General features: G+C 42.1%; 2 protein-coding genes across 16 annotated transcripts in view; one reads left to right on the top strand and one right to left on the bottom strand.

Annotated features, from left to right (window-relative positions):
* The window catches only part of MRAP2 (melanocortin 2 receptor accessory protein 2), a 97,518-nt gene extending 88,028 nt beyond the window's left edge, over window positions 1-9,490 (top strand). The window contains exon 4 of the mRNA XM_075594819.1: window positions 8,929-9,490. Coding sequence (XP_075450934.1) covers window positions 8,929-9,313 — 385 coding nt within the window. The 3' untranslated portion in view covers window positions 9,314-9,490. The remainder of the gene's footprint in view (window positions 1-8,928) is intronic.
* A 20,801-nt stretch (window positions 9,491-30,291) lies between these two features.
* On the bottom strand, window positions 30,292-121,681 carry CEP162 (centrosomal protein 162). 15 transcript variants are annotated; one of them, XM_075597901.1, is made up of 29 exons: window positions 121,304-121,681; window positions 120,714-120,824; window positions 107,468-107,603; window positions 99,600-99,710; window positions 96,761-96,892; window positions 91,510-91,662; window positions 85,992-86,178; window positions 85,126-85,187; window positions 84,401-84,525; window positions 83,986-84,016; window positions 83,636-83,743; window positions 80,891-81,082; window positions 80,198-80,279; window positions 78,836-79,103; window positions 76,747-77,005; window positions 69,572-69,723; window positions 67,822-68,091; window positions 67,151-67,288; window positions 64,253-64,365; window positions 62,515-62,623; window positions 59,619-59,745; window positions 58,340-58,503; window positions 58,051-58,155; window positions 48,653-48,880; window positions 44,630-45,297; window positions 34,508-34,649; window positions 32,503-32,601; window positions 31,584-31,718; window positions 30,292-30,672 (listed from the first exon to the last, which is right to left on the bottom strand). In XM_075597901.1, the coding sequence occupies exons 2-29, from the start codon at window positions 120,771-120,773 to the stop codon at window positions 30,463-30,465; spliced, it is 4,566 nt and encodes a 1,521-aa protein (XP_075454016.1). In that variant the 5' UTR covers window positions 120,774-120,824; window positions 121,304-121,681; the 3' UTR covers window positions 30,292-30,462. The 15 variants fall into 15 exon arrangements, with proteins under 15 accessions (XP_075454016.1, XP_075454014.1, XP_075454017.1 ...); XM_075597899.1 differs by having other exon boundaries at window positions 121,318-121,681; XM_075597902.1 differs by having other exon boundaries at window positions 120,714-120,793; window positions 121,318-121,681.
* Between the last annotated feature and the right edge of the window lie 22,498 nt (window positions 121,682-144,179).

Below are 144,179 nucleotides of genomic sequence, written 5' to 3'. Positions count from 1 at the left end.
GAGACAGTGAGAGAGAGAGAGAGACAGTGAGAGAGAGAGAGAGAGAGAGAGAGAGTGAGAGAGAGAATGAGAGAGAGACAGTGAGAGAGAGACAGTGAGAGAGAGAGAGTGAGAGAGAGAGAGAGAGAGAGACAGTGAGAGAGAGAGAGACAGTGAGAGAGAGAGTGAGAGAGACAGTGAGAGAGAGAGACAGTGAGAGAGACAGTGAGAGAGAGAGAGAGACAGTGTGTGAGAGAGAGAGAGAGAGAGAGAGAGAGAGAGAGAGAGGGACAGTGAGAGAGAGACAGACAATGAGAGAGAGAGAGAGAGACAGACAGGAGGACAGAACAGAGAGACAGGAGGACATAACAGAGACAGAGGAACAAAAGGTGACAGATGAGACAGATGAGACAGAGGAACAAACAGGTGACAGATGAGAGAGGAACAAACAGATGACAGATGAGAGACAGAACAGAGAGACAGACAGAGAGACAGACAGACAGACAAAGACCGACAGAGACAGACAGACAGACTGCCTGACACATGGGTGGGTGGGTGACAGACTGCCTGACACTTAGACTGCCTGACGGGTGGGTGTGTGGGAGACTGCCCGACGGGTGGGTGTGTGAGAGACTTCCTGACGGGTGGGTGGGTTTTGGGAGACTGCCTGTCGGGTGGGTGGGTTTTGGGAGACTGCCTGTCGGGTGGGTTTTGGGAGACTGCCTGACGGGTGGGTTTTGGGAGACTGCCTGACGGGTGGGTTTTGGGAGACTGCCTGACGGGTGGGTTTTGGGAGACTGCCTGACGGGTGGGTTTTGGGAGACTGCCTGACGGGTGGGTTTTGGGAGACTGCCTGACGGGTGGGTTTTGGGAGACTGCCTGACGGGTGGGTTTTGGGAGACTGCCTGACGGGTGGGTTGGTTTTGGGAGACTGCTTGACGAGTGGGTGGGTGGGGGGGTTTTGGGAGACTGCCTGACACTTGGGTGGGTGGGTGGGAGACTGCCTGACACTTGAGTGGGTGGGTGGGAGACTGCCTGACACTTGGGTGGGTAGGTGGGTGGGAGACTGCCTGACACTTTGGTGGGTAGGTGGGTGGGAGACTGCCTGACACTTGGGTTGGTGGGTGGGTGGGAGACTGCCTGACACGTGGGTGGGTGGGAGACTGCCTGACACTTGGGTGAGTGGGTGGGAGACTGCCTGACACTTGGGTGGGTGGGTGGGAGACTGCCTGACACTTGGGTGGGTGGGTGGGAGACTGCCTGACACTTGGGTGGGTGGGTGGGAGACTGCCTGACACTTGGGTGGGTGGGTGGGAGACTGCCTGACACTTGGGTGGGTGGGAGACTGCCTGACACTTGGGTTGGTGGGTGGGTGGGAGACTGCCTGATGGGTGGGTGGGAGACTGCATGACACGTGGGTGGGTGGGAGACTGCCTGACACTTGGGTTGGGTGGGAGACTGCCTGACACTTGGGTTGGGTGGGAGACTGCCTGACACTTGGGTTGGGTGGGAGACTGCCTGATACTTGGGTGGGTCAGACTGCCTGACACTTGGGTTAGACTGCCTGACACTTTTTTAGACTGCCTGACACTTTTAGACTACCTGACACTTGGGTGGGTGGGTGGGTTAGACTGCCTGACACTTGGGTGGGTGGGAGACTGCCTGACACTTGGGTTTGACCTCCTGACACTAGACTGCCTGACACTTGGGTGGGTGGGAGACTGCCTGACACTTGGGTGGGTGAGAGACTGCCTGACACTTGGGTGGGTGAGACAGTGTGAGAGAGAGAGGGGGGCAGTCACACACACAGACTGGGAGGGGGGGCAGTCACACACACACACACTGGGAGGGGGCAGTCACACACACTGGGAGGGGGGGCAGTCACACACACACTGGGAGGGGGGGGGGCAGTCACACACACACTGGGAGGGGGGGCAGTCACACACACACTGGGAGGGGGGGCAGTCACACACACACTGGGAGAGGGGGCAGTCACACACACACTGGGAGAGGGGGCAGTCACACACACTGCCTGACACTTGGGTGGGTGGGTGGGAGACTGCCTGACACTTGGGTTTGACCTCCTGACACTAGACTGCCTGACACTTGGGTGGGTGGGAGACTGCCTGACACTTGGGTGGGTGAGAGACTGCCTGACACTTGGGTGGGTGAGAGAGTGTGAGAGAGAGAGGGGGGGGAGAGGGGGGCAGTCACACACACAGACTGGGAGGGGGGGCAGTCACACACACACACACACACACTGGGAGGGGGCAGTCACACACACTGGGAGGGGGGGCAGTCACACACACACTGGGAGGGGGGGGCAGTCACACACACACTGGGAGGGGGGGCAGTCACACACACACTGGGAGGGGGGGCAGTCACACACACACTGGGAGAGGGGGCAGTCACACACACACTGGGAGAGGGGGCAGTCACACACACTGGGAGGGGGGCAGTCACACACACACAGACTGGGAGGGGGCGCAGTAATACACACAGACTGGGAGGGTGGCCAGTCACACACACACAGACTGGGAGAGGGGGCAGTCACACACACACACACAAACTGGGAGGGGGGGGCAGTCACACACACACACACACACACACAGACTGGGAGGGGGGCAGTCACACACACACACACACACACACAGACTGGGAGGGGGGGCAGTCACACACACAGACTGGGAGAGGGGGCAGTCACACACACAGACTGGGAGAGGGGGCAGTCACACACACACACAGACTGGGAGGGGGGGCAGTCACACACACACACACACACACACACACTGGGAGGGGGGGCAGTCACACACACACACACACACACACACACACACACTGGGAGGGGGGGCAGTCACACACACACACACACACACACACACACTGGGAGGGGGGGCAGTCACACACACACACACACACTGGGAGGGGGGGCAGTCACACACACACACACACACACTGGGAGGGGGGGCAGTCACACACACACACACACACACACTGGGAGGGGGGGCAGTCACACACACACACACACACACACACACACTGGGAGAGGGGGCAGTCACACACACACACACACACACACACACACACACACACACACACACACACACACACACACACACACACACACACACACACACACACACACACACACACACACACACACTGGGAGAGGGGGCAGTCACACACACACAGACTGGGAGAGGGGCAGTCACACACACACAGACGGGGAGGGGCAGTCACACACACATACACACACAGACTAGGAGGGGGGCAGTCACACACACACAGACTGGGAGAGGGGCAGTCACACACACACATACAGACTGGGAGGGGGGCAGTCACATACACACACAGGCGACATGGGGCTTACCTGTAGTGCCACTGTAGGGAGCCAGAAGTAGTGAGGCTTTTTTTCCAGTCTGCCGGCAGTTTCAGTTGCCAGCTGTGAGTCTTCCTTCTGCGTGCGCGCACACACACACACACACACACTTCAACTCACTACATCCGTCCCCGATACTAAGCCCCGCCCCCAGCATATCCTGACCTCCAACCAATCCCCTGCTTCTACTCTTAGGCCCCCCGGCATCCTGGTATTGGGGAAAAAAAATAAATACTCACGGCCGCCGCATCCTCACGCTGCCCTCGCTCACCGCCGCCGACTCGCTCACTGGACCAGTCACCAGGGGCAAAACCCGAGACATTTCCGGGACGAACTGTCACCCGGGACAGCCCAGAAAAAAACGGACTGTCCCGGCAAAACGGGGACGGATGGTCACCCTACGCTACGGTAACAAACTTTTTTTAATTTGGGTTTTGATACCAGTGTGCGGGAGCAGGGGGTCTTCTGAGGTGAACCGCGTTGATTGTAGCCTCGGAAACCCCCTATTTCCCGAGATACAGTCCTGTTATGGGGTGCCGTTATCCCAGTGCTGGATTTAAATCCCACGGTCACGTGACGCGGGAGATTTAAAAGCACAGGGGATACCGGCACCCCATACCGGGCATGTATCTTGGGAAGTAGAGGGACCCCGAGGCTGAAATCAATGCGGTTCGGCTCAGGAAACCCCTTTGTGTTGTGCTCCAACACACAATTATCAAAATCAATATTGTTATTACACGATCGCCTGTAAGAGCCGTGCATGGAGACGCAGCGTCTCCATGCAGCTCTTCGATTATGCACTTTTTTCTATCAGTTATCGTTAGGGTTGCCAGGTGGCTTGTCCAAAAATGCTGGACATCCACGCTCCCCAGAACACATATAAAAAATACCCCCATGCCCCTCCAAATACATTTAAAAAAATACCCCCACCTCCGCCCAAATACATTTAAAAAATACCCCCACCTCCGCCCAAATACATTTAAAAAATACCCCCACCTCCGCCCAAATACATTTAAAAAATACCCCCACCTCCCCCCAAATACATTTTAAAAATACCCCCACCACCCCCAAATACATTTAAAAAATACCCCCACCTCCGCCCAAATACATTTAAAAAATACCCCCACCTCCGCCCAAATACATTTAAAAAATACCCCCACCTCCGCCCAAATACATTTAAAAAATACCCCCACCTCCCCCCAAATACATTTTAAAAACACCCCCACCACCCCCAAATACATTTAAAAAATACCCCCACCTCCCCCAAATACATTTAAAAAATACCCCCTCCTCCCCCCGAAATACATTTAAAAAATACCCCCTCCTCCCCCCAAATACATTTTAAAAAAATACCCCCACCTCCCCAATACATTTAAAATATACCCCATCCTCCCAATACATTTAAAATATACCCCAACCTCCCAATACATTTAAAATATACCCCCACCTCCCCAATACATTTAAAATATACCCCCACCACCCCAATACATTTAAAATATCTCCCATCATCATGATCTCATCTACATAGGTGGCCCCCATCACCAGCTTATCCCCCCCATTATCATCTCATTGCCCCCCCATCATCATATCACGCTGCCCCACCATCATCTCACCCTGCCCCCCCATCATCTTACCCTGCCCCCCCATCCTTTCACCATCTCACCCTGCCCCCCCCCCACCCTCTCACCCTGCCCCCCCCCTCTCACCCTGCCCCCCCCCCTCTCACCCTGCCCCCCCCCACCCTCTCACCCTGCCCTCCCCACCCTGGTCCCCCCATCATCTCACCCTGGCCCCCCATCCTGTCACCATCTCACCCTGGCCCCCCCATCCTTTCGCCATCTCACCCTGCCCCCCATTCTGTCACCATCTCACCCTGGCCCCCCCATCCTGTCACCTTACCTTATTTCCTGGAAGGACACAGATGTCTCTGGGCCGCCGGGGTGTGGGCTCCACCCCAGCTGTCCTCTGATTGGCTCTCCGCTCCTCCAATCAGGGACAGGCTGCAGACAGACACACACGAGTGCTCCTGCCCGCCCCCAGTCTCAGTACTACTCTCAGCACTGCCTGCCCTCGTGCCGCCCTCCCCCACTGCAAAAATGGTAATACCGGACACATATGTGTCCGGTATTACCTCGATTTTATACCGGACAGGCAACGGAATTACCGGCCTGTCCAGGTGAAAACTGGACACCTGGCAACCCTAGTTATCATGCTATAGGATTTATAGCGCGATAGCACGGATACAAAAAACAGGTCAGACGATAGTGCATTTTTTTTTATCGGCCTTAATAGAAATGGTCTTCATTTCTTATTGAATACCATTTTTGGCCTCATGTCTTACAGCTTGACAAATAAATGCATAGTCAGGCAAAATGCACTGATTTTATTACTGCTTTGTGAATACTGTAGACCTCAATGTTCCCATTCTTACAGCAGTTCACTACATAGGGAAAATAACTAGCTGCTTCATCAACCATACACCACATGGGTACAAATTAGTAATATGTTGCAGTTGAAATTGTAATGTTCTATCATACACTCACATTACCCAGCTGAGCAGGAGTTCCTTTCTCTGTACTGTATCCTTACGACTTCACTGGACTCTGGGGAGAGCTTAAATTTAAACCTCACGGACACTACTGTATTTCAAACCATTGTATTTCCTGAACGAAGCTTCTGATTTAAAAAATAAAAACCGTATTGGAACACATGAATAAGTAGAGATCGAGGTGGACTGCTGCTTTAAAACAAACTGACACAGCACCAAGTTTTACTTACCGTTAACCACCTAAACAAATTATAAACAGTTTCCTTAAACAAATTCAGCCACCTAAATGGGTTATTCATCAAACTCCATTTTGGGTTAACATACTAGAATGGGCGTCAACTCTCATTCAAATCAACACCTGTTTGGGCGCCGTCATGAATAGCACACCTCTGAGCACTAATACGCACAGCTATCTAGCGGACTCATTAATTTCCCTGCATGACCCATAAAATGAGCAATATTTCCCTTCAATCCGTCACAAATATAATCTTAAATCGCTTCCACCACCAAAGATATTATCAAATTCTACTTGCAGAGCCTTTGGTCCCTGTTTAATAAGAAGAATATGTAATTAACATACAAACACATATTGTAGCAAAATGTGTCCTAAAATGCAGTTACACAGTAGATGAGGTTGAAAAAAGACATGCGTCCATCAAGTTCAATCTATGCTAAATTTAGACAACAGATACTTTATCCTATATCTATACTTGCTTATTGATCATGAGGAAGTTAAACAAAAAACCCCAGTGACATATCATCCAATGATCTCTCATAAGGGGAAAAATAAATTCCTTCCTGACTCCAAGAATTGGCCATCGGCTTACTCCCTCGATCAACATCCTTCCCATGTTTACTGATTTGGTATATCCCTGTATACCTTTCCTTTCTAAAAAGATGTCTCTCTCAAAGCATGCAAAGTTCAATTAGAGCCCAAAGCAGTACTTCAATTTTAGATTTACTATATAAAAATAATACAGTGCTTAGTTACAGAAAATAATGTTACAAGAAACATACAGTACAATATATGCTGACAGTTTCATAAAATAATGGTAAAAACAAACACAAATTCCTAAAATACATTACCATATATTTAGGCTTCTCAGAGGGTATTCAAGTTGGAAATATCAGACTTTTTATAGCATAGAACACTCCCTCTGTTAAATTCTAAATTCAGATCTCAAATGCATGTTTTTATCCTGGAAGCCCCTGCATAGAGAACAGAATAGGCCCACCTTCTGGGCATGTCCTGAACTCCTCATCAATCTCTAGTGATATTTTTAAGGCTTGGGTAGAGAAAATTGTTTTCTTTTGAATATAAAAAAAATGTCTTGAGTATAAAAAATATTCCATAACTTTCTTTCTATCATACCTGGAAGGATGTCACTTTTACCATTACATCTGTATGATAAAATACACGTTTGGACATCCAACTTTATAAGGGTAACTAAAAAAACTCTGAAAGCGAAATGTGTTTCTGATATGTAACAGATTGACCTGTCATATTTGATATCAATATAATCAGCTGAGCTCCCTTGTCATAAATAGATCCTTCACACTGTGTGAATTCTACCAAATGCCAAATATCTTATATTTAGTAAACTGGGCATATGTAAAGTGTCTTCCTGGCCACACCTTGCGTTTAAACAGATCACTTCAGGAATATCTTTTAAGGTACATTAAAATGGATTTGTCTTATTTCCATGATCAAAAAGAGTTGTGAATCTAATCACCCCACAATCCCAGATCAGGTTTGCCCGTAAATAACCACACTTTTAGACAAAAACACACAAAACCAGGCCTTTTCCTTGGCTTGACCCCAATAAAACATGCAACTTGTAGCTCAATTGAACTTGTTGTGTTCCAGATTATGAGAATACTGAATATTTGAATGGTCTTATTATGACAGGCGCATTGGCCCATAACACAGCTTGATAAATCAAAGAGTAAGAATCAGAACCAAATTACACTACACCACAGGAGCTTAGTAAAGCAAAATAATTTATAACTTGTAGTTTTTATTGTTTTTTTTTTAAAACACAGCATTAATACATCTTCTTGCAATTACTGCGACATGCAATGTCAATCGCTCATGGGTATCTTGGCTGTACATAAACATTAGTCAATAATTAACAAGATATAATAAACATAAGCATACAGTAAATAATACATAACTGGGAAAGGAAGGGGGAGGGGAAGAGGGGGGGAGGTGGGAAGCCACGACACCGCTCATCGCCTCTGGACCTGCTGATTATCTACCAGTTTTGGAGGGTAACTATAACATTTAATCTGTTTTGTTGCTGGTCATCCCCTGGTATCTCTCCCAAGCCTAGTGAGCTACCACATCATAGGAGAACGCATTTACAATTATTAAAGCAAAATCGTGGTTCTCTCTACCCCTGGGATGTCTGTCTGTGCCAGCCAAGGCGTCCAGACTTTTAGGAAATTTTCGCCAGTGTCATTAATTAAACTCGTTAATTTTTCCATCTGGCAGCAAAATAATTTATAAAGGTACCTAACAAATTTCTCTTACTTAGAGAATAGGTGACTGGGGGACATTTCCTTTACTTTCTGTAATTTGAGCTCAAGTGGGATATGTGAAATGTCTATTGCTGCTCTTTTAATGTTGACTGCGTATTCACTTCCAGCTTCCCATCTCATACACACAGGTCTATATCAAGTAAGAACATTATGCATATAGCTTGTTTTGTTTTTACTACTGTTTCTTGAAAGTTATTGCAGAATGCCCCCCTCCCTTTGAATTACAATAGCAGAATTGAAATCTGAATATTCATATTATATTTAACACTTTGATTTTCGCCTGTTATTAGAGCTAAATAGTAGAGAACAAATAAACCCAGCCAAATATAGATCTTACTGCAATGACATGTATATTTATAGCCACTGTAACACACTACTTAAAAACTGTAGTATTGTTTAATCATGCAACTCAGTAAGATCTTGAATGTATGTGTCCCTGCTGTAAGCAATTGATTTGTTTTTTTTTCTGATTACTTTAAAGAAATGTGGATCCTTCTGAAAAACGATTCAGAATGGACAGCTTTGCAGCGGAGTTTGGAAGGTCCCTGGAGGCTGACAGAATTTTCTCTCACCAAGTAGCTGAAGAATCTAGATCACTCTTTCATTGCTATATAAATGAAGTGGACCAGCTGGACAGGACAAAATCCAACAACAGAGTGGTTGACAGTGGTATTTACATTCAGCAATCCGTTAGAAACTGTAAGGTGGAAGAAGAGATGAATGGCCTTACAAAATTTAACATCCCAAACTTTGTGAACACAGACCAGAACTCTTCCTCTGGCGACGAGGATCTTCTCACATGCGACCCGCCAATTATTTTAGAAAATAAACCAGTACATCAAAGCCAGCATAACTTTATGAAATGATAGAAGAGAAAATACATTTTGCTTTTCCCCCCAAGCTCCCTTATGACTTTTTATTGTATACACCCCTTTCTGTGGTTGGTTGTACCTGCCATGCATTGCTATGAAAGTGCGTGTTGCAGATATGCCAAAATCAAAGGCTTAAAAGAACTGAATAAATACTGGTGGGGAAGTTTGATGAAGAGCAAACAAACTGTGTACTCATATGAATGCATATCTTTTGTGAAAATATATTCAACTATTGGAGATAATTGATTTAATATTTGACTTGGGAACATTAATAATGAATTATTATAAGCCTGCGTGTATTTTTACAACCCGGTGCCCAGTTTAAGATTTCAGTCCTGGGCCTTGGGAAACTGGCCAGCCTGTCCTTCTCTCCTTACTTGTATTTGCCTCTGACAAAGAGAGGTTGGAGTTACAGTATGGCTAAGAAAATACTTTATTGACAAAACACTTCACCCGGAGGCCCAGAAAAAATGCATCTTGTTTTTCATTTTCAAGGCACCAAACATCTTAGTTAGATTTTCCTGACAGTTAGGGCTGGATTAATTTAAGGTTGATTTTTCAACATTAAAAAAAAAGTGATTGCGTCTAACTTTTAGAATTACCACCATATTCTCTAAAAAAACAAATAAAAAAAAAAACCCCAAACCAATTACGTATTTAGAAATTGGTTGCCATTTGTGCTCTCATTCAGATGCACGTTAATTGGATTAACGCAGCGTTAAACAATTATTGCGATAAATAGGGTTATGTATTAGGATTTCTTACCAAACATGAGTACACAAAATTATTCAACCCTATGATGCATCGGACTTCCAAAAGGGTTAGCATACTTTACAACATAAACACCCTACAAATAAAACACAGAAAGCAAATGTGTAATTATTAAGCTTTTAGCAGCAAGCAAGTACAACAGAACTAGAAGGCACCTTGGGCTAAGAAGTTAAAATATGAATATGTTATCTTAATATATATATTCTAATATAATGTATTTTTTAGCACATATTCTAGGTTGGTTAATCTCATCATGCCTACACGTATATAGTGGCCAGTATACAGACCTAACGCCAGCCTAAGATAAGTGCTAAAGATATGCAATTATTTTTTAGCCCACTATCACCAGGTATCAGTTTAGTGAATAAGTAATCAGCCGTTAATTGCTCATTTGCATGCACCGCCATTAAAAAGGCCGACATATCACTTCGGGGAAAGAAAACTCCCATTATTGCTGCTTCAAAGCTTGTGATGTGGAGGTGTTGAAGAAGTTAATAAATACAGATTTAGCCATTTCAATCGTCTCCGGAACAGCGTAAAAAGCAAAAAAGCTGCAACTTGGGATACAGCGCCGCCTGTGACATCTCTGCGGGGAGTCCATGCTTCCAGATCAGCCCCTCGCAGCTTTAATTCCCTGAGTCAGCCATGGTCATAGTCACGCAGCTTGCCTTGGTGCCAGACACGAGTCTGGCTACATCTGTACTATTGCTGTTAAATACCGAATATATATTTTTCATTTATTGAAGCATTAGTGAATTTAGGCTTTTGTCAAATTACTTACAAAAAGTAATTTTTTTGTCTTGCTATGTGTGAATGCACACTTCCGTTTTCAGGCTGCAAAACTAGTGCAAATAGCAGCACCATAGAGTACTTCTCATAGAAAAAGAATTCCATTGAAAACAGTTGGAGTTTTTCTTTTGATAAATGTAGTGCAATTCCTCTGCACTGGTTTTGTAGCTGTGAGATTTTAGAGCTTTGGTACTTTTTACATTTTTTTTTTTTTTTTTTTTTTTTTTACTAATGTTCAGGATGGTCATTAAAAGTTAGATGGAACCATTTAGAATTAAGATTATTCAGTCGCAGGAATTCTCCACACAAGGGGTAAGTATAAAAGGAATTTATCACACAAGAAAAGTCATAGTAGTTTTACTTACATATAAGTTAAAATCACTGGATACCAGCAGCCATGTATTGAACAAGTCCGGTTAGATGTCAACAAACATGTTTGTGATAAGGGCGCACTAGAGTCCCACTGAGTATCCAGACAAAGTGTAATAGCCTCCACGCCAGCGTCTCCACAAGATGGATGCAAAGACCACGTGACCATGATTCGTTTCGTACTGAATGTACTTCAGGGGGGTCACAGTGTCATGCCCAAAGGTTCACTATATACCCAAATTTATCAATTAAGAAATACCATAGCCCATTGGGAACGTGATGGTGTCTGAGGAATTTAAAGTGATAAAGTGCATTAATTTAATCGAAAAAGCAGACGTTAAAAAACAAAAAAGTCCATAGGGACTATGTATTGAATAGTTATGTATACGTTATATAGAATATAATTATGTATATATGAATAGAGTATATAATATGAAGTGACATATAGTGTGTGTGTGTGTATATATTATATAGGGTCTGTAGGAGGTATATTGCTATATATCTCACAAATGGAAATATTACTGTGTGCTCATTTGCATGTGTTAGTCAGGTCTGCAACCCTGCTTTTCACCATTATCACCCAGCACTTCCACTGCAGCAAGGGATTCTGGGAAATAACATGCAAATTAACACACAATTACACCTTTTGCTTCAAAACTATATGGCATGGTCCCCTATAAGCTTATGTTTGCTGCATTGCACAGCTTTTGAGCACAGCCTGGGTTAAGATGCATAGCCAGTAAACCTACCCACAGACCGCTGTTTCGATCTTAATGGGTCTCATCAGTGTGAGGTTGGTTATACTGGCTTTGCAAAATGAAGCTTGTGATAGGTTTCACCATACTTAAATTATGGTGGGTAAAAATGGTGACAAAAGTGAAAACAATATTGGTGAAAGGCAAGGTTGCAGACCTGTCTAAGACATGCAAATGAGCACACAGCAATATTTCCATTTGCTATATGCGTTACTGTGGAGGGTTTTTGTCACTTTTGTTACCCACCATAACTTAACTACTGTAAGTGTGTGTGCATATGTATGTATGTATATATATATATATATATATATATATATATAATCAAAAAATAAATAGATGATACCGTTCTGTGGCTAACGAAATGCTTTTATTTGTGCGAGCTTTCGAGATACACTGATCTCTTCTTCCGGCGATGTTACAATGAATGAAGCAAGGATAACTTATATCCTTGCTTCATTCATTGTAACATCGCCGGAAGAAGAGATCAGTGTATCTCGAAAGCTCGCACAAATAAAAGCATTTCGTTAGCCACAGAACGGTATCATCTATTTATTTTTTGATTATTGAAGCTCGGCTAACACGGTACTGACACCTCTACATGTATATATATATATATATATATATATATATATATATACATACACACACACACACACACTCACACACACACACACACACACACACACACACACACACACACGCACACACGTGTGTATGTGTATATATATATATTATATATGTATTTGTATAATATAATATATATATATATATATATATATATATATATATACACACACACACACACACACACACACACACACACACACAAACATACATACATACATACATACAGTAGTGTGAAAAAGAAAGTACACCCTCCTTGAATTCTATGGTTTTACAAATCAGGACATAATAACAATCATCTGTTCCTTAGCAGGTCTTAAAATGAGGTCAATACAACCTCAGATGAACAATAACACATGACATTACACCGTGTCATGATTTATTTAACAAAAATAAAGCCAAAATAGAGAAGCTGTGTGTGAAAAACTAAGTACATACTTATTGCTTCCATAGGAATTAAGATGCTAAGTAGCAGACAGGTGCTGCTAATCAAATGCCCTTGATTAATTGATAATCAGCAAGTGTGACCACCTCTATAAAAGCCTAAGTTTTAGCAGTTTGCTGGTCTGGAGCATTCAGGTGTGTGTTCACACAATGCAAAGGAGGAAAGACATCAGCAATGATCTTAGAGAAGCAATTGTTGCTGCCCATCAATCTGGGAAGGTTTATAATGCCATTTCCAAACAATTTAAAGTCCATCATTCTACAGTAAGAAAGATTATGTAAAAGTGGAAAACATTCAAGACAGTTGCCAATCTTCCCAGGAGTGGACGTCCCAGCAAGATCAGACCGTGCAATGCTCAGAGAAATTCCAAAAAAAAACAAGAGTTACATCTCAGACTCTGCAGGCCTCAGTTAACATGTTAAATGTTAAAGTTCATGACAGAACAATTAGAAAAAGACTGAACAAGTATGGTTTGTTTGGAAGGGTTGCCAGGAGAAAGCCTCTTCTCTATAAAAAGAACATGGCAGCACGGCTTAGGTTTGCAAAGTTGCATCTGAACAAACCACAAGACTTCTGGAACAATGTCCTTTGGACAGACGAGACCAAAGTGGAGATGTTTGGCCATAATGCACAGCGCCACATTTGGCGAAAACCAAACACAGCATATCAGCACAAACACCTCATACTGTACCAACTGTCAAGCACGGTGGTGGAGTGGTGATAATTTGGGCTTGTTTTGCAGCCACATGACCTGGGAACCTTGCAGTTATTTAGTCGACCATGAACAACTCTGTATACCAAAGTATTCTAGAGTCAAATGTGAGGCCACCTGTCCGACAGCTAAAGCTTGGCCGAAATTGGGTCATGCAACATGACAATGATCCCAAGCACACACGCAAATCTACAACAGAATGGCTGATAAAGAAAAGAATCAAGGTTTTGCAATGGCCCAGTCAAAGTCCAGACCTCAACCCGATTGAAATGCTGTGGCGGAACCTTAAGAGAACTGGGCATAAACAAATGCCCACAAACCTAAATGAACTGAAGCAACGTTGTAAAGAAGAGTGGGTCAAAATTCCTCCACAACGATGTGAGAGACTGATAAAGTCATACAGAAAATGATTACTTCAAGTTATTGCTGCTAAAGGTGGTTCTACAAGCTATTGAATCATAAGGTATACTTAGTTTTTCACACATGGCTTCTCCATTTTGGCTTTATTTTGTTAAATAAATCATGACACGGTGTAATATGTCATATGTTGTTGTTCATCTGAGGTTGTATTTACCTAATTTTAAGACCTGCTAAGGAACAGATGATTGTTATTATGTCCTGATATGTAAAAACATAGAATTCAAAGAGGGTGTACTTTCTTTTTCACACAACTGTATATATTGTATGTGCAGTAAACCGATAGCCTAACCAGAAAACAGTAAACAGCAAACAATAGGATGTCCCATATGGTCCGATCCTAGAGAATGTTAGAGGCCAAACCTGAAGTTGGACATCTGCACCCAGGCCCGGGTGAAACTCATGACCTCAGCACAGTCGTGGATAAGTCCTCAGCGGAGGAAAAAGGAGCGGACCTCTCAACCCGTGGGTGAGCTCAGACCCGGGATACCCCCACCCTCCCAGAGAAGTCCCGGGATCCAAGCTTTGGATAGGTGAGACTACAGAGCAAGGCCAGGATCAAACTCCCGCCCCCCCTTCTCCCCCGGGAACTGCCAACCTGGAAAGGGTCTCCAGCAGACCGCTAGATAGTAAAGCTGGTTAGTGGTCTTTGTTCCTCACACGGGACACTGTACTGGGTCGATTGATCCTCTGCTGCTGTGTCCATATGTCCTTTAACAGAGAGTAGGGGCATCGACTGGGATAGATCGGGTTCCTGGGTCTCTAACAGGTGTGGAAATGGAGGGTTGGTCAGCGCACGGGATTTAGCTCAGAAATTGAGATAGAACAATGGGAAACACGGAATTAGTGTTTTAGGTAGGCAAACAGAACAATGGAGAGTTAATAAATTTATCACCATAGAGGAAATGAAAATATAGGTGGTAGAGGGGAAAGAAGGAGAAGGGGAAAAAAAACACAAAAGAAAAGCAAAAAATCACAAAAATGGAAAAAGGAAAGCAAACTAGGGGGGCGACGTTTCGAGGGGTGACCTCTTCATCTGGCCCAGTCCCCCTGGTCCCAAAGGGTCCCAGAGGTACTTCCCTAAGCCTTCCCTCCCCACTGTCAAATGATCCCACACTCAGCTAATGATATAAATCTAAAGTCTAAAGAGGGCAACTCACATAAGCAGATATCAAATATCAAACAATGAATGTAGATACAAGAATATTGTAAAAGACACAGAACATATGCAGATATCAGATGTCAATCAGTGAACAAGTATAAGCAAACCCTCTTCCTGGTGCCCTGACGAGTGCTTGGGCTCCCCAAGCACTCGACAGGGCACCAGGAAGAGGGTTTGCTTATACTTGTTCACTGATTGACATCTGATATCTGCATATGTTCTGTGTCTTTTACAATATTCTTGTATCTACATTCATTGTTTGATATTTGATATCTGCTTATGTGAGTTGCCCTCTTTAGACTTTAGATTTATATCATTAGCTGAGTGTGGGATCATTTGACAGTGGGGAGGGAAGGCTTAGGGAAGTACCTCTGGGACCCTTTGGGACCAGGGGGAATGGGCCAGATGAAGAGGTCACCCCTCGAAACGTCGCCCTAGTTTGCTTTCCTTTTTCCATTCTTGTGATTTTTTGCTTTTCTTTTGTGTTTTTTTCCCCTTCTCCTTCTTTCCCCTCTACCACCTATATTTTCATTTCCTCTATGGTGATATTTATTCTTGCATTGGCGTATTGGCTATTGTTGCTATATTTTCAGTTTATTATTAGTGTCATTAAATTATTCATTTGCCCTACACTGGTATTCGCTTATATCTGTAGCTGTGAGACAGAGAGTGCAGGTACTATTTTTTGGATTGTTAGTACTTCTGAAGGGTATTAGGGTCCCTTCCTGTTCCGTGCACCCTGCAACCTTGCTGAGTCATTGTGTCAGAGTGCTGTCTATCACCCCCCCCCCCCCATTCTACCATAAACAATTTGTGGTTTGGGCAATATGCATACATGTTAAACAAATCTCTTAAAAATGGAGGCAGCTGCAGCAAAATTCATTATGAAACAAATTATGAAACAAATTGACACTACAGGCAGGGACATCAATATGATGACCAATGGAAATATAAATCACACACCACAAAACACAGTGACCACCACGATTACCATCACAGGGCTAGATCTCCCATAGATAATCACAGAGCAAGATCTCCTCTTGAACAGAGAGAAAACAGATACGAAAGGGAACGTAGCCCAAGGAGAGATCAAAGGTCACCACCCAGACATTCAGGGCCTTTTTTAGAGAAGGCCCCAGTGAGGAAAGCCCCCCCTCTAACGACCCAGAACAGATATCTACTCCTAGAAGGACAGAGAGAGCAAGATTCCCCGAACACAAGGGCCAGAAAAAGACCACACGAGGAAAACAGGGAGGAAGAAATCAGCAGAAAAAGGCCAGCAACACAATAGAAACTAGTAACATCTTCAATCTCAGCAAAAAGAGTCTAAACGCCGATGAGTGTAGTCTCATTAAAAAGGGCCTTAACTTCGCACCAGCTGCTATAGCAAGCGGTTTCAATTTATACATAGACGCACATAAATTCATAAGACAACTGACCCTGAAAAAATTCTTCCTATCTAAAGATGCACAAAGTAGGGAAATTACAAACAACAGTACACCTACGTTAATAGAAGAAGATATTTTCAATCACACATCACTTAAAGAAAAATCTAAATTTTATCCTAGCTGGGCTAAGAGCCATAACATAGAGACCTTCCACCAGAAAATACAAGAAGATTTAGAAAAATTAACTCAGAGTAATAGAAGTAAAATAAAACATAACCTGACACTAAAAGAGAAGACTGCGCTCAAAAAACTAGAGGATGATAAGTCAATAACTATCAAACAAGCGGATAAAGGGGGGGGGGGGGCGTAGTCATCATGGATACTACCAACTACAAAAAAGAAGCAGACAGAATCCTCTCAGATGCTACCACATATGAAAGTCTAAAAGGAAACCCTCACAAGAATTTCTGTACAGAATATTCGAAACACCTAGATAAGGGTAAAGAGATAGGGGTCATCAACACCAAAGAATACGAATACCTAAATGTTAAATTCCCCATGATGCCAATTTTCTACTTCCTCCCCAAAATACACAAAAGTCTGATAGCCCCACCAGGAAGACCGATCATCTCGGGTATAGGCTCTCTCACCTCGCGATTATCAGAATATATAGACATTTCCCTACAACCCTATGTCGTGGGGATGAGATCATACCTTAGAGACACCACACAAACTATCAATATGATAGAACAAACAATATGGAGCCCAGATTTTATACTATGTACATGTGATGTAACATCATTGTACACATCCATTAACCATGAAGATGGCATTACAGCCATAGACAGGATACTAAGCAATGACCCAAATGTCCATATAGAACAAAAATCCTTTATTTTAGAGAGTATCAACTTTATTTTAAAACATAACATTTTTAACTTCGATGGGAAGTATTTCCTGCAAAAGTGTGGCACCGCAATGGGTACAAAATTTGCACCGAGCTACGCCAACCTTTTCATGGACGTCTGGGAACAGGACAATATTTAGTCCACACATGAATTCAGTGCAGACCTGGCACTATGGCGGAGATATATTGACGATATCTTCTTCATCTGGAGAGGAAGAGAGGACAATTTGAAACGGTTCCTGGAATATATCAATGATAATAAAATCAATCTAAAATTCACGGCCTGCACAAACTCTATTTCAGTAGATTTTTTAGATCTTACTATCTATGTTGAGAACAGTTCTCTCAAAACTAAAACATTTTTCAAGCAGGTAGACTGTAACAACTACCTACTGAGAACAAGCTGCCACCATAAAAAGTGGCTATCCAATATACCCCCAGGCCAATTCCGCCATATCAGGCGGAATTGCAGCGACAGTAACACCTTCAAAGAACAATCGAATATCTTAAAAAATCGGTTTATAAACAAAGGGTTCAATAAAAACTCACTAGATGAATCAATTAAAAAGGCAGGTCTCCTACAACGAAAAGATATTCTAAAGACAACTGAAAAACAACCAAGAGATAATTTTAGCGCTGCATTTTTAACACAGTATAGCCAGGATTCAGGAAAAATACAACAAATTCTAAACAAACACTGGCACCTTTTACTAGGAGATGACACTCTTAAAAACTACCTCCCAGAAAGACCAAAGGTCATTTTCAAAAGAGCTGACAATATAAAAAACAAGCTAGCACCCAGTCTTTTTAGAACAGATAACACCAAAACGGAAGGGAATTGGCTATCAACAGCCAAAGTTTTTTTTAAGTGCAGCACGTGCAAAGCATGCAAGCAGGGCTCAAGCGACAAACTAGATTTTTCATCACATGTAACAGGTGAACAATTCAAAACTACACACTTTATTAATTGCAAGAGCGACTACGTGGTCTATCTACTAAGCTTCCCCTGTGGACTCCAGTATGTCGGCCGTACCAGCCGACCACTAAGGGTTCGTATATTGGAACATATTGGTAACATCCGACGACAGGTTATGACCCACAATGTGTCAAAACATTTTTCACTCCGACATCAGGGAGATCCCTCTGGCCTGACCTATAGAGCCATAGAGCAGATTCCTCCCCTTTGGAGAGGGGGCGATAGACTTACCAAACTAGCAAGAAAGGAGACTTTATGGATTTATAAATTAAAGACGCTAGCACCCCAAGGACTTAACATTGACATCGACATTGGGGCATTTCTAGAGTAAAGAATATTAACTATGTTTCTCTTTTCTTCTCTTCCCTTCTCTCCGTCCCTCTCTCCTTTGTACCAAGACCGCCGCAATTAGATGATCCATTCACATTTATTTATTTTTATATTCGTTTTTATATTCGCCTTTATCGTAACATACTACCATATTCATTTTCTTTTTACATCCATTAATATGTTCACATTTCTCCTATTTTTTTAACAAGTGTATTGAACTTATCTGCCTCTGTTTAGCACTGTCATCTTACCGCACTGTTATTGAGTGAGTGCCATTGTGACCATGGAATTGAATCCCCGATGAACCACACACTGTAAGACTGAAAACACACACATAGAATGCATAGAATATATGAATTTTACACGTTTTTAACTATTAAGCAACATTTTAAACTACTGAGCTATCATTCTAATGAATGTATTTTACTTTATACAAACACCACTGTCACCTTTTAAACCAACCAAAAGGGGGAGTCAAGACGCACACAAAAACTTTTAATATATTAACATAGGTAACACCCAAATGTTAATCAACACTAAATAACACTGAACACATATGTGATACCACACGAATGCCACACAAAGTTTCCAATTCATTTTTAAATTTTCCCAACATTTTTTAAATAAACATTTGAGCCATTTTTCTTATCAATAAATACATTCAGTTAAAATCTCACACACCATACAAATGAATATTTTAAGTGTAAAGGTTATTTTGGGAATACAAGGCAATCTGTTTAAAGGTTGAAGTCATAATGTATTTTGCTGCACCTGCCTCCATTTTTAAGAGATTTGTTTAACATTTGTGCATGTTGCCCAAACCACTAATTGTTTATGTCACAAGAGTGGTCATTAGGATCCTAGAGATGTAGTCTGCAGAATAATTAACTGCCTGATATAGTATTATTGTTAATACCACCACCACTGTGTATATTTACACTTCTAACCATTTTGAAAGTTTCCAATTCATTTTTAAATTTTAAATTTCCCCAACATTTTTAAATAAGCATTTGAGCTGTTTTGCTTATTGATAGAGCAATGAATACATTCAGCTAAAATCTCACACACCACACAAATGCAATTTCTAAAGTGTAAAGGTTATTTTGAGAATGCAAGTCAATTTGTTTCATAATGAATTTTGCTGCACCTGCCTCCATTTTTAAGAGATTTGTTTAACATGTATGCATATTGCCCAAACCACAAATTGTTTATGTCACAAGAGAGGTCATTAGGATCCTAGAGATCTAGTCTGCAGAATAGTTATCATGTGCACATAATTAACTGCCTGATATAGTATTACTGTTAATACCACCACCACTGTGTATATTTACACTTCTAACCATTTTTATACCATTTTATATATTACCGGACAACAGTCCAACACCCAATAAAGAATAAAGGTTTTTTTATACTATTTAATTGTAATAGCACTAATTGATTGCAATCAAACAATCAATTAGGTATCAGCCTATAAAGAGGGAAGACACAGGGCATCCGGCAGGAACCTGACGAAGCATCACTGCGAAACGCGTAGTTCCCTGCCGGAGCCCATTGAGTGAAGGACCCAGCCAGCCTGCTGACATCCGGGAAGATCTCTTCTTCCGGTCCCGCCGTGGGACGCGATCACGGGAGCCACACTGGTGAGGGATACCACCGGATGGATCGGGCTGACGCTGGGCTGTTTTAAAACTGTATCGTGAGTGTTATTCTGTTATTCTGTTGTTTTTTTGCACTTAATAAATCCTATTCGCTTACTCACCGAGTTCGGCCCATTTCTTCCAATTTGGGCACCCGGGAGAGAAGCAACTCACATACTGCCTCCATTGGGAGGGTGAGAAAGCTACCTATTTTTTCTGGCAGTACTCCCTAAGGGAAAGACTGCATATTAGACTTTTTAAGCCAGCCTTATTACCTCATTAACCCCTGACCAATAGCAGGCTATCCAAACATATAGAAGCCCGCTAGTCACCCATATATATCACATATTTTATTATTTATTTATTTCACTTACCCCCAAGTCGAACTACACGCTTTATAGTTCCAATCTTGCATTTACACAATTGACATTGGCATTTTCGAACTGCACACAAACTGCTCAAACCACACAATTATTTCTTAATTTTTATTTATTTATATTTGGTTTAAAAATTTTTTTAAAGATAAATTTATTAACTCTCCATTGTTCTGTTTGCCTACCTAAAACACTAATTCCGTGTTTCCCATTGTTCTATCTCAATTTCTGAGCTAAATCCCGTGCGCTGACCAACCCTCCATTTCCACTGCTACTACAAGAAGATTCCGGGCTTTATCTTCTCTACTGGTCCAGCTGCAGAAAACAACAAGGGCAAGTATACACTACCCTTTCTTTGGTTACACATTACCTCACAGGCAGTACCGCAAGCTTTAATAAATAGGGAGCGCCCCAGCCTTTTCTCTTTTTGTCTCTAACAGGTGTACCAAGCTCAGCCCCGTGGGATCTGCATTTACCTGTCCCTATCCCCGCTGGTTCTATGAGTTCAGAGCCTGCGGGCGCGCAGCTCCAGGATGTAGGTCTCATCCGAGTGTCAGGGGGGTCAGCTAAGTGTTTGAAAGTCAGCCTTTACTTAATTCCACAGGGAGAGGTGGGTGAGAGGGCCGCGGGCCAAAAAACAAACCTGATGAGCGCTTTGGTACGGGGTGCAATCAACTTGGGTATTAGGGAGGTGTTGCTCGATAGGTCCAGACTACCTTTCATAAGTGACCAGCCCTGGAGGGTTTTTTGCTTGCTAGCCGCTCTGATGCTCAGGAGGGACCAGCATTGTGACATGTGCTCTGATCTTTCGGGGATCCTTCTTGCGCGTCGGGAGCACATATGCCTAGGGATCGGAGGAATAGTCTGGTTTCCTCTTGGTATCTGATAGTAATAAAAAAATGGAAAATATATGTCCATCAGTTTGAATCGGAACCCCCACCTATAGCGAATGCCTTTATCTTTCAGCAGTTGAGTAAGGGGCCTCAGTTTATGCCTTCTGGATATTGTGACTTTGGACAAGTCATTAAAGATTTGGAGGGAATTGTTCTGAAATGGGATATCTCCCTTGTCCCTGCTGGCAGACATGATCTTCTCTTTTATTGAGTAGTAGTGAAATTTCACTAGGACGTCCCTCTGCCGTTTAGGGTTGTCGGATCTTGGGCCCAGTGCCCTGTGGGAACGATCTGTCTCAAGTTCATGTTCTTTAAGGTCGGGGACCAATGAGATGAATAACTTGTTTAGGTAGGAGCAGAGGTTCTCCATCATGACTGCCTCAGGTATATTCCTAATTCTCAGGTTTTGCTTCCTATCTCTGTTCTCTTGGTCTTCTATATAGAAAAAATGAGGAACAGACCTCAAATACTAATGCTCCAGCAATAGCAGTGAGGAAGTAGAATAATACTTTACTTCAATTGGATTCAGACAACGTGTATATGGGCTACATAACCCGATTAGGCTTTTAACACTCTTAGTGTGTGAATGGACTCACTCAGGGTGGGGGGCTAACAAGCAGTAAAGCGAGACTGAGATACCAATGCACACGCCATTAAGCGAGCCAGACGGTAAAACGCAGAGCCCTGCAACTGCTACCCTAACACCCTGTGTTCCACACAGTGAAAATCAGCTCACAGTTCCCTCCTGATGTCTGCCGAGTGATGCCGATATGGTAAAATGTATACCCAGATACAACGCTGAAATGGCGTGCTCCAGTCGGTTTGTATGGATAGAAAAATTGCTGTTGCTAAGGCGGTCACTGCCCTCCGTATGTTTGAAGAAACTAAGCGCAATTAATTAGAATAAAAAATAATTTATTAATCAAAAATAGACATCCACAGAGCAGAAGTACTCTGACGCGTTTCGTCCTAGAAAAAGGACTTTATCAAAGAGATAATTTTTGATGAATAAATGATTTTTTATTCTAATTAATTGTGCTTGGTTTCTTCAAACATATGGAGGGCAGTGACTGCCATTGCAACAGCATTTTCTCTTGGTCTTCTAGACCGTCCTTTAAAAAGTTTATCTTGTTGCCCAGCCACATTATTTCGTCCTCTGCTGTTGATTATAGCTGGAGGGCCTCCTCCATTTTAGACTCTAGTCCTTCGGTTCTCTGGGATAGGGAGTTTATTTCTAAGACCGCTAATGGCATTTTTCAAGTAGTCTTGAAATCCCTAGAGCATTCTTGCAAAGAAAACCTCAATATATTCTTTATTCAGCTCACCTTCTTCAGCATCAAGATGTGCCTGCTCTCGATCCGTCGCGTGTGGCAGAGCGCTGAGATCCTCCAAAATATCGGGAAACATCCTGGCTATTTTGTCTTTTGAGTTTCCCAGCCATTGCTTGTGGGGGCGACATCCGTGTCCAGAAGGGTTAGGTGATTGGTATCGGAAAAAGCTTGCTTTATCTAGGTGCTGTAAAAGGGTCTCAGGATCCATCTCCCTAGCTGACCATCCCCTGTGACGTCACCGGAAGTCTCCCTTAAACATTTTCAATGGTACATTAATGGGTGAGGGGTTGGGGATATAAAAGAAAAAGGGGGAGGGGACGTCGGGGGTCAGATGAGTACATATACAATTGAATGTGGCGAGATAATTTATAGTCAGAACAGTATTATGGACCAAATATTAACTCCATTCTTTTTATTAGTAAAGCACGACTGTGTCCATGTTCAGTATGGGACCACATGCGTATTGTAACCAGGGTTGCCAGACCCTCTGGAATTTCAAGCATGAATCGTTGAGAAAACCTGTAATCTTTTCCCTTTCACAAATAAACCATATTCTCGGTTTGATATTTGAGAGACAGTAGTCTCTCTTTTTTCCATACAAAAGCCATCTCACATGTAGTGGCTGTGTATATATGTGTGAGTAATTTGTTCTCCACTCTAGATAGGATTTGTATAGGTCTATTTAGCAGACAAGCCCAAGGATCCAATCTGATGGTCATGCCCAAGATCTGCTGGGACCAGAACGACATATTTTTATCAGAGCTCCTGGACATTTGGGCAGGACAACACAAAAAGCATTCCCCGCACTCCAAATAAATACGAGAAAGTAAGTGATACAGTAGTTGAAATACTAATGTATATTAATGAGCAAAAGTAAATAACATAGAATGACACTGTACATTAAGCACAAATCACATGATAATGATAACAAAAAAGGAGGGATGGTGAGGGAAGGGGGGGATGTGATATCACTAAAAAGTGAGATATGAGAAAGAAATCCCTAACAGGGTAGGAAATGAGTCCGGTGAGAGGCAGGGGGCAATGTTTCATGGTCACTTACCCCTTCTACAGGCCCAGTCCCTTAGTCACCACAAAGTGGGACTATGATACTTTCCGACTCCCTCACAGCTAAATCCTCCCAATGTAAAAGCAAATGAACAAAAGTCCAACACTGCTGTAAATAGGCGGGTGCAAGCAGTATTCAATGCAATAGACTATGTCACATAATATGTATGCTTATCTGATGCACTAAACACCTGACAAACCCAAAGAGCCTGAAAATAGAGAACACATGAATGTATATGCGGTAGTACAAATGATAATCAGTCTTTGCAGAATGACAACAATCTCTAACAGTGACTCTCTAAGGCTCAAACAAGCAACAGTCCTCAGTGAGAGATGCCCTGCTTCAATTAAGCTGCTATGGGAAAAACCTGTGATCAGGGAGTGATCATCGTGCAATACTGCTCCAACAGCCAAATACCCCCCTCTGGCTGTTGGAGCAGGATAGCATGAGGATCACTCCATAATCACAGGTTTTTTTATTATCTCCTTACTCTTTTGAGGCAGCCATATCAGCAGATCTAGTTTTGTCGAGTGGACTATGGTTGCTTCAAGCATAACTCCTGATGAAACCTATGTGGTGAAACGCGTAGAGTGACGCTCTATCCCCGAGACGGCCGGAACCCCAGGAAGTGGACGCGGCGGATGACATCACTTCCGGTGTTTGGAACGCACGCCACGAGAGAGGGGGAGCTGAAACACCATTCACCCGGCCGGAGAGATCCATTGAGATCTAAATGCTTATCCTTATTTGAAACCATGTGAGTGTAAACTTGTTTGACTTACCTTCATAAATGATACATACAGTCTGCACTATGTCCAGTCGTATCTTTGATTAAGGTTCCTGGGAGTACATCTGTATGGGGCTGCATTGACTGCTGTATCTCCTGATGACTGAAGGACTAACAACAATACCTTAAAAGATACCTTTATGTGCCTGAATAACCTCACACGTTTGTGAGTATATACTGTATTGAGAGCAGTGTCATCTGTATTTGAGATTATCCATTTCACCTTAACAATATTGCACTATCACCATTGTATTTCATTCTTTTTTACATATATTGCGCTTCCCGGACATTTCATCGCTACTATTCTACATGAGGATTGACTGAGCAAACCTCAACTGGGTCACAGCTGCATCGTATATTTGTATAAGTATCACTGTACTATTTATAATATTATTATTGGTTATATCTGATTACTTAGAGCGCCACATTTTGATAAGTTTCCTTTGTATGCTTCAAGCATAACCCAGCCCCATAGCTCTGGTTCGTTGTGCCATTGTTATTAACCGATCTGCTTGCAGTGCTTTATAATAGGTCAGGCATGGCAGTGCTACAGTAGACCCCCTGCTCTTGTTGGTTGTGTAAGTACTCTACTGTTTATTCTAGGCCTTTTATTATTCCACATACATTTTTGGATATGGGATTGGAGGTTTAGGATGTCATCTTGAATAGGGATGGGTAATGTTTGGAATAGATATAATAACCTTGGTAAGAGGTTCATTTTTATTGATTGAATCCTTTCAATAAGTGAAATGTTAAATTTAGTCCAAATTTGTAGGTAGTTGTGTAATTGTTTTTAGCAATTTAGGATAGTTTGCTTGGTATAAGAATTTATAATCCTTGGCAAAGAATACCCCCATATATTTTGGAACCCTGGGTTGCCATCCAATGTCAAAATTAGTCTCAATTACTTTCCCGTCTCCTTTCTAGGATTTGTATTATTAATTTTAAATCCAGAGTATTTGTTAAACTGGTCTAGTTTACTAATAAGATATGATCCAAGAAGGATCAGAAAGGACCCCAAATGTTGCACTCATCCACAAATATTACAATACATAATGCTAGACCTAATGATCTCAAAATACAGTGTTAATGTTGGCTTGTGTAATACACCTAGGCTGTATATCAGAGTGGTGTATCTGATATAGGTATCAATAATCATAAGATAAGTGACTGGTCATAGCCAAGGCACCTCTGAGGGAAAACAGTAATAAAACTTTATTAACATATTGAGCTCGCTTTGTGATTAATATTTACAGTAATTTGTTTTAAAATCCCCAGTGGTGAGGTCTGGGTGCAGATATAGAACAGAAATAATACTCAAATATATATGAGTAATATCTCACGAAACAGATTTGGAAGCGATGTGAGGTGGTTAGCAAGAGGATAACATCATCAGCAAATAGTGCCAACTTGGATTCTTGATATCCCACTTTTATACCCGAGATGTCTGAATTTTTCCTTATGTGGGCCGCCAGGTGCTTTTTAATCATTTGATTGGAAGAAAGCCCTGGGCGGTTACTTTAGCAAAGGGGGTTGTATATAATGCCCGGGCCGCTGACAAATAGGCTCCCTCGAATCCGAAAGAGTTTAGAACATGTTCCAAATATGATCAAAATCGATACTGTCTAATGCTTTCTCCGCGTCCAGGTCAAGCAGCATTGGTGGGACATTTTCTTTTTGAGCTATGTACGTAAAATCTGCTATTTTCCTTACGTTGTCAGCTGCCTGACGACCTGAGATAAACCCTACTTGGTTATGATGTATAAGATTAGGGAGAATACTGCTTAATCTGTTAGCTAAAATTTTGGAAAATATTTTAAGGTTAGAATTAATGCAAGATTGGACGATAGATGCCGGTAGCATCGAAAGGGGGAAAGCCTCTTTGGAGGATTGAATCAAAAAGCTTGAGTAAATAAGGGGTTAGGGTTGTACCAAATTTTTATGTAATATATGTTTGAGAACCCATCTGGGCCAGGCGCTTTTGAGCTCTTCAAATTTTTACTAATGATTTGTAATTCTTCTGAAGTTACTAATTGATTCAGTGTTAGATTTTCTTCAGGAGATAATTTGGGCATATTTGCAGTCCAGATATTTTTTCAACAATTGCATGTTTTGGTCTGTGTCTAACATCTTGAAGGAAAACTTATTTGGTGGCACCTACACCATTTTGATGAGAAAAACCTCTTGCCTTGTAACGAAAATGCATGATGGAAGCGATGTCATGTAGATGGCCGCGCATGCACAGAAGTGTCCACTGTACTCCGCACATGCGTAGAAGGCCTCACCCGACTCTTCACATGCGCTGAAGGACTAGAGCTGACCCATCCTCCGATATCATCGGAACATTTATCACAGACATTTTTCATAACTGTAACATTTTGTTAGAAAACAGTTGAACATATTAACCTCAAAACCAAGGAACCTTAGTGGGCTCAACGAGAACAAAAGCCGACATTCCAGATTCCCTTACTGTGTCGTCGCTCTCAGGATTTTGTCCATTCTCATCCACAACAGCTCTGAGGGAAGCGGATTCCCTCAGCTTTTCCATCTCTTGGATGTATGACAGGGGGGTTGAAAAGGAACAGAAATGGGGTGGAGGACAGGCGAAGGGGGCAAGAGGGGGAGTACCAGGCAGGGGACTAAACACCCAGCCAACCCCAGCCGCAGTCTGGTTTAGGAGTAGTCATGCAGACGAGGTGTTGGGAGGGGAACCTCACCGGGGATCTTTGCTTGAGCTCGAGTATTTTGCCTCTTTTTACCGCACTTCTTTGGAGCCTCCACTCTGGGGTCAGGCTGACCATTCCAGTTGGCGTTCGCTCTGGGCCTCTGCTTCCAAGCCCTGAGGGGAAGGATCGACTCACAAACGACGGAGGAACCATGGGCCATCTGCAGGATTTTTCAGGTTGTAGGCTGTGCCGTTTAAAAAAAATCAACATTAGCCAATATAGAAAGGCCCATCAATATCTTATCCCTTTCTCACATAGTATCTGCTGGAAAATCTGCCACTCCGTCGCGCGCACAATGGCTGGCCCCATAGATCCCCTGCATTTTGTTAGAGCTGCACGTGCCGTTGCTCGCACCATGGCTGCGGCCTAATAGAGGAAACTAGAGCATTACAGCACACACCAGTGTTATGATTTAGAACATTGCTACATCTTGGAGTGCAACATTCCAGCATAATACAATTGTTAAATGACACTAAGCAGTTTGGGGATCTATTTGTTACCACAAATAAAATTAATGTAAGCACGGTTCAAAATGTGGAAAATATGACATGTGCAAGTGGCAGCCAGGTATTTTTAAACAAAAAAAAAATAATCATGTTCCTTCAACTGAAGCAATCTGTTCTTCCTAGTTTATCATACCATACACAGTGCTACTATGATGGTTTCATCTCTTCTGGTAGTTCTCAATGTATATATTTAATGCAGTAATAATCCCCCTCAGGACAGGGCATTAACTGGCCATTAATGCCCGGGGTGGAGTTTAACCAACCCAGAGCAGTAATGGCTAGGCAATTTCCGGTCCTGAGGAGTTTATTAGCATAAAAGGCTAATTTTAAAATGTCTCCACTGATCCAATTGTGACGGTAGGGGTCGCTGGCTGACCTAGTGGGGAGAAATCCCAGCTATTTACCCCTACAAAACGGTGTAACTTGGCTGTCCTAGTAATATTTCATCCAGCCAAATGTCTTTAATATCAGAGGGAGAACAGGGAATGTATAATGCACCATGTCTGTAAGAATGCCTTTCAAAGAATGTATTCGGTCTTCCCTGTAACAATACTTTCCCCAATCAACATTGTTCTTTGATGGGATTTGGGCTTGCTGTGTGTAATGCCAAGTCCTGTCCTTTACATAATTACCTTATTTCTGCATTTATACACGTGTTAGCAGTTCCTCCCAGATTAGATACAGTAGTTGGTATTGTGTGGTGATGGAATGAACATGCAAAAAAGTAAGTTAGATATTCCACTGTTATTGTTATTTCTAGGGAGAAAGACTAAGCAATTCACTCAGTTGAAGCTCTCCATAGAAATAAGTCAGAACAAAGGTGGGGGATTAGTTAAATGAATCAGTTATCAGGCCTGAGCCCCAGGCACTGTTTCTCTTGGCTGGCTACCATTGTTCAATGTTAAAGCATAGCCAGCAAGAGGTATAAAAGAGGCACTGCTGATCAGAGAAGTTAGTTATCCCTCAGAGGGAGAGACACTTTGGGAGGGAGTGTGGAGATTCCCTCAGAAGTCCACTCTGGGAAGGAGTGTTGAGTTTGCAGAAATCCATCTGTGGGAAGGAGTGTGGAGATACATTTCAGAGGGGCTGCTGTGCGCAGCACTTTGATATCCTGGAGCAGGGAAGCGGACAGGGGAAACCCATTTGAAGTGGGTCATTGCACCAAGGAAAGGTAGATTTCATTCCCCAGACTTCTGTGTGTATATTTTTGTATTTTATATTCCTGTGTTTCCGAGTATTTATCCAAAATAAACCTCATTTTATTTCACTTACTGTATTTTGCCCTGTGACTGATCCCTTAAATATAAATGGTGTTAAAAGTCCTGGTCTACCGTGACACCAATAAGTCAAGCCTCCCCCCTCTGTTACCAATATATGCCTGCAGACTGAAACCTCCTCTCACCAAGTCAGGTCTCGCTGACTGCTCACCTCCCTGGAATCCCTCTGCTGCCCCCCCCCCCCCCGATACCGGGGCAAACCTACCAAGCTGCTTCCTGAGTCACCTTCCGCCTCCTTAACAGTGTATGTGAGCTGGAAGCGGATTTCTGGGCATTACTGGAAGAATACCTGGAAGCCAGCCAACAAGCTGATGGTATTATCAGAGGTTTAGCATATCCTTTAATTTACAAGAATTATTTCCATCTTTAGAAATGTGCTGCACATAATAATTTCATCCTTTGCCTAATTAGAAAGGTATGATTGAAGATGTCACAATATTTTCATTAGTGAATATAATTGGCAAGATAGTATTTAAGCAAACTTATTTTTTTCAGCTTCCTTTAATTATTTAACCATTACATTGATTAGATGTATTTATATTAGGAACCACAAAGTCCTATACTTATATTATTTCGTATTATATGTTGCTAAAATTATTGAACATGGGCAAATGGTACATGGAGGATAGTAGAGTAATTAATTAAATAATTGTATTAGATAATTTTTGTTTTGATACATTATTCCAGTGCAATATTTTTATGGCAGAAATGAGACTTGGGTAAACAAATGTTGTAACGTTAAAGGAATAAAAAAATTTAAAAAAAGGACTACTAAAATGTAAACATTTTACACACACACAAAAATATATATTTGATACACTGGTAATTCAAACATTGAGTTCTATAAATATTATGTGCAAAGAGCTGCTTGATAAATATATCCTTGTAAGTAACCTTCAAGTCATGCCTTCCAGTTGACTTCTGTAACATTAGACACTGAAACAGGAATAACGACTCCTTGTCTCTGTAGCACTCGCAAAACATCTAATATTGCATCTAACTCCATTCGAAATTTCTCTAGCTCTTGGTTCTTTTGTTGTGCCAGCTTTTTCCACTGGTCTACTTCTTGGATTTGGTCTGTTTCTGCAACATGTCGAGTTTGGTGTATTATCTGCAAAATTACAGTGAGATTATTCAAGTTATTTTTTTTATGTTACTGTACACCAGAAGCTTTTACTCGAAAAACATAAAATATATACCCCCCCCTACTGTTATGTGGAATGTGTGATTGCTCCTCCATGTACAATTTTACAGAAGCTTACTGTAGTTCGAATAGATAATTTATTCATTGGCCATAAACCAAATGTATACAGTACACACACAAACTTTGCATGCACTCAAATATTTACTCTTGCATACAATTTGCATTATTACAATGGTATTAGGTTTTATTACTTATATTCTTTCATTTATTTTCCACTGTAATGTCACTTTTTAGTCTTTAATAACAACATTACTGTATCTCCTGTTTTTTACAGAACAGTTGCCACAAGTGGAAGGTGCCTATCAGACGTAAACCTTCAATTCAACTTATTTTCAAAGTTGTAATAGAGGAATGAACAATGAAACATAAAATTGTGGGTTTCACATGCACTTCATAACAAACCAGAAACAAAACCTGAACAGGTCACCTAATTGGTTGCACCTTTATATCACACTGACTTGGGGCATTGTGTTGTCAGAAAATAGGACATGATTAATACAGATATTTAACCTTTTAGGGAACAAAATCTTAAATAAGGACATATCATGAATGGGATTTAAAAAAAAATAATTTCATGTAAAATTAGTTTTTGGACTATAGTTAGGTGATATTCTGATAAATGTTAAAAAATTGGTCTTGTTCTTTTTTTCAAAATCAATGGAGTTGTTTTAGGTGGCTTGATAAATTAGCAAATGATTGACTGCAAAACTAACACTGCTTGATTCATATTCATCAGTAAATTATTTGTACATTAATAATAATTACTGGGAAATCTTGCAAAGCAGATCTTCCAAGAGCCTTTACATGCTTTAACTTACCTGTTGAAGTTCCTGTTCTCGTTGTGAATGCCTCATTTCCATGTGCTTAATCTTACTTTCCAAAGCTAAAAAGTGCTTCATTCCAGGACTGTGACACTGCTTTGCCTCTTTCAGTTCCTCCAAGAGTTTAGCCACCTTCAATTCAATATCATAGAAAACATTAGAATCAAATGAAAAGTACTATTGGATTGCTTTGAGAAATTGTTTGCAAACATAAATCGGGGAAATAAAAATGTTCTGGAATTTAATAGGGGATGCTTATTTAACATTTTAGTTTACAGAAAGATGACATGCTACATTATGTTTATGAGGCACAAATTCATAAGGATTATAGCAGCCCAAACCCAATGGGTGGATATGTATGGCTACATGTAAACAATCATTTTAATTGCTGTAGTAAAGACAGATAGTTTAAAGCAGCAATATTGCCTTTTTTTTCTCTCTACAGAATTAGAACCAGGGGGACCCCTGGAGCTGAACTATACTATTTTTTAGTTCCAAAGACCCCTGGTTCCTGGGATAGTTACCGGTTTGGTTGCCAGTGTTTTCTCTCCTATTAGGGAAATTAAAATGTATGCCAAATCTAGCAGGTCCTGCTGCCCAATAAAAATCAGCAATGGAATTTGGGGGAGGGAGGCAAAAAGGGTGACATTGCGTTTTCCTAATGGACGATCAAGGAGGCCATCATTAAATGTCCAGGAAGAACACCAGCAACTTAACTAGCAAGTATCTCGGGAAACAGGGGGAAATAGAGCTCAGAATGGTTTGAGTTCTGTAAAAAAATAAATATGTAAAATGGGCAGGATTGAGGCTTTAAAAATAGCTGCAAACAAATGAAGAGAATTGCCGTTTTCACTTGGGCGAACCAAGATTGATTACAATACAATACCAAATGATGAACAGGGTCATTGGCGATCACCTCTTTCTGCAATGTTTCCTCTCGAACATGAGAAACAGCAAGGGCCTCTCGATCCTTCTGAAGTTCATGCATTTGTTTTTGAAGATGCCTTATGAGAATCTAAAGGAATTGTTTGAAAATGTGCATTAGCATATTGATTCTCAAATGAAAAAATATATAGAAAAGATATTTCATGAATACTGATGTAAGCACTTCAAAAAAAGTAATGCTGTTCGAGACAACGTGGTTGTAGGAACAAAATTACAGTTATATCAGAAGCTGAATACATTTTAGCTGTAGAAAAACAGCATTTGTTAATTTAAAAACCCAATACTAGGCCATATACAGTATATGTACAAATACAGAAATGGATTTTGGTGGATGAAATGTTTGTGCAGAAACTACCTCAAGCTTTTTCATCACAAATTACCCTCCACCCAATACATTCCTAATTTGCTTTAGCCTAAATTGTAATTGTATTTATTTTCCAGTTTTCTACTATTGGTGTACCCTTCCTGCCCAACTTCTAGGGTGATTACATTGGTGTGTATTATATGGCTACTCCTCATGGGTTACCATGACTCAGCGGCTGGATTCAGGCCGCTGGGCGATGAGGTAGCAAGGTTGTAAAATAATGGGCGCCAGAAACTTTTGTAGTACAACAGTCATTTGCGTCCCCATGGACAGTACGGTGTACTGTATTTTATAACAGACATACATGAATACAGTTCTTCCATTAGTGTCCACTCTTAACACTCCGATGAAGGTACTTGGACTTAGTTTCTATGAGTGAAAATGAGACCCGGCCCATCATGTTGCTTTGAAACCATCATCGGTATTAATCCAATTACTCTTGGTCACTAGGGGAATCCCAACGGGTCTTTCCTTACTTGACCCAATACCTTTTGCCTATTTGGGAACTGCCATAAAGGCTGATGAGAAATATTAGCGCTTATTTGTGGTTAGAGCAAACCGCCAGCACACGGCAGCCATCTTTTCCTGAGGCACTCTATGGTGTGCCATATTCCTTTTTATTATTCTGGATTCCATTCCTTCTTTCAGGGATCCTAACGTAACTGGTACTGTCCCTATCTACAACATAATAAACAAGACGACTTGGCCCATACTATTACTTTAGAAACATTACAGATCGACTTCGCCTGAGGCGCCTCTCCTCATGGAACTTAACCTTCTAGAATAGTCCTTTCTCCTTAAATAAACTGCATGACGTCTGGATCCCCATAGCAACCCAAGGTGGGGCCTAGCATACAACAGTTATGTTAGTAAGCCTTTAGGAGGGGGGGTTACACTGGCAAAAAAATTGAGGAAAGAAAAATGTAAACTGCAGTTAGAAAATCTGAATGGTGAGGAGCCCTGTCCATAGGTATAAACATTTTTTGTATGACACTCATCTCCATCACCATCTATTGACATATTCCCTCCCTTCAATGTGATTCCTCATTCCTTGACTGGCTTGGTAAAACATAAATCATATCCTTCATTTAATTTTTCACTTTTGTTATTTAGCAGTCAAATAATTGGCTAAAGTGAAAACATGGGAACCCCAGTAAAACGCACAAAAATACTGCTTACTTAACCCTAATTTGTACCTTAGAATAATTTAATTTACAGTGAGACCATAACCCCTGTACAACTTATTGTCTTGGCATCAAAGGAGATAAACTGATATTTAACACATTCTACTGTTCCTACTTACCATTAAAGTTACAAAAATAAAGCTATCTTACTTTCTTCTCAAGCAAGTCCACTTTGCTGCCCACTAGTCGCTCATGTCTGACACATGTTTTGGACATTTCCCAATATTCTAAATCTCCCATAATATAACTGTTTGCAAAAAGCCCAATTTCTGATCTGTTTCATCCAAAAATTGAAGTTATATGTAATTGCCATAGATATTTGTCTACAAGCTGATGCAGCACACATATTCAAAATACATATTTTGTATTTCAAAGTATACAGAAGCAGACATGCTAATTAATCTGTGAAAAGGAAAGCCAGTTGTTACCTCTTGTGTTGACATCTTACTAGTTAGTTCAGCTACTCTAGAAGATGAATGATCTACTGCATGCTGACAGACAATCTTTTCTACCTCCATTTGATGTGAGATTTTCAGGGTTGCAATTTGTGCGGCTGATTCTTCTTTTAACCTGTGAAATAACAATTTGTCAGGCTCTTGAGTGGCAAGGTTTATTAAAGACAACGGGTACATAGTTAAGAACCTTTCGAACAACATTTGAATAGTACTGTATTAAGAATAAATTGAAGACAGGTACAGTCTTACATCAGGCTTTTTTTCTTCTTCTAAAGAACGTACCTACAGTATATACTGTAATTGGCTTAAATCATCCATAAAGTGATTTTTTCTTTTTTACGTCTTCATTTGAATAGTACTGTATTAAGAATAAATTGAAGACAGGTACAGTCTTACATCAGGCTTTTTTTCTTCTTCTAAAGAACGTACCTACAGTATATACTGTAATTGGCTTAAATCATCCATAAAGTGATTTTTTCTTTTTTACGTCTTCATTCTAATTTTCTTCCCATTAAAAGAATTAATAATATAAATAGCCAAGCAGCTTAGAAAACACGCAGAAAACATTGGCAATGTGCTTGTACATAAAAGTTTCCCTTTACGTGTTGCAGAATTATGCACTTTCCAAAAGCACCTAGTGTGTTTACAGTCACTGCAATCTTAATGGACCTTGTCACCATCCTTAAAAGCCCAATTCACCCGGCATTTACTTTGTTGACTGGCGGAAACAGTTGAGAGCATTCTAGTCTCAGCACAAAGACCTTTGCCTAATCTGTTCAGAAAAAAACTGTAAAAGAATACCTGGGTCAGGCTCTTCAAAATCGGTTCCAAATTTGTGGCAAAAATCTATAAAAGTAAACCATATTCGATTATATACTTTTGAAATTGAGTGCTTTCTAACAGTCATTAACGTAGTGATAGACTCAGAGACCTTTATTTCTGAGCAACAGCCGCTCAAATCTCTAGACCTGAAGAGGCCAATTTTGAGAATTGGGGTACAGTATTGGCACTTGACTCATCAGGTCTTTTCATACTGGAAGGCTGGAAGGAGATTCCTTTCCCATGTATATGACTTGTGGAAATGACGATTATCTTGGCCAATTGGGCAGAATTATAATCACCTTCGCCTTGTCTGTTATATTTTTTTTAGCACTCACTTGGAATGAGTGTTGTAGTAGGCAGCAATCTTTCCTGCTCATGCCCCCCTCCTGCTTCCCTCCCAAATGACGCAGCGTTGCCACGTGACATCTGACGTTGCCATGGCGACGCGTCACCTAAGAGAAGGTAAGTGACGTTGCAGAGGCCTCACGCGACCCCCGGCATTAATTTAAATGCCTTAGAGGAAGAGCGCGGGGCCTCTGCAACCGCCGCGCCCCCCCCTGAATAATCTTGCTCCTCCCCTGGGGGACGCCCCCTCCCCCCGTGCTAGACAACATCCAAGGGAAGACGAGCACATCCGTGTGTGCTGCTTGCAGATGAAAATTTCTTGAGCAAGAGACAGTGACTTTTCTGTTTAGGTTTGGCGCTATCAGTACGATATCTGGTCAACCCCATTTGTTTCTTATCTTCAGAAAAACCTCTGTCTTTAAGTCTCCTTCTCCTGTTTGAATTAGTTGCCGACTAAGGAAGTCTGTGAATATGTTTTGTTCCCCTGGAATGAGTATTACTGTAATATCATGCCGATTGCTCTCTGCCTAGGTAAGAATGGCTTCTGCTACTTTCCACAGCATTGTGCTTCTTTTCCTCCTTCTGCACAGGTAAAATACTGCAGATCAGTCGTCTGATCTTAAATTCACGCAAAGGTCTTGTAAAAGATGCTGAAAAGCCTTTAAAGCTTCTTCTATGGCTTTTAGTTCCAAGAAAATGTGATGACTTGTTTGTTTATGGTATATGGCCAGTAATCTGAACAAACTTGTCCCTGAATTGGGCGTCCTAGCCCATGTTGCTTGCATCAGTGAATAAGAAAACTCAATTGGGATCCTGAAGCAAATCCTTCTACCTAGTTGCTTACTTTTAGGCACCATTTCAATTTAACTGTGGTTCTTGGGAACAGGTAGATACCTTGAAGTAGGTCTGAAGGGTCCTTGTTCTATTTATCCAGGAAGATTAGCTGAAGAGCCCTTGAAACCTTGCCCATGTTGTAACCTCTAAAGTGGATGCCATCTTTCCTAGCAGTTACATACATGCTCCTGCTGTCGACATACAGATGAAGCTGTCGGTTTTGCACCCGATTCTGAGGAATTCCATAAACATAGCATCCTCAGCATAGTCCATACATGCTGTAATGGTGTGACGGTTCAGGGGATTCTTTCTCTCCCCCTGTCCCTTGCCAATCTCCCTGCTCTTACCCATTCCTGTTCCGCTCCGTCTACCTCTCTGACTGCCCCATTGCCTCAGCGCACGCCCCGCAGGTCTCGGGCACCAGCGCGGTCCCCGAGCCCCTGCGGCAACGCTCCCAGCTCCCAGACACCCGCTGCCAGTCCCTCACCTTCGGTAGCGATCCCATACAGTCCTCTGCTTCCCTCCACTGGGGTGCCCGCGGCGCTCCGTGCGTCTTGTGACGCAGCCTGTGCGCGCGCACTCAGCTTACAGAGGGTGCGCGCACACGCTCCTCTTCTAAGGCCTGTCACTCTCCTGACTCCTCCTCCCATTCCCTGCAAGCCATCTCTCTCTCTGATCCCTCTGTCTCCTCCTCTTCTCTCCCTGACCTATCCTTGTTGTCTCCCAATTCTCTCTCTGCTCCTCCCCTCTCTCCCATTGGTGTGTCTTCCTTTATACTCCCTGTCTGTCCTCTCTATCATCGCTCTGCATAGTTCCTGTTTCCGTGTGTGCTGACCTATGCTTTGCTCCCTCAGTGTTCCTGCTTGTCCCTGCTCCTGTGTTACTTTGGATTTCCCTGGCTTTGAACCCTGCTTGTCCTGGACTACCCTGCTCTCTGTAACCCTTGAACCTTGCTACGAACTCTACTTTGCTGACCTCTGGAATCCTTGGACCTAGCTATGAACTACGACTACTCTGCTCTCTGTACCCCTGGACATTGGCACACGGATACGACCATTCTTACGTTTAACCCTACAAAACGTTGCAAGTATCCTAACTACTTTTCCAACAGGCCCAGCAATGCTATACCACACTCCGGGCTTGCTCCTACTGCTGTGGGTGTGTGGTGTAATACCGTTCCCACCTCAGTATTGGGGTCTTGCCAGGTCTGTGGGCATACAGGCGTGACAAATGGCCCATCAGATTAACACAGCGGGGGTCCCTGCATTTGAATGCGAATCACGCTGTGTGAATCCTACAGGGCTGTGAGTCCCATTCAAATGCAGGCACCCCCGCTGTGTCAATCCGATTGGCCATTACAGCGTCTGTGGACTATGCTGCAGAGCGTTTGCGAGATGCTTGTGGATTTTTCTCAGATGCTGGTGCAAAACCGACAGTTGCATCTGTGGGTTTTGCTCTTCTCGCTTTTACGAGTTGGATGATATTGAAAGCCTCTTACCGAAGTAAATAAATTTTTCCTTGGTTGAATTAAACATGAATCTTAGGAACTTTAATGACTGAGTTGATTCCAGGTGGCTTTCTTCATTTACCAACTAACCATGAGATTTTAGAAAGGTTAACACTACATTAAGATGTGACAGTCTTTCCTTGCTTCTGGATTTTATCAGCATATGGTCCAGACATGGAAATACCTGCATGCCTTGCATCTTTAACTCTGCAATTAGAATAATCAGCACGTTTGTGAAAGCCATTGCTAACCCAAAGTGGAGAGCTACATATTTCAAATAAAGACCTGCGATAGAGAATCTGAGATATTTCTTATGCTTCTTTGCAAATTCGGGATATGCAGATAAGCATCTATTAGATCCAGTGACACTAACCAGCCTCCAGGCTCTACTGATTGTATTACTGACCTTAAAAGACTGCAACTTCAATCTTCTGATATTTAGAAAGGCATTTACAAACTTTAGGTCCAGAACTTGTCTGAAGCTCCCTGTGGATTTCTCCACTAGAAATAGGTTTGAATAAATGCCTTGCTTTCTTTGGGCCTTTGGAACGTCCACAAACACTTGACTTGATTTGAGTTTGTCGAAGATTTGCTCCATAGCATTTCTGGATACCCTTTAAATTGGTATTACTAAGATTTAAACAAATATTTTTCAGTTGGGAAAGTGTTGTATTCCAGATGGTAACTGGCTGATAGTATTTGAAGAACCCATCTGTCTGTAATAAATTTGAGCCCGCACAATCTTGAACCTGGTGAGTGCCAACTTGCCTCTACAGGTTACTCCTCTTCCTCTGGGGCCATGAATAAGATTACCTTATCCACCTCTCCGTGATGGGCATTCAGTGTAATTCCTGCCAGGGCAATACGATCTTTCTTCCCTGGAATCTCCAGAGTCTGGCTGTAAAGTGGGCCCTACCTATTATGTCCTTTAGCCATAAGGTGCCTAAAACAGAAGCTCTTTTTACTTCTCTATCCAGAGTTTCTTTTATATTGGCCAGCCAGATCCTCATGGCTCTGAAGACGTAGGCTGATGCTACTGTAAGTCTACATGCGCACAGCAGCACCACCACGACCAGCAGCAAGAACAGCAGCAGCGGGAGGCAGCTCCCATCCACCCGACCGTTTCTGGAACTCATGATAAAAGGGAAAATCATCTGAAGCGATTTTTCCAGCAAGTTGGGAAAGAAAAGATTGCAGAGGTGCACAGTGTGTCAGACTTGTTGGCTGTATACCGGAAACGCAGCCAAACGAGAGAGAGACGCAGGCGCACCAGACCGGCTGAGGACTTGCAGTGAGAGGGCGGACCTCAACCGGAGCAGTCTAGGGAGTAACATCACAAGCTGCGGACGGCAATCTCGTGACGTATTTAACTGCATGTATTCATGTGAGTACATGTGAGTGATTTTTAGGCTTGTTTGAGCCGTGCTTTTAGGCTTGTTGTAGCCGTTTTTATTAATTTTTTTGCCATCCTTTGCAACTGTCTACTCTCTTTCTCTGGGGATCCGTGTGACTTGGGTGGTCCTTGAATCACGGAGCTTCAAGGGAGAGAGGAAGTACCCGGGGGATTCGTGGCACAAGTGGACTTTCAAGGGATTAAAGCACAGATTGTCACCACTGTATCCAGAAAGAGGCACTCCTGTAAGTAGACGCAGTCTACATTGGGAACTGTATATGTAAGGGGAAGCCATTAAGTATCAGGAACACTGCGCAATGGTGTGCCTCTTTATCGTTTCCAGATAGATTGGGGTGTTGCAGCAGTGAAGAAAAATCTACAGAAAATCTACAGACATCAACTGCATGATTTGAACTCTGGGGGATTTTCAAGAGACTGATTTGTTTCGTATGGACATAGTGTAATTTTAAGCGCCAGGTATCCTTTTTCATTCATCGTATTACTGTATGCCGGTTGGAGGTAATTTGCATTGTGGGAAGCCTTTGGCAGCTCCGGCCTTTTGTTACCACAACTGGTTTTCGCATTTTTTTGGATTTAAACTCTGCACCTTATTTGTTGCACGTGTAATTACACTTTATAGGTTAAGCGCTAGAGTTAGGGTTAATTTCATTTCCTTTATCATGTAAGTCTACAGAAAAGATTTACGCAACGTCTTTCATGCGTATCGCCATAGGATCCTTAAAAGAGATCCCATCTTCTACTGGTAGAGTGGTTCTTCCAGTAAACCTGGAAATGGCCGTATTCCTTTTGGGAGGAGCAGCCTAGGCTTTAGCTTCCTATTGGCCGAACCCATTCTGCTCCAATCATATCTTGGATCACCCCATCAATGGGGAATTATCTTATCATCTTCTTGGCTTCTTTGAATAGACTATCCTGGATTTTAAATTCTTCTTCCATTTCGACTAGGCTGTCTCACTTTTGCCACCTGGTTGGGTCAGTAAGAACTCCACGTATTTCAACACAAAATTACCTTTGTTCGTCATACTGGGAAAACAGGATACACTATATCTTCATACAGCAGTGTAAAGGCTCAACAATAACCAGCATACGTCTGCAGTCAATCACAAATGCCCTATTTCACGGGGCAGAAAGGAATCACATGCAAGGTACAGTATCTGTTTATTATATGGCACCACAGTGACCACATCAATGTACACAGAGGTTTGCAGGCACGATGAGTCCCTGCCTGTTACCTGTGGTAGCGAGTAAGAGTCCCAGGCATCAATTATAGGTTGCAATGTTTCTAGGACTTTAAGTCCTGCTTGCTTAGCAGGCTTTTGTTGCAGTTGTTTTAATCAGGAGTATATTGGAAAAACCCAGTGACAGCTAGCGTGTGGTCTCCTGATCACGGTAGAGGAAGGGAGTTAACCCCTTCACTCCTTCAGTTTGTTTTTCAACTTAATCTCTTCGGAGATTCACTTGAGGTCTGCACTGAGTGCAGGCTTTGCGATACAGTGGCATTCAATGTCTTGTATATAATGCATACCCTGTTCATTTATGTAACTGTATTTGTAACCATGTATTATATGGCTTAACTCTATGCCCAGGACATACCGTATTTCCTCGATTCTAAGACGCACTTTTTTCCCCTTTTTCACGTGTCTGAAATAGGGACTGCGTCCTAGAATCGATGTACTCAAAAAAACACACACAAAAAACAGCCAGGGGGCGCTGCAGAAGCCACAGCAGCTTTCAGCGTTTGCCCTGCGTTTCTGCCCCCCCCGCCCCCCCACACAGAGGAGCAGTGTGTCCCGCTGCATGCCCCGCGACTCTGCCACCAAACCCCCCCCTCCCTCCAAGTGCCGGTCCCCAAAGGAGCAGTGTATGTTCGGCTGCATGCCCCGCGCTCCCCCCCTTGCTGGAATTACCGCCCCCACACAGGAGAGATTGATTCAGCAGTGTGTGGCTGCTGCATGCCCCAAAAGCCCTCTGTCTGCCTCTGCTACTCACAACTGTGCTGCCGGCACCACAAGCCCCCCCCCCCCCCCTGCTCCAAGTGCTGGTCCCCAAAGGAGCAGTGTATGTTCGGCTGCATGCCCCGCGCTCCCCCCCTTGCTGGAATTACCGCCCCCACACAGGAGAGATTGATTCAGCAGTGTGTGGCTGCTGCATGCCCCAAAAGCCCTCTGTCTGCCTCTGCTACTCACAAGCCCCCCCCCCCCCCCTGCTCCAAGTGCTGGTCCCCATGGAGCAATGTATGTTCGGCTGCATGCACCACAAGCCCCCCTCCTCCCCCGCGCTGCTTGTTGGAAGTGCCGCCCCCACACAGGAGAGATTCATTCGGCAGTGTGTGGCTGCTGCATGCCCCACGTTCCCTCCGTCTGCCTCTGCTACTCACAGCTGTGCTGCCGGCACCACAAGCCACCCCCACCCCGTGTCTGTCTCTGTCTCTCTGTGTTTTTCTCTTTCAGTGTATGTGTGTGTGTCTCTCTGTGTGTGTATGTGTCTCTCTGTGTGTGTATGTATCTGTCTCTCTCTGTGTTTGTGTGTGTGACCTTTCATTCTCTCCCCTTCCCTCCAATCTCTCTCCCACTTCTCTCCTTTCTCTCCCCTCCCCCTTTTCTCCCCCACTCCCCTCTCTCCCTCCCTCCCCCCTTCTCTCTCCCCCCTCTCCTCTTTTCCCCCCTCTCTCTCCTCTTTCCCCTCTCTCTCTCTCTCTCCTTTCTGCCCCCCCCCCTCTCTCTCCTTTCTCCCCCCTTCTCTCTCCTCTCTCCCTCCTCTCTCTCCCCTCCCCCCTCTCTCTCCTCTCCCCCCTCTCTCTCTCTTCTCCCCCCTCTCTCTTCCCCCTCCCTCTCTCCCCCCCCCTCTCTCTCTTCCCCCCTCTCTCTCTCTTCCCCCCCTCTCTCTCTTCCCCCCCCTCTCTCTCTCTCTTCCCCCTTCTGTCTCTCTTTCTCTCTTCCCCCCCTGTCCCTCTCTCTTCACCCCCCCTCTCTCTCTTCACCCCCCCTCTCTCTCGCTTCCCCCCCTCTCTCTCTCTCCCCCCTCTCTCTCTTCCCCCGTCCTCTCTCTCTTCCCACTCTCTCTTTCTCTTCCCCCCAACTCTCCCTCCCACCCCCCTCTCTCTCTCTCTCTCTTCCCCCTCGCTCGCTCTCTTCCCCCCTCTGTCTCTCTTTCTCTCTTCCCACTCTGTCCCTCTCTCTCTTCACCCCCCCTCTCTCTCTTCACCCCCCCTCTCTCTCGCTTCCCCCCCTCTCTCTCTTCCCCCCTCTCTCTCTTCCCCCCTCTCTCTCTCTTCCCACTCTCTCTCTTCACCCCCCCTCTCTCTCTCTCTTCCCCCCTCTCTCCCTCTCTCTCTCTTCCCGCTCTCTCTCTCTCCCCCCTCCCCTCTCTTTCTTCTCCCCCCTCCCCTCTCTTTCTTCTCCCCCCTCTCTCTCTTCCCTCTCTCTCTCTCTTCCCCCCCCCCTCTCTCTCTTCCCTCTCTCTTCCCCCCAATTCTCCCTCTCTCTCTCTCTTCCCCCCCACTCTCTCTCTCTTCCCTCTCTCTCCCCCCCTCTCTCTATCTCTTCTCCCCCCCACTCTCTCTCTCCTCCCCCCTCTCTCTCTCTTCCCCCCTCTCTTTCTCTCTTCCCTCTCTGTTCCCTCTCTCTCTCTTCCCCCAACTCTCCCTCTCTCTCTCTTCCCCCCCCCCCCTCCGCTCTCCCTCTCCCTCTCTCTCTCTCTGTCCCGAAAAAAATTCTGCACATTTAATATAGTGGGTTTTTTTTCCTCAATTTTTTTTATTAAATCAAGGGTGCGTCTTAGAATCGATGGCGTCTTAGAATGGAGGAAATAGGGTACTTGAAAACAAGATGTAACTCTCAATGTATTACTTCCTGGTAAAACATTTTATAAATAAAAATAAAATAAATAAATAATTCATTTATGACATTTGTCTGAAGATTCTGGTGCTAATCCTCACAAAACCATTTCCATAGCAGGCTTTTCACAAGCTGCACTTCGACTTTTTCCTTTGCCGGAAAACTTCTACTGCAGCTTTAAGAGAAGTCTCTTCTGGCTGAGCTACTGATTAATACAGCACCAGGCAGTATTTATTTTATAAATTATTTCAATATGGCCATGCAACATTTGTTCACAATGTTTGAGCTGGAATAGCACTATCTTTGAGCAAAGCTGAAATCTGAACTCAGGATTGTTTACAAGACAGGCACTTTTTAAGTGAAACATAAAAAAACTAGGCATTTCAAAAAACGGGCATTGTGCAATAAACATGTAATAAGCACTTTAAGAAACTCAAATAAATGCCTTTGAAAAAATAAAAAAATCTTTAAAAAATTTAAAATAGAAAAACAAAGCGTACCTACAAAACTTGTGCAGAGATCTTTTATTGCTGTCAGACTCCATTGCGATGACTTGCTATGTCGGACACCGACAGCAGGAAATCTCTGCGTGTACTTTGTAAATGCTGGCACCGGCACATTTGAATTACCCTCTTGCGCGTGCTTCCGTGTTTGCGCACCTCAGACCTTCATGCAGCCGCCAGACTGGAGAACAGCACACGCTGCTCTCCATGCTGCTTCTTTTACAGAGGATGAGGGGGATTTCAACTGCTGTAAAAAGCACCTCTGCGGGAAGCCCTGGTCTCAGAGGGCACCCCTGAATTGCCACTCACCCAAGTGCAATATCAGGGGCTTCACGGGGCAGAAGAGTGGGAGACAAACAGACCCCCTGGCATCAACTTACCCACTTAAAGGGGAAGGCAGTCAGGTAAGCTAAAAATAACACCTATAGGCCAGATAGGACAGAAAAACACTGCAAGCGGGTAGGAGGAGGAGCTACTTATAGGAAGTATTACCTGCAGGAAGTTTTTTTTCTGACCTATCCTGGCCAGAGATGGAGTTAAAGCAAGTGTGTCCACTGCCATGGAGATAAAAAGGAAATGCCCATTTTTAACAGTCACTCTTCCATAACATGTTTTTGTGGAGATTAGGATCAAATCTATATGAATCTCTAATTATTGTGATCAGGGTTTTTCACAAAAGGCTCATTATTCCATGCACAAGTCAGTACAGCGGTTGTTTAGTGTTGCATTTTTCACTACTAAATAAGTCTATAATATAATGAACAGCTCCATTCCAGTTTGTAAACAAATTGTTTTGCTTTTCAAAATGTCAAGCTTAATAAAGTGTTTTATTACCTCTGTATGGTATGCTCTGCATGAGACATTGATGTTTCAAACTTCCTCTTCTGTTCGTTGACCTCTAGATAGAGTCTCTGCATTTCTGCTTTTAGCCTGTCCCTTTCTTGCTGGACATCAGAGATATGGAAATCAGCAAATGTCCCTGGCTGATACATCTTCTCATCCAGAGTTCCAGGAAATCTCTCAGTGTCTGTTGTGCTTTCCTTATCTGGGGGTACAACATCTTTTTTTATTTTAATGGAATATTTGTTCTTGCTATCACCTTTATCTGTAGGATTTTTATAAGACAGCATCGCCATCCTTTCTTTTTGAAGTCTCTCCACTGTTTTTGAAAGTTCTTGAACCTCTTTACTTTTGGAAATCAATTCTTGGTTGAGTCTTGTCAATCTGGCTTTAGCAGGAGCCTCTTCTACTTGCTTATTAATTGATGAGAAGTTGACTTCTTTTGTCCTTACTTTCTGTTCTAAAAAGGAATTATTTTCATGAAGAATGTCTATTTCTTTTTTAAGGTTCATTATTGCGATTTGATTTGCCTCCTTGCATATAGAAAGTTCTTGCTCAAGGGCTCTTACTTTGGTTGTGTTGTCAAATTGCTTTTGTGGTTCATTTATGAATCTATGAGCAAGCAATTGTTCAAGTTCATTGATTCGACTCTCATATTGAATCTAAAAAGGAATGGCAAAGTAGAATGTTACAATATGCAGTTATGTAAAAAAGTAGCTTTTATTATGGTAGACTAACACTTAAAATTAAATTGGCACGTTTAATAAGAAATGTTACTTCTAGGAAGCAGTAGCAAAAATGAAGAAATGAGAAGAGAGAAATGTATTTCCACTAACGTATTATAAAGCTGTTGATCTTTCCAAAAGTTCTCTGTATCTATATTATGTCACACAAAAGGAAATGATGCTTAATGTTCAAGGCTTTGGCTCATGAAGCGAGTCATAAGTTTAAGTTTATTTAAGCAAAGCTTTTATTTATATTTGGTCAAAGAGCTTCGCCAACATTCAATTTAGAAAATATATACATTGTGAAGAATTTGTGTTTAAAGTCATATGGCCGCTTCTGCCTGAGCAGTTATCGCTCAAAAACGATCCCAAGATCGTTTTTTTAGTTACCGTATTTCCTCGATTCAAATTGGTCTCATTGTTCAAGAAATTATTAAGAAAAGACTTGTTGGACGCTCATGACAAAGAGCATGACACACTACTACTGCTACAACTGGTTGATAAGACATTAGGGGGCCTATGCAGAGAGCAGCGCTGGAAATAATTGGATATAACAATAAATTGTAACTTTAATGGCGTGATTTTATCTCCATATGCATAAAGGTCCGAAAACTGCACGGCGAGATGCGCGCTGGGGAAACATGTTTGAAAAAAAACGCGTTTTTTCTCTCTTCTTTTCCCTCTCGCCGGTGAGCTCCAGCTTCCTGCCAACTTTTTTTGGCGGAGCAAATTGTAAAATTTCTCTCCATTTTAATGGCGCGAACAGCCACTAGATGGCGATCGCGCCTTTCTGAATTCGGATATTTTTTCAGCTGGCGAGATGTAGGTTCTCGGCAGGCGCGCGGCGAGATTTTCAAATATAAAAAAAAAAATGGTGCGTTTTCCGTTATCCGGCATTTTCTCCTGTTTTCTACGTAAATTTCACCAAAAAATGGCGACATTTACAATAGCGCAGCTCTCTGCATAGGGCCCTAAGACTTGAAATTTCTTGATAAGTATTCTCTCATCACAAATCATTCTACTATTCTGTAATAAATTGGTTTTAACTAGATAGAAGTTATAATGTAATGGCCCTTTTTGAAGTGAAACATCTTTGCTGGCACCTACCAAATGAAAATTTCCCTTGGAGTAAATCACCTTCGTGGTGACGGAAGTGCAGCCACTGCTGGCAGAAGAGGCCGTCAGTGTTGGCACCTCGGCGTGCTTGCGGAGGCTCCCGCGCTCAGGAGCTGTTGCCGCCCGGCTGGGCGCACCTGTGCTGTAGGTGTTGCGCGCATGCGCAGGAGCTGTTGCCGCCGGCTGGGCGGTGCTCCTGTGCAGCAGCTGCCGGCTTGGCGCGCCTGTGCTGTAGGTGCTGCGCGCATGCGCAACACACACACGCGCAAACATAGTGCACACTTTACACACACACACACACACACACACACACACACACACACACACACACACACACACACACACACACACACACACACACACACACACACACACACAGAGACACACACAGAGACACACACTAACAAACATGAGGAATTCACAGGTACTATACACATAGAAGTGCAAATAGGTAAAATAGGGGGCGTGTGCCGCATTATAAGTCAAGCTTCTTTGCGTTTCGGCACCGAAATTGTGTTTTGATTTTAAATTATAAACCACCACCACAAGTACAATTTCTGTGACAAAACAGTGACAAAATACAAAGAAGTTTCACTTAAAATGCACATGCTCAACGCGCACACACTTTTTTCTTTCATATTTTTACTATGCAATATTTTGTAATTGTGACGTGGGGTGCTAGGGTATCCCTGGGTTGGACCCTGCAGATACGGCCCACGTTATGGGAACATGTATAAATGTAGTAATTGCTGTGTTCCCTCTGTGAAAGTATGTCCGTGTCCCTTCTTAGGTGTTTGTATTGTACGGTCTGTGGGCTAAGTGGAATTGGACCCATTTACTAAGTAGCCTGTTTGGGGTTATAACTCCGGAACCGCTGGGGCTAGCAACTAGTTTCTGGTACCGCCACACCTTGCAAGAAAGGGTGAAACTTTGTGGGGAAAAACCCAGAGTCTCGCTTCCTGGTAATCAAAAAATGATTCAATTGCTGAACAGATTCAGTGTTATATCCCTTCCACTAAAAACGCACCAATCTGCTAAATTGCCCTAACTTTGGTTCCGGAGGTCCTAGAAACTCCCCTCCAGGGTCCCCCGATAGTAGACCCTGGACCCGATAGTGGACCCTAGGAGCCAGTAGGACAGCCTATCCCCACAAATCCTAAGGGGGTTCAAGGTTCACACAAGTAACGAAAAGTGGACATTATAAGTTTATTCCTGCATTTCTAACGGAGAAACAGCTGACGACCCTTCCTTGCATACTAATGCCTCTGGTTGTATGTCTAATGAAGTTAGTTGGTGGGATCATCAAAAGGAGTACTCTAAATTGAGAGGAGTCTTTTGTGTAAGGGGGGCTACTTCTCACACCTCCCAGCCAGGAAAAGTCTTGGGTTTCATACTCCAAGGGAATAGAGTCAGTAGTTTGTGCATAACAGCCAGGTATAAAGAGGCCAGAAAGAAAACCTTTTGATGCACGCAGACATTCTGGCATCTCTCTGAAGTTTGAGGTATAACTGAAAGCCCCAAACTGTACTAGGGTGTGTGCGTGTGTGTCTTAGAACAGCTCAGGCTGTCAGTCTGTCTCTGCACCCGGTTTTTGAGGTCTGTATCAGTATACCTTGCTGGGTGTACTACGAGTCCCTTGCGGGAGACTACATGAAAAATGAAAATGCGGGCGACAACATGAAAAATGTTTTGTTTATGTAATACCTAATCATATGCCATTTTCAAGCAGAAATCCCGGCTTCTTGTTTTCTAACCCCTCCTCCTATCTGCACATTTTTTTTTACAGGATGAGAACAACTATTTTAAGCTCAATGGACCTCCTGGTTCCAGAAATATTTACCCGTGAAGATATCAGCGTTCCAGTCTTTCCAGGGGCAACAAAACGGTACTGTAAATATCCTGCGTGCCAACAGCAAGACACAACATCATCCATTGCGGCTTCCTATTGGTTGGTGTCATGCAGAAGTAAAAACCAAGAAGTAATGCCAGTACCTTTACCAGTAAGTATCTTGGGAAGCGGGGAACACCAAAGCTGAAAATAGCACTGTTTAGCATCCCATCCACAAAAAAAAAAAATATTGGGGGTTGGTGTGCACGATTTCAGCTTTAAAGTATGATCAATATTAGAACGTAAAAGTCTAATTTTAAAATACAGTTACATATACAAGCAGGTTACCTTTATTTTTTGGAATTGTTGTTCCATGCTACGCAGGCTTTTCTTAGCTTCTTCGTCTTTACTTTCAAGATCAGTTTCTAACTTTTGGATTCTTCTTTCCAAAAAAGCGTTTGTATTGCTCTTGGTTGAACTTTTATATTCTGTTTCAGCAACAGCCGCAGCTGCAAACATCAATGCAGGTATTGAGTTTGGATGTCGTCGTTTAATAATTCCCTCCATTTCTTTAACCTGTTTAGAACACACAAAAAAATGTAAGTAACTGTAGTTAGATGTTATTAATTCATCATCAGAATATAATTGTATTAAGAACTTGAAACTTGGACATTACAAGCAGGTAATATAAAACTATCAAGGAAAGTTTATGGTAAATGATAAAAAATTAGGGTACAACAGAGATCTTACAGATTGAAGTTCTAGTTCTCTCACTTCAGTAATTGGCTACAGATTTTTCCACACATAGCATTACTCCGTTCTAAAATGGTTTTCCTATTTATTTATTTTTGCCAAAGCTGCTTGTAAGGAAATGTTTCTATAATCTTTGTGCATAGTCTGGCAAAACAGGACACTATATAAATAATGCTCATCTATGTATTATTTCCTTGTGTAGCTTAATGCCCCATGCTATGCGTTTCCCGGCCCTGGCATGTAAGTCCTGGTAAGTGCAGGCAGTGTCAGGGTTAAATCCATTCACATGGCCAGGAGCTGAGTATGTTGGCACACTAGCAATATTGTTGCCATAGCCAGGTGCAGGCTGGATGGCAGTTGGGAGCGTCATGACTGGTGGGGGTGAGAGGGGGCGGGAGTAAGGGGTCACATGTTGTATGGTGTGACACTGGGACCTTCTCTAACATCTGCCCAGCTTGGGGCAGGGTCACTAAACCCTCCCCAGATATGCAATAGGCTCCTAACCCAAACTTAGAGGAGAACGATTCCAGGATGTTGCCTGCTCCCCAGTGAGTGAGGCGGTTCTGCCTTACTCCATCAGGGGGTAAGAGGGTGGCGACTAGCCTCAAGCCCTTGGGAACCTAGTCAGGGAATGACTGTGTAGGAGCGACACAACGGCTTGGTCGCAATCGCTGGAAGTCAATTCAATTAGATTTTTTTCCAGCAACCACAGCGTGACGTCAGTGTCGTCGGCACTATAAGTGTGGCCTTAGAAGGAACCCCAGGAAGCAGAATACGGCAGCCCCTTTACATGTAAGTATATCAGGAAGCAGGGTGTCTACAAAGCTTAAATCAATGCAGTTCAACGTCAAAGATCCCGTGATATGTATATGTATGTATATATATATCTAAATTATATTAAACAATTACAAAAAAATAAGGTGATGCTTCTTTAACTCGATGATCGACAGGCACTCAAAGGGAAAATTTGAGAAAAATATTAAATAGCAACTACTTTTTATAAACTTCTCAAATTCAAAAATTCCTGCGTGCTTCCGCACACTGACCTTTATCAATATTCAATATTCCCAACAATGTTCTCAACATTACTTCTACAGCAACAACAAAAAAAAAAAGCTGTGTGTGCTGGGCACGCGCATAGTAAGTGAAACTTCTTTGTGTGCTGGCATCAACATATAAAGTAACAATAATATTAGATGTTGTTATAGATGTTTGTAATAAAATTGAATAATTTTTAGATGTTACAATTGTATAGTTTTATTTTTTGCTTTTAAAAATCCATACTATCATTTTTAATACATGAAATAATCGACTTATGATAACTGAAGTAAGATACATATATTGTCGATTCTAAATTATCTAAATGTCGTTGAAAAACTGCATCAATAGTGGATCCAGATGTTGTAGTTGCTATGGCTGGATTGGTGTTGAGAGTTAAATTGAATTTTTCTTGTAGTAATCTAAAAAGTGGTAGAGCTTCTTGAGATAGAAAGTTGATGTTAAAATCACCAGTTAATATGATGGGTACTTTGTCGTAATGTTTGTTGAACAATCCATCACCTTCAATAGAGTACGGTAGTAGAATGAACTGAATGAATTTGATGATATTCTGTACTGTTTGGTTTGGTGAACAATATATGACGATGGAGAGGACAATTTTGCCATTAGGTAAGATATACTCTGCTGCACATATGTCTCCTATTGGTGGGACATTAACTGCTAATCCTGTAGTCTGACTGTCAATGATGTGCATATGAGGCCTCATAATATGTCTATTGTTGCGTTTGTTATGATATATAGCAACTCCCCCGACTATAACATGTTGGCGTTTAAATTTAACAACACACTCAAAGTTATCAATAGTAACATTTTCATTGTTGTGTAACCAAGTCTCGGAAAGTAGTAATATGTTACACTGTTGCGTAACTGTATCAGTGAGGTCTGTGTTGTGTGCTCGAAGGCTTTGGCAATTTAGTGAGAATACACAACAATTAGTTGGGTCTTTGAGTACATTAAGTAAAGTTTCTTGCAGGGTCTGTAGTTTGTTGTTTTTTAGTCTTGAAAACTCATTTTGTAGGTCAATTGTGGACGTAGCGTTTCTAAGTCCATGATAAAATTTCTTTTGACCATTTGCTGCGACAATGTACAGACCATTGATGTCAGTGACTCGCGATAAAGCAACGTATACTAATTGTTGCTCATGTCCCTTTTCATACTCGTAGACTACGGAATTAAATGTGCCACCTTGTGATTTATGTATTGTTATTGCACAAGCCGGGATCAATGGAAAATGATTTCGTTTAGCCGTGATAGTTCTATTTTTATTTAGTGCTATACTTGATGTGCGTCTTGTTATTGGCACAGCAGATGGGTTGATGTTGTTGGCTTGCATGTAATGTGCGTATTTTTTGCGAGCTATTTTTCCCACTTTTGGCGATGTAAGAAAAGTTAGCCATACCCGTTGTATTTGTCCATCATCGCTGTATTGGATGTGAGCTAATGATCCTAAGGCACCATTTGCTAAGCCGTCAGAGACATCTACATTAGTTGTTACAAGATATGGCTTTGCAATGACAAGCGGTAGTTCGTAGGGTAAGCCGCCGGTATCCAGAACAGACATTTTATAAAGTTTTTGTCGAACGTGGGCTTCCTGCTCTGCGTTTCTACAGCCAATAAAGATATCTATTGCTGTTGAAATTGTTTTTTCTGGTGCGGCACTCAGGATGGATTGGTTGTAGGTGTTCACTGAATCATTACGCAAAAAGAGACGTATTCCGTTGGCACATAGATGGTCCGCGTCTTCCTTAGTGTAGAAACGTGATTCAATGAGTTTTTGCTCACATTCATCTAATTTTATGCCATTACCAATTTTAGTTAGCACAGTTGAGAAGGTTATGTTTGACTGGCGCATAACTTCATCTAGTTCATAGTATTTCAGTCCACGCCACAAAGTGGGGCCCGCGATACGTTGTTTAATTTGTTTATAGATGGGTGTTGCTCGAACGGGAGGTAACTGACGTAAGTCGCCAATGAGAAAGAGGCTTTGGCCACCAAAGTTGGTTTCAACATTTCCAGTTATCTGCTTCAGCCTGGCATCAATTTGAGACAGTAACTCAGCACCTATCATGCTCACTTCATCAATGATAATCACTTTGATGTATTTAAAAAGACTTCTATATTGTTGTACAACTTCAGTCGAAAGAGGTACATTTTTAGAAATTGATATTTTTTAGTGCAGTGTGTACAGTAGTGCCATCTATTGCAACGGCAGCTTTTCCAGTTGATGCACAAGTAATATATGAATTGCAGTATCCATCAGTGTTAGTGAAGCGATTGAAAATGTCCATTAGAAGGCGTATGACAAAAGTTTTGCCACAGCCTGCGGGGCCAGTAAGAAATATTTGAAGTGGTTCGCTATTTGGAGAAAGTTGACTCCAAATGACATGCATCAAGAGTCCTTTTTGTTTTTCATTTGCATTTTGCATTAGTTTGCAGAATTGCTCCTTACAGAGTAAGTTCTCACGTTTCTTAGCTATAGCACCAAGTTTATTGAGGGTGGCGAGTTTAAGATCTGCATTCATTGCACTTTCAGGATTATCATAAAACTGTTTGAATGCATTGGGGTCTTCTTGTAATCGAGTCACTAACGTATTTAAGTCGTTTTGGCATGTCTCATCGGGATCTGCTGTCCCTTCCTCTCTGCACATTTCTTTGCATATTTGTATTGTTTTACGAATGTCCAAGTCGGATTCGTATATTTTGCGTTGTTGTAAGATGAGCTCTTCATTATTATTGTATATGGTAACAAATTTTATCTCTGATAGAATGTCCTCCTCCTCGTTGCGAAATGCTATGTGTAAAGTAACCATTTCACGTTTATATTCGTTAATATCTTCAGCCATGTCATAATTACGGTAACGTATGACACGTGGAAACTGTCGTTTTTTTGTAAACTCTTTTGGCATTACATGTGTAATTAGCAACAAAAGATGCCAATGTTAAATTTTCTAAATCTAATGGTCTTTTCTCATATTTGTCAAACCAGTTGTCTTTCCAAATATCACTGGAATCATCTGTGAGGTCCTGTTCATTCATTTCATCGTTGGATTTCTTAAGTCGCTGTCGTTCAATGGGCCAGACAGTGGGTATGTAAACTATGACTACTGAGCTTTGAGACATGGGTTGGCGTAGTAAATACCAGGCGGCTTCTTGGCTTGTGATTTCTACGGTGTTGAGCATGTCGATGCTTAGATTTCTGGTAATTTCAATTATATCAAATTCAGGATGTTCATTCATGATGTTAATGATCTGTCGTTGTAGGTTACTGATACCTCTATTTGTTTTGTTAACATATTCTACGACATACGCAGCACAAGAATATTCTTCAGTTATAAATTGTATGTCAGTATTGGACTGTAGAACGTTAAATATGAAATTATTGAATGGATTGTGCCACTTTTCACTTGGTTCTCTCTTTAGGAAAACTTTCGGTCTTTTAATGCCAGCTCTGAGAACATCTAAGTAGTAGTCGTATGAACGTATATTATTTGCTATAAAGAATGTGTCTATATTGGCGTAATTGTTGTTCTCTAGATTGTTCCACATTGTTTTGTAATGAGCAGCATATTTTTTTTGACGTTGGTCTGTTTTGGGCATTGGCACTAATATAGTTGTTTTGCGACAGGGCATGAATGGCGCTTCAAAACGACATATTTGTTGCTTATTTGTGGCAATTTTCTTGTAACACGTAAACGTATGTTTGTGTGTTTGAAGTTTGATATGTCCAGAAGCATTGCTAGCCGATACAGATATCAGTTGATCTATCATGGCAATAGCGTCGGTTTTGTTTGCACCAAGTGGGTCGGCTGGGGCGTTATTTAACCAAAGGAGAATGTGAGCATGTGGACTACCACGATGTTGGAACTCTATTCGCTTAAAATAATTGATGACATAGAATGTTCCAAAGGGGCTTGATCTTTTTGACTGTAGTATATTCATAAGAACATCAACAATTTTATTGAAGTATATGGCACATGTAACTGCATCCTCATTAATTAATGTAGTCTTGTCCATGAAATGTAAATTTGCTGCATCATTCTCACTAATATCTGTACCATTGTTTTGGAACTTGTAAAGTATTTTAAGTAATCGAGGCCAAACAAGTTCATTAGCACTCAGAGTTAAGAACATGGTTGGTTTTCCAAGCTGTCTTATCATAGCAAACAAATCACGTTTGCATTGTGCCCAGTAATATGTAGAATTTGGAATGGTACGTAGAAAAGCTAAGTTGTTCTCTATGCAGTTGTTGATGTACTGTTTAGATTCAACTTGGTGACGTGTAAGTTTGGTGTCCTTTCCTATGAACTTGAATGCAACCGTAAGAGAGTCGCGTGTTCTTAAACGCATAATTTTCATTGCTACATATAGTAGATGATATGGCGTGATGGCACGTCGATCAGAACGGCGTAGTTCGCTGGTTGCCATCATAAATGGTGTTACACGTAAATTATCTGGAAAAGTTCTGAACTGTCCAAGATATATGCTTGGAAATGATAATTCCTCTGCGTACTCGTCAAATAATAAACTGTGTGGTCTGCTCATTTCTCCAGGTGCAATGCGCAGATACTTGTCCTCGCTCCATAATAAAGTCTGCTGTTGTGCAACGAGACTATCGTCAATAGTTATGAGCTCACTTATTGTTTCTTGAGATGTTTCTATTTGCATTTCATTGTCATTAAAAAATGATTGATCAATTGTGATTTGATGCAGACGATAGAGTGGTGTTTGTACGAGATACTGTAACCAACATTTAACCACTCGCTTGTTAACCAACCCTATCAAGTAGCTGGACTTGTGCAATTTTTTGCGTTTTATGTGAACGTTAATACAGTGATCATCGTTGAGCATTCTTGGCAAACAATTGACCATAGTATTAACAGAGACAGGAATATTTATTATTTGTCCTAAAATGGCATATTGTCCATATGCGTGTCGCAAGCGTCTGATTTGCATAAAGGGTAGTCGTGGCGAAATTAGGCGCTCTGTAACTAAGTCAAGCTTAGGTAAATGTGCTGGTACTTTAGGGTAAATAAAACCATTTGAAGTACATAAAGGTGGAATGGTGTCTCTAGCGAGAGAAGCTCTGCAACTGTTACAAACTTTAATGTCCTTAACATTGATGTGTGGAAATACAGTTTGTAGTAGTGGAGCATGTTTCTCAGCAGGTGTTTTGATATCATTTTTGAACCATAATCTTTGACAAATGTAACATTCGTATCCAAACATGTTATTTAAGAATGTTCTTTCAAACTGCCGATGAGCATTTAGATGTAAATTATAATTGTCATATGATAATGAAGTTTGGTCTGGAATTTCAGTATTATGTGCTGGATTACTGTTAGTACTTGCCGACGGAGTAGGGCCACATGAAGGTAAAGCCACAGTTGTGGGTGGTGTTTTCACGTTTTCTAGTTGCTTTTTTCGTTGTCTCCACTCTCTGTTATGTAGTAGTTGACTTTTTGGTGTTTGTTTTGGTGTTTTGGAGGCTCTAGCACGAGCACGATACTCACGCACTCTTTCTGTGCTTGTCTTAGCCATTTTTTTTTAGATACAGAAACAGTGTGTTACAGTTACACAGGGTTTGTGACACAGCGTTTGTGACACAGGGGGTGAGGGTGGGTGGTCTGCGCTCCGTATCCTTTTATTCAAAATTTTAATGTGCGCGTGGGGGTAACGGCGCCGCTGCCAGACGCTTCTGCGCATGCGTGGCGTCCGACAGGGTCGCCATGACTACTGCGCATGCGCGGCGCGGGCTGCGCAGAGGTTGACGGCAGCTGAACAGCTTGCTGCCTGTACGCGAGTGAGCCCAGCGGGGGGAGCTCTGTCTGAGTCTCCCGCCCGGAGGCAGGGGAGTCTCCCGTCCGGCGTCAGAGGAGTGTCCAGCCCCGCGTCAGAGGAGTGTCCAGCCCCGCGGCAGAGGAGTCTCCCGCCCCGCGACAGAGGAGTGTCCAGCCCGTGTATCCTGTAGCAGCAAGCCCACCTGCGGAGGTATGTGTATGTAATTATGTGTGTTTGTTTGTGTCAGTGTGTTTGAGTGTGTTTGCTCCGGGGGCAGGGGGACTTGCAGGGTGACAGAGGAGTCTGTATGCTTCTGACATAAGAGGAATAACAGCGGTGGGACCGGAGCAGCTTCAGACAGCTGACGGAGTTCCCCCACCAGCGCCTGACGTCACTGGGACGTATAGTAGCGTTAGGAGCGGCGCCGGCGGATGTCTGCGGCCGTGTGGGGGGAGCGGGGGCCATGAGTGTTTGCTCCGGGGGCAGGGGGACTTGCAGGGTGACAGAGGAGTCTGTATGCTTCTGACATAAGAGGAATAACAGCGGTGGGACCGGAGCAGCTTCAGACAGCTGACGGAGTTCCCCCACCAGCGCCTGACGTCACTGGGACGTATAGTAGCGTTAGGAGCGGCGCCGGCGGATGTCTGCGGCCGTGTGGGGGGAGCGGGGGCCATGAGTGTTTGCTCCGGGGGCAGGGGGACTTGCAGGGTGACAGAGGAGTCTGTATGCTTCTGACATAAGAGGAATAACAGCGGTGGGACCGGAGCAGCTTCAGACAGCTGACGGAGTTCCCCCACCAGCGCCTGACGTCACTGGGACGTATAGTAGCGTTAGGAGCGGCGCCGGCGGATGTCTGCGGCCGTGTGGGGGGAGCGGGGGCCATGAGTGTTTGCTCCGGGGGCAGGGGGACTTGCAGGGTGACAGAGGAGTCTGTATGCTTCTGACATAAGAGGAATAACAGCGGTGGGACCGGAGCAGCTTCAGACAGCTGACGGAGTTCCCCCACCAGCGCCTGACGTCACTGGGACGTATAGTAGCGTTAGGAGCGGCGCCGGCGGCGTATGTCTGCGGCCGTGTGGGGGGAGCGGGGGCCATTAGGAGCGGCGCCGGCGGCTATCGCCGCCGCTGCCGCATCTGATTTGTGGAGCGGGTGTGATGTCAGTGTTGGGGTCGGGCTGAGCCAGAACACAGCCCGGCCTCAACTGCCAGCACTGACGTCACATCCGTTTCATTTCTGTCTCCACAATTCTTTTTTGCCCTAGTTTGAATGAGGTGCCACTAAGGAAGTTTCACTTCAAAAACAAAGAAGCCCAAAGCTACATTAAATATGACAAAAATATACAGTGAAATACCTATATATCTCTTGAAAAAAGGGTCATTTAGTTAAACCCTTTGGCCAAGACATTTTAATATTTTAAATAGTACAGGAGGTTTCACCATTAAGTTTCATGGCTAATCCACCGACCTTCACTGGGTCATGTGTTATTGTAAGCAGGTCATTTTTTGTTCATTTTCTTTTTTTTCTCTGTACACATCTAGTGTTTACTGTAATAGAAATTTTAAGGTATACATCTTCAATAAGAAAATTCATGTTATAGATAACTATTGCTCTGTAAAGGAGGTTTATTACATTCAATGGAAATTTGGGAAGTGCTCATAATGGTTCCTATTCACTAAGGTGGTAATTCACCCGATGCGACACCGAGTGGTTTTCGGATGACAATCGCCATCAACTTCTATAGGGATTTTTGGCAAAAAAACTGACCAAACAGCCACATTGGCCTACGGCCTACTGTATATACTGTAGCACAAGACCTGGAGAAACCTTCCACCCTGGAATACACCTTAAGGCTCATACATTTGAATAGTCTGTACGGTGTGTCCTGACATTGCAGCACTTGGTATATATGGTCCAAAGAATTCATTGAGTACAATGCAACCACTTTGCCAGATGAAATTAATTCTATTTAATATTTTGAGATAAAGAGATGTAGAGAAAATGATGCAATTTTATTGAGTAAAAATAACAGATTTAAAATCTTTATGGTGGAATAAATTACCACGTGACAAAAGAAATTCAGTGAATGTTTTTTTTTTTTTAAATTGCCAAAATATTATTGTCCATGAAATACTAAGGAAATCTGATTAAGTCCTACCTGGCGCTCAAGATCTTGAATCCGTTTTGCATCTGCAGCCCTGTCTTTCAGACGTTTTTGCTGTTGCACAGACTGATCTCCAGTTTCATGTCGAAGCTTTTCAACCTACAAAAACCCTAGCGATTTAATACAGCAAAAATAACCAAGAGAAAATAAATAATGCAGGTTACTGCAAAACTGTACATTTTTGTTTACATGCGGTTGCATTCCTTTGATAGTAGTTTATGCTAGTTAGTTACTTGAAATAATAAACTGCTCAAAATACAGTATTTGGAGTAAGATGGCATACCTGTGAAGTTAAGTTCTCTATTTGCTCATATGCGTCTCTGAGTCGCCCGGCATCTTTATCTAAAAGCTCCTGGTTCTCGGCAAACCACTGCAGTCTTTTATTCAAGCGATTGATTTCCTGTTTATGGGTCTCTTCATTAATCTTTGTTTCATAAGATTTTTCACCTACAAAATGCAGATATGGACATTAACATCCTTTTGAATGCAACATTCTTGCACACAGATACTCTGATGCACTATGCAATTGCATTTATGAAAATGTTGACGCATCTGAACAGGAGTCAACTCATATTGACTTGAACGGGAGTTAAAAACAAAACATTTTGATGCGTTAACCTGTAACAAAGGTTGATGAATCTGGGCGTCTCTCTCTGTAACTTCATTCCACTCTACCTAAGACTGCGCTTATAGTAGCGGCGACGGCGCTCAGCGCCGTCACAAGTACTTGAAGTCCATCTCGGGTGCCCATAATGGGCGCGAACGCACAGCGACATGGTGACCAAAGTCAGTTGATTTTGTTTGTGTGCGGCTGCCGTGTGATGTCAGCGTCACGTGAAGCAGTTCAGCCAATAATGGCGAACCACTTGCGTGATGTCACGGGCCACGCCCCCTGTCGCACTCCCGGGGTCTCCTGCACTAAATGCAACTATCGCTATAGCGATGTGTGACGTCACGTGGTCGTGCGCCCGTCACCGCAATTATAGCGTGTATATATATATATATATATATATATATATATATATCAGGAACCAAACCAGGTATTTTTACTTTCTCCCTGGAAGTACTCAATCAAGCTCTCATTTTGCAAAACACTTAAGTTTAGCCAAACCTAGTCATGCTCTTTTCAAGGTGAATATGTACATATTCTGGTCTGACTTCATTTTCCCTTTGAGAGATTAGCAACATCCACTTTGAAGATAGGAAAAAGTTCAAATCCTTAACAAAAGAGAGACGCCATATTGTGTCTCTCATATATTTGGTACTGTATACTTTTCGTTGGCGAAAATTAGCTGATGTAGAAAAGCTTTTCAGATGTTCTGCAGACCAAGGCTAAATAGATGAGAACAGAGTCTAAATGTAGGCTAGGAAGACATACTGTACATCACAAGTTGGACAACAGGCAGGAAAAAATGGAGATCATCATGTTAGAAAAAACAGACAAGGGCAAGAACAGTACAAGTACAGGGCATACTCGTTAAATATGAGGATGGATAACAGAATCAGAATATACACACATTTAAGAAATTTTCTTTATTTTGTGAAATAAAGCATTTCATTACCTGAGATGTGAGTGAGCTGGACTTTCACAAGATCACGCTCTTTCCTCATCTTTACCAAATCTACTTCCAATGCCTGTTTGTCTTGCTTAGATCTGTTAATCTCATCAAGTAAATTAGTTTCTTTCTTCTTTGGTTTTAAAAAGAAAAAAGGAAGCGTTTGAAGAATATTAATATGAACAGATTAAACTGTGTGTAACAAAGAAATAAGGACAGACAAGCAGTTCTAAAATAGTCATCCTAGTGCTTGTAAAGTTTGTATAGTAACGGATTACCTCAAACAACGGTTTCTTTACATTGATTCATAAAGGACTTACAGTATAATTCTGTGTAAAGTTCCTGCTAAATATTGCATTTGAGACAAGTGTCCAAGATAATGTTGGGTATACTAAACAATACTTATCAGCTGTATTTTATATTATATATATATTTATATAAATATAGAGAGAGAGAAAGAGCAAGAGAAAGAGCGAGAGAAAGAGAAAAAGAGAGAGAAAAAGAGAGAGCGAGAAAAAGAGAGAGCGAGAAAAAGAGAGAGCGAGAGCGAGAAAAAGAGAGAGTGAGAGAGAGAGACTTACCACCATTCACATCCAGATCTCGCGATCTTTGCTCCGTGACATCACTACACGGAAGTGGCACTGATTGCTCCGTCGGCTCGTATGGATTAAATAGATAATATTTGTCTCTACTCACACAGGAATTAGCTCTAGGATTGAGCACCTCATTAGTTGCGATTCTGCCAATATTATCTATTCAATTCAATGCCCGTGTAAAAAACAATACGTGAGACGCACCACAAGGAAACTAAAATTACCATTTGCGGAGCATATTACAAATATCCAAAAATAATTTTTGCAACACAATTTGTCCAAACATTTTGCTGAACACCATGATAAGAATCCAGCAAGCATAGTTTGTATTAGGATTGATAAACTATTATATAATTGGAGAGGAGGTGACACCATCAATGCCATTTCAAAACTTGAGACCAAATGGATACATATGTTAAAAACTCTTATACCTCTGGGTCTAAACGTGGACATTGATTTCGGTGCCTTCCTAATACTGCATAAAAGATTAGTTCATCAATTCAGTCTTGTCCCTATTTAATTAATATTCTTTGGATAGGCTGTTACCCTCCTAATTATGCCTGCTTATATATTAGTTATCTCTCTCTGCATTACAATACATAATTGTCTTATTCTTGTTCATTAATTTTTTTTAATTAATCTCATTTATATTTAATTAAAACTTGTATTTTTATTTAAAATATATTGGGTTCTTAGTCTGTTTTATAATTACTAATTGTTTTTGTCTGTCAAAATACCTGAAGCACTTTGGTGATTGGCACTTCTCATATATCAGCATAGTCTATCATAGCTCTGCTGTGCCTACTTAAGACCTCCAGGTATATCACATGGCATACCCCAGATGAAGTCTTTCCTCCTCACTTTTAAAGCTTTACACTCTTCTGCCCCTCCTTACATCTCAGCCCTAATTTCTCGCTATGCACCATCCCGACTCCTGCGTTCTTCTCAAGGATGTCTTCTTTCTACCCCCTTTGTATCTAAAGCCCTCTCCCGCCTTAAACCTTTCTCACATTCTGCCCCACACCTCTGGAATGCCCTTCCCCTCAATACCCGACTAGCACCCTCTCTATCCACCTTTAAGACCCACCTTAAGACACATTTGCTTAAAGAAGCATATGAATAGCACCGTGGATAATCCTGGACACATGATACATAAAGCTTGGCCCCCTGCAGACGCACTTGCTAGAATTCCCTCCTACTGTCTCTATACGTTCCCTACCTACCAATTACATTGTAAGCTCCTCGGAGCAGGGACTCCTCTTCCTTAATGTTACTCTTACAGTGTGTCTGAAGCACTTATTCCCATGACCTGTTATTTATATTATTTGTTATTTATATGATTACAACATGTATTACTACTGTGAAGTGCTATGTATATTTATGGCGCTATATAAATAAAGACATACAATACATGTCTGTGTGGTTTGACTTGCTTTGCTAGTCCCATGCTGTGCTTAAAAGCTGTGTGAACGGCGATGCCTTTGCTTAAATGGGGTCCATGTATTTGGATATTCCAGGCAAAAGGTGACACTGTGTGCTCATTTGCATGTCATTTCCTAGAATCCCTTGCTGCAGTGGGAGCACTGTATGCTAGGTGATAATGGTTGAAAGGCAGGGTTTCAGACCTGTCTAAGACATGTGAATGTGCTCACAAGTGATATTCTTTATTGGCTATATGCTAACGGTGGAGCTTTTTTGTTGCCTTTTTCACCCACCATAACTTAAAATGTGTGTATATATGTGTGTGTGTGTGTGTGTGTGTGTGTGTGTGTGTGTGTGTGTGTGTGTGTGTGTGTGTGTGTGTGTGTGTGTGTGTGTGTGTGTGTGTGTGTGTGTGTGTGTGTGTGTGTGTGTGTGTGTGTGTGTGGCATGACAAAGAGCTACACAAACAAAAACTTGTGTAAACAAAAACATTTAGACTTTAGAGGACTAAAAGAGGTGTAGCAGAGAGGGAGAATATTTGACAATATGTTCTCAGAATAATATGAAGTGGGAAAAGCCTTGAACAGTAAGAATATCTACGTAGGTGATAACTGAACAAGACCATTTTCACAGAGCACAAAAGACCGGTTAGGATATATGTTGAGATAAGAGAATGTAGAAGACCAAAAATGGGATTATGACAGAATTTTATTATGAGAAAAAGGGTTTATAGAAGGAAAGGGTGGATTGTCATAAATTAGAATACCTTTTAATCAATCTAAAATAGTGTTTGTTGTAGATGTAATAGTGTGCAGAGTTTTCACAGCCGTGCAGGTCTCTCTTTCATGTGGCATCTTGCAATGTCATCACAAAAATCTGCTATTTACCTGGAGTGCACGCAGTTCTGCAATCAGCTCTGTAAAACTCTGGTTCTTGGTATTTTCAGAATCATGGTGTGCATGTTGATGATGCATGGTAGTTTTATTCAACTGTTCTCTAAAGTTAGAAATGAATATAAGAAACATTTTGAATATGGAAAGTTTATTTTACATGCAGCAACTGAATTATGTGAAAAAACAGAAAGTGAATCCCTGCGCTTTTCCCATTGGGCTAACAATAAATGGGGAAATAAAATACATAGTGAAACCTAAGTCTGTAACACAAAGGAGATTATTGGTTACATCCTTTGAGTAAATAATGACAAGCCTGCTAACCAACGTCAAGGTACGTCTGAAGGTAAGGTAAGCGCGGTGAAAATATATATTTGTTTTACATTTTCTGTTGGGCCGAATTACAGTAAATCCCTAGCAGCACGTTTCCAGTGAGCACTACTATTACGGTGTGATTAATTTATTTAGCCAATCCACTTGTAACTGCTTACTGAGCAGCTTGTGGGAGGTTAGTCCTTCCTTTTCGAGATATATAGATAGATAGACACACACACACATACACTCACACACTTACTTTCTCAACGTGCACAATCATACTGGTCAACGTAATAAAGCAATATTAGCAAAAAGAGTGGTACATATGAAGCAGGAAACTGTTGAAGAAGTCACTGTTACTATTATAAGTAAGATTCACAAACCACAACATTAGACTGAAATTGGGATGAAGGCAAATTATGGTTACTCAAGACACAGGTTTATTATTATAATAGTTTTTTCTTGAATATAGTTTATAATGAAAATGTGCCCGATTATGTATTCTACATTTTCTATAGTTAATTAGGTTATGGTAACTATTATTCCAGCTGCCAATGTGTAAACATTAGTAAACCCTTCGACATTAGTTTGATACAGTTTTAATTTGCACAATGCATTCTTCCTCGGGTACTGCTGGACTGAATAAAAGAGACATCATCTACTACTCATTATAAATCAAAAATACAAAACTAAACTTGCACAAATTTCTCCCTGGGTGCAAATTACTATAATACTGTAGTACAACATTATTTCCAAAATAAAATCATATTGTGTATAGAAAAAGGTACTTTCCCATTTCCTATTGCTAGATGTATATACCCTATAAATAAAAATAGTAATAAAACATTAATTCAAGATTATAGTTATACAGTATTATGCATTAAAGAATGTCATTCTCCTAGGCCCAACATAGATTATAGTTATATCTTTTAAATGTATGCTGCTTTGCTGATTTTCTTAACTATTGCTATATGGATAGCCTACAACTATTTCCACATATATTTTTTTACAACTATTTCCAGTCCCACTTTATGTTTTCTGTATTCCAGATTCATCTTTGGTCACTGAAACTTTAGAGCAATAAAAGAATAAAATAAAAGCAGTAATGGATTTTCTCGTCAGGAGGAGGATTGAATGTCCAGTTTCCATACAAATGTGTGCATTAGCAATAAAAAAGGCAGCATGAAGCTAGGTAATGGTTTTATTGGAAAAGGCTGCGCTCCGAATTAATATATAAAATAATAGCTGTAATTTGTGCCCTTGTAAACACTAGATTTTTTTTGCAGGCAAAAGCTCCATTGTTTACGAATACCCTGAAGAGTCAAAGTTGATAAAATATTAAATGTTGGCATAGTCTCACAGTACTTCAAACTAAGTATTATTACATTGCAATATTTTTCTTCATTAAAAAATAAACTACCTTAAAGAGACCAGGCCAGCCTTTAGAGATTGATTTTCTTTAAACATTCTTTCTTCGTTTTCCTTGTTCTTAATCTGAAGTTCTTTCACATGCTGATACAGCCGTTCATTTTCCTGAATAACATAGCATAGATGTCATCTTAGGGAACAATTACAAATAGAGAAGCACATGTTCATGACCAGGGAGGCTGCGAGGAAGCTCGCTCTTCCTTTGTTACCCAGTCCCCATAAACACATACAAATAGCGACAGACTCGATCTGGAGGTATAAAAGGCAGCGGATTTGTTTATTAAATAATGGAGTCCTCCAAGTAGTGTAGTTAACACAGTCCTAATATGTTTCACTGAAATAGCAATGCCCAAATGTGCATTCTATTTCGTATCGGGGGCAATTGCAAATTATAGCTGGTTTTGAAAAGCCTCTCTTTGACCTAATTGCGAGTCTAAGCTGTGTAATTATCAGATGTAAATGATTACCACCTTTTTGAGGAGTCTGGATTCTTCTGTGCATGAATCCTACAACCCCAAGTGAAATGTTTCCCTTATGCATGTCGACAAGAGGTCCACCCTAGTGAATGACCATGTGCCACTTTCCATCAGCCCCCACCGCTTGTGGGCAGCCCCCCTCTACCCAGTGTCCCAAAAAAGACACTTTTGGACCCTGTGGGGGCCTATGGTGTCACGCCTCATCCCCTTTGTGTATCCCCCCACCCCAGTGGATGTGCCATATATAACTGCCCCCAGCAAACATAACACTAGAGGGGTAGGGGGGCCCTTGCGCAGCCGCATTGGGGACCTATAGTGTCACCCCTCGCGGGCCATAAGTAGCACCTCCTACCCCAAGGGGGGGGTGGGCCTATGTTTAGCAGCCCCCTATCCCAGCAGCTCCATGCTAAATTATGTTGACCCCCCCATCCCATTTGAGGTCCATGTGTAGGCTCATGGTGTCACCACTGCTCACTTCCTTTCTGGGCAATGGTGTTGCCTGTGGGCCAAAGTATAGCCCCCACCCCAAGGGGGGTGGGAGGGGGTGACAGGGAAGAAACACAGGGGGCCGAGGACCTCCACCTACCCCCTGATGTTCATACTCTAGTATGAGAGGTAATTCTCAATGTATATAATCTTGTAAAGTAAAATATATTATGTGTCCCTGTGACCTCATGCGTTCCCACCGGTGACCCGCATGCGTCAGCGTTGCCCACGTGGGGACCCATATGTAGCCCTCACCCCCATGGTGACCCATGTGTAGCCCAGCGCACCGAATTATTATTATTATTATTTTTTTTAATATATAGCCTGAACATGTTTTTTGTTGTATGTGTGCCAAGCCGTTTAAAATTAACAATGAAATAGTGATAATTTGTAGAAACATAAGGTTTGTCTCCTTACATGGGTTATTATTAACACAATTAAGCATTGTAAATCTGTATTTTCTTCCTGCATAACCTTCCCTTGTTGCCATGCGGCCTTTGACTTCTCCCCTTTTTATCACCCTGTACACAATAGGCACATGGAGCGAACGGGGGAAGGGTGGCCGCATGGAACCTATGTTGTCCGATATATAAATATAACCCTCTGTGCTGTAACAGCTGAATTTGTTAACGCAACTTGTCCCTTTTATTACTACCAAAACAAACACAAGTCTCTAGGATAGTATCACTTCAAAGCATTAGTCACGCACATTATAATTTCAAAGCATCAGTCCTTTACAAAGCATTATTAAGACCACACCTTGAATATGTAGTACAATTTTGGGCACCACTCCTTATAAAAGAGATTCTGGAACTATAGAGAGTGCAGAGAAGAGCCACCAAATTAATAAAGGGGATGGACAATCTAACTTATGAGGAGAGACTAGCTAAATTAGATTTATTTACATTAGAAAACAGGCATCTAAAAGGAGATATGATAACTATATACAAATATATTTGGGGACAGTACAATGAGCTTTCAAATGAAATATTCATCCCAAGGCAGTACAAAGGACTCAGGGGGGCATCCCTTTAGGTGGGAGGAAAAGAGATTTCACCAGCAACAAAGGAAAGTTTTCTTTACAGTAAGGGCAGCTAAAATGTGGAATTCATTACCCATGGAGACTATGATGGCAGAATAAATTTGTTCAAAACAAGTTGGACTTCTTTTTAGATAGGAAAGGTATACAGGGATATACCAAATAAGTATACATGTTGATCCAGGGATTAATTTGATTGCTAATTCTTGGAGTCAGGAAGGAATTTATTTTTCCCTTTATGAGATATCATTGGATGATATAACACTGGGGTTTTTTGTTTGCCTTCCTCTGGATCAATAAGTATAGATATAGGATAAAGTATCTGTTGTCTAAATTTAGCATAGGTTGAACTTGATGGACGTACGTCTTTTTTCAACCTTATCTACTATTTAACTATACCGATTTCCTGGCAAGGGGAGTGGAGGCAGGAAACCTGTCAGCCAGGAGCAGAATGAGCGCGCTTGCTCCTGGCTGTGTTTTAAATCCCCCTTCCGGCTCCTCCCCCTAGCGGTGAGGAGGAGCACACACACACGTATGCACAAAAAAACATGCACACGAGAAATTCATAGTTACTATACATATACACGTGCAAATGGGTAAGACAGGGGGTATGTGCTGCGCACACGCGTTCTAAGTCAAACTTCTTTGTGTTTTGGCACTGAAATTGCGTTTGGATTTTTAATTAAAAACATCTCCATCTCAAATACAATTTATGTGACAAAACAGACAAAACAAAGAAATTTCACATAAAATGTGCGTGCTCGGCGCCCACACTTTTTTTTTATAATGACAATTTGTTGTATAGTTTATTATTTTTTACCAACCTGTTTATAGTTTGTAAATGTCACATTTATCAAGACTGACAAAATAATACCTGACAAAATCATACCTGCTGATAACCCTGAAGAAGAGTCTCTTGCTCTTGAATTTCTTTTTGTATTTGTTGCATCTTCTCATCTGTTATAGGGTCTTTTAATTCCCCAAGCAGGTGCATCTTTTTCTTGTTTTTTTCTTCTCCTGTATGTAACTAAATGCAATGTAGAGAGTGACTAACGCAACAAAATGTTATGCACGCATAAATATACATGGAATGACTCACCACTTTGATAATTAATATTTGGTGAAATTTGAATTAAAGACAATCCATTGTACAATGAATTGGGAGACCGTCACTAATGGTGAAAAAAATCAATTACAAATAATGAAAGGCACATTGCATTTTTTGAAACTACAGAATTGTATGTTTTACTACACATGACAATCATACTGAGATTCTATAATACAGTACAATTATACAGTCTATTACACAAAATACCTGCAAACAAACAAAAAGAGAAACAAGAATACAAAAAACACTTAAAAGTGTATAGTCCACTATCGCTGCATTAATATTTTTGTTCTTTTAAATTAAGTTATGAAAATGAATAATAGTTACAAAAGTATGTTTTACAGTAAGACATTATAAAGTACAATAAGTGTAAGCTATAGTAGATATTTTTGCAAATTTTGAACAAATCGACTCAAACTGTAATTAACCTGAAAGGTGCAGAAATAACGTACCTTTGTTTGAAGCATATAGTTTTCCTGTTTTAGCTGTAGGAGTTCCTTCTCATATTTTGTTTTAATATCTTCTATTTTCTTCAGAAATTCTCCTTCTTTCTTGGAGAAATCTCCTCTTAGAGTCTCAAAATGTATATGTTCCGAGTTTAACTTTTGTTCCACATTCTGCAGTCTCTGAAGCATATTGAGATCTCCATCATTGATTTTAGTAGACTGAATTGAAGAGTCATTTTCCAAGTTAATTCCATTTGCACTTCTGGGAAAATGAACCTGTAAAAATAACAGTAGTTGTTTTTTTTTATCCTGAATATACCATTCATGTCACTACTATACTTAGTTGCATGAAATTAATCATGCTACCAAATTGTACAAGCTGGATGTTTCCTTATAATTTAAAGGTTATACAGTATGCAGTATGTTTTTGGTTTGTTATTAATCTTTTGTTGGGCAATTGCAACTTTTAAAAACAGTTGTCTCATACTGTATTACACATTTATTTTATTTTGTACTTACTAACTCTATGCAGGTGCTGTCTCCTCTACTCTAAATCCATATATTTTAAAAATGGTCTCAAATTTAGTGCAAAATAATTTTCAGGGTTGTTCTAAATAACAAGACGTTAAACGCAAAGAAAACCCCCAAATTGCTGCTAGGACCCTCTTCCCTTCCCCACTCCCCACTGTGAAACTCTAATTTTAATCGGGGTTTTTAGTATCTGGCCCAATAACTTAGATAACAGAGATTCAAATCTATCAAACAATAGTGCTGTGAGAAAGCTTCCCACCAGGACGAGTTTATATTGCAGGCTTTGTTTCTAAGTGCATATCAAATACTATGAAGCAGGGTCTGTTTCTTCCATATGTTTTAGGCTATAGTGCAGGTATTGCACACATGCAATCATGCATTAGCATAAATAGTCTAAAAATGTACACTGTATGACAAAATAGATCCAAACAAATCAAATCGTCCCAGCTGGATTAAAAATCTCCATGTCACTTACATTTCCACTCCCCTGCATGAGGGTGAATTTAGCCATAACTGTTTACAGTAATAAAAACAAAATCAGACCAGCTTTAACGTGCACAAATACTAGATAAAAACACAAAGGTAGTGACAGTAAGAACAGTCCAAAGCAAAACAACATTTCTGACCCCTGCCAAGCCGGTGATAAATATGAGAGGGAGAACAGGATTGGAGCAGAATAAATAAAAAGGTGTGGTCCTAATGATATGGTTCGGTAAGTTATTTTTTTTCTTTTCTAGAAAATTCAGGTTTTTTTTCTCCAAGATCATCCTAATCACATTTTTTTTAACTGTGAAATTCTACAGGGAGTTGATCTTTTAGATAATGACTGGTGTAAAGTAATGAGCGTGGGTGTGGGTTTAGGTTTTTATGTCCACGGATAAGCTATGGCGAGTGTGAGGAAAAAACAAAAAACTGAGTCTAAATTTAAAAAGCTAAACAAATCAAATAATGTTGAGGTCCTAGTTACAACTACAGTATATTGCGAAATGTTAGCCCTCTAAGGTTTTGTGCAACATTTCACCAAAAATCAAGTTTGCAACAATAAAAAAAAAAAGTTCAAAGATGATGTGACTGCAGTTTTGATAGTTTCACACATCTAACACTAACCCTGAAAAGTATGTTGGTAAATTACTTTATAGAGCTTGTTTGTTATGCTCCAGGTGTGTTGGTGATAACACAACATGAGATAGGAAGAGAAGCTGCCCTAGCATTTAATAATCCTTACACTTTGATGCTGCATGGTTGAGTCTATTTTACCAAAATCCTTCTGCGGAGGACTTTTTTGATATAGATTGTCAGTGGCATCCATTCTGTTATCATTAGGAACAGTTGGTTTGCTTTCTGCAAATCTTATGGTCCTGGTAGCTGATAGCACACCTTTAGTATTGGAAGAAAAGAACACAAAGTAAAACATATAAATATAACACTAATTTACGCTTTCGTTTATATTAATCCATGCTAACCTCTTCTATAATTCCTTATGATTATTTAAAAGCTCTTATTCTCACTTTAAAGTGTAGTACTGTATTTTGTAAATCTCTTTTCCTGGGTCTATTTCCATGCGCCATACAAATGTATTTCACATAATGGCCATTTTCTGTATATATTTGTTTCTATGATTCTCTGAAAACATCGGCCCTGCAGCAACCCTCTGGAAATCCTTTACAATTGCCTAATGCCATGCCTGAAGAACGGATGCACGTCAACAAAGGAACTTCATAGTAATGGGACAAGATGCAAATGTACAGCAAGATAGCAAATACATCTACTGACAATTTTAAATATCCTACTACAAATAAAATAAACATTGCATATTCAAACATTTGAGTCTGTAAACATGGGACATTTTTTCATTTGCAAAAATTATGGGTTTAAAAACAATACCTATTGATCAAATGTGAATAATGACTAAAGCTATTAGACAGTTTGAATTTAAGCCAAATTAAGTTATTTATTACAGCCAATAATACAGTACATCAATGCAAAGGCTCATTATATACTGTATACACATAGGTGTAATATATATATACACACACACTATGTGTGTATACACACATACACACAGTGAAGGAGAAACACGCACTTGCAGGTCTTTTAAAGTTCACAAATTATGATTTATTAAACAAACAACGTTTCGGGTGTATGTATACGTGTGTATATTATTTGTGAAGCGCCAACATATTCCGCAGAGCGCTACAAAGTTACTGCTGCGGCACAGTTTATTCGAGCATTTGCCCGTTCTGTGCCGCAGCAGTAGCCTGGCGCGCGCCCGAGTGTGACGGGCGCACGCCGAAGCAGCGGAAGAGCGCCCTCCGATCGGGGCGCTCTCCCTAACGCTGCCGGGTCCGCCGGGTCCCCCGGAACCCCCTGCCGCTGTCCCGCGATCGCGGGACACCAGGGCTCCCTCGGGGAGCCCCTGGACACGCGTGCAGCGGGCGCACGCTACCGATGACGCGTGACCGCGCGTCTATGACGCGCGGCACGCCGAGGGGCGGCCACTAGCAAGCCGGGAGATTTCCCGGCTTGCGGTACCGACCACACTTCAATAAAGTGTGTCGGTAGTGTATGTATATCACAAAAACAAACAGTTACATACTGGCAAGGAAAAACATGCACAAACAGATACACAGAGGTAATGAGAGCTTACAATATAGAGGGAATGAGGGACAATGTGGAAACCAGAAGTTAACGTGGCTACTCATTGTAGGATAAGGTGTGGCTCAGATTAGAGTATGGCCCAATCTGAGCTGAAGCATTAAGGTTTTTTTATTACATAGGGTGGACATTGGTCTAGCATGGTATGGCAAGTAGGCTTCCTTGAAGAGGCAAATTTTCAGGGTGTTTTTAAACATCTGAAAGCTGGAGGAGCATCTGATGGTACGTTGTAGGGAATTCCAGAGAGAGGGAGCAGCATGAGGGAAGTCTTGCAGGTGTGAGTGAGAGAAGGTAATAAGATGGGAGGAAAGGTGGATGTTGTGGGCAGAACGTAGAGGGGGGTGTAGGTATGTATTTGTGGATGAGGAATGACATATGGGGCGGGGGCAGTGTTGTTGAGACCTTTGTAAGCATTACTAAGATTTTTTTATTTAATTCCAGAGGCTATGGGAAGCCAGTGTAGGGATAGGCTGTCAGACCCATGCACAGGGATTGCTTCCCAAAGGTAGTTCTTTAGCAGTCACCTGACCTCATTGGCCTATAAGAAGGCACAGCCCACAGAACTCGTCTTCTCAACAAACCCTACATGGCTGGAGCAGGTTAGTTTCCGCAGTTACTAGTTCTTGTTCTCCTGTTCCTGTTTTCTGCCCCTATTTCCTCCCACCTGTCCTTGTTTTAATAGTGTTCACGCCTTAATGAATAAACAAGTTATTTCTTTTAGTTTGCCTTTCTCCAGTCCTATTTAATCCTGCTCCAGACCTACTCTATCCTGTATCCAGTTGTATCCAGTTGTATCCTTTGTCCAGTGGCCTGTATCCTGCTTCCTCCTCTGTTCTTCCCTGTCTTCAGATCTGGTCTTCTACTCCAGACTTTATCCATATATTTCCCCCATGCATACCAGATATATGCGTAGTGGAGCGGTGAGTGAGACAGATGAATCAGCCGCATTTTGGATGGATTAGAGTTGAGTGAGGTGGACAAGGAGAATGCCAACTAAGAGAAGGTTGTAGTAATCGAGGCCGGACATGAAGTGGATTAGGATTTTAGTTGCATCAAGAGTGATAATAGGGCATATCATGGCGATATTTCGGAGGTGGAGATGGCAGGACTTCGTGAGGGACTGGATGTGAGGCATGAAGGAGAGATCAGAATCAAAGATCACACCTAGACAGTGGGCTTGAGGAGATTGTGGTGTTATTGACAGTGAGGGAGGGTGTTGGTGTAGCGGTGGCAATGGAAGGGCTAAAAGATTATTGTTTTTGACATGTTTAGCTTGAGGTAGCGGTGAGATATTCAAGAGGAGATTGCAGAGAGACAGTTGGAGACATGGGACAGGAGAGAGGGGGAGAGATCAGTGGAGGAGAAATAGATTTGGGTGTTATCAGCATAAACATGGTGCTGAAATCCAAAGAATTGTATTGGTTCACCAATAGGGGGGTGTAGAGTGAGCACAGGGCCATGTACAGAGCCTTGTGGGACTCCACTAAAAAGAGGGAGTAAAGATGAGGAGACACCAGAGAAGGAAACACTGAAGGAGCGGGTTGGATACGTAGGACGTGAGCCAAGAGAAGGCTGCGACACGGAAGCCAATGGAGTGGAGAATATTTAGGCGAAAGGGGTGATCGACAGTGTCGAAGGCAGGGGAGAGATCCAGGAGAATTGGTATGGAGAAATGACCCTTCGATTTAGCTGCGAGTAGGTCATTGGTCACTTTTGTTAGTGCTGTCTCGGTGGAGTGTAGAGGACGGGAACCAGATTGTAAAAAAGAGTCTAGCTGGGAAGTGGAGGAAAGTAAGTAAGGCAGTTGTATAAAAGTCACTCAAGTATCTTGGAGGCAAAGACGAGAAGAGAGATAGGGCGGTAGTTAGAGGGGGAGTATGAGTCAAGTGAGGGTTTCTTGAGAATGGGCGTGATGAGTGAATGTTTGAAAGAAGATAGGAATGTGACAGAGGCGAGAGAGAGGTTAAAAAGGTGAGTTATGGTGGGGCATAGTGTGCCAGAGAGGGTGCAGAGGTGAAAGAACAGGATCAAGGGGGCAGGATGTAGGGCGAGATGATGAGAGCAGCGTGGAGACCTCATCCTCGGCCCCAGGGGGGAATTAGCAGAGAGTGGATTTAGGTGTGTAAAAGGAAATAGGTGTTGTGTGTGGAGCTTTACATGAAGAGATGTCATCTCTGATAGACTTAATTTTGTCTGTGAAGTTGGTGGCGAGGTCTCGGGCCATGAGGGTAGAGGAGGGTGTAGGAGTAGTTGGATGGAGAAGGGAGTTAAAGGTGGCAAATAGGCGTTGAGGATTGGAGGACAAAGTTTGTATTGTGAAGAGAAGTAGGTTTGTTGGCAAGGGAGAGGACAGTGTTGTAGGAGGAGTGCATACATTTGTAGTGGAGGAAGTCTGATTGGAGCGGAATTTCCTCCAGAAACGTTCTGCAGTGCATGAGCACTTTTTGAGGTAGCGGGTGAAAGGGTGCCACGGTTGTTGCTTGGATTGTCAGGCGAAGTGTGGTGGCGGGAGCAGTTTTGTCTAAGGCTGATGAGAGTATGCTGTTGTATAGAGAGGTTGTTAGGTTGGGACAGGAAACGGTAGAGATGGGAGAGAGGTGAGGTTGTAGAGATGTTGAAAATTGGAAGGGGTCTTGAGCATGTAGGTTTCTGTATGTGTGTGTGGAAGTATGTGTTATGGAAGGTGCGTCGGGTAGAGTGCATTCAAAGGTTAGGAGGTGATGGAGAGAGGAAAGGGCTTGTTAAAGGCAGAGCAGAAGCGGGAGGAAACAAAGTCAAGGGAGTGGCCATTGCAACGATTAGGAGACCTGGTTCACTAGGAGAGACCATAGGAGGAGGTTAGAGAGGTTATCTTCCTGCTTGTGGTAGAAGAGTGGAAACCGCACGTTTGTGTCTGTGTTTTTCATAAGTGTGTGTGTTTTTTTCAGAAGTGTGTGTGTGTTTTTCAGAAGTGTGCGTGTGTGTTTTTCAGAACTGTGTGTGTGTGTGTGTGTGTGTGCACACCTGACTATTTTGCTCAGATGTGTACTGGAGACTAAACCCTTTGGAAACCTGCAATGTATTTGTTTGACACATTTTATTCATAGCAGTAATATGCCTTTCTTTGCTTAAATCCTTTCCCATTTTCTTGGTCTTGTGTATTTAGCTCCTGTGACAAAGGGTCGCAGTGCTAAATTTTCTGTTTCTAAGTAATCAACTGCGTGTGTTTCTCTGCAGATAAAAACTTTGATGTATTGGGGCGGCGGGGGTCTTTTTAAAATGTATTGGGTCGGCGTGGATCTTTTTAATATGTATTGGCTTTTTGTAATATGTATTAGCGGGGGCAGGGTATTTTTACCATGAATTGCAGGGTGGGGTTATATGTATTTAGGGGGGTGGTTTTTTTTGGCATGTATTTTGTGGGGTAATTGACGAAAGGTAGGGGCGATTGGGCAGAGAGAGGGGGGGAGTGAGTGAGGAAAAGAGGGAGTAAGAGTGAGACGCAGAGGAGAAATACATGTGAGGCGGGAGGGGGGAGAGTGAGTGAGACGGAGGAGAGAAATACATGGGTAGAGGGGAGAGAAATACATGGGTAGAGGGTGGGAAATATAGGGGGCTCGTGAGGTGTGAAATGAACCTAATGTGTCAGCGGGGTTCCCCGAGATTTTTCAAAATACTTTAAGTGTTCCTCCAAACAAAAAAGGTTGGGAATCACTACAGTAGAGCATGGAAGTTAAGCAAGAGGGTGTGTGGGTAAAAGTGTGGGAAGCAAAGTGCAGAGTATTGGTTGTTCAATACTGAGAGTTGGATGAAGTAATTACTTATTATGAGGCTGCAGTGTATTCAGCTGGCCTGTGCAGTGCACAAACAGTGTGTGGTGTGTGCCCTTTGGCTGCTGCCAGAGGCTTGCTGCTTTAGACAGTGTCAGGGTGTGCCGGAAGGGTTTGCTGAGGGGTTTTGAGAATGGGGTAGTCATGGGAGTATGATATGATAAATGAGTGGACGAGGATACATTTTGGGGGAGACTGTAGTAAGTGAGGTTCAATGGTGCAGGCCTAGAAATGTAGAACATGAGAAGTAGTGAGCTCACCAAAAGCTGTTCAGTAATATCCTGACACAGAAAGTTGCTGAAAGATCCAGGCAGACTAAAGTCCACCTATTGTCTAACTCCTGCATAACTATCAGTCCCTTATAAGTCTACGGCCCCAGTCCTCCCTGCTGCATGCGCGAATGGCGGCAAGTGAACAGACTACAGCCTCGATTGGCGGTCTGTAGGGGAGCGATGGGATGCGCGGGGGGACGGGGCATATCTGCCCTTACATTGTCTGCCCGCCAAGCCTGTGATCGCGTTGTGGGAAGACAAAATTATTGTCTTCCCTGCCAGCGTACGCATCACAGCGCTTTGCGTGCCCACACACAGACGGCTACTGGGGCCTGCCCCACAGAGGGCTGTGCTGTGTGGCGCGCACCGCAGCAGCCATTGGGGACCTGGCTAAAACATTCCCTTTGAAATGTGCCCACATGAAATGCTATGCTATCCCTGTAGCTACAGTATGCTTCCCCCATACTATCTGCAGACTTCTACTCCTAAACAGTCATATGACCCTCCCTCTCTCACAATGAAACTGCCTAATTGCATTACAGGTTGGACAATTGGCAGACAGCAAAAGATAACTTCACATGAACACGCCAACCCTTAACATACTAGATGAAACAAAATACAATATTCAGGGAGGGGGGGGGGGCTTTTGATCAGGGGGGTCCTCAGGTGATGCAAATAAGGCAAAGTGTGTGTGTGTGTCAGCCCTTTGGGATTACTAGGGCCTTAATGGGTTAATCGTGTGGGCTCACACAAAGTACCACCCCTTCTCTATGACATGGTGCTGGGGTGACCGAGTAGAAGTTAAGCATTGCCCCCTTCTGCCTGGAGACCGCAACATCGGGCTACTATAAATAGTAGGGGGACGCTTCCGGAATCCAGATCCGAGGAGTAGTTGAAGAAGAGGGATATCACTGTGAATAGCTTATATATAGTTCCTATGTTTAGGATAGAGCAAGGGCTCACTTTTATCCTTTTATAGTTAGGGAAAGTATCCTGTTTATATTTATAGTCCCACCAAGATGGTTTTATACTATTCCCACAGTACACAGAGAGATAGACTATGCCCAGAGCGGGCTCCACAAGCCGCAGCCCCTAGGCATAGTTGGAACAGCCCCACCGGAGGGTCAGTCGCTGGCTTTCACCCAGGCCACCCAGAAATGAGGCAGCTGATCACAGATGGAGTGGTACCAGGTCCGTCACGGGGCCCGTGGATATGGAGCGCTACCAGCGCTGCAGAGCAGAGGGACTATATAGGTAGTATAGTAGTTATAAAGCCTCAGCACCTTCCTAACGAGCCGAGATGGGGCAGCTACTGGAAGCCATGCAAATAGTATAGGCCAAGCCCAATGTAAGACTGTGCCTAAAAGAGAACACACACAGTGCAGCTGCAAAAGCTTTTTTCGCGACTGGGGACTACCGCAGTAATATTCCTTCCTTAGGAATTTTAATGTTAACTAATTTTATGTCTCATTGACTGTTTGCATCAGCAGTCTCATGGATGTCAGTGGACTCTCACGATAGAGTTTTAATGCATACTGCAAACTTCTATGTTGTGGTTCAGACATCTAACATTCTAAATTCACTGGCTTTAGATCAGTGATCAAAATAATAAGAAAAAAGGCTCCAATAAAAAAAAATAAAAAAGTTAAAACCAGCGACTGTACCTTTTCGTCTTCCATCACTAAGTGACTTGCCTTTCATCTCCGTGTGAATCTCCTTTGAAAGCAATTTTTCAGTAACAATAGGTAGTTGTTTTACATGTGCACTAGTCTTTCCATATCCAGAGCTTCTAACATAAGCATAGTGTTGACTTTGAGGCTTCTTAAGCACAGATGTTGGGCTCTTGTCCTTCTTATTTGATTGCTTTCCAAGTAGAGTGTCTAGGACATCATTATTTAAATGACTGTGTAGATATATTGATGCCTATGAGAAAGATTTGAATTATTTCATACAAACAGGTAAGGATATTTACTGTATCTTCTTTGCTTTCTAACACTGGTAGGAATTAAAGCAGAATTAACATTTTCTGAATATTGATCATGTTGAAAAATTTGTTGTGATGCAACTGCACCATTTTCTGCTTTGTAAGAGTTTTACATTTCATGTAGATTCCATTTTAATATCAGTCAGAACCCTCTATTACACCTTCTATGGAAACTCAACAAATGGCAAATGATTTGAGACAATTAGAGACAAGTACAGTAATGCTATAATAAAATAGATCATTACATTATTTCTGCAATATCTACTTATTTCTGCTGAGGACTATCCAATATGTAAATCTGAAAAGCTGTGTAGTGTTGTAAACTTTTATTTGAGGAGCAATGTTGCATTTTTACATAATGCCTACAGCACGTCCTGTACTGTGTCGTAACTCTTCTCACTGGTACACGTGGAAGAGCTTCACACAACTGCATTGAAAGAAAACGTAGCGTTTCAGTCATCCCTAGCCTTTTTGTTTACAGCAATTATGCAAAGTTCTGCCAACATGTACCAGTGAGAACAGGTACGATGAGTTGTGATAAAATGAGGTTGAGAGTAATATATCATTTTACAACTGTGATGAATTGTTACGGACTGTAACTTGTATGTTGATTTTTGATCATTCTGAATGCATTGAAGATGGGAGAATTCACCTGTGAATCTATTATATGGAACGACACTAAACATTAAAACATGGGGATTTGTGTTTTGATATATGAAATGTGAGAGTTTGTCTAAACTACACAGAAAAATGTCACAGTTACTCTACATGAATCTCCCCCAGAAACGTAATCAAATTTTAAACCAGTTAGTGATCTACAGTTTTGCCTTAAAATTTTGATTTTGATTATTATTTTTAAAGGGTGGGAACTGGGGTCTATGGAGTCAAAAACACCACTATTTTCAGCTCTAGGAACCCCCAGTTCCCAAGAAACTTACCGGTAAAGTTACACGGTTTAAATCTTCATAATGGGAAACAAAACGGATGTAAAATCTCAGGCTAATAGGAAGCTGCAACATCAGTTGTAGCATTCTATTGGTTGGCTATTTAAATCCCCTTTAAAAACCAGGAAGCAACACCAGTTAGTATCTCGAGGAACCAGGAGACCCCGGAGCTGAAAATAGTGCCGTTCATATCATATCAATATAACTATATACAAGGAGCTTTCAAAATAACTATTCATCCCAAGGGCAGTACAAACACAGGGTCTTACCTTATGGATGGAGGAAATTACATTTCACCAGAAACAAAAGGAAAGTGTTGTTTACAGTAAGGGCAGTTAATATGTGGAATTCATTACCCATGGAGACAGTGATGGCAGATACAATATATATCTTAAAAGAAAATGGTCGGACATTGTTTTAGAAAGGAAAAGTACACAAGGATATAACAAATAAGTAAACATGGGACGGATGTTAATCAAGAAATCGGATTGACAATATTTGGAGTCAGGAAGGTATTTCGTTTTCACCATTATGAGACATCATTGGACGATGTTTCACTGGGGTTTTTTGTTAAGTCTTCCTGTGGATCAAAATACTGTAAATACAAATCTAAAAGTATCTGTCATATTAAGTTTAGCATAGATTGAACTTGATGGACATATGTCTTTTTCAACCTTATCTACTCTAACTATGTACTGTAATATCTAGCATTCATTTTTCTATCTCCTCTACTGAGGCCAGCAACACCTCACCCAGTTTTTTCCCCATGACAATTATAGAACTATTAATTTAAAGGTTAACAAGAAGGATGACAGAACTCCTTACATTGCTGTCTCTTCTGTCTTGGTGCAATAAGGGAACATCTTGATGGTGGTCTCCTTTGGAAGTTTCAGGAAGTCCTTTATCAGTAGGGGATTCATAAGCAATTAGATCTGTTTTGCTTTCATAATGGAGCTGCTGCTCAGATGATGAAAATGTGTTTCTCTCTCCACTATTATATTCATGAAAATAATCCAACGCCTGCGGTGCTTTCTCAGAAGGCACATGCCGCCCATCATATTGAGGAATTCTGAAGTCGGTCTGCCTTATTATGCTGAAGGAAAAAGATGGTTATTAATTGCCTTTTATAGATCTGATGTCATTAAAACTAATAATAATAAAAAATAAATAAATGTAAACCTAACTATGCAAAGCGGTCAAAGATATACCATGCTATATTGGACTTTGTATTTTGTTTGGTAGAACATTAGCAAAAGTTTAACAAGTTGAGCATCAAATAAAAATTCAGCATGGTTAATTTTAAGTTCTACAAAGTTATTTGTGTAAAATAATAAGGAAAATATATTTTTTCAAAACCCTTTAATTTGTTATTGTCCCCCAACAGATGTGCGCAATACAGATACGAATTAAAGCATAAGAAAATGCAGTGCCAATAAAATTAGCAACGTAAAATGAATAATGTCCCAAAAATAAACAAACAGTGCTATTTAGTACTTGCATTTGTAAGTGGTAGATAAAGCTGTAGAATACTCTAGCAATGTTTGAGATATAAATATATATATATTTATTATGTTGTAATCATCCTGCCTGCCTCTCTTCTTATCCACACCTCTGCCCCCCCCCTCCCACAGCATCACCTTCCCCCTCCATTCTGTTCCTGGTCACCGTTCCATATCTTCAACTACTTTCTCATCCTACCTTGTCTACAGTACATCTCTGTTTTTTTTGTCCCTCTGCTCTCCCAAGCACTGTTCTGTATTACCGAGGAAGAGAGAAGAACTCTCGAAAGCTTGTGATATGACATAAATCGTTAGTCCAACTAAAAAACGTATCACCTAATACTGAAGAACTCAGTGTGTGTGTGTGTGTGTGTGTGTGTGTGTGTGTGTGTGTGCGTGTGCGTGTGCGTGTGTATATATATAATTGTAACATCACCGGAAGAAGAGATCAGTGTATCTCGAAAGCTCGCACAAATAAAAGCATTTCGTTAGCCACAGAACGGTATCATCTATTTATTTTTTGATTATTGAAGCTCGGCTAACACGGTACTGATACCTCTACACATATATATACATATATATAATATTATGATATATATACACACACACACACACACACACACACAATCATAAATATCATTTCTTTTTCCAAAATACCATTATTTCTTAAGTAAAATTGTAAGTTTACCTCACAGATTTCACTTCAGAGCCCCCATCACAAACTAAATCTCCTCGAATATGCTGCATCAATTCCTCCACAGTAGGAATATCTAGATGTTAAAATAGTGAGAGTTTGCCAACTTTAATATATAAAATTACAGAACATCTAAATCAGAATTATTATTTTAAAGTGGACAAGAAAACTGAAGCACACCACAGTATTAAAGATCACTTACAACATTTCCAACAAACCTTCTACCTTATTTAAATACAAGCTTTGATGCACAGCGTGGCTTTTCCACCATGCTTGTGGCTGTGCCAAATACCAGAAACATGTTAACTGCTAATGTACTTTCTTGACGCTAAGAAATAGAGGAGGGGGGGGGGGGGGAAATGACTGGCAGAGAAACAGAACTTGACCATCAACATTAGAAAAAGGGGCATCTCTAAACCCTTACCCAAGTATTGGCAATCCCAAAGTGACAAGGTTAAATAATTTCTAGTACCATTCTTAATCAAACACAATTTAATAATCAGTCAGTCATTTTACCAATATAAGCACTGTTTTTATACTTTTATATACAGACAGAAATGTTTCCAGAACTTTAACTAGTTAGTGGTCATTATTCATATTAGCTCATTTGCAGCACTATAAATCTAAAAACATGCACATGCGACACTATTTTTCTGTAACTTAGTGATTCAATCTGCACAAAATTACCTGACTCCACAGTGGATATATTTTTTAGACTCTTTTCATTTGTGTTTGAAGCAAGCCCAAAAGAATGGTTTGAGTGATCTGTAGTCTTAAGAAAACTCCTTTGCTCATCTGTGCCTTGCATTGACTGATTTATTTCATGGTAGGCCAGATGCAATGCTTCAATGTCACTATTCGTGCATCCATAGGAAGCACCTAGAAAGAAAAACAGTCACTATTATGCTATGTAAGATGCAATCATAATGCAAAATAACAACTGTTTATTTCACTCTGCAGATGAAGGACTCCTAACAGTTCCCAGTCTCATTGACTTCCTTTGGGGCCCGAGCCATTAGCCACGGTGCTGCCACTCTTTGGAACAGTCTACATCATATAGTTCAAGAGGCCCCTTCTATGGAAATTTATAAAAAGAGGCTGAAGACCTACCTGTTTACCCAGGCATTTAATTAATTAAGTGACCTGTCCAACATGTAATAGCTACAGTACTGTCCAATCCTGTATTTTATCTATCTTTCTGTTTGTTCACTTTTATAACCTTAAATGTTTTCTTATTTTCCCCTTTTTTGCAACTGTGAAGTGCTTTAAGTCCCATTGGGAGAAAAGTGCTATATAAATAAAGTTATTATTACTATAGTAACACATGGATAAAGTATTTGTAAGTGAAGACACATTGGGCGATATTTAATAAGCTATAATAAGCCGTAAGACACCTTACAGCCTATTCCATCGAATAAGCCATATGGTGCATTGTGGCTTTGCAATGTTTTAATAAATACTAGCTGAGAGACCCGGCGTTGCCCGGGCGTGGAAGGGCAGGGGGCATGGAGTGGAAGGGGGGGGGGCGTGGAAGGGTGGGGGGGGGCAAGGGGCGTGGAAGGGTGGGGAGGGCAAAGGGCAGGGAGGGGCGGGGGGGCAAAGGGCAGGGAGGAGCGGGGGGGGGGGGGGCAAAGGGCAGGGAGGGGCAAAGGGCAGGGAGGGGTGGGGGGGCAAAGGGCAGGGGGGGGGCAATGGGCAGGGAGGGGCTGGGGGCAAAGGGCAGGGAGGAGCAAAGGGCAGGAGGCAGGGAGGGGCGGGGGGGCAAAGGGCAGGGGGGCAAGGAGGGGCGGGGGGGGCAAAGGGCAGGGAGGGGCAAAGGGCAGGGGGAGTCAGGGACGCGTTAAATAACCCATTCCCCTGCGTTTACTCACCTTGCACACGGCCGTGCTCCTGTTCGTCCGGGTACCGGCCGCCCTCCTTCTCCACCTCGGGCTCCTCAGCGGAGAGGCTGAGACGCTCCGGTGAGGAGGTGGTGTGCCTTTTGCGGGGAGAGGCGGAGACAGCCGGAGGAGCGCCCTCGGGGACGGGGAGCGGCCTGTGTGAGGGGAGAGCCGCACAGTGCGTGCTCTGTGTGTGTGGGTGGTGGGGGGGGGGGGGGGTGAGTGGGTGGGGGGTGAGCGAGAGCGCCGGGTGAGGGAGTGGCCTATGGGTGGTGAGAGCCGTGGTGAGGTGAGAGTCCCCCGCTGTGTCACGGGCGCTCGTTCCGCTCCCCCGCTGACTGTAGCGGCGCCAGGGGAGGGGGGGGGGGGGGAGGAAAAAGCGCGGGAAACCGGGAGACGAGGAGGTGCGCGCGGGTCCCGATGAGCGCCGCGCACTGCGGCTGTGATGAGTTGGATTGCAGGGTGATGTTCGGGGAGGAAGCGGTGGAGCCTCCGGGACCGGCGGGTAAGAGACCGGGAGATGTGCTGCTAACATTGTGAGCCCCACCCCCCGGGTTATACATGCTGCTAATGTATGTAACACCCCCCCCCCTACCCCTAAGTGTGTGTGTGTGTGTTGGACCTTTGGCCCGTCACTCCGCCTCAGGCCAATGAGAGGTGTGCGGGGGCAGGCGGGCCAAGGGAGCCATCTCATTGGCCTGAGGCGGAGTGACGGGCCAAAGCTCCAATGCGATTGCCGCTAGGGACAGAGGACACGCAGACAGGCATACAGTGCTTTCAGAAATATATAGTAGATGGTCCACCATGTCTTGTATACTTCTCCATGCAACAGTATTTAGCATACCCTAGACAATATAGCATCTTTAGTCCAAGCCTTATCAAGGAATCTTAAACAAACACATTGGGGCTCATCATGCCTGTTTGTAAACAACTGCATTTTATGTTTTAACACACAAAATTGTACAATTTGCAATAATATGATTTCCGTAAAGATTTTCCAGACTTTTCTCTCCTGGGAAGTCTCAACAAATCTTTGCAACTTAATGAAACTACAAAGAGGGGATATACAAGCGGTGACCACACTCAGTACTCAAGAGCCACCAACAGGCTAGGTTTTAAGGATATCCCTGCTTCAGCACAGGTGACTCGATCAGTGGCTCAGTCATTTTGAATGAGCCACCTGTGCTGACGCAGGGTTAGCCGTAAAATCTAGTCTGTTGGGGATTATACAAAATAATTAGCATGCATTTCTATTCTATATAATACTTTTCGTTAGTTTTCTTCAAAAGAGCCCAATTGTTAAAATGCAAAGCAGTAGCACTACTGCACACAAACATCACAAAAAGGTAAAATCCAAGTAAAACTTTTAAATGGTATACAGTACAGCTATTTTGTATACACTATATATTTCAAAATGTTTTGAATAACAATGAAACCTACATTCGCAATACAAATATATTCTAATGCTATTAATGCCTTAAAAATGTGTAACAGGGTTACTTTGTACAGTATGAGGAAGAAAAAGAAAATCTTCCAGGAAGAACAGACTCACCTGTGCCACTCACATCATTGGTACCTTGTGGTGTGAAAGGTTCTGTATCAATTGGCTGCAACAATTTTTGAGTATCTATTGTTGAATCCAACGAATCAAGCAACATTACTGAAAGGAAATGTAAACCAACAAGTTATGGCAAAAGTTTCCTCTCCATTAATATTTGTTTAGTTTAAAGCTTTTCCAAAACAAAGGGGTTGCGTGCACAGTAGATCTCCCTTCCTTCCCTTTCGAAACAGTCATTTACATTGGTGGATTTGCCCTATTTAAACATGGGCAGGTGATAATGCCAGTGTGATTGGAGACATCTTACCATGTGGGACACTAGAACAGACTTTTAGATTAATTACCTTTGGCTAGCATCCCAGGTTTGTCTTCTTCCTGGGGAATTAAAAAGAAGACAACCATCTTAAAAATTCAGACAAGCAAATGTTCCTAATCTGATATGTGCAGAGTGCAGTTTCCTAAATTAGAAGAGGTAGTATCACAATAGATATCAGCAGAAGATTTTCACATTTGTAACTTTAGGAAATATTTTTTTTTTCTGGATAGATACACAACTTGCTGCTTTAATATTAAAGTAGAGACATGTAATATATTTTTTTGTGCCATGATTGTCCAAGGAGGAAAACTAATTATACTAATAGAGAGCATTCTCAGCTAAACTTGAAAGTGGTTACTCCTTGGTATAAAGCTGAAAGAAGACTGTGACAAGTGATCTCCTCCCCCAACCCCCCACCCAAGCTCCACAAGGTAATTTCCAACCTGATTTTTTAGGCAGCGGTAATCAACAGTGTCCTCATTTTGTTTTTCATCATTATTGATAAAAGGACTATTAGCTCCAGCATCATCTTCAAAGTCTTCACTATAATTTCCTGAAAAGACATTTACTTTACGCAAAAGTATTTTTTGTTGTTGTAAATAATACACATAGCATTTTTGTGCAATCAAACCTGTAGTCTTACATTTGTACTGAAGTAATGAACTATATAACTTTTCATAACTTATAGAACACTGCAGGTTGACATAAGTGTAGTAAAAATAAATAAATACAGTGTCTTTGAAGTGGGTAAAGTCTGTTTGAAATCAGCACCCTGTGCCTCAGCATCCATGATTAGGTTATAAGTTGTGTGGAAAGAAGACTGACGCTGTGTGCTACACTGTACTACACTGTACACTGTACACTATACTACACTGGTATGTTAAGTAGCATTAATACTAATAAAAATATTTCTTAAAAAACTAGAAGTTTTAGCAGAAGAGATATATGAATTGGGGAAATCGTACAGCTTTTAAGCGCCTACACATATGTGAAGGTTTATTCCTGTTAACATGAATATCAGCATTAAATTCTGTTAGATACAGTACCTTAAGCTTTAAGTGCATTATGTTCTCATTCAATGTATTTCTGTAACTGAGTAGCTTGTTTTTGGTTATTATTTTCCTTACACTTTGACAGTTGCAAAAAATAAATAAATATATAGTTTTACCTGACACATCTTTGCTTTCATCTTTGTTTTCATCTTGTCCTGTTTTAGCATGTTCATTGTTGCTATAAAACAAAATACATTACTCTTGCTTACTTTGCATATTCATGGTTCTGATTCATGCACAAAACGACCAAAGTCGTATTTGGTACCAGAGCTGCCTGCAAACATTTTGCATGCCAAAGAATTCGTATTCCAAACCAAAAGCATTTGCTACAATGCATTTTGGCTCTAATAGCAGTACTCAGACATTTTTTATACTGTCTTACTGTACAGTACTTCTCTCAAAATGTATGTATATATGTCTTTATTTATATAGCGCCATTAATGTATATAGCGCTTCACAGCAGTAATACATGTGACAAATAAATAACAGGTCATAGGAATAAGTGCTTCAGGCATAAAAGTAACATTTCGGAAGAGGAGTCCCTGCTCCGAGGAGCTTACAATCTAAAATGGTGTAACATTAAAAATCTTTCCTTTAACTTTAGTAAATTGATAGAAACATTTGGTGTCAAATAAGCAGCACTTGGCCCAAGTTCCAACCACCTATGTTTCAATATGCAAAGGAGTTTGGGGAGGGGATAGGGTCAAAAAGTTCTGAAGTAGTTAATATATTCAAATGCAATGATTACAGTTTGCATTTCTGGTCGTCAATTTGTTTTCTTTATTCATAGTCCAAAACCATGTGTTTTTGTTCTCCTAAAGTTCCAAATGACTGGAGTTATTAAAAATAAAATTATTTTTGCTATTGTGAAGAAAGTGATTAATGGTATTTCTCTGTATCCTGGCCAACACATGCGTAATCTAAATAATTCAATTTTTTCCTAATATAAACATTGACTCCCCCCCACCCCCATTTACATTACCGAATTAAGGCTGTACGTTGTGTTGAATCAGTAGAATCCAGCTCCTTGTTTAATTTTGAATAATCAATTGTGGATGAAGCACCCTTTTCAAGTTTGGCGAAAAATTGTTCTTTTTCTTCCTGTTCTTCTAAAGTGTCCAACCCAATTCCATGAATAGTTTGATTTGGTCCAGAGGCCACAACGGATTCTAAAATAATAGTAATAATACAGTAATTAAAAAAAGTTTCACTTTTATGAATGCTACATATGCATGTGCCAAAATTAAATGCAAACAATGAATAATTATTTTTGTATACAGCCTTTCACTAGATATATTATTAGAGATATATTTAAAGCCAGGCATAAAAGTAAAGATACATGTATGCCACACAAGATTGCGAAGTGTACTTGATAACAGGGGTATACAATGCTTCTCATATTAATGAAGTAACAAAGGAGAGAGAGGAAGTAGATGATACCTTTTATTGGACCAACAAGTAGATTATATATTAAAAGATTTCAAACCTCTCAGGGTCCAATCCGCAAACAGATTGTTAAAGAGAGAGACAGAGAGACAGACATATATATATATCCTCTTAAATGTCCCTCTAAATAAATTAGGGAGACATGCCTGTGCTGAAAAAGAAGCACACCTGATATATGCCAATGGCTACGAGTTATGCTAATATCGATGTAAAGTATATTTAAATGAGTCCCGTCCCACACTTTCTAAAAGTATTTCCATACCAAACTATATAGAGTTCATAATAAACCGAAGGCTAAATAACCTAATGATTAGAATGGTGTCAGACCCAACAGGACTAGAACCCACAACCACTGCTTTTCTAGGCCACAGCTCTAGCAGTGTGAGCAAACCAGCTGATGGCTTGCATCACTGTATCAGCGGTGCTTCAATTTGTCTTTAATGGTGTGTGTCAGAAAACGTATTTTATTTCATCTCTATTAGAATATGAAGAGAGAGAACAGGAAATCCTAGATGGAGGGGTACTCTAAGATACTCCAAGTGGGTAAAATACCCCTTACAGATGTATAATGACTTGGACAAAGTAACTTTCAATACATGTACAATTAAAAACAATGGGAAAGGACCGTCAAAGAGCTGCAAAATAGAGGATACATTAACGTAATAAAATGTATCTGTGATGTAGTAACCCAAGTTAAAAAGTTATACATTTATTAAGAGACAGAATGAAGTGAATAAAAGAAAACGCAATTATAAAAATCACAAGATCGGAGGGTAATCAAACCACAATGTGTCCTAGTAGTGAGACCTAGTAATTAGTGGTAATTTAAGCAAAAGGATAAGCAATGAACAAAGTCTGTATATTTATATTTGCAGAACAAAAAAATCCCGGTTTAGAGCTTGTTTTATAATGCAGATTGAAAAACAAAAAATGCATTCAATCACACGTTGGCTTCTTCAGAGGTGCAGTCACCTTGAAAGAGACCCTATCCACTGAAATAGATAGGTACATACTGTAGAAGGGATTTAATGCCTCCTGTACAATCTATATAAACGAAATTGCACAGATCTGGTCTAATAAGATGAAAATGTATAACATCCTGATAGTACAAAGAATATTCGTCAACAAATAGTGCTTGCGTGTCAAACCGCAGTTATAACGGTGTAATCCCTAGAGCAGCAGAGGTTGCACCCATTTTGTTCTAAACCAGTAGGATTGAGGTTGCCCATGTGCTGTTTATCTTTTATTTAATGGCCTCAGTAACTCATAGCCCTCAGTGCATATTATTACTTTGTGTCTAAGTGCTTTCAAGGTTACAAATACAATCAACCAAATAGACATCCCTTGGAGGAATGCTGTTATAAGACAGTGTGCACTGCAACCCATCATCTGATTTAGCTCCCACTGCTAAAGCTGTTGTTGTGAATAACAGAGATTGTATGAGTTCAACTTCTGATCCTGTTTGCTTTGACACCATATCCCTTTCCTATGGTGCCTTAGACTGGTCAACCGAATAACACTGTGTGTGCTGTGGAAAGCAAGTGGAATCACTTCCAGCAGTTTGTAAAGTTGTATTTATTGTAAAATAAAGTATTCCAATTCAGTATGTGTCTGGCACTCTGGCAGATAGGATAGTGAATATTTTTGTCCCTGTTATACCTTGGCCATTTTTGTGCGTATCTGTTATGTAGCACCAAAATGAGTGCATAAACCTGTAGTATCATTTTTTTTTTTTTAAAGCAGATCACTCCCACTTCTTGGTTGACAGTTTAATGTTCCTTGTGGAACAGGAACACCTGAGATACCTGCTACATTAGCTGTGTGTGAGCAGCTCAAAAGTAGGATGTGACAGTAATACTCCCAATCAGCTGCTATAACTTACACTGCTAGAGCTGTAGCCTAGAAAAATAGTGGTTGTAGCTTCTAGTCCTGTTGGGTCTGACACCATTCTAGTTATTAGCTTGGTGCCTTGTGCATAGTTGGTATGAAAATCCTTTTGGAAAGTGTGGATAGTCATTAGCATCTCTCGCTGGTGTGCTTTTTCAGCACAGGCATGTCACCCCAATTTGTTTGAGTGCTAAAAAAATTAGAAAGGTGTCTCTCCCCCTCTCTGGACCAGCAGGGGATAACTCTCTCTTGCAAAAGGAGCTGTAATCACATCAGAGTTTGGTATTGTAGACCTGGACACCGATGGGATTAGGCCCATTGTTGAGGAACCAGGGAGAGGACGACCACCTGTTGAGTGGACTTGCTCGGCAAGAAAGCTATAAATCCTGGGGCTATATATATCTGTATTGTATGACTGTGGAGGAAAATTGTGCGGGAATGGTCCTGTCTCCGCCTACACCCAGTGGCCTATGTTAAGGATAAGAATGACCATATTTGGGCTTGCCATTTCGGGCTTCCTGACCCACCTTCAACCCCAGTAATCTCATTAACCGGGTCTGGGACCGTGTGCAGAGACCAGAACTAGTGTTCCTAACCAGACTAGCTGGGATCTCCCTGACACGGACAGGGGTATAAATACTCCTCCCCAGCCTCAAGTGAGTCATTCTTGACCTGATAGCCTTTGTGACGGCTGTGTGCTGACAGAGCTGACAGGGGTCCTGGAGCATCCAGTGGAGCTGCGGTCTGTGTGTGCAGCGTCGGCCTGAGTTGTTTGGAGTGAAGCAACGGCGGGGAATTTAAAACTGCAAGCTAGCGGAGAGCAAGGCAGTGGTGCCCATACTAATGAGGACAGCGACACAAATTCGGAAAGCGTACCGGGGTGAGCTTCCAGAGGTCCCTGCACCTAGGACTTTGTCCCTCCAGTTACGAGAGTATGTGTGTGTATGTGTGTGTTATGTACTGGAAGTTTTTGGAAAGGTTGTCCAATTTTTTTAAAAACTTTTTTCTACTCTGCAGTTCTGTCTAGTGTACAGATTCCCGATTGTCCTGGTCGCACGTGACCGTGATCATGAGCCTGACCCCAAATATTTTTGCACTGAAACCCATCCAAATTCGTTCCTCAAAATGTTCCAGGCTTTCCCTTCCAAGTCCATTCTGCACAGTAAAATCCGCAGACGGAATGTTTCAACTTCAATCCGTGTGGATTAATTAAAATCCACCTATGTGGCTAGAATGTGCATTTTAAAAAAAAAACCTGGAGATTAATGTAAATCCATTTTGCGGATTGCGTATATTTGTAATCCATCGTTGTAATGTAAGAAAGAAGTCTTTCGTAGGAAATGAAAAAAAACACTGGCGGATTAGTGAGTCATTAAAAATTACAACTGGAGCAACATCATTTTTGTAATAAAACATTTAACATTGTCTACAGAGAGCACATTTTTTAAAACAAATCAAATAAATGCTATGCACAATCCAACAATGAGCTAGGAAACACGTGACTATTAAATAGTGTGTGTGCGCTAGACAAGGAATGTGTCTCAGTCATGTATATGTTACATAGTTTCACCGCTACACCTAGTTAAAAACTATTATCCCCACCACATACCCAGCCTCTAGTGTCCTGGGACTGAGAGTGGGAGTTAGTAACCGCTCCATCACATTTTGTAATTTTTTTAAATAAAGCATCAAGACTCAGAGCTGTATTGGGTAATTTTTTTAATCAAAATTATGCATACATACATTTTCATGTCTATTGAATGTGTTTCCGATGCAGACACCAACGGTCTTTTTTTACATACAATGTGGAAGTTATATAATTGGTGGCTGCCAGGTGACAATTATCAATTCTGACAGATGGCAGGGATGGGTGTAGCACTGCCTGGCACAGCCCAGATGACAGTTAAGGGTCTGGCTTGTTTGGAATACCACTACTACATGTTCAACATTCAAATAGGAATAATACATGATGCCAAAATTGCTTGTTTTGGCAATAGGATAATGATGTGGATGATTGTATAGTTCGTGAATCATATGACAGAGGGTAAAATCACATAAGTCTTCATATCTATACTATATTTCTAAGTTTGTTATTCCGTTTGTTTGTATGTCCGAAGCATCGAAATCTCACAAACGGCACGACATAGCACAACAAAACTTTTACAGGACATTGTGCTGCGGATTTTCTAGGTCAACGCAACTATTTTGAACTTCCAATGACTCACCTCCCAAATTATGGACATTCTAAGTTTCCATCGGGTGTCCTGCAAAAATGTTAGAGCAGGAGGTGGGGGGCGTGGCCACTAAGGGAGGGGGCGTGTCCTTGGCTGGATCGGGGCTGTGTGTGTGAGATCTGAGGGGGAGATGTGCCGGCGGGGCGGAGATGTGCCAGCAGGGGGGTGGGGAAACGTGCAGCTAGCGGGGGGAGATGTGCCATCTAACGGGGGGGGGATGGGACGGGGAGATGCACCAGCGGGGGAAGGAGAGGCGGGGAGATGTGCTGGCAGCAGCGCAGGGAGATGTACCAGCAGGGGTGGGGGGGGCGGGGAGATGTGCCAGCAGCGAGGGGAGATGCGGCAGCATCGCGGGGAGATGTGCCAGCAGCAGGGGGGGAGGGGGACGGGGAGATGTGGCGGCAGCGAAGGGAGATGCGGTAGCAGCAAGGGGAGATGTGCCGGCAGCTCCCCAGGCTAAGCCAGGTACAAAAGCTAGTACACTTATAAGAACGCATTTATAATAATAATTAATTTTTGTGTTCCCCCCACCCCCCCAAAAAAAGTATGCTCTGGTTGCTGCACCTCTATTTATACGTCTCCTTGGCGTCACCTTCGCGGATCATGGTTTTTGGTTTGAATTATTAATCCGTCACGCGGATGGTCAGTGATAGAAAAAAAAAAAACATTTCGAAGAAGGCGGATTGAGCTTTCTGAGACTGATCCAGGGACCAAAGGAACCGGCCGATCCAAATCCGCAAAAAATTTTGCCCATCTCGAGCCCTTTTCTTTTTATGAACTATGATATTCCAGTGTAAGTTTGCAGTAATTCTATAGCAGTAAACCGTGCCGAGTTAGGAACTACATTTTTACATTAAAGGATAACAAGAGGACACAATAGATGGCTTAAAACAAAAATTAATGGCTTCAATTATATCAAGAGAATGCCCTTACCATCAATTTCCAAGCTGTCCCTTTCTATTGATAAAGACACGGGATCGTGTTTTGGTTGTTGCATTTCCTCAAAGTGTTCCTCTTCATCTTCCTCCCTAATGGGCTGGGACGTCCTCTGCGACTTCAGAAAACTTTGGTTTGTCATAAGCACGTCTATAGACAGGTTATATAATTATTGGAATAATTGGATGGTTCAAAGCTAAACATATTGTGATACATTTTTGTAACAGCACACAGAATAGAGAAGAACAAACAAATATGGAACATTTTCTGTCCATCTTCAATTTTGTTGGTGTACCTGATTTAATCCTTCCACTGCCAGAGGCTAGCAACGCATGCTGTGCAATACATTGCAGGTAGCAAAATAGATAATGAATAAAAAGTACATGTTTCAAGTCAAGTCTGTATATATTACTGCATGTGGTCCTTTCTTTAACATAGGGATGACATCCTATTTTATGAGCCCATAAGAGACTGGCATCAGAGAATAGTTAATACTTTTGTATACTGACAGATACATTTTCTGAAGTCACTCTAGTTTAGCCTGTCAAAATTAGAAAACATTGTTGCTAATCCTATATTATTAGTAGGACATATTGTGCAAATGTACTGCTCCCCGTGGTACCTTTATATCACCCGTTTCCAATATACTTATGGCAATGGCACTATATATATATATATATATATATATATATATATATATCAAACGTGTGCTGCTTGGGCCAATATTTACTCGCCCGGGGGTTAAATCCACTCGCCCGGGGCGAGCAAATTTATAGGTTTGTCGAACACTGTATATATATATATATATATATTTATATATATATATATATATATATGAAAAAAAGAAGAAAAAGACTGCGCCTAAATGCAAGGATATAACCAGAAATATTCAGTTGAAAATGATGTTGTGATAAATCGATATAAATACCACTAACTTAGCTAATAAGGTAATAATGAACAAAAAATCATGTGCCCATACAATGATCAATAATGCAAATACAATGCTGGCTTAATGCAAATATAATTGAACAAAAATAATATATAATTAAAAAAAATTAAAAATTAAAAATACAAAAATAGAAAAAATACAAATCATGAGTGAAAAAAATATTTGTGAAAAATATATATGTGTATATTATTGTCCAAATGTATGTAATGTTTGGCCTGCTCAAACCTTTTGGCTACTGATAAAAGTCAAATAAGCACTAAATCATGTGCAATAATACCATCCCTACGCGTTTCCGCAGACTTTCTGACTTCTTCAGGGGTAGGATTTGAGCAGGCCAAACATTGCTCCGGTACACTGGGACTCTTTCATTAGAGGGAACCTGCGCCACAGGACTGTGGTTGACGGAGGAATTTGAAACCTGTTACACCACTGATGAGGAGTGACGACATCTGAAGTATTCCCAGCGGAAGAGCGGAGACGCGGAGGCACCTCAAGGCTACTCCTGTATATGAGTATAAACTCACACAATGCTGTTTTATATCGTACTCTTGTGAGTTTTGAATTGTCTTCACACGTTTTAATAATTTTTTTAAACGTGATTACACGAAGATCGGGCGCTTTTTTCATATATATATATATATATATATATATATATATATATATATATATATATATATATAAAACCAACAGTGTGCTTTTCTGAAAACTAAACCACTTTGTACAGTATACTGTTTTTAACCCATTCTTTAGTATGTTAAAAACTTTAAAGAATATCACAAAGTTTTTACACAAATAAGTATTTATTTTATGCAGCTTTGAAAAAGGTAAGAGAGTTCCTAACAAGAAAAGAACATTGAGGTCTGGGTTACATATACGTCGATCAGTGTGGTAATTTAGTTCTCAATGGAAGCAATAAATACTCACAGAAAGAGTACATACTGTACAGCATGATGTCAGTTGCCAATAAGAGATATATATATATATATATATATATATATATATTTTTTTTTTTTTTTCCAAACAGTTACCGGGGACAAGCAAAGATTGTCTTTTCAAAAATAGCAGTCTGTTGGATATTACAGGGGGGAAAAAATCAATTGATTTATATGTGGAACTAGGTTTATTTTGCTCCATAAGGTTAAGAACATTACTGCACTCATCAATCCATACAATGTGATATTACTAGGGGCCAGCTCTAACAGCAGATTAAGGCACAGAGTGGCTACCTGTTATTAAGAAGAATGATTGAACGTAGCCCACATGATTGATTTCAGCCAAAAGTCAATTAAATAAATGTTTAAGTGTCCTTTGTAAGAGAACCAAGTTGTCAAAGAGAGGAAGGTAACGTGTTACAAAGGTTTAAAATGCTATTTTTAAAAGATTCACCTTGTTAAAAAACATTAGTACTGTAAAAACAGAAGTACTTCTGTGCAGGGCGTGTGCATGCACTTTCAAACTTCTACTGCAGGGCCACACTGCACAAGTAAATTAGTATATTTAAAAAATATTTTTAATACAAAATGTCATTATTACCCACTTCCCTCTTCCACTGGTACACCAAGTTACATCTTGATACTGTAAGTTGACTGCACTGATCCCCCATAAATATACAGTCCTCTTTTTAAGCAGTTTATGTGACTTATCACAAAAATCAGTAATGCTCGTGCCACCATTTGACAATGAATAGTGGTCCCCAGGGGTTATTTTGTACATGTTGGGACTGTAGATTACTTCATTGTGTCCTTTAGTCCCTGCAACTTATGTTGTAGTGAATACCAATTCCCTTATACACTTTGTCAATTCTGTTAAGGATTTGATAAAAGTCAGAGTAGTAACAAGTTATTTGCGCCCGGGGTGAGTTCCTCCAACTGTGATAATACCACACAGTGACACACAGCAGCAACACACAACACACTCCATACACACACACACACACACACACACCCTCCCTCTCCCACTGATGTCATACAGAGGGGCAAGCAGAGTACTCTCTGTTCCCACCACCAGCCTCTGCCATCTGCTCTATGTTCCCTCTGCCCGCCTCCCTCAATGACTGGTGCTCCAGTCGCTTTCTAGCACCCCCCCCCCCCTCACTGACCGGATGCAGCACTGACCGACAGGTGTGTTAGTGCAGCACCGGTAAGGGGGTGGGAGACAAGGAGCAGAGAGCAGGCGGCAGCAGAGCACTGCAACATATGTGCTGAGGGGTGGGGTCTCTTCACACCTGCAAAAGGCTTGCCCCAACCCCTAGTTCTGCCTGTGATGTCAATCATCTCTTTTCGAAAGAGAGGGCTACATTCTACATTTGTAAGTGACAAAGGCACCATGCGCCTATTGTCTTAAATGAGATGTAAGGTGTCGTACAGTTTAGCACTGTTTAGTAAGTATGTGTTGTACCGGGTCCTATATTTTCCGAAAAACAGGTAATGGGTACCTCGGTAAAATGAATTTTACCCGTCTGGGTACCCAGACGGCACTTACCTGCAGGGTGGGTAAGACCGCTGCGAAGGGTGAGGACGACCGCGGCGACATCGTGGGAGCAGCAGAAATACAGCACATAGCTGATGCTGGTGGGAGCCGAGGAACCATGTGACCGGAGGAGCGTTCCCATTGGACAGCCAGGGAGGAGCCGGTTGTCCAATAGGAACGCTCCTGCTCCGGTCACATGGTTCCCCGGCTCCAACGGGCATCAGCTGTGTGCTGTATTCCTGCTGCTCCCGCCGGCTGAACACAGACTTCTGCTGCTGCTCCCAGATGTCGCTGTGGTCTTCCTCACTGGTCTTCCTCCCCTTCCGTCACCGGCTGCAGGTAAGTGTTGAAGTATTTTCAGTTACTCTGAAATTACCCGACGCCAGTTTCGACCAGGTACGGTCCCAGCCCCCTGCTGCTGGGTAATTTCCGGGTTGCTGAAAAAGCGCCGGGTAAGCCAGGTACCGGGTAATTTCCGGGTACATCACTAGTAAATATAGTAATAAATCTTTTAGACTTCTCCAGCTCCATGCATTACATTTTTGTGCTGGGATTACCAAAACTGAATGCATTGCATAAGATGTGGGCACACAATTAATTTATACCAGTAAAGCTTGCAAAAGGTGAAGCGCCGATTCAAAACATCAAATCTTTTAACTGTAAAAGGAAAATAAGAATTTATTTTGCATTAAACGGGTTTGGATGGAAGGGAAGAAAGCATAATTATGTCACTGTATCAAATCATTACGACCACACCTTGAATATGGAGTAGAGTTTTTTCACCACTCCATAAAAAAAAAAAAAAAAAGACATTATGGAACTAGAAAAAGTGCAGAGAAGAGCCACCAAATTAATAAAGGGGATGAGAAATCTGATTTATGAGGAGAGGCTATCTAAATTACATGTGTTTACATAAAAACAGAGGCGTCTAAGAGGGGATATGATAACTATATACAAATATATTGGGGGACAATACAAGGAGCTTTAAAAAAAATATATTCATCCCACGGGCATTACAAACGACATGAGTCATCCCATAAGGTTGGAAGGAGATTTCATCAGCAACAACAAAAAAAGGGTTCTTTACAGTAAGGGCAGTTAAAATGTTGGAATTCATTACTGTGATGGTTGATACAACAGATATCTTCAAAAAAGGTTGGATATCTTTTTAGAAAGGAATGATATACAGGGATATACCAAATAAGTAAACATGGGAAGGATGTTGATCCAGGGAGAAATCTGATTGCCATTATTGGCGTCAGGGAGGAATTTACTTTTCCCCTTATGAGACATCATTGGATAATGTTTCACTGGGGTTTTTGTTTGCCTTCCTCTGGATCAATATATTGTAAACACAAATTTAGGATAAGTATCAGCTGTCTAAATTTAAGGTATAAACTAGATGGACAGGTCTATTTATACAACCTTATCTACTATGTAACTGCCATCCCCAAAGATTTATAGAATGTTTCACTCTTTGCATTTACCATTTCTGTGAAATTAATTTGCATAACATTTTGAAGGAACCTGGAATGTAACTGGTACAGCATGGACTATGGAGTACCAGATACGTCATTATAGGAATGCTTGTTTCAAGGGCTGATGAGGCCAAGTGTACTATAGTGGGGTGTCCACGGGAGGTGAATAATGCTATTTGTAGCTCCCGGGACCCCAGTTTTAGTTGCTGGTGTTACATTATATTTCCAGGAAATCAAAACTAGGAAGTTGACGTTTGTTAAAAAACAAACAAACAAACAAACCACAATACAGTATTCAAAATTGCTGGTTTACACTATTCTAGAGGGTAAATTAAAAAAAAATTCCCGTTACCATCAGGGTTGTCTGCACTGTCGGAAGTGCATGAATCATCTTGTATGTCTAAGCAAGCGTCCTTTTGTTCCAGCTTCATGCATTTGTCCAGTGTCCTGCTGATAGATGCACTGGAAGGTTTTTGTGCTACTACTTTAGGATAGGTTTACCATAGAATAATAAAAGGACATTACATGTGTAGGAGCAATGGGATAGGGAGTAAAAAAAAAAAGGTAACAAAAGTAAATATTTAATTACCCGTTACAGCAAATTATTGATTCTAATAACTTAGACACTAGGGAAACTTAACAGACCAAAAAAAAAAAAAAGGGTAAAAGGAATGGATTTAGTTACAGGTAAGTAAGTTAGAGAAAGACATATTTTTGTTCAAGGAGCACCACTTTGGGATCATGCTTTTCACAAACACCACACCTATGTGTGCACATGACTTGTGTATGTGGATGGGGTAAAAACATCCAGCGGTCTCACTTACGGATGCAGCGGCAATTATTTTAACAAATCACGGCGCCGTTTTCGTGTGCGATGGTGTACTCCACGCGGCATGAACACGGCCAATCGCCCCAGGCACACGTGTTTATCGTGGTTGCTTTGTTTGAATTTCATGGATTGTGTACAATTAAATGCAATTAAATGAATGAATTGTAATGTGTACAGTACTGTGCCAATTTCAGGTGTTTAAAAGCCAGAACACTAAAATGCCATTTTATGCACTCGCGTCTTAAGGCGGTACGGTTGGAAGAAATCCTGCGCCATGACATGGGTATTCCGAGGTGTACAACGCGTGATTTGTTAAAATAATGGCCGCTGCATCTGTACCTCCCCGCAGGGCAATAAAAATGAGCAATATCTCCCCAAAACCTTCACACTATACCTCAATTAAGCTTCTGCCACCACCAAGAATAATTTACACAAAAACCCAAGGTAGAAAAATGTGACTGGAAATGTAATTAATCTCTTCATGAATGTACTAGTCAAGTAGAGCCCAAAGACATAGGTTATTACATTTCAGATTTAATATACGAAAAGTGGTACAGTGGATTTGTACAGAAAAGGAATGTTACAAAGATGTGTGTGTGTGTGCGCCTGCCTTTCATCAGTCGCTAACCGTATAAAACATATTGTTTTATTGGCTTATTAATTCCAAGACCAGACTAATCCAGATGACCTCACAGGAGATATAGAAAAATAGGTATTTTTAAACTGAAAGTTAAGGCGACGGGTTTTTAAATATTTTTTTTCTTTAGGATTTGAAGCAGGGGGCCTGGAGCTGAACCCCATGAATTTCTGGGGACCACTGCTTACGGATATGCTTAACTCAGTAGGGGGTGTCGGTAGCTACTCCGGCTTGCTAGCTAGGGTTCATGTAATGGCCTATTTTGAAAGCTTCCTATTGGCCCACGTGATGCAAGAGCTTTAAACTTGCAGGAGATTCCAGCACCCTCTACGGAGCTACGGATCTTTGGAAACAGGGGGTCCCCAGAACTGAAATTAATGATGTTCAGCGCCAGAGACCCCATGCTTCAATCCAATGTAAAAAAAATGGCCCTCTCGAATTGCTCCTTTTAACACTTTGGTTGCTGTATTGTTACAGCAACTTGAACAGGTTAAAGGCATTAATGTGGCAATGCATTACCACCATCTTCTTACCATAATCTTTATCGTAATCCTGGTGTGAAAATTTAGGAGTAAATACAAATGGTGACATATACAATGCGATAATAACTCTGTCGCTGTCTAGGACAGCGCTCTTTCTATAGGTTTATAGGAACCTAAACGGAATATATTTATTATAAACAAAAGTGACTTGTTAAAAAAGGTCTATTTTTCAAACTTCCCCCAAAAAATTTGGCCGCAAATTGATACTATGCACTCCAATAGAGACAGTCCTTCCGGTGGGTTTTCTTTGGCTCCTCTCCTATATTTTAGGTAGCTATAATTTATAGCATCTGATCTCAAGTATCAATCAGGGATCACACCATATCTACCCACCTATACCAGGGTGGGTTACCAAAGGATACAGTCACGTGCTGTTCTACGCAGTATTTAATTACGTTTTAACACCCTATTTTTTATTCATATATAAAAGAACAGAAGAAACTTTTACTCTCCACCATTTACTACATTTCATGGGGGCTCATTAAAAGTACCAGGGCGGGCAGGCTGATAATTTACAATATCATTCATACTGTTAAATTTAAAACATACCGCAAAAAAGAAAATAAGAAAATATGGGTCTGTGAAACCTGTTCTTTTTTTGTTCTTTTAGAAAAAGACTAAAAGTGAGGATGCACACTTGACTGGGTGCATAATCCTGGCAGAAACTGCCTCTGCCTACCCAGCAAATAAAGTTAGGATTCTATTTATTCAGGACTGGTGTGCCATTCTCTCCGAACATATACATATATATTTTTAAGAACGTCATCAAGCTTTCAGGTCTTTTATCACCACAGGCAGCACATTCTTATTCCATGCTGTCTCTGCTTCTAACAAGTGGGTGAATTGTATTTCTTAATGTGCAAAAATGTACCAAAGGTTTCCCCTACAGTACCTGTTGCTTATGGGCAAAATTGCAAAAAGTCACTAAGACGAGCAATCCGAGGAAGAGCTCCCGCATGAAGTGTGTAAAGGCACTTGTGAAACAAGAGGGTAACCATTTAAATGCTCCAGGCTTGCAATGCAATTTCGGGCCAAAGTGTTAAAGGCCTTTCCAGTACTGAAGAGGTTAACCAAGCAGGAAAAGACTGAACACAGAATTGCAAGAACTGAACTTTTAAAATGAGTATTGAGAGTAATTATGATAAGTTGAAATAACATTTTTAGGAGCACAAAACTAATGTACCAGAAGGGCAGCTTGAAAGTGGTGTCCTCCTAATATGGTCTTCAGATTTGTCACTAATAATTGCAGCAGCATTCTGTTTCTTCTTTTTAAAATACGTTCGGGGCGGAGGTTCTTGTAGAACAAGGGGGGGGGGGGGGGAACAGAAAGGAAGGAAGAAAATGCAGAGAGAAGTTATAAAATTTAAATAAGAAACCATTTTCATAGCTTGGGCAAGTAGAGGGAAACAACTAAACAGAAATAGTAAAAGCAATGAGAATGGTATTCTATCACAGGGGGGCGCAAACTGGCACCGCTCTCATCCCCACAACATTTAAATGAAATACCGGGGGAGGCGTGAGGCCTCTAACTCTCTCTTACCTGCTCTCAGTCGGCTCTTCTGCGACGCGTCACCATGACAACATGGCGTTGGGGTCAAATGGCAACGCGTTGCACATGACACCGCCTATGCCAGAGAGCCGGTAAGGAGGGGGTGCGAGCAGATAAGGGGGCGCAAACAGAAAAGTTTGTGCATCCCTGTTCTACCCTACAAAAAAAAAAAAAAGGAAGAAACTTCATCATATATGTGAACGTCACAAATTGAGAATATAAAAAACTGGTAGCTTATTAACTCCGGAAAAATAAGCCACCCCCATATAAAACAAAAATACTTCATAAATGATTTCTCACATTATGTATGATTAAATTCTAACATTTAAGTTGATATGACTTTTAGGATATGATTACTGCGACTGCCGATGGATTGCTTGCAACTTTTAAAACTTGGTTAAATGGGGCAGTTCCTCCTGAAGATTTCTTCAACAAAAACCTGTTGTTTTTACCCCATTCTGAGGTAAGTATCTTGGGAAGCAGGGTGTCTCCAGAGCTGAAATGAACATGGTTCAGCTCTGAAGATCCCCTGCTTCAATCCTATTTTAAAAGGAAAACAAAAAAAAAAAACCTACAGCGCTTGGACTACTCCTTAAAGAACAGTTTGTGAGAGGAATAAAGCAACAACGTATGCTGCAGATTTTTAAAAATCCTTCCTGAACAGAGGGGGCCCCCCCAGTGCTGCCCTGTGCTTCCACTATATTTGTGGACTCCCTAGTTCATACGTGCAGCAAAAATATGTGTCCCCGGGCACAAATTAGCCACAGGGTTAGGGCTTGCTACAGTGGCCAATAGAAAGCAGTGGTCATTGTCTATTAGCGACAACAGAGTCCATGTTTTATGTCGTTCAGGAACAGAGGTCCTCGGTGGTAGGGTAACAACGGATAAGACCTCAGATCAGGTAAGCTTTTAAAATAAATAATTATATATACACATCCTGCTGTGGGTGTGTGTGTGTGTGTGTGTGTGTGTGTGTGTGTGTGTTTTGTTTAACTAAAATTTTTAATTAAAAACAGCCAGGAAAAAATGTAAATAAGGTTACTAATCTGCTTTACCCCTTTGAGAGCCGGAGCCACCGTGGCAACAGAGTGCCACAATATCAGTGATGATGGGAACGGAAGAAGTCTCCCTCTCTATCACCCCAGTCCTGTCAGATCGTGTCTGACAGGAGCACAGAACGCAAACTCCCCTAGAAAACGAGCAAAAAGCAGATGACGTAGCTACTGCGCCATGAGGCCTCTGGAGTGCCAGACCGCATGATGTGGTACAGTAGCTAGGTCATGGGGCACTCAAGGGGTTAAAGCACCTCATATAGAGTTCACTTTCAAAATAAGTTATAATGGGTGGGGGGAACAGCACCTTTATGTTGGCAAAAGGAACCTAAATGAGAAACCATGAATTGGGGTGAATTATGAATCAGATATATACTGTAATTAAGGGGAAATAAATAATTGTGTGATTGCAATTGGATATGCTTTGCGCTTGCAAAGTAGGTCGCACTTCACATAGGGAAAAAAAGGCCTTGTTATTTTCAGTGAGATTTTTGTATACATCTTGTGCAGATATTTTCCTCAGAATTGCACCATGGATGCATTGATCTATAACTCCCAAAGATGTCACTGGAATGGGGAAAGGCAAAAACAGAGCATGGAGATACTACCAGATAGCAAAACCTGTTTCTGGGTTTATATATTTTATAGGTACACTTACCTTATATAAAAATATATATATTTCACGGTTACAGGTCCACATTTAAATGCATATGTCACCTTTAATCAATTTATAACAAGTAAACAGTTCAATCAAAATTCCTGTTATACTGGAGCAGAACAAAAAAGTAAATATGTGCAATATTAGCCAAATCCTAATCCTTAGACATTAATGCCTATTGACATTCAATAATCCTTCCATTTGTAACCCCACTTTGGGATTACCATACGGATGGAAGGGGTTAAAAAGAGTTTGAAGGGATGTGCAGACCATCCTTAGAGAAATATATATAGAGAGATATAGATAATTTGCAAATAGAAACCCACTGTTACAGAAATTAAACAAAATTATTTTTATAAAAGAAAACCTCAGTTTGTGAACAAATAATCCAGGTCATATAGTACATTTCTATAGTTATCCGTTATATAGATTATATTGAATTCTTTTTAACCAACAGGTGTCCATAAATATTTACTTTATAAAGTACATCTTCAGTGTTCCATAAAAGAAAAAATCATTAGGACCCAACATTTTAGGCTACTGACTAAAAGAATATTAATTTTCCTGAAATGAAAATATATCTTTACATAGGGACAATCATGCCTTAAAAAAAACAAATGAATACATATTTATCGATTATGCTTTGGATAAATACACTTTTTTACTTTTATGAATTCTGGTCACGTAAAGTTGTCAGATTAATAGAATTCATATTTCATATGTTTTTGACCATGCAAGCAGGGCATCTTTAAAATGCCTTTTTTGGAAGAAGTCTGTCACTTCATCAGCAAGTTTTGGATTTATTTTCCCTTGTAGGGGATGTTTCATTCTTTATCTCTATCTTTTTTCTTTGCATATTCCTTGAAAGCCAAGTTGCACAAAAATAGGGTAAAATAAAAGCGTATTTTAGTATGTATAATTATGTACAGATGCAGCGTTATGAGTTTGAAGGTTAGATATTGAACACCTGCCCCTTCAGGTAGTACAGGCATACCCCGCATTAACATACGCAATGGGACCGGAGCATATATGTAAAGCGAAAATGTACTTAAAGTGAAGCACTCCCTTTTCCCACTTATCGGTGCATGTACTGTACTACAATCGTCATATATGTGCATAACTGATGTAAATAACGCATTTGTAACAGGCTCTATAGTCTCCCCGCTTGCGCACAGCTTCGGTACAGGTAGGGAGCCGGTATTGCTGTTCAGGATGTGATGACTGGCACATGCGTGAGCTGCCGTTTGCCTATTGGGCGATATGTACTTACTCGCGAGTGTACTTAAAGTGAGTGTACTTAAAGCGGGGTATGCCTGTATGTTGCAAAGTGAACAAGCAGGGGCCTGACAGCACCTTGCTTCTGGATTATGCCTGATGGATCACCAGGTCTAGGGTGACTCAACAGAGGCTGAGCTCCGCTCCTTTTCTGTCTAGAGACAGGGATTGGGAGAGAGGTTATACATATGGAGGGGGGAGGAGGGGGAAAGAAATACTCTACCCTCAGACCCTAGGAGGAGACCATGGAGGATTCTCACCTGTACAGTACATAGAAATGTAAATAAGTGGTATAGGGTAGGCATAACCTTCTTTGTTTTACAGATAGGCAAGTGCCCTGTGAAGTTAGGCACCTTAGAATAAGAGAAACAGAGCAGTACAGGCCCCCTGAGGGGAGGCCTGTGTTTCCCCTAGGGGTTACCTAAATAGTAGCCCTTGGACTGGCATGGAGAAGCAGTAATATGAAACTTATTTGCCTCATTCCTGTGTTGAGCATTCCCAGGAAATAATGGGTGGAGCATCCTTAAAAGGCTTTAGCCCTGTCACCCCAGTACTGAAGCATGTATATGGCAGGGCAGAGCAGCAGAGATGCAGATCTCCTTAGCAAAGAGAGGAAAAGAATAGTGACTTTTTTTCCGTAGACACCTGAAAAAAGGATAATTTCAATCCTAAATATTAATTATGCTATATTCTCTATGTTCATATATATTCAGCATGTAACTGGTTAATTTAGTATTAAGTTGTTAGAATTATATTGAAGAATGATTGGATGCAATGATAAGAACATAAAATCAATCTCAAGACAGGCAGATGTGCAAATGTTTGCTGAAGTTGCAAGAGTTTGAATTCAACGGGTAGTTAAATATAGATAGCTAGTAGTAAAAGACAATACAATAGAGTTAGGTCTTAACATAGGATTAACTGTGGTTACTTTGTGACAGAACAAAGAGTTTCTTCTATGTCCCAGTAAATACTGTACTGCTAAATGAAGGAACTTTGTTCTAAGATTGATAATTAACCAAGAGCATTTTGAGCGGACAATGAGAGAATCATGTTTGAGAGAAAAGTATAAAGATTGTATTTGAATTTATTTTATTCAGAATCACTTTACCACCAAGCAAAGAACAAGCTAAGATTCTCCACTCCATAACTATATGCCTGAATGGTGCAACCTTTGACTGAAATTATGCTTTGAAAGATGTTTTCTATTTTGTCCTGATTAAATTAAGAACCGTACCATGGACTATTTGATATATTTTTAATTTTATGAAGAAAATCTTCATTTAGTGATCCAGCAAGTCCAGAAAGACTAATCTTCTTTAACACCTCCTGCTGTGAGCCTCCCAGGGGAGTATAAGGTGGGGCTAAAAAAAAGTGACTTTCAGTACTACTACAAGGATGGTCAGAGTAAGTTATAGAAATATGGTCTGGTTGACCAAAGATATAAAGGGGCAGCCCAAGCAAGGGCCCAGAAAGTATCATGAGGATAAGTAACAAGAGAATTAAGCTATTGTGTATGTTTTAGTCAATACTTCAACTGCTCAAAGAAGGTGCCTCTCCAGGAATGCATCTTGGGAAGAAATCTTACTGCTGTGCTATGTAAATAAAGACTCCCTTGATCAGAACTATAAGGTTCCTGGCACCCATATTTTCTCCATCATCACCCAGCTGCACGGACCCAGCACCCTAAGGTGACAAACCATAACGCTGCATCTGTACATAATTATACATACTAAAATGCGCTTTTATTTTAGCCTATTTTTTTGCAACTTGGCTTTGAAGGAATATGAGAAGGAGAAAAATGAACCGCTCAACCATAGTATTCAAAATAGATGATGTAGTCTAGCAATGGGGTGCGAGGGGAATCGGTACTACACGAATACAGAAATTATCAAAAGATGATCACAGAAGAGACCCCTATTGTTGCACTCAAACCATTAATAATCAGTATTAACACTGGACTTAATGTCTATGAATAAACTGAATACAGGCATACTCCGCATTAACGTATACAATGGGACCAGAGCATGTATGTAAAGTGAAAATGTACTTAAAGTGCAGCACTACCTTTTCCCACTTATCGATGCATGTACTGTACTGCAATTGTCATATACGTGCATAACTGATGTAAATAACGCATTTGTAACAGGCTCTATAGTCTCCCCGCTTGCGCACAACTTCGGTACAGGTAGGGAGCCAGTATTGCTGTTCAGGACGTGCTGACAGGCGCATGCGTGAGCTGCCGTTTGCCTATTGAACGATATATCCTTACTCGCAAGTGTACTTAAAGTGAGTGTCCTTAAACCGGGGTATGCCTGTAATCATAATAGATCAAATTATGTACTAAGGGTAACAGCAGATTAAAATTCAAAATAATAACATTACATTGGCATAACTCATCTAGGTGCACAAATATATACAGTGAATATAAAATAGTATTAAAAATCCCCAAAAGGTGGGGTAGGATGCTGGAGATCTGGACTATATCAAATCCATATAGATGTATGTAGATGTATCTTAGTAGTTATATTCTCCTTGAAAGACAGTCTCTTAACAACAGCCACACAAATAACTTGTAGTTACAGTTGTAGTGGCAGGAATGTGGCAGGGCATGTGAAGTTAAATCACTTCTAATTAATATGTATAGGAACCTGGTTGACAAGCCAATATGGTTCTGTTTGACCAGATAATACCACCTACAGTTGATATACTTTGGGATTATAGAGCTATTACTCGTCTTATTGCAAAAACACCACCTGACAACTTTACGTGACCAGAATTCATAAGTAAAAAAAAAAAAGTGTATTTATCCAAAGCATAAATTTATAAATATGTAATCATTTGGTTGTTTTTTTTAAGGCATGATTGTCCCTATGTAAAGATATATTTTAATTTCAGGAAAAATAATATTCTTTTAGTCAGTACTACAAACTAACTAATAACGCTCTCTATCAGTGCTAGATCCAACTGGCGAAAGTGGTATGATATTCACCACTAAACAAAACGCCGCATTTTTCCATCAAGGACTGTCTATTGGATCATGGTACTGTGGACATTAACTCACTAGCGCCGGGGATATAGCATTTTGTATATGTATATCTTTTAGTCAGTAGCCTGAAATGCTGGGTCCAAATGATTTTTTATTTTATTGAACACTGAAGATGTACTGTATAAAGAAAATATTTATGGACACCTGTTGGTTAAAAATAATTCAATATAATCTATATGACTGAAAACTATAGAAATGTACTATAAGATCTGGATTTGTTCACAAACTGAGGTTTCCTTTTATAAATATAATTTAGTTTAATTTCTGTAACAGTGGGTTTCTATTTGCAAATTAATACACACACACACACACACACACACACACACGCATAGAGATGTGTGCGCACACACGCGCGCAGAGATATAACCGTACAGTGATCGATACACACAGTGACAAGTATTAATGTAATATATATTTTTTTTTTCTCTAAGGGTGTCTGCATATCCTTCTGTGATAGGATGAACGGCCTGTAACTCACCCAAAGACAGCCAGTGATTTACCATTCAGTTTTAAACTAAAACAATTTCTCCTACGATTGGCTTTTTCAAGGACCATCAATAAGTCACAAGGCCAAACATTTGATAAAATATGCCTTTATCTACCGAAGCTCGTTTTAAGTCATGGGCATAGCTTGGTCTGTCAAGAGTCAGATCGTTTTATTCACTTACTATAGTGTTGGAAAAGAACTCAGAAATTGATAATTATGTCTTTAAAGAAACCTTTGATTAAAAAATATATACATAAAACTATTTTAAAAAGCATGAATGTTTAATCAATAACTTTTCATATCTCTTAGTTCGGCGTATTTTACACTGGGTACATCTAGTTTGCGGTTCACGTCAAGACTAATGGATATTTCATATATTTATTTATAATGTTTTACCAGGAAGTAATACATTGAGTTACCTCTCGTTTTCAAGTATGTCCTGGGCATAGAGTTATGATGACTGATACATGGTTACAAATACATTGTTACATTAAGTGAGCAAGGTTATACATTATATACACAAGACATTCCATGCACAGTAAGAGATAATATATGCTATGGGCGTATGTAACAGTTACAGACCAGATTAAAATGTGAACAGCTTTAGTTTTGAAAGAACTTAGACTGGTGGCAGCTGTGAGAGTCACCGGTAGATTGTTCCGGTTGTGAGGTGCACGGTAAGAGAAGGAGGAGTGTCCGGATACCTTGTTGAACCTTGGGACCGTGAACAGTCGTTTGGAGTCAGATCTCAGATAAGTGCTGCATGTGGTAGGGGTGAGGAGCTTGTTCAGATAGGTGGGTAGTTTGCCCAGAAAGTTGTTAAGTATGGTTGTGTTATGTGAACGCTAGCCATTAATAATAATGTTACCTACAGTGTACCTAACCTAAAATGTAGTTGGGTCAAACAAATTATACTAAATGGGCACAAGATGAGAATACCTCAAAAACGCCCAAGAGAAAATAATGTTTTCCAATATTTACCCTCATCATCAGAGTCGTCGTCAGCTGCCCACCATGGGGACAAATCTTTTTTCTTTGTTTTTTTTAATTTGGGTTTTCCAAGATTTTCAAGCACAGTAGACTTTTTTGAACTTTCAAATGAATCATCTGAAACAGACTAAACAACAAATAACAATCATCTCAGGAGCTCATGTTATTGTACCAAACATGCAATTTTTTACTTACAGTAAGCATAGTGTAAACAGCCAGAAAATTCTTACCAAAGATGAATGAAAATGCATTTAGTTTGCCGACTTTGTATAATTAAAAGCCAAAAGAGTAGCAATACCAAAAGGTTGTCTAGTTCTGTTACATTTCTTCGTTTAGTACAGTATAAACTGAATGCGCGCAAAACTATCAACATTTCTCAGGAGAACTAGTGAAGCACAACAAAACAAGTTATATTTCCTACAATTGTACAGTAACAAATTTGGTTAACTAAAATCTGTATTATATTATCATGTTGACTGAAGAGTATTGTATTTTGTAAACATTTACATAATATATACTGAAAAGACATGTATATCAGATCTTCATTTTTTTCCCAGGAATATTTTCACACTGGGCTAACAACTTTATGAAAGAAGTTTGAAGACTGACTTATCAAAAAGTTAAGATACAACCATGTACAGGCATACCCCGCTTTAACATACGCAATGGGACCGGAGCATGTATGTAAAGTGAAAATGTACTTATAGTGAAGCACTACCTTTTTTCCACTTTACAATGCATGTACTGTACTGCAATCGTCATATACGTGCATAACTGATGTAAATAATGCATTTGTAACCAAAATAAATACAGTAGGCTTTATTGAAATAAAATCTTTAATGTCAGCTGATTTTTGTTATGTGCTGACAGATACAACATAAATGAATGGAAAATAATTTTAAAAATATGTAGGAAGGATGAAGGAGAGGGCATATCTTCTACTGTACAGTATTTTTACTGAAAGGGCATGAAGGTGAGGTGCATTTATTTGACTGTGATATATTTTTGGGACTTATTTTTTGTGACTTTGGTGAAAACAGTACAGTACAATACTGTACAGTACAGTAGTGTTTTACAATGCTGTGCTTCCTTAGGCCGTGCTTATAGTGCCTGCGACCAGCGACGTCACCCATCCCCGCTAGCGAAAAATATATTTCGCTTTGCGGCGGCATCGCAGACTCCCGGACATTTGATTTGTTCCGGGGCTGTCACACGAGGTGACAGCCCTTGAAAATCAAATATTCCCGGCTCCCAAAGTCCGCTCCGTCGCATTGCCGCTCTCGCGCTTACTATAAGCGCACGCGGCGGCGGCAATGTGTTTGTTTTTGGGCGGCATCGCCGGCACTATACGCACAACCTTACTCAGGTCCTTGATCAGCTTGGCTTACACGCACGCATTCCCTCAGTCACACAATCTCTCATGCACTCCCTCAGTCACACAATCTCTCGCGCACTCTCACTCAGTCACGCACGCACGCACACGCACTCAGTCACGCACGCACAGTCACGCACGCACACGCACTCAGTCGCACACGCAGTCACGCACGCACTCAGTCGCACACGCAGTCACGCACGCACTCAGTCACGCACGCACGTGCACTCAGACTCACACACTCAGACAGACACACACACACACTCAGACAGACACACACAGAAACACACACAGAGATACACACACACACACACACAGAAAAACACACACACACAGAAACACACACAGACAGACAAACACACACAGACAGACAAACACACACAGACAGACAAACACACAGACAGACAAACACACAGACAGACAGACACACACACAAGCACAGAATGCAGCAGAAGAGCACCTCGTCCTCCCCCGTAGCCTGTAACTCACATGCAAAGTTCTGTTCTACAGCAGCAGCAGGCTAGAGCGAGCTCTGAGGAGGGAGGAGGACAGCGGAGGGAGAAAAGCCAGGAGCTGCAGTGCGGGCGGAATCACTGCTATAGCTGCTGATTGATGGTGCGCCCGATCTCCCCGTTCCCCCTGCCATCTGGCCCCGTTCCCCCTTACCTGCACTCCCACTCAGTTAGGGACCACAATGAAGGAAGTTGCTGTATTGGAGGTGCGCACGCATTCACGCCGCCCCCTGGTGTCCGTACTCGCGAAGCACGCGTACGTACACAGGGGTATGGTGCAACTAAAAATAAATGTACGTACTTGCGAGTGTACGTAAAGCGGGTGTACGTAAAACGGGGTATGCCTGTAAATGTATACTGCTGGGTTTAGCAAAAGAAAGCCTTAAATATGACTACTGTTGAAAAGAAGTGCAAATTAAATTCAGCCAAGCAATTTTTTTTCAAGTGACTTCTGTCCCAAAATGCAGATTGCATCAGATGCAAAAATAGTCGAGACAAATGATCTCATTTCCCACGCACAATATTTTGCTCATGGAGTTTTAAAATGACTACTTCTGATAAATGTCTTGAGGCATGTTTCCAATCTGTTTAAATTACTGAAAAAATTAACTCTCTCTGGGAATCAATATCCTATAATGCTGCTGGAATTGAGAGCTTCTCTGACATGGAAGCAGCTTCACAGCATATTGAAAAGATGCCTCTGCAGTTCATAACAGTATCACTAACTACCCAAGATCTCACACAACATTAAGATGATATATATAAGTATGCTTTACTCTAATTGGATTTGATAAAAAAGGGATGCCAATAGTCTATTTCCGGCTGCATCACTAGCTAATTCAAAGTCACTGTACTACTAAGACTTCCCTGTCTAAAAATCAATGCTGCTGTTGTGTTTTCATGTGAAAGGAAAAAATGGGGAGCGCAAATAATGACAATATATACGAAATTCGAAAAAATATATGGTGCAAAATATTATATAATATATAGTGCACCACCAGGTGGATAGAATCAAAAAGGGAGATATTAAGTATAGCAAACAATATGGTAGCAACACCAACGGGGTGGAGGGGGGGGGCAAACGGAGTGGTGGGTGGTGGGGGGGGGCAAACGGAGTGGTGGGTGGTGGGGGGGCAAACGGAGTGGTGGGGGGGGCAAACGGAGTGGTGGGGGATGGGGGGAGAGAGGGGAAAGGAGAGAAGGGGGAGAGAGAGGGGAAAGGAGAGAAGGGGGGGAGAGAGGGGCGGGAGCGGGAGAGAGAGAGGGGGGAGAGAGGGGGAGAGGAAAGGGGGAGAGAGAGAGGGAAAGGGGGAGAGATAGAGGGAAAGGGGGAGAGAGAGAGAGGGAAATGGGGAGAGAGAGAGGGAAAGGGGGAGAGAGAGAGGGGGAAAGGGGGAGAGAGAGGGGGAAAGGGGGAGAGAGAGGGGGAAAGGGGGGAGAGAGAGGAGGGGGGGGAAAGGGGAAGAGAGAGAGAGAGGGGAAAGGGGGAGAGAGAGGGAAAGGGGGAGAGAGAGAGAGGGAAAGAGAGAGAGGGAGAGAGAGGATATATATATCTCCCCCCTTCCCTCTCTCTCTCTCCCTTTTATATATATATATATATAATGTTACTGCAATAGATGCCCCCCGTCCCACTGACACCCCCCCCCCCCCCACAAATTTCCTATAGCAGGACAAGATTGGTCTCCTGCTTACATGCAGGTGACGTCACTGCTCATGAGCGCCAGCTCGCTCCGCTCATCCCTTCACCCTGGACGAGGCCTTACCACGTGTGCCTGCGACGCCACTTCCAGCAAAACACAGCTCCTATCTCAGGGAGGTTGAAGGTGACGTAATGGCGTTGATTCTGGGTAGCAGTGGACACAGTCTGGCTCTACGTGTTTCGCTTAAGCAGGTTCGTCAGGAGTCTCGTGATGGGAGGTTCCCTATAGTTTCCTCTTTTATACCACCTACCATTATATTATCTCACATTTACATGACGGATATCTTACACCTGTCTAAACTAATGGAGACTAGGACTACTACCACTAATGTCTCTTGCCTTCCCCCCCCCCCCCCATATATTATTTATAACTATTATTGCTAAATATTATTTCTATTGTTATTTCTGTAATGTATTGTTCATTTAATTATGTTGGTTGTTTATTTGTTCCCCTTCTTTGCTGTGTAGCCACCCTCTACCCTGATTATAACGGAAAAACAAATAAAAAATATTTTGAAACAAACAAAAAAATATATACCAACATACATACCAGTACAAGCTGAAGAAAAACTATATATTGAAACAGACACAAAAATCCAACGTTTTGATCCCCAGAGGGATATAGATATCTATATAGTGACAAACATCATATATTAGAATGTCAAATCACAGATAGAGATAGATAGATATACTCAGACAGCAGCATATCATAACAAAATGAGGGATAAAAGAAGATGAAAAACAAAGTTAAAATCCAAAGAACAAGCAGAGTTCATTGTGGAATGCCATGGGTCCCGCGTTTGCACCTAGTTATGCTAATCTCCTCCTGGGGGTCTGGGAAGATCAGGCCATTTGGTCCAATAACCCTTTTGGTGCGGACCTGGTCTCCTGGTAAGATATACAGATGATATCCTTTTTATTTGGAAGGACCTCATTGGAAATGTATATTCTTTCAGTGACTATTTAAATATTAATTGTTTATATCTGAAATTCACTTCAAAAAGGTAAGCAATGAAAGCATTCATTTTCTTTTTTTGGAGATCCCTTTTTAAGTTCCCATTTACTCAGCAGGGCAGTGGTCATCTGTAAAAAAGCAAGACGTTTAAATTTTTTTTTGCTAGAACCGAGCAGACAAACCCTGTGGGGCGTCTTCTTCCAAATCTGTGATATCCACTAGTGCAGGGGAGTGTGTGAGGCCTCTGTAAGTCCATGGCAAAGCAGCGTCAAATGACGTTGTGATGTCAGAAAATGCCAGAGGTAAGGGGGACAGGGGGCGTGAGCAGGGGTTGGAAAGAGAGCAAGCAGGGGGGTGCAGACAAAAAAGTTTGCACCCTTGCACTAGTGGAAACTACAGATGTGGCAGAAGCAGGTGCATCACTTGCAAAACACTTGTTATCCTCCAAGTTCATGTCCTTTACCAACAAGGAGACCTTTTTGATCAAAGGCAGGATTAACAGCCTAAGCACCTACGTCACAGATGTGTTGTCTTGCGCCTGTGGACCACAATATGTGGGACGTGCCACTAGAACGTTGGGTACTAGATATTTGGAGCACAGCCGCAATGCAATAAAAAGGTTTCAGCACACAATGTTTCTAGGCACTTTGCAGCAGTATACAATAAGGATCCCTACACAGAGTTATGGGTTTAGAACAAATCCCTCCCACTATTTTAGTTGGGGACAGATTTAAATCTATGTAAAAATTAATCTTTTTGTATTTACTGGTTGGGAATTTTTGCACCCAGGGATTACATGAATGTTTGGACACAAGCACTCTTGTATAGTTCAGTGTCCCTTCTGGGTCATGTTTATTTGGTAATCATATAGTTTTCTTTATAAACTTATTTTCCGTCAATTAAATGTTTTCTTTTATGTATCTATATTGGTACAATATTCCTTTAATTGCATATTTATTTATAATTTTATCTGCAGCCTTTGTCAGCTAGTTGATTTAACTTAGGCTGCAATTTTAACCATTGAGACCGGTATGTATATGATATGTGCTCAAGTCCTTTTAAATGTATATGATATAGTTCACTGCATGTTTTTTCTCCCACCATTGATTGGCTGTTTAGCTTTCATGGGCTTTAAAACGGCTAACATTTAGGAACAAGCCAAGCCCTGATGAAGTCACGCACAGATGAAAAGCGTAGGGTTGCTGTCACGACACCACCATGCTGTTCTAATGAGGAGACTGGTAGTGCTATTGATAGCAGGACTCCTACAGTATTTTGCAGCTCTCTAGTACTGCAGCGGTCACTGGCGAGTGACGCACACATAGCAGGCAGGCATTTTTAAAAAGCCCTATATCAGCTTAACATTTGCATCTTCACCCGTTGGTCCAGGAAGTGGGTAAGGACTGTATCTTTTACATATTCATGTGGACTGACTAGAGGCACTGTGGAAGTGGGGAGTACTATATTACTCTGGGACTTGGATCACATTGGAGACTGTTCTATGCAGGTCCAGTTGCACAATAATAATCAGGGGAGGACAGGTCTCTCAGTTCAATCATCCCAATGCATAAACTCCTAACCCCTTTGCATGTCCTTTGAGGATATTCAGTCAATCCACTGATATACGGAATCTTGGAAGTCTTTAACCAATTGTGTACTACATACGGATACTTTCTCCTCAAAGCGCGATGGACATTTTATTGTTCCTATATTCAAATTGCAGCACACACTGCAAGAATATATTGGTCTTTTAAGGTTATCTGTGATTTTACTATTGATATATTGTGATTATCTTTCCTTGTTTCTTACCCCCTATTGCTATATTTGGATTTAATAAATTCCTGAATATACCCAATGTCCTAGAAGGCCAATATTTGAACGAGCGCTTCTTTGCTTACAGGCAATGTCAGGCTGTCTTGTAGGGTTTCCCCTCCCCCCCCCTCATGCTGCCTCCTTGAGTGAGTTACCCCTCAAAGTTACTGTCAAGAGAGAGGGGATTTGGCCTGGGATTAAAGGGGTTACACCCCATTTGGCCACCCTCTACTCTCACCTGGGAAGCAAGGGGTTAACTGGACTGGGGTCCAGTAATGTGGTTTTGCCTTGCTTCAGCCATCCAACTGTTTATTCCCCTGTATAAATGTATTGTTTCTGTGACAGTGTCTGCACCACACACACACACACACACACACACACACACACACACACACACACACACACACACACACACACACACACACACACACACACGCTTAAGGGGTTAATGAGCTACAGTTTAGGAAAATACAAATGTGGTGTGTCTTTTCAGAAATATCTGGGCTTCAAAAGGCTTGATTGAAGTTGGGTGTGAAAAGTACAGAGGGGGTTTGGTGTATGTTAACACATCTTGCGGGTAGAGACAGCTAGACCCAGGCTGGGGCATTGGGTGTGAAATATAGCACCGGTGACAAATGTTCTCTATACAGGAGTCCCTGCTTCAAAGGATTTATTGACCAGGGGTTATGGGGGCCAGGGTTGCGGTTATGCAAGGAGATCTCAGAATGAATGACCTTATTAAATATAAGAATATTATGAGATGTCCTCGGCTGAATATGCTAAGAGTTACATATGTGTAACCGGGGGACCGAGCCGCAATAAGGATTACAGACACCTGATGTCTGGCAGGTACTAAGAGACAGATATTAATATCTCTCTTAATTTTAGTATTACACGGTAATATTTAGTCTCATTGGGAGCGTCATGCGTGCTGGAATGTATTAATATGTCTCGCGTGCCAGTAAGTATTACTGAACTGAAGTTATGAAGTTATTTAGATAGGAAAAGCAGTTTTTAAACGTCCTTGGGTGGGAGGAGTTTTACTCTGAGGAAAAAACAGTCAATAAATCTCACCACTGATTTATGAGAGGGGCTGGGTTTAGGTTGTGTTCAATGGGAAATAATTGTATAAGAACCAGGCTCAGCCTATGGCTATTGTCTTTCGTGTCTTGGTGATTTTGAAGATTGCGGGAAGAACTGCCAGTCCAGAATTATGACTGTTTCATCATTTCCATCTTAAGTGAGTGTCCATATTTTGTCTGTTATTTGTATATCTCGTGTGTTCAACTTTTTCAAGGAATAAATTATATTTTATCATATCTAAGTCTTGTCCAGTTCAACCCAGTTATATTTTTGGTGGTGTATTATTCATAGCCTGTCACAAATCTCCCGTCACAGTGACCCAGATAGATAACTGTGTGTATTAAACCCTTGTCCCATATACAGGTCACGTGCTCACAGAGCTGCTGTACGTGACAAGTGTTAATTTATCTTTGAATGCACTAAACGCTGCTGTTATAATCTATTACTCTTTAGACTATGCGCTTCTTTTCCCTTTTTTTACAGCGACTGAGAGAGTATGTATGTATATATTCCCTAATCTCTGAAAAGGGGTTAACAGAGCTTCATTTAGTAGTAACTACCATTCAGGTCAAAGACAGTTAATACTTGATCCAGGTCTGATCCCCCTTATCAGAGCTTAATAAATGGCAGAAAGACAGTAGAGTGGGCATGGAAGCCGGATAGCAGAAGGGGATTGGGTGGTGAGGTAATCTCGGTGATACCTAATGCTCTGTGTAGCCATGGCAACCAATGAATTCACAACAGAGGAAGCGTCACATATAAATACATTTTGAACATGCTTTAACTGCACAGATTTACATAAGTCACCACTGATATTCTATGGGTTTATCATTATTATTTTACTATGCACCTATGACAGACAGCGCCTTTAAAAAGTGAAAAAGATATTAAGGAATACCTTTGAGGAACGTAGGTCCCCTATTCAATTACAGTAAGTGAAATGTGGGGCAATGCTAAGTTAACAGTGCAGTCAGTTTATATCAAATGAATGGAAGTTATTGCATTGTCAACTGTACATCACCCTACTTCTAATTTATTAAATAGAAGCCTTAAGATAAGCAACAGAGACTAGCAAACACAAACACAGTTAGGTCCGGAAATAATTGGACACTGATACAAGTTTTGTTATTTCGGCTTTGTACCAAAATAAATTCAAGTTACAGTTAAAATAGTATAATATGGGCTTAAAGTGCAGTCTATCAGCTTTAATTTGAGGGTATTCACATCCAAATTGGAGGAAGGGTTTAGGAATTACATCTCTTTAATATGTTGCCCCCTCTTTTTCAAGGGACAAAAAGTAATTGGACAATTGACTCAAAAGCTGTGGGCTATTCCTTTGTTATTTCAGCATCAATTAAGCAGGTAAAAGGTCTGGAGTTGATTCCAGGTGTGGCATTCGCATTTGGAAGCTGTTGCTGTGAATCCACAACATGCGGTTAAGGAGCTCTCAATGCAAGTGAAACAGTGCATCCTTAGTCTGAAAAAAAAAGAAAATCCATCAGAGAGATAACAGGAACATTAGGAGTGGCCAAATCAACAGTTTGGTACATTCTGAGAAAAAAAGAACGCACTGTGGGCTCTGCAACACAAAATGGCCTAGACGTCCACGGAAGACAACAGTGGTGAATGATCGTAAGATCCTTTCCATGGTAAAGAAAAATCCATTCACAACATCCAGCCAAGTGAAGAACACTTTCCATGAGGTAGGCATATCATTATACAAGTCTACCATAAAGAGAAGACTTCACAAGAGCAAATACAGAGGGTTCACCACAAGGTGCAAACCATTCATAAGTCTCAAGAATAGAAAGGCCAGATTAGACTTTGCCAAACGATATCTAAAAAAGCCAGCCCAGTTCTGGAACAGCATTCTTTGGACAGATGAAACCAAGATCAACCTGTACCAGAATGGTGGGAAGAAAAAAGTATGGAGAAGGCTTGGAACGGCTCATGATCCGAAGCATACCACATCATCGGTAAAACACAGTGGAGGCAGTGTGATGGCATGAGCATGCATGGCTTACAATGGCACTGGGTCACTAGTGTTTATTGATGATGTGACAGAAGCAGCCAGATGAATTCTGAAGTGTATAGGGATATATTGTCTGCTCAGATTCAGCGAAGTTGATTGGACGGCGCTTCACTTTGCAGATGCACAATGACCCAAAACATACTGCAAAAGCAACCCAGGAGTTTTTTAAGGCAAAGAAGTGGAATATTCTGCAATGGCTGAGTCAATCACCTGATCTCAACCCCATCGAGCATTCATTTCACTTGCTGAAGACAAAACTTAAGGCAGAAAGACCACGAACAAACAACAACTGAAGACAGCTGCATTAAAGGCCTGGCAAAGCATCACAAAGGAGGAAACCCAGCGTTTGGTGATGTCCATGCGTTCCAGACTTCAAGCAATCATTGCCTGCAAAGGATTCTCGACAAAGTATTAAAAATGAACATTTATGATTGTGTTAATTTGTCCAATTACATTTGAGTTCTTGAGATAAGGGGAGGGTGTATGAAAATGGTTGCAATTCCTAAACGTTTCATACAATATTTTTGTTCAACCCCTTGAATTAAAGCTGAAAGTCTGCACTTCTATTGCATCTCGGTTGTTTCATTTCAAATCCATTGTGGTGGCATACAGAGCCAAAATTATGAAAATTGTGTCAGTGTCCAATTATTTCCAGACATAACTGTATATGGGTGTCTCCAATACTGTGAGGATTCGCCATCCTGGCGGTCGCAGACTGTCTCCTCACCTTAATAAACCTTCCGTAACAAACACTGTGTGCGTGGTCGCCTGGTCCCACTACGTGCGCATCTTACGTGGTCTGATTCTCCGTCCGCGGTTTCCATCTCCGCCCCCCTCTCTGACGCACGACGGGTGCGTTGTCCAGCCTCCCTGATGACGCGTGTTCCAAGCCCCACCTCCGCTCTGGTGATAGACAGGACCGGCGTGAGAGTGACGCACGCCTCAGGCTCCGCCCCCTGACCTCCGTGACACGCACGGGTCGGCGTGCGATCGGTCCCGTCTCCATTTGCTCTAAGGATGTCCAGGACCAGCGTGGGAGTGACGCACACCGCAGGCTCCACCATCTGACCTCTGTGACACGTGCAGGTCAGTGCGCAATCGGTTCCGCCCCCATCCCTGATTAGGCTGCATCCTAGGGCACGCCTCCGTGCACCAGTAGCCTATTGAGGTCTTCTTCCTGGTTCCGCCCTGGCTGGCTATTGGTGGCTCCTCCTTTAAATACCTTCCTGCTGCATTCAGTCTTTGCTGAGCATAGTCTAGTGTGACGCCGTGCCTTGCTTCATTCCAGTTCCTGCATCCTTGCCTTGCTTGTTAACCTCTTGTTGCCTGACCCTGCTTATCTCTTGGACTCCGCACCTCTCCTCTCCTGATCCGACTACGAACGACCATTCTCCAGTCCTGAACTTGGCTAAATGCTCCAACGATCCGATTCTCTCCTATCCTGAACCTGGCTACGTACCCCGCGATCCGCTACTCTCCAATCCCGAACTTGGCTACCCACCCTGACGATCCGCAACTCTCTTCTCCTGACCTGGCAAGTACAAATACTATTCTCCAATCTATAATCCTGACCTGGTTTGCACGACTACTCTACAACCTAGGCGCGCCCACGTGGCTGTGGGTCGGCGTTAACCAATTTCCTACCTCAGCACCGCGGTCGCGCTACGTTTGTGGTGAGCTACGCGTTACAAATGCAGACATGTCAACCAACTTTTTTATTCTGTAATTCAGGCTTCCTATGTCAGTAAGACTTTAAAAAACTGTCAGTTTGCTTGGTTGTAACATATTTTGAGTTAGCAGGAACCTCAAACACTGGTAAATCATAATTACATGGTTCCCTGCAAGTACAATTAATCTAACAGGCACCTAAAAATCACTTATTGGAAGGAGTAGTAAGGCTGCAGAATGTTAGAATAATTTCAGGTTACAATCTGAGGATCTGACCGTAAGAAACCGGAGGAATATTGTGCAAAATGTCTGCATTACGTCTCACTTTGCATCTTAACTCAAAGATGCAAGAGGAACTCTTGTAATAACCAATATGTCGCAGGCCTAGTAGGAAACAAATTGGTTGCATTTAGGGTACCGGAAGATATTACGAGGCTTCAAAGACTATTTGAGTATTACTGGTCTTGAAAATTAAGGGAAATGCTGAATCACTTGGGGGTCCAACGAGCAGTCCCATTATTTTGTATTGCTTGGCACTGGTTAAAATAGATAGGAAGCTAAATGCATAGGAGGTTACAAAATACTAGGGGCAGATCGCCTCTTCTCGATCAATCAACCTTGAGATGCTTCGGGTTGTTCACTTTTAAATGTATATGTTAATTAAGTTTACTGTCTATAAACAACCATGTGATGTGAATGTACCCCTGTCAGAAAACAATAAAAATGTTTGAAATAAAAAAAAATAGATAGGAAGCTATGAGTTCACGTTATACTTATCGGTTTTCTCTTTACTCGCCTGCATTGCAAAGTTAAAATATTAAATATTATACATTGTATGCCTTTTTGAGAAATTTAGATCAATACATACTCCAGCATATAGTTACTACCGTTGGGATTATTTCAATAAATCGCTCAATTTTTTTTTTAAAGCAGATTCACTTTCGCGGGCTGCACAGGGAGTCCAGGCGGGCCGCATGATGTGCAGGCCTGCTCTAGAGAATTGTATAACTAAAAACTGTGTAATAACCAAATGTACCAATGTAAGCTATGATCAATGCTGTAATGTGAAATATGATGTCCCTGTATTTGTGTGCTGGCTGCCAGAGATTGGGGGAGGCATGGCAGAGGGGTCACGAAGCTGGTTCACTCTCATTGGCTGAACCACTCACATGACGCGGACACGCTTGAAAAGACAAAAACGTTTGTGTCTTCAAATTGCGGTCGCGCCATCGCATGCACACTAGGAACAGTCTCATAGGCATTAAGCCGAGCTCATAGTGTAGGAGTTGTGGCGTGGGCGCGTCAAGCACACTTCAGTAATTGGCAATAGTAGTTAGCCAAGTGCCTGGTGCCTGGCGCCTGAACCCAGCCAATGCCAGTCACAATCCCGGATGAAAAATGGGGAGTGTTGTTTCCCGTGGCGACAGAACTGGAAAATTAGCCAAGAACCCAATGGCAGAACAACAATTACGAAGCGTGGAAACACTAGAGGTCGTATTGAACATCCTGCCACTGGCCTCTACAACGCATCGCTTCCAACCTTGTAGAAGATGAAGCGCTGTAGTTTACGGAGAATACCTACCTGCGCGCCTGCAGGCGAAGAGGAGCGTTTTGAGGAGACACATTTTGTCTTCTCAGGCAACTGTCGGGAGCTGGTTCAGCCAATGAGTGCGAACCATCTTCGTGATGAGTAAACCACGCCCCCGCCACTATGACCAGGGATTGCTTCTGCTTCACCCGCGCGGCAAGGTAAGAGCACGCACTCTCACAAACAATGTGTTTGGCGCGCGCATCATCGCATACTGTATAATCACGGCCTAATACAAACAAGAGGTCATCTATGTTGAATATTATTCTGCAGTCATGCTTTAAATAAACGTACAATACTAAATAAAAGGTCACACGAGAAAAATAAATTGGGTGGACACGGAGATGCCTATTAATTAATACCTATTCATGTGCCATAATTATAATCACGCTTGTCATAAAAAAGGAAGTAGTATATGCCCAGAATAACTACAGCTCACATTGCAGATTGCTGCAAACACCAGTAATGCAGAAATCACCTATGGAAATGGGCTGTGACGATATGGTGGTGACTTACCTCTTTCAAAAACTGTTCAAATTGGTCGTCCAGCTCCTCTTTGGATAGCCGATGAGCCATTTTGTTTCATCAACTGGTCTCTTTAAAAAAATGTGCAGAATATAAAAATCACTAGGGGGTAAAAAAAAACCCATTTAATTCAAATACATTTAAAAAAAAAAAGCTATTCACTCAAACAAACCATTTAATATTTACATAAGTTAGGGGTCTTATTACTTGTGTCATTTGACACAGACATGGGACCAGCGCAGCCATCATCCTACAGCGGTAACGTACAGAGATAGTCACTGGGTGCAATAGAGAGTAATTACACAGCACAGTGTTTATAGTGAAACCCGTCTTGACCTCATGGTTTTTGTTACTAAATACATTATCAGCACCTTGAATAAAACACCCGATGTCTTCATACAGTGATCTGAAAACGTGGATTCTGCACAGCACATTTATGTGCAGAAAACTGTAAAAGTTGTCGAAAAGCACTTTACAGACCCCCACTCTCAAAATGTTGATGCCAGATGAATGGGAGAACCCCCTTTGTAAAATACGAAGCAATTTACTCCTGTATAATATGTTCCGTGTCCTCCTATTACCCTGTTATACGCACGTCTGTTTATAACTCACGCCTCTTGTTGTCAGGCCGCGCCGCGCGCTCCCGGGGTTGCCGCTTTAAATCTTGACACCGTTGTCGGTTTAGAATTAGATAGAAAATAATGTTTTTTTTCTCCCCCACCCCGAACTCCAACGAGGGCCCGCACGCGCTCCCAGGGCAGAGTGGGGTTCAAGTGACTGATGCCGGCCGCGCGCGAGGTGCACTAGTCGCGTGCACTCACGGAAAGGCGCCCGCGACCTGCACAAACAACAAACAAAAGATAAGCCGAATGGTATTGCTGAGGGACATGTCAGTAATACATGTTGGTTATTTCCCCTCCAACTGCCGGTATACACTTGCTGGCCAATGAATACAAATATGCAACCAATACAAAATCCTGTTGAAACCCAGGCGGGAGTGGGTGTGTGAAGCCCGGGAACATGAACCAATGGCCACAAAGAAGCATTGAGTGGCAGCACAGGGGACCTATAGGTGGGGACAGTAAAGTGATTGCTCTTTTACCTGGGGCTGAATAAATGTCATTCCTCGGCTGTTGCATGAGCATCACACTGTTATCTTCTCTGTGGTACACCCCCCACTTCTACCTCACTCTATATTACACACTGAATTTGGGGGATTATATACACCGTGGTCGCAGTGTAATTTTACAAGGGGGTGCTGAGTACCACTACTATTTATTGCTCAAAGTAAGATTCCACTTCCTATTTCAAGAACAAGAATATTTAACTTACATTTTTACTTAAACCTTAAAAAGTTTTTAATGTAAATGCAGAATTAAAATGCAACAGTATGTATGAACGCAAACGTTGGACAGAGCAGGGATGTTTCATTGTATAGGTGACAAATGTATTATTTTCACCCTATTGCTTTCCTAAATAATATTACCCTCGTCATTAATATTTACTAACACATTTTATGAAGGTTGGCATTACTTTGTAGCAATGAAAATTTGACAAACAAAAATATTTAAATGTAACCCATGGACCCCCACCCAATCGCAGATCGGGTCCCGTAAGGCAGCGGTGCGCAAACTGGGGGGCGCGACCCCCAGGGGGCGCGAGACTGCCGACGGGGGGGCGCGGGGTTTACAGAGGCCCCGCGCGCTTCCCGAAGGCACTTAAATTAAGTGCCGGGGGAGCTGCAGGGCCTCTGTAAACCTAACTTACCGTGGCTCTGGCGGCTTCCTCCCTGCGTCTCCATGGCAACGCGGCGTCAAAATGACGCTGCGAGGTCATGTGACGTCACGTTGCTATGGAAACGTGACGTCATTACGCCGGTGCGCGGGTAAGTTGGGGATGGGGGGGGGCGCGGGAGTGAGGGGACAGCCGGCAGGGGGGTGCAGGGAAAAAAGTTTGCGCCCCCCTGCCGTAAGGTGTTCTGTGGCCTGGATACGTGTCTTAGTGTGGTGCATACCTGCTAGCAACAAGAGGGCCGGAGTCTCCCGCGATTACATGGGGAAACAACAGGACAGGTTTCTGGAGTGAATGCCTTCGTTCTTCTTCAATGGCGCAGCGCCTCCATCTGTAGTAAGCCCCAGGGATATGAGGTGGAATCCCTACCACAGAATCCCCTCCCAGGGATGAGAGATTCCAGTCTCACACAATATATCCTTTTTAACAGCAGACTCTTTATTCAGTCTCCAGCAGCAGCAGCAGCAGCAGCAGACAGGTAAAATCAATATACACAGCCAGCTAGCTGTTCTCCGTTAAGATGGTCCCTGCCTCCACTCTGGACCCAGGGCCATCCAGAGTGGGGCTAGCTCTTCCCTTACCCCCTATGCAGGGTAAGAGGTATTTGGTCCACCTCACTATCAGCTCTACTCATCGGCTGCTACCTCTTGTCTCCTCACCAATCACTAGACTAGACACAACTCTGTCACACACTAAATAGGAAGTGACACTGCTCTTTGTAACTTCTAGTAGGTACCGTCCCTGTGTCTCTTGATTGGACACAGGGTCAAGTGACCTTCCTTCACTTACTCAGCACAGTATCAGAAGTAGGGAAAATCCATGATTACTCCTGGCAACCTGCCCTTAGCAGTGATTACACACAGGAGGAGGATAGAAATATAGCCCCTAATCTTACCAGGGCTACACTCCCTCAGGTGGAATCCAATGGTCCCCACTTGGACCTAATTTGCTGGGCCATCCTGCAGGTGAACAACCTGTGAACATACAAACATGAAATTAATATTGTGTACACAGGACTGTAACACCCATTATGGTGACATAACATAGCAGGAATCTCCCAACATGGAGAACCCTTAACTCAGTAATAATGACGGGGATCAGGCTTCCTCACATCCCGTCCATTGTGATCCACGATCTTAACAAAGAAAAGTTGAACAGGCCCATTTTCCGACCTGTACAATATGTTGTGCATAAATATGTTCCTGCCTGTACTCCAAGCCTTCATTACAGAACATATTTTGTCTTCCCTCAAATAAGCAGTGGTACCAAATGTAATTCTAAGGTGCTCAACGACTGCGTCCCTGAGACAGGTGTCTCTCTGGTCCTCGATCTCCTGCATGATCGGCTCTGGTACGTTCGGGAACTCATACCCATGAGACTGCCTGTATCTCGTCACTATGGCTCTATCTGCTCGGCTTAGCTTAGTAAGTTTCCAGTTCCCAGCCTTTCCTTGCAGTACCCAGTTCTTTGGCTCCTCAGGCGCAATGTCATCATACAGAATAGATGAACCTTTGGGTGTTATTACCTTTGACATAATCTCTCTCTCCACCTATTGTCTAGCCCGTCAGCAACCTCCTGTGGAGAATATGTGCCTACATCCCACCAGTGGTCTACTGTGTCTTTCTTTATTAGTACAAATCTGGTACGGTCCATCCCTTCATCATACCCTGTGAATAACGGTGCCCACCATTTATCTCGGTGCTCATATGAGGATGACACACTCATACCTTCCTCAGACTCAGCTCTCGAGGACACACCAGAAGTCTTTGCTTCAGTAGAGTGCGAGCCTTAACGCCTCCCTCTAATGACATTCTTGTAAACCGTGGGATTCATCTTGGGTGCCTTGGGACTTACGGGACCCGATTTTGCAGTAGACTGGGACCCTCGGGCCCTACCTCTAGGTACAGGATTAAACACAGTGGAGTTAGGTACAGGTATCACACTTGACAGAGGTATCTCCCTATCCGAACCCTCATCACTTGTCACCCAATCCTGCCAATCAGCTGAAAACTTGGGCATCTTACTCGGCTTACTCCCACTAGGACCCGGTGGCATAGAACGTGACGGGGCAGGGGCAGTGGCCGGGGCAATGGCGCTAGGGGCGGTGACCATAGGATCGCCATAGTCCATTACAGTGTCTCTGAGTCGGGTGATGCTACGACCGGTAGGTGCTTTCTTATTGTCTCTTACCGTAGCGTGTCTGGCTCCCCGTTTGGCCACTTGGGCCTTAAATTTCTCGAACTCATTCTCTAGCCCAGCTCTCTTCAGCGAGGCAATCAAGGCTTCCGGGCCTCGGCTCCATGTCGACCCGGAAGTGACGTCATCGTTGGTCGTCGCGGAGTCTCCTTCTGCCTCTTGGTCCCGCACCAGAAGTGCGTCGAGGACCGGAAGGGGCAGCGGTGGACCATCAGGGTCGCGGACGGGCAGGTAGGCCTCAAGCCTCTCTCCACAGGTTCCTCCTTCACCTGGCTGGAATAAGGGGGTGGTGGAGTCCTCTTACCACTCCGCTGCCTTGCGATGCTCTGCGGTTCCTCCGGAGCCGTCTCGGGTCCCATCTCTGCCGCACTGGGAGTCGCCACGGCCGTGGGACTTCTACACGGTTCAGGCCGCACCAGCGCTCGCCGTCGGGGGGTCTCCGGACTCGTCTGCTCCATCTCGGGGGTAAGTGGAATCTGCTCCTCACAGCTGGGGTGGTCCGCCGGCCGGCGCATCACCACCGATGACAGGCTATCTCTCTCATCATCCGACGAGGACGGCAAGGTCACCTCCGCTGGGGGGCCACATCCAGTCCTTGCTGCACCGCCAGTGGGTATAGGTACGAAACGGGCCCGGTCCGGTACCTCCACTGCGATCGCGCTCTCCTCCGTCGGAGCACATATTGGAGCTGGGCCTGGGTCCCTACCGCAGGGCTGATATATGGGACCAGGGCAGCCTTCGCATCCGCCTCCTCCACTTCGATCAGCGTCGCTGGAGAGGCCTCTCGCGGGGTCACGATAACAGCATATGGCTCGATAGGCCAGAGGTAGAAAATGGCACACTGTTGGCACCGTGCTGTCGTACTTGGGGCCGGTCCCGGTAACCTGCATTGGACGCACAGGCACCGCAGATACTCGCGGCCATCAACCTCCACAACCAGGAAGCCTCCTGGAAGCTGGTAAGTGTTCATACTTAGGTCAGCCATCTTTTGCGCAGGGGTTGATTCTATCAGCTTACTGGTTTGACAATTAGCTCCTTCTCCTTCACCAGTCAAGCAGAAGTGAAGTTCCTCAGTCCCACTTCCTGTCCCTCCTTCCGCTGGGGAGGACTGTTGGGATTGGTTCTCGGCGTGCCCCCTCCTTCTGTTGGAAAGTAAAGGCGGGGCACTCTTTCTCTTTGGGTGACGTGGGCTCGTCCTTTGGCCAGTCACGGCACAGGTGGGCGCGGCTTCAGCTTTCGCGCCACTCCCTTCTTTTAGCTGGGGTTCTGGTTTTGGCGCCAAACCCTTGCAGATCTCTCGCCACATTTCTCGTGCAGCCTGCTTGCACGCAACACGTGAGCGATCTAGGCTTGGCGGGAGTAGCCATTTTGGATCGGCTGCAACACGCGTTGTAGTGAATGGCGCCGCAGTCGCCATTTTAACCTCCTCCATGCCCCGCAGAACACATGTATGTAGAACACATGTATCTCTCGCCGCCATCTTTAGTGAGCCCACGATAGCGCTACTTTCAGTGCCTATAGTGCAACTCGTGCGTAGGTACTTTCAGCTGTAACTAACTCACTGTGATTGCCCATAAGGGTATATAATGCTCCAGCAGGCAGCAACCATTCATCCTTTGAAAAAGTCACTCACGTGACGAAACTAGTCAGGACATCGTGACGTAGTGACGCACTGACGTCATCACGCAGGTTGCGGCTGTGTCGAGGTCTGCCAATTTCCTATTACACACGAAGAAAGGTGGAGGATACTTCCGGGCAAAACAGAGTTGTTATTGCGGAGTTGGGTGCTCTAAGATCTGAATGCTGGGACAAGATTTCACGTCAGGCACATGGAGTGAAGTAGCTGACAACTGGATATCTTCCTACTACACCGGATGGTGTTTAAGCTACCTGCCTAACACCACCACCCCTCCTGGTTAGGCTAAGGCTAAGGTCCCGCTCCCAGAGTCAGCGCACCTGCGCTGCTGACAGGCGGTGCGCTGAGATACACAGACCGCGATCTGCGGTCTGTAGGGAGCGGGAGCCGGAGCGGGAGGTGGGCGGGAGGTGGGAGGTTTGATCGGGAGGTGGGCGGGAGGTGGGAGGTTTGATCGGGAGGTGGGCGGTTTGACAGGGAGGGGGGGCGTGGCTTGAGCGGAGGGACCCGCTACTCTCCCCCCCCTCCCTCCACGGACTCGGGCTGGAAGTACCTTTGAAGTACGAAACGCGTTGGATAAGAGGGCGCATTCTGATACTACTCGCAGTGTGCCAGTACCCTATTTCTGTCACCTGGCCCCATCCCCGTTACTGCAATCTATGCCATTTAACTACTGTGGCTGGTTGAGACTGCAGAGTGATCGGCGCCGCTTGATGACGTCATCCGAAGCGCGCTGCAAGCAGACGCCACACGTGCAGACGCACGCCTGAAGCCAGTGACTGAGAGCCTGCTCCTACCGCAAACAGCCACGGTTTACACGTGGAGAGACAGCTATATTCCATCGGACTGCTGTATTCATGCTGAGGGGCTGCTGCCCTGTATCACGGCATCCTGAACGAAACGGGAGAGGAGAAGGGGAGCCATCCGGTGATCTTTACCCACCATCTGTTGCTGACTGGTAACATGTCCAAAACATGTACTGCTAGTAACTATTGAATTTGATGTACGTGCAATACTCACCTGTTTTACCACAATATAATTTTATATACTATACTATGAGGTTTTTTGCGCTGTTTCTTTTGTCTTTGCTTTAATTTTTATTTAGTATTATTATACAAGCACTATTTGATTATTTAATAATTTAGCCCTATTCACCATCACATTAGAACTCACTTATCACACTTATAGCGCTACTCTTTGTTCCTTGTTTATGTTCTATCATAAGTTAACTAGTCAAACCTCAATAGATCCACAAGAGCAAACATGTTGGCAGACATGTACATCTCATTTGTCTTCTTTGCCATATAATGACCGCTGTCTACAACATTTACTCCCCGGGATTTTTACATTTCGGCTTCTTTTACAGCACAGAACATCTGTAATATTTAAGCTGTTCACAGGAAATGACTTAATAACCCACCCCCCCTCCCCCACTTCCCACTATTTTAATAAGCTGCCTTATATTTTGCCAGTTAATAAGATCAACTGAAATAAATATCTATTGCTTATTTATGATTAATACTATATGATTTTGTTTCTTTCATTTCTTCAAAAAAATACTATGTGCCAATATCAATACACCTGTCGCTTTCCTCAGTTTTACAGAACAGAATTGCTTAAGAGGAAATACGTTTTTTTAAGAACTCTGTTGTGACAGGTGCAGGAGCAAACCAAAAGTATGTCACAATTTGCGATTGATTTACTTCAATATAGATCTGCTATAATATAGACTGAGTTCAAACAGTGTACCAATATTAAATAGGTATGATCCAAATGTGGCAAAAAGCACTTTCCCACTAATCGTTTCAGACATTCAGAAAAGCTGGAATGACAAAAAGACTTAAGACCAGATTCAATATACTCACAAGTCTTAGCTCTTTCCCCAATAATTTGTCAGCATTTCAGCTATAGATGAATCAAGACATACTGTTCCCGGTATCGGGCTAAGGTGGGAGATCTCACCAGCGGAAACATGGTTTACTGTGGGCAAGCCGCCTTCAAAATGACATTCCACGGCCAAGTATGTCATTTTTTTGGAGGGGGGGGGGGGAGGGAGGAAAAGTTTGGCCTAAAAACTATACAAATGGGAACTTAAAAAGGCAAAAGAAATAACTGAAAAAATAACCAGTATAATTAACGTAAAAGGTGCAGACCAAAAAGGACAGCAGACAAGGGAGCAGCCACCATTTCCAAGAGTACAGACCACGTGGAGCGGGATGCTGTGCAGGAGACCGGCAGATACCGCAAGTCCGTCCCACTGGGGTGACCTCTGACTTCTCTCACATGTGTTTTTTTTTTTTTTTTTAAGATTTTGCTACTTTACTTGCAATTATCTTATGTAGCACCCCTTTCCCGGGTATTCCCACGGTGGCAGGAAAAGGTTTACCTGGCGCTCACCTGTTGGTAATTACAGATGCAGCGGCCATTATTTTAACAAATCACAGCGCCGTTTTCGTGTGCGCTGCTGTACTCCACTCGGCACGAACGTGGCCAATCGCCCCAGGCACACGTGTTTATCGCAGTTGCTTTGTTTGAATTTCATGGATTGTGTGCAATTAAATGCAATGAAATGAATGCATTTTAATGTGTACAGTACTGTGCTACTGTGTCAATTTCATGTGTTTAAAAGCCAGAACACTAAAATGCCATTTTCTGCACTCGCCTGCACTCGTGTCTTAAGACGGTACGGTTGGAAGAAATCCCGCGCCATGACATTGGTATTCCGAGGTATACACCGCGTGATTTGTTAAAATAATGGCCGCTGCATCTGTATGACTGATCCTGAGCCTCCGTTGAATGAGAGATTGGGGTAATGAGTCCGGCAGTACCTCCACCTGACAGGGGCCCTGCCTAAGAACAGGGGAAACCCCTCCCAGGAAACTATGTTTTACACAATAAACATGCACATGGCGATGGAGTGACCAATAAATATAACTTTACCAAACACACGTAGCATAAGCATAACATATACAAACTATAACATTAATTACATGAACATATAGCAAGGTGATCCCAACATATCCAGCACTGGAGTTCTCAGTGACAGTCTCCCCCACCCAAGGGTTACACTGTGTGTCCTCCCAGTATTGTGCACCGGTGGGGCCCTTGAAGAGTAGGGAGTAGCGCTACCTCTTGGACCAACATAACTCTGCCCTTGTACCCTTTATGGAGCTTCTGAGCTGTGGCATGACTTCCTGAGGAGACAGGCTAATTGTCAAGATGGCCACCACACTGAACCAGTCATAGGGCTTTATCCATCCCTAGATGGCTGCATTGAATCTCAACCAACCCAATGTACAGAGCTCCGGTGAGCACCACCCAGAGGTAAGAAAGTAAATCCCTGCTACATTATATTAAAAGGTTTTACACTATTAGGGGCGCTCTTCTACACTTCCTATTCTTCAGTATCCCTCTGAATCACAGGAGGTCTGAAACGCAACTCTCAAGAAAACAGAACCTACTCCTATAGTGGACCCTCTTTCACCTAGTATGGACTACCATCTCAGACAACAGGACATTTTAATTTATCATTTATTAAGTATTTTGAGGTCTCAGCGCATATTCAGCACATTTCATTCTACTTCTTGTGAACATGCGTTTGGCAATAACAACTTCAGAGCTACTAGAATAAGTTCCATAGTGTGTTAAGCATAGAGTGTTTTCTTTAAGTGTAAGGGACACCGGGTTAAGGTTGCCCAGGGATCACAAAGCACTGCATAATATATACACAAGTCTCATTTTGGTTTTATTCAAGGGGTCCAATTATGGTGTACGAAGGGAGGACAGACTCAGACCCCGCCATAGCACATATACAGTGGCAGATTTCCCATCAGGCCCGGGCCTAGGGTGGCACAATTTGGGGTCGGGAAAAAATTCTGCCCCCATATGCTTTTGCCACGCTCTCGGGCCTATCGGACCTAATGGGAAGGCACTTCCATGTGTCGGCCGCCTCTTTTCTGTCGCTCTCCTGCTCCTTTGGAACCCCAAAGTCAAATGACGTCACAAACTTGGCGTCACACGGTGTTTCGTTGCCATGGCTGTGGAAATAGAAGGGTTACATCAATTTTTACATTTTCGAAATTTTCTTTAACACATTACAATTAAAAGTTTTTCTGGTTGTAAAATAACCAAATAAGTCCAGATTTGGCTTTTGGTATAATATAAATGTGACTCGCAAACAATGACGTTTTTTTTCTCCCTTCCATTCAGAACACTATTTTCTTTAAATGTGCATTGAGAGAAGTAGCACAAGGAAGAGGAAGGTCTTTACAATTTTAGCTGGAATATTTTATTATCATCAAAAAAAGAATAGGTGTGTCTTTAAAGCTATGCAATAGTGTTTCCACTCCAGACTTTTCCTTTTTTAATATAGAAAATGATTTACCACGAAGTAATACATTGAGAGTTACCTCTTGTTTCCAAGTATGTCCTGGACACAGTTATGATAACAATACAAGGTTACATTAAATGAACAGGGTTATACATTATAGACATTTCATGAACAGTTAAAGATAATATATGTGATAGGCGTATGTAACAGTTAAAAACCAGATTAAAATGTGAGACTTGTGAAGTCTTGCTAGACAATAGATGGTATCTTCAATCTTATTCTGCTTTCTGCTGGATAAAAAAGTGGCATAATTTGCTTTTATAGTATGTAAAAAGTAAATTCACATTTGGGGCATTCTGCAGATGCTAAATGAACTAAAAGTAGATAAAACCTGAGTTATACTTTACAACATACATGCACGTTACTATTTACAAATTTTCACCAGCAGAGGTCAGTAAAGTACAGTGTAGAAACGCAAAATGTTTTAAACGATGTACTGTAAGAATTGTACAAAGGAGAACTATAAGAATGGCCTGAAAAACAAAAATATACATACTGTAGATTCAAAAGCAATATTCTGTCAGTGTTGAATAACGATTAAGGTAACATTAAAAGATACAGATTATTTTAAAGAAAGTAATACTACTATATGTACCAATTGCACCACAGTGAAGATTATTTATTATTTATTTATAAAAATGTTTCACCAGGAAGTAATACATTGAGAGTTACCTCTCGTTTTCAAGTATGTCCTGGGCACAAAAATACATATTTACATTAAAAGAACAGGAGAAAATGAAACACAAGAGCGCACCAAGGGTCAAGATTTAATAAAAACAAATAAATAATAACAGTAAAAACTTACATATGGGGGTAAGTATATCCAGTAGAACAGTGCAGGGGAAACAGTCCTGGTGGTGGCCTGGGCACAGGGAAATGGTGCTGAGGCTTACGAGGTAGACCCGCGCGCTGGGGCTGCCTGGCTCGGCACCACGTTGTTCTTCCTTCCTGGTTGCGGCTTCTCGCAGGACCCGTGGATGGTTGCCCGCCTCATACGCCGGTTCACAGAAAAAAATTTCTCCGGTTCACGGACAGTCTCTGGATGTTGATGGGACTGCTGAGGCTTAGTACACCAGTCGGCTAATCTCCAATTGCACTGTAGGGCTTTCGCAACGCGTTTCACACGGTGTTGTGCTTCATCAGGCGATTAAAAGAACAGGGTTATGCAGTCAATTCACAGACATTTCATGGACAGATAGAGTTGGAAAATTGGGTACAAGGGGTAGAGCAGCTTAACATCACTTTAACATCACCAAACATCAGCGAACAGCAGAAAACGGCTCACACCCTTTGGCTGTGCCAAAGGCTGTCCACCTCTGTGGCAACGCAGATGTACACTGGGGTGGTTGAGATTCAATGCAGCTGTGAAAACAAAGTTCTTTGTGTCCTCTTGGCTCATTAACATGCCAGTGGGTGGGGTTGACGTTCCACAAAGTACAAGCAAATGTTAACCCTTAACACGCTGGTCCTTTGCAGAGGGGAGCAGCTCTTGGGGAGCCCCATCATGCTGTCCGCCTTTGGGGCAACGCAGATGTACACTGGCATTAAATGCATTAGATGCACCTTCAGAATTTTTAAGGGAAATAATCAGCCTGAGATAGCACTTCCAATTTTTTTAAACTTTTAACTGCATGTAAAAGTCTCTAATAACCAACATCAATGTCTCTCCATCAAGGTTTTATATTGTATTTTTAGTGGGTGTTGGATTGCATTAAGTGAGGGAAGTGTGGGTCAGCAACTTGCCTGGAGGCAATCATTATTTTTGTCTGTCTGTTCTCAATACAAAACAAGTTTAAGACAATTAGTGCAACTAAAGCAATGCTTAATATGATAAATGTCCATCTTCAGATGGGAATCCCAAACTTGAACAGCAGATTTATATTTCTTGGACAGAAACAAGTTATTTATTTATTTTATTTAGAAAATGTTTTAGCAGGAAGTAATATATTGAGTTACCTCTCATTTTCAAGTATGCCCTGGGCACAGAGTTGTGATGACAGATACATGGTTACAAATACATAGTTACATTAAGTGAGCAAGGTTATACATTATATATGTAGCCGAGCTCCACACTTACCTCCAGTGCGGGGAGGGAGGCTGCAGAGTGCTCAGATGTTGCGGGAGCTCCGCGGCGTACCGGACGTGTGGGGGCCACCATTTTAGGTGCTGCACATGCACAGTGTGATAGTCGAGCATGCGCAGTGAATGTTTGGTTGTGGCAGCCATCTTAGGTGGCTCCGCAAGAGCTGCGCGGGACTACATGTCCCAGAATCCTTCAGGAGAGGAGGGCACATTGGCTAGAGCAGCCAATAGGGCTCCAGGAGGAGAGAGAAGGAGATAGATACATTTTGGCACGAAGACAGCGCGCGGGCAGTCGTGACGGGGACAGCAAGGGAGAAAGTAGTGTCCAGGTGTCAGTGGCTCCCAGATTAGGCCAGATCTCCCCCGTAGGCCCCAGAGGCCCTGAGCCCCTTCTAGGTTGTGGTTGGTGCAGAGAAGGCCCCCAGATAGGGACGCTCTCCCATAGCCACTACAGTAGTGTTGTATAGTGATAGTATGTTGGACAGACGCCACGCTGTAATCTGCGGCATGGGGTCTGGGACCAGACCACAGACCACACTATTGACATTAAGGGAGATATTCCTGCTGGAGCTCCCTCAAGAGAGGCGGACATCATCGGTGAGGAGAGAGAGGATTTCGCAGACCTCGCGTCGTAGCCCTGCAGATCCACCAGCCCTAATATACCGTGGTCTGACGTGCCAACGTACCAACGTGCACCAATGACCTTACACGCGCTACTCCACACACTTTGGGTGGGCCTTGTTCTGTGGTCACAGGGTAGTTAGGTGCCCAGGGCACCCTCAGTACTTTTGAGGGAACTCCACCAGGGTTCTAATTACTGTGGGGGTATTGTGTTGGGGTACACTGTATTGTATTGTGTTGCATTGTGTTGAGATATGGGCATATGTCAGTAAATCAGTCATATATTATACCTGTGTGTGTGTATTCTTACTGTTATTGGTTCCTGTGAGGGGCTATTCCGCTACGCTGAGATCCCACATTGGGTGGAGGCGCAGTACCGAGAAGGGCGAGAGCACATCTCAGGCTCCCATCAGCAGAGGCTTAGGCCTTCTGTGAGCCACAGGTAATTCAGCACACATAATTTCCCTTAGTCATAGGGAAAGGGGGCTACATATACAAGATATTCCATGCACAGTAAGAGATAATATATATTATAGGCATACAGTATGTACTGTAACAGTTACAGACCAGATTAAAATGTGAGACAGCTTTAGTTTTGATAGAACTTAGACTGGTGGCGGCTGTGAGAGTCTCCGTAAGATTGTTCCAGTTGTGAGGTGCATGGTAAGAGGAGGAGGAGCGGCCAGATACTTTGTTAAACCTTGGGACCATGAACAGTCTTTTGGAGTCCGATCTCAGATGATAAGTGCTGCATATGGTAGGGGTGAGGAGCTTGTTCAGATAGATGGGTAGCTAACGTAGGAAGGTATTTGAAGGCAAGATGGAAAAGATGAACTTTGCGCATAGACTCAAGTGATAACCAATCTAATTCTTTGAGCATTTAGCAGTGATGTGTGTTGTAGTTGCATTGGAGGTCAAAATGGCATATTGAATTGTAGAGGGTATTAAGTTTGCTAAGGTGGGTTTGGGGTGCCGTGCCATATACTACTGTATGTCCCAATAATCTATAATTGGCATTAGCATCTGCTGTGCAATATGCTTTCTGACCAGCAGACTTAGGGAGGATTTGTTCCTATAAAGTATACCTAGTTTGGCATAGGTTTTGGATGTCAGGGTATCAATATGCATCCCAAATATTAAATGGGAGTCAATCCATATGCCCAAATATTTGAAACTAGTAACAGGGGCTAGGATGGTATTAGCATTAGTTCTGATCTGGAGCTCATTCATTGGAAGCTTTAAAAATGTACCCTTGATCCCAAATACCATTGTTACAGTCTTTTCAGTGTTTAAAAACAATTTGTTTTGGGAAATCCAATTTTTAAGTCTCAAAAAGTTAGATTGAAGTATGTGTTCAAGGTCGGAGAGGCTAGGGCTGTTTGCATATAAGATTGTGTCATCTGCATACATGTGTATTGAAGAGCCCTTACAAGCTGTAGGAAGATCATATATGAACACTGAGAAGAGTAGGGGCCCCAGAACAGAGCCTTGCGGGACACCGCAGGTGATATCCAAGGGTTTGGAGTTAGAGCCTGAGATGGACACATGTTAGATCTACCTGATAGGTACAGTAGGAATTAAACCAATTTAAATCATGCTTCCCTATTCAAGAGCACTGGAGTTTGTTTAGCAAGATACAGTAACATGATCAACAGTATCAAAAGCCTTCGCAAAATCTAGGAATATTGCACCAGTAAGTTGTCCCAGTTCCATTCCACACTGGAACTCCTTGCAAACTTTTAGGAGGGTAGTTACCACGGAGTGTTTGGGACGATAGCCAGATTGAAATTGGCTAGGGAAATGTGTCTTTGTATAGTAGTCGCTTAGTTGGGAGTGAACACATTTGTCCATGACTTTGGATAGTATTGATAGGAGAGAGATTGGCCTGTAGTTTGAGACAGTGTTTTGTCCCGACTTTTAAAGATTGGGACAACTTGGGCAGTTTTCCAGGTTTTAGGGATATGCAAAAAAAGGGGATGTGAGGGAAGGGGAAGGGATGGGGTGGGGAAGTGGATTGGGCGCTCCCAGGTGAACCAATAATGTTGTTAGGAATACAACTAATATATACACAATATAACACCAATAGTGAAAAAATATATAAGTGTAAAGAGCAGCTCAACTTCCTCTGATGGGACAGTTCCGGGTCCCAGAAGGGTAGATTGTTTCTTGGAGATGAGGAGGAGCGCAGGCAGGTGTAGCAAAATATGCAAAAAAGAATAACATATATAGTGCAGATGGTAAACACTGTGCAGATAGATGTAATCTATAGAATTGAACTCACATAGATCGCAGAAAATATCACGTGTCAGAGATCCTTCTCTCTCTGACTGGAGCCCTTTGAATGGTAACAGGGAAATCCCTCAAGGCACGGATATGTATGGATAAGAAGAAAAGCCACAATAGTGCATACTATTCCAATATTGTATTAATCAGACAATTAACACGAGTATATTACACTCACATTCGCCATGTACAAATCAGGTGGAGGAGAGAACCGTGGCTCGTTGTATGGTGGTGCAGGTATAGGCAGCTTCACAGCATTCAGGATTGTCTTCCGCGTATGTCACAGCCGTCGCGTCACTTCCGCTGTCGCGTCACGGCTGAGGGCGGAAGTTCCCAATGGAAGAGACCTTAGCCCGAATTCTGCCAGTCCTTCGGAGCTTGTTCCCTCACTGCAAACTCTACGCGTTTCGCCAGATGCTTCGTCAGGAGTTTAAATTAGATGGGGGATGCCTCTAGGGTATTTATAGGGCCATCAATTTAGAAATATCACAGTTTTAACCCCCTCAGCGCTCATACATAGCGCGAGGTGCAAAAAACCCAGTGCTATTCACAAACAGACATATATACAAAACATTCATCTTTATTAAACATAGATCCATAATTGTTAAGTTAAAATCGATATATATCTACATAATATGTGAATAGCACTGGGTTTTTTAGATGTATAGATTACATCTATCTGCACAGTGTTTACCATCTGCACTATATATGTTATTCTTTTTTGCATATTTTGCTACACCTGCCTGCGCTCCTCCTCATCTCCAAGAAACAATCTTAGGGATATGGCCTGCAGACAGAATATAGCTGACTACGGAAGTAATCGGTTTGGCAATGGCTGGGGCACAAAGTCTTAGGAACTTAGATGGCAGTAAGTCAGGTCCACATTGGCTGCTTAGTTTTAGTTTGAGGAGCACTTGTGTAATATCCTCTTCAGATACTGGAACAAATTGAAAATTGTGGGCAGTGTTGGGAGAAGGTGGGGCTGTAGGGTTACTCTCAGAATGAGGTTCATTTTTGTGGTTTGGGTTACGTTTTGTTAATATCTTAGTAGCACACCCCACAAAGTATTCATTGAATGCATTTGCAATGTCAGTGGGATTTGTCAGTAATATCCTCCTTAATAATATTACATAGTTGTTGATGGCTAGAAGGGTGGAATATATTTTTGATAACCTTCCCTTCCAGAAGTTAGCTGGGTTTGATGTATTCTGGCGAAGATTGTTAGAGTAATATTGTGCTTTGACCGGTCTTGTTTGCCTTGTACACATATTCCGCAGGCATCTGTAGTGATTAAGATCCTTGGCAGTGCCAGTTACTTTGTAGCTTTTCCACAAGGCATTCCTAAGATGGTAGAGTGCTATAAGGTCAGTTGAAACCCACGGAAGATGGGCCTCCCATACTCTTATTCTGCGTAGTGGAGCATGGGTATCACAGAGTTTTAAGAACTCGGATTGGAAATAGTCGAGCGCAGAATCAGGGTCGGGAACTAGGTCGATTCTGTACCAAGGGAAGCTGGTAAGGTCAGCCAGAAACTGTTGTGGGTTAAAGTTTCTAAATATTCTATTGAGGAGAACTTTAGGGCTTGATTATATAGGGTAGCTGGGCAGCACGCCTTTCGGTGTCCCTAAAAGAGTTATCCTTTTAGTGTCATAAAGCTCTTTATTGTAAATGTAAAGGCCCATAAGGATGGGAATATGATAATTATATATATTTGTTCTTATGTTGGACTAACTACACAATACTGGACATAGCATTTTTGTGGACAGGATGAGTCTGCCCCATAGAGCTTGCAATCTAATGTTGGTGCCTGAGGCACAGGATAATAAAGTGACTTGCCCATCTTCACAAGGAATTGACACTAGGATAAATACCAGGTTCCCCTGCTTCAAAGTGTCATTGATTTTAGAGTCAGTGCCTTTAATTACTGTTTCACTCCTTCAACCCTGGGAAATATGGTATTGTGCTCAAATAATTCCCTCTGTACTGTATGTCATGATGATGTAAGTCCCAAAGGGGGATGTTCGTTGGTGGTAGGCCAGCTTTACAAGTCATAGTCACCCTTTTTGATGGTAAAGCTGAATTTTTATTTATCCTCAAGCACTGCAGTTCAAAGGGATAGGAGAGAGATTGAAAAGTTATAATATGACTGTGCAAAATCTAACAAACACACCCACATGACATTTTCCATGGATATATATTGTTTTTGTTTTACATTAGCATTGCTAATGTTTCCAAAATACAAGGAGGGTTAAGTTAATATTTTGAGGCATTTTCGTTTCCCAAGCATGCATGTAATTATTTTTTCACATTCAGGCTGCTGGGTAATGCAGCCAATCAGGAGGAGCTGTCCAGAGCCTGAGGGTGAGGCCAAGGAGAGAAGGAAACAGCATGGAGCAGAGAGGTGTGTGTGTCTTAAGCACATCGTCCTTTTTACCATTGTGTCCAGTATTTTTGGAGAAGCAACCTAGCAACACTATGCACAAATGAATATTTGTCACGTCCTTTTTTGAGTAAATATGTCATTTTATGATAAAACAAGTATCTGACTTGTGCTTTTTAGTGCTGGGAACCATTGGTAAAATGATGAATGTTAGAATGTTTCATCACAATTATTGTATGCTATTTGTACAGATGCAGCTGCCCCAGAACAGTGAAAATTGTGGCACTGAGAACAGTAATTCTAGCTACATCTGTATTATAAGTAAATCACCAATTCTGAGTTTAACCTAGGTTGCCACTGAAACTTACACAGAGCTTGCAAAACAAAAGTATCTAATATTTGACAAAAATGATAAGCGGCAGAACTTCCTTTTGACAATTGTACATGGCCAAATCTAGCTTTGCCTTATCAAACACTTTTTTAGTCATAACGCTAAAAAAAACAGCACCATGTGAGATGATACCATTTTAGCGTGAAGAAAAATGCTCAGAAGATTCCAAGCAAAAATTCAGGCCCACTCTGATCCATTCCTTAATGTGTAATGTTGTAGGAGTTGCACAGTGTTTGTGTCTGTATTAATGTCGCTTACAATTGTTACCCGGGTCCCCCTGGTCCCCCGTAAGCCCTTTATACCTCCGCTGGCAGCTGCGTCTGGCAGTTGTAGAGAGTGTTGCGGTGGTGCACTTTGCCAGCTAGGAGAGGCGATCGGATCGCCGGTGGCTCCCATCGCAGGGCGCTGCCATTTTGGTATGGGCCGCGCATGCGCAGAATGATAAGTCAGTCCGGCGGCCACTAGAGAGTTTGCGCATGCACAGGAGGACTCAAGGAGTGGTGGCTATTATCTGAGAAGTACTCCACAGGGGAACTATAATCCCCAGCAGACCCTGTGGCAGCTAGACACATGGGCTGTAGCAGCCAATCGCACGGCCATATTCCCCTGCAACTGAGATTGATACTTTTCGCACGCTGCAGACCACGGCAGTCGGAGATGGGACAAGGAAGGGGTAGGTTGTGTGTGCAGGTGTCTGTGGCCCTACACTAGGCTATATACCCCCTATTAGGCCCCAGCTAGACCCTGACCCCCCTGAGCTTGCGGTTGCTGCAGGAATAGGCCCATAGATAGGGACACCGCCCCTGTAACATTAGAGTGAGGGACACAGCAAGGACACGGCTGCATCCTGGCCTCCGGTGATCTGGGACCAGACACCTACTACTACAAGACTATTAATGGTGGTACAATCCACACGGGACCCACCCAACGTAGAGGCGGAGGCTTCACGGATAACGTCACCGGATCCATAGATCCCATCTACCTCATCAAGTGCACCATCAGTATGTGGGCTAGTGGGGGCAGTGCTGTCTCGCACACTTTGGTGGGTGTTTGAATCTGTTGTCACCAGGGTGGTTGTGTGCCATCAGGCACCTCAGTACAGTGGGACAAACCCTACAGGGGTGTGACCACGGTGTTGGGGAGGCACGGTGAGGGGTTACTGTAGTGTCATTAGTATTATATTCTGTGCAGTAAAACCTGTTACTGTATATTATACTGGTGTGTGTGTTTATTATATTGTCCTGCACGATGTTATCCCACATTGTTAGGATCCCGCGCAGGTGGAGTCGTTGTCATTTAACAGATCAGGTACATCCCAGCAGTGGAGGTTCAGGCCTCCCGTGAGCTGCAGGTAACGCACCACATACACTGTAGCCACCATATATCCCAGGGGGTGGGGGAAAGTGCGCTACACAATTGTAGGAGTAGCTTAAGAAAACCCAAATAATACTATGTGTAACACTGTATTTCTTCCAACGGCACAGCTACTGATCAGAACCAGCTCTAACACCATTCTTGCCCCTGTCACTAGTTTTAAGTATCTGGAAATTTGGATTGACTCCCATATGACATTCGGGCTGCATATTGAGACTCTGACATCCAAAACCTATGCCAAACTAGGTATACTTTATTGGAACAAATCCTCACTAAGCCCGCTGGTCAGAAAGTGCATCGTACAGCAGACACTAATGCCAATTATAAACTATGGGGACATAGTATATGGTATAGCACCCCAAACTCACCTTTGTAAACTAGACACCCTCTACATAGGGGAATGGGGAACAGTCCCCTAACTGGTGCTACAAAAAACATCACTGTGTGGTATACAATGTATAAAGTAAATCCGGTACAACTCAATATGCTGCTTTGTCCAACAATGTACTTACAACACACATCCCTGTGAAATTGTCAAAGATCTAGATTGTCCATCACTTGAGTCCAGATGCAAAGTACATTTTTTCTCTCTTGCCTTCACGTACTTTCTGGGCAAGCTACCCGCTTATCTGAACAAGGACCTCAACCCTAACATATGCAGCACTTATCACCTTAGATCTGACTCCAAAGACTGTTCACGGTCCCAAGGTTCAACAAAGAATCCAGTCGCTCTTCCGTCTCTTACCGTGCACCTCATTACTGGAACAGGCTACCAAAGACTCTCAAAACTGCCTCCAGTATACAGTGGCGGCCGCCTTTAGCCTCCTGCGGCCATTTCCCTGCGATTTTTAAAATCGCGGGCAGATGCGGCATGTTTTCGGCTGTTTTTTTGGGAATGTAGGAGAATAAAGGGGCCGCTACAGTAAGTAATTTCAAGACTTCAGCTATCTGTCATTTTAATATTGTCTGTAACTGTTACACAAGCCCATAATCATACAATATCTCTAACGGTCCATGAAATGTCTGTAAATTGAAGGTATAACCTCTGTTCATTTAATGTAACCATGTATTGTCCCAATAACCCTATGCCCAGGACATACTTAAAAATGAGAGGTAACACTCGATGTAAATATTTCCTGTAAAAACATTTTTATAAATAATACAATATTTAATTTACTTTATATTGTGAAAATAAATATGATAAAAAAATAAATTTCAGGGCTCGTTCCAAAGTACAGTATAAAACCAAGTAATTACTATTAGGTGCAACATGCTGAACAAAGCTTGCATCCATACAACCGAATTTACCTTACTTATGGGCCAGCTGGTTGTAAGAAACTTGATTAATGTGGCCCAAAATATCATATAACAATTGTATAGCTGCAATGATGATTGATAAATGCTTGACTTATGTAAGAAATCTTGTGTTTGAGCTATGGCACATCTCACACTACTACGCAGAATGTTAGCCGTTTTCTGCTTGAAATGTTGTAATTTCCATGTATGAAAATGCACAATGAACTCTTGGGGGGTATCTGGAAGAGAAATTAATCAACTTCAACTTGACAGCAAATGACTGTGTCCAAGCTGTGTGTGTTTTTGCTAACAGTTGGATATGTCTTATAGCTATCAGTGCTGACATTCTCTACAGGCCCCTCTAGTACTGAAAGGGTTAGAAGTCTTTGGATATTTTGTTTCCCATTCATTCTGCTGATACTGTATAAAACATTGAAGTGCACAAAGATATATACACTTCGATTCCTCGTTGTTTAATCTTCATAAATTTCTACGTTTCACCAAAGAAAATCACACAGACAAGAATTCAGCAATAGCATTATTTTTGGAATCTCACATTTAAAATGCAGCCAATTTCAGAGTTGTAAACAAACTATGCAAAAGAAAAGAAAGCATTTTAACTTAACTTAAGTGTTTGGGTATTGAAAACGTACAGGAATTGAACGATTACTCCTTATTTTAGCACGTGCACAATTAATATTTAATATTACCGTCAAAAAGCACTACGTTTTCGCTTTTCTTTTATTAATGGTAATTTTTTTTATTTGTAATTAAACTAAATAATTTAATATCTTGAATTGTAATCCTTTACATTCGATTACAGTGGTAAATGATTTACAGTGGATTTGTTAATCCTGTTTTGCCTTGTGCTATTCCTTAGGCAAACGAATGAAATTCTTTTGCATCCGTATTAAATCAAGCAGTGGCATTCCAAAGGAATCATTCAATGCATAATTGTTTATTGTGAAGATCAACAGTGTGTACCAAGAGATTTTACTGTACCTCTATTAGATCAAAGTAACACCATATTTGATAAAATTCCATAATGTCAGTTAGCTTTTGCATAACGTCAAAGAAAGCTTCATTAATCGGCGCATCTAAAAATAGTATATTTTTAGTAAATGAATTACGTATAGGCTTATGCTACATTCACCACTGCAGCTGATTGGACCATTTCAATTAAGAATTTAGACCGAAAATTTAGGTGTTTGATTGCATAACATTCACCATTCAATTATTGCAATAACTTTCCTGACAATGTTTATCGATCACACATTAACCTTTCAGTGGCATTTAATTGTAATAACATCAGAAAAAGACTTTTGCCCTTCATTACATTGCGCTTATCCGTACTCGCGTGAAATTGAATTTGCACGATGAAGAAAGACGTATTGGATTTACATTTCAGATTTTTTTTCTCGGTTATTTTTAGACTTTCTGAAGCCTGGGAAATAAGAAATATAAACTCTTTGAACATTGTGGGCTAGCCAACTGAAGTAGGGCCCCTGAATCTGATTAGCTAAAATAACAAAGAGGTTCTGTAAGGGCAGAGGAAGGAAGAACTGAGGTGGGTGGCAATATATGTCATTACTCTGGGGAGATACAGATTAAAAAAGTAGGTGAAAAAACATAAGCTATATACAACGTTCCCACATATTGGCTCATTCTCTAAGAAATATCTGCTTCCTCTACATTCTAGTTTTCCTAAAAAATAATAAACAGGCCTTGGACGTATTATTATTATGAAAAGCCCCTTAGAAAATATCAAGTTTCTATCTAAATTTCAAAGCATGTAAAGCAGGATTACTGTAAATTCTAAAACTAACTAGGAGTTACAGCTGCAACCAGTGGCACGGTAATTTAATTTACACATCAAAATAAAAAGAAGGGAATATGTCTTACAAAAGAAAAGTATACACAGAATTGAAACAGCAAAAAATATTGCTACCCATGCAAGACTTCTTCTAAACTGAATTACATATTTTTTCTTAAGGATCTGTGGAGACGCAGATACTAGGTGTGATCTGACCATGCACTAATGGAAAAGTGGAAATTAAAGCTAGTGTCTTTGTTGCTGATTTAGTGTTGACCATAGGGCCTGTTGTATTCAAATGAATCTTTGCCCTTGAATTAATTTTGCTTGGGTTCTGTCTGAGAAATTAGAGTAGTATATATGATTCTTTGTTCTTGAAACAAAGACCCATGAGTGACTCGATTTAAAAGATATGAAAACTGAATTGAATAAATTACTAGTGAAGTAACCTTTACAAACTCAGGGCCAGCATAAGGCTATGGCACGTGCAGAGACTACGGCTGCGATCGGCGGTCTGTAGGGGAGCACCGGGGGGGAAGCACGATGGGGGGCGTGGTCATGACGGGGCACATCTGCCCTGCCATTGACAGCTTGTCGACCACGTGACCGGGTCGCGGCACTTCTTGTCTTCCCTGCTAGCGTACGCGTTACAGCACTGTGCGCGCCCACACAAACACGGCCACTGGGGCCTGCCCTATAGAGGGCAGTGCTGTGGTGTGTGGCGCACACGGTGTAGCATGTGCCGCCTTGACCACCGGGGACTCGGCCTTAGAGTGAGCTAAACTGCTCCAGAAAACTCTCATTCGGGGCTTCAGAATAGGAATAAATGGGACCCACATTTTAGGACACAAATAAGTACATATGAATCAAGCCTGTAACATGACAATTTATTATATTGCTATCATGCTATAATATGGAGGTGGAAATCTTTCGTATTATCTTATGCCTGTGCCTGAATTCTTTTAAAATAATTCTGCCAGTTTGGGAATTGTTAAACCTATAAATAAAATATTAATTATAGGAAAGTAAAGATACTGGGAGGATAATCCTTTCCTCTAACAATGAACTACACAACATACAAATCACTGATACATTTTCTGCTCTACGTGCAATGGCAAAAATTGCTTGAGATTTAATAGTCCCATGGTCACATTTATAGAGGGATTTCAGCTAGTTACAGAACCAGTGTTTACCTGTGCAGATG

This window comes from Ascaphus truei, chromosome 4, assembly GCF_040206685.1.
Source record: "Ascaphus truei isolate aAscTru1 chromosome 4, aAscTru1.hap1, whole genome shotgun sequence".
Classification (NCBI taxonomy): domain Eukaryota; kingdom Metazoa; phylum Chordata; class Amphibia; order Anura; family Ascaphidae; genus Ascaphus; species Ascaphus truei.
The sequence above is the reverse complement of the archived record's forward strand: the minus strand, read 5'-3'. Positions and strand labels throughout refer to the sequence as shown.

Excerpts from the sequence above, each read along its gene's own strand:
- CEP162 (XM_075597901.1), bottom strand. The coding sequence starts at position 120,773 with ATGGCTCATCGGCTATCCAAAGAGGAGCTGGACGACCAATTTGAACAG. Across the intron at positions 86,179-91,509 it reads GGACAGCTTGGAAATTGATG|AATCCGTTGTGGCCTCTGGA; the intron begins GTAAGGGCATTC and ends CTATTATTTTAG. Across the intron at positions 81,083-83,635 it reads CAATGATGTGAGTGGCACAG|GTGCTTCCTATGGATGCACG; the intron begins GTGAGTCTGTTC and ends TTTTCTTTCTAG.